The following is a 144,179-nucleotide window of genomic DNA, read 5'->3' on the forward strand; positions in this document are numbered from 1 at the left end:
AATTCCGCGACCCCGCGGTTTTGGATCAAATCGCGAGAATATAAAATCCCGATGACGGAATTTCTATCCTTATTTCTTATAGTTTTTAACTTTTAGAAAATAATTGTAAGGATGTAAAATTCCGCAAAGGGTGTCTTTTGCGATTTTACGCGGATATTAATTCCTCGATGTTAATTAGGAATATACAGTATTTGAGGTGCTTGATGTGTATTTTAGGTGTGTACTTATTTTGTTCAGTGAAACTAAGGAAAACAATCTACAAAAAAATCACTTTTGTCGGACATGAGACTGATATTAAAAATAATTAAAAGTATGAATTTTTGCATTTGGTATTGATTTTTTGTGCTTGACTTAAGTTTTAAAAAAAAGTACGTTTTAAATAAAAACGAAATCTGTGAACAAAACGCCCGAAAACGGACACTTTTTGTTTACTTTTATAACAGAACTCTTTTTCCTACGACAAAATAATTAATTTGATCCTATACATTTCCGTATATCTCTAGAAATAAATTTTCCAAGCATAAAATTATGAAAAATCCTCGTGCTCCGACGAACATGCATTTTTTTTATAAGAAAAAAAAATATTCATTTTTTTAATGTAATTAAATGTTTATATCATCGAAAATGGAAGCATTAGTCCGGAACATTGTCGGGCATAATTTTACTGTAAAGTACTTGGCTTCGTGTCTTTGAAGTCCTACAGTGTATTATTACAGTACTGATGCAACATGCATGCTGCAACTAGCTGCAATAATGTAGCCCTCTCCCGATTTTTATTTTGGGGGGAGAAGGCTAAAAAACCATAGGATCTACGTAATGGTGCAATTGCGGGAGTGATTCACTCCCGCAACGATTTCGTCTCAAATCGTATATTAATGACAATAACCTGTGCATTTCTTACCTGAACTCAAACGTTGTAGATGTCTATGGCATAAATTAATCCAAAAATGTCAAGTATAGTCCATATATCGGTTATTTTTCTTGTATCTCAACAACGCAAGTTGAATTTGTCCGCCATGTTTAATGGCCTTGACCGGTTTTATTTTGGGACAGCCAATGAGAATTCAGGAGCGGATCTTGAACTGAATATAGAATTTCCCCTATTTTAAACACAATTAACGCGATAAATATGGATTTTCCTTCATATACCATTTCCTTGGATGATGTTTACTAATAGAACGAGGTAAGACCATGTGAATGTAAACGTCAACTTAAAACATTGATGCGCTCATAAAATGATGCGTGGCCTAAAATCTATAAGAATTTGATGTACACACCAAACCCCTAAAAACTAATCCATTCAATACCTATATTACATCGAAAGGAAGTAAAAAATAAAGTTTAAATCAAGTAACCTCAATGTTTGAACGAAACCATAGGACAATAATATGTAGAATATATCTTTTATTTCATTCATTTGCAAGAAGGAGGGGGGGGGGTGGTGATTGTTGACGTTTAGAGGATTAATTTCTTACCCTCGCTCCGAAAGAGAAGGGGGTATACTGTTTTATCCCTGTGTGCCATCTGTCTGATTGTCCGTAACAAAACTTTCTGTCGCATTTTTTTCATCAGCTATTTATTGCAAATACTTGACATTTTAACACACTGTTTGTTTAGGCATGCCATATTGTGGAATATATGTTTGTACCAATCGGACGTCAACTTCCTGTTAAATGTTTTGCATATTCACATCAGAGCAAGGGGTGATACTAGTGAAAATTGGCTCAAAGATATGTTGTTAATGTATTTCTCAAACCTTGTAAGCTTATTTATTTAGTTTCTTGCCATGAAATAATCCTTTTACAGTTTCCTTTCCCCCATTATCACTAAGCCGTGTTAAGTAAGAATTGCAGTTGTCATGTATATCACAAACTTATACTATTCTATCGAACACCTAGTCTTTCCTTCACTATTCATAGTATCTTTGTTAATCTTGTCAGGTATCTTTCAAGTATTTTTACAAGTAAATACACCTATAAAATTAATATGTAATGTAAACGGCTAAGTTTGTGGAGACATATAAATAAATCCAACATGTGTCAATGATTTTAGCGTATGCGCATTAACACTTGAGTTCTTTTTTAAATGCATTGATCTTTATATTGAAATTTCGCACCACTGATCGAACACTTCTATTACATGTATCATTTTTTCTCAATGCTTTATTTACATTTGTTGCCTTAATTAATGAAGCATGACCTGTACAGGTATGAAATTGTCAGATATCTGTGCAGGATCGGCATTTCTATAGTCTAAAAATTTTTTACAAGAGGAAACCTAGCTGTTTTTTAAACTGTAAGTAGCATGAATTGAATATGTACATGTTTATTTGAGTTAAAACCCAAACTTTTGTATTGAACTCATACATAGATGTATTTTCACAATGAAGATTTAACTTAAAACAAATGAACAATAAAACGCTCAATATAAATTCTAACAGGTTAATACATAAAGTAAAGTCGAATTTATCTTAAACGAACTGTAATTAATAGGTCAAGCACAGTCATCAATTTGTAAAACGGTTTACAGTAAGATATATTTTGATAGTTAAAACGTTCAACACCATTCAAAATTTAATGCTGCTCCTATTGCCATCATAAAAAAGGAAAGATAGGAAAATTATGCTTAAAAGCTTAAAACTTAACACAAATTGGACTTTGATCAATATACATATATATGATTTGTGTATCACAGGCGGTGTGAACATGAACCCCATTCTTTTATGATGATCTTAATTATTATTTGATTAGATCGTTACTAGAGTCTTTGAAAGGATTAATTTCCTTTCCATTTTTGTACGGTAACTTTGTTTAGCCAATGTAATTAAAAATAGACGTTCTGAATCCGCTACCGCTTCTCAAACGTTTGAGAAGCGGTAGCGGATTCAGAACGTCTAATTTTAATTAGATTGTTTAACGAGCGTTCAGTGTGCGTTCAGCGTTTGCTTACCTATCTTTAATCGTTCACAGTTTTGCACTCTTAGTTCACCTACCGTTACCTCTCACAGATTAAAAATCGTTCAATATTCGTTCATCGTTCCCCTAATTTTGTCATTTGAAATTCAGATGCTGAAATATAATCTTAAAAAGCTTAAAAATAGAATCGACGAGAGGTTTATTTTAAATAGCAGGATGTCTTTTTGTATGACAAAGCGTTTGGAGTTCCGGCAGTAAGACTTGTAATTACAATTATGATAACTAGTAATACACACAGGGAATATCGAAAAATCGCGTATCAGTGTACAGTACTGATCAGACCCAGCCTTTTTCCAAAGTAGACCACAACTAAACCCAGGGATTACTTTTGGGGTTTTCTGTGGGTTTACTCTGGGTTTGCCTTATGAAAATTTTGGCCCATTCATGGTTTACTTTGGATTTACTCAGGGTTTAACTTGGGTTTATTTGGGAATTGCTTCTGAGGTCAACTGTACGCATTGAAAGTGTGAAACAGACCCGTCTTTTATCTTACCATCCTACTGCCTGTAATTCCTTCCCCTTGTTTATTCCGAATACACACTTAGCATCTGCTTTCAAGGGTATACTTCTGACCGGGTTTACTCTCTGTGTCCACTCTGGGTTTACTTTGGGTTTACTCTTGGTTTATTCTGGGTCCACTCTAGTAAACCTGGAGTAAACCCAGGGTTTAGTTGGAGTTTTCTTTCTGTTAGGTTGGGTCTGATCGGTACTGTACACTACATGTAAGTCATAAATTAGATTGAATTAGATAGAACAAAGAGACATGTCTTACATCTAGAACTTTAAAGGTATTTAAAATAAAATGTTATACGTTTATGATAAACAAAATTGTTATTGCTTGTTAAGTTATATTCATTTTTGATTTTGGTTCAATGAAGTTTGTTTGATAACAATGTGATGTCATACTTTTTAGTAAAACTTTCAGTTCTTTAAAATTCGTGCAAGACAGGTTTATTTATTTTATGTGAATATAATCACATAGATGTAATCAAAAAAATATTTGTTTAGTTCAAGATATTTTCGCAGCTTAATTTTATCCTAAATTTCTTATTCTTTATACATTTTATCGATGCTAAGGAGAAATAACTCTTTCTGACTTTTCTTTCAGTTGTATGTCTAAATGCCATAGTTTTTTGTAATCCCAACCATTAAAGGGGCATGGTCATGATTTCGGTCAAATTTTATTTTTCTGTTCTTATTATTTACAGTGGCTTATGAATGCATTTCTAGTGATCAAATGAAATTTAGGTCCCAGTCGTTGAGTTTTAGGCAAGATACAGGGCTCAAAATTCTTCGTCATGTAAACAAGGCTCGTGCCCTGTTTTTGTTTACATAGGTTCAATATACCAGTAAAAATCTTTTTTTAAAACTGATTTGTCTATCCTCTTATTCGTTTTAAGCATGAATTAACAGTCCCTAACGATTAACACATTCATTTTGTGTTTAAAACTAGGTATTTTTTCAACATTCAAAATATGAACAAAAGCTTTGTTTACATAGCGAAGAATTGTAAGCTCTGTAACTCGCTTATAACTCAACAAATGACACTCAAATTTTGGCTGCCTTTTTAAAATGCCTCACTGAAGCATTGTAAACACTGTATTCGAAAAAAAATAATTTTTTACCAAAATTGTGACCATGTCCCTTTGATTTTATAATATTTTTGTAGTTTTAGTAATCCGATAATGTTGACATTAAAATTAAACAAGATAAAAAAAATTTTGACTGCAAAAATTTTACTTTTAACCAAAAAATACAGTTTTATGATGCTAAAACATGCTTTAGTTTATGTTTATCTGGCATCTCAAAAAGTGTGATGACATGTATATTTTTTCTAACAATTGATGAAATTCAAGTCTATTAAGTTGAAATCAGTTTGGTTTTTCAACTTTCGTCAGAGAATTTTACGAGTATGGAGTTACCTTAAGAAATGTTTCATTAAGAACATTTTAAGTTGTTTTTTTTAAAACTCATTGAATCAATATAAGCCCTTCGGACTTCACAGGATTAATAAAAAGATGCTGTTTATAAATAACACATTGGAAACTTGTAAAAAAAAATGTGTTCATAATGACACATTTGAATCTGAAATCGATGTATCTTAATATATGTTTTACATGAATTACAACCATGAGTGTCTGATTTGTTATTCTCTGAGAATAACGACTCGGGCACTTTGCTAGCGAAGATGGTATTACAATGTAATATATGCAAAAAGTCGAACTAAGCATATGTTGATCTGTTCAACCTAAATACATTTGTAGCTTGTTTATTCAGTTTTTTGTCATAATAAATTCATTCAATACATTCCCCATATTTGAACCATTACTTTTATAGGTACAGCTAATCATTAAGAGAAAATTGTCATGTATTTGACAAAAACACACTTTCTTTCATTTACCTTGTCTTTCCTTCACTATGCATCGTGTATATGATCATTTTGTTATGACTTAAACAATAAAGCCTTTCCTACAAGTGAAAATAGACATTCAAAAACATGTGTATGGTAGACCATGCTTTTTGGGAGTTGATTTAAATCAACTCTCCTATGCAGTTACTCTGGCAAACCAAAAGCGAAACAGTGTTTGGACCTATGCACAAATCATTACCGCTGACAAGACTTAGTTCTCGAAAATAATCGATACATTCGCTGTAATAAATTCTGAAACACTGTTTTTCAAGTAAACTTATTTATAAAAACGCTGAAAAAAGTCAGATTTAAAATGGTAGGAACAATTTAGATATATTTTGTAGTGGTATTTATTCCTACGCAAGCAATTACTTTAGTCTCGTTCAACCAGACGATCGGTAACTTGATGGAATTAAAAGTATCTTTAAATATTACACGGCATGATTCATATGGGTTTTATCGAAATTCATCGGAAAAGTCCGAGCATTCATATTATAAAAAATGTGCGTAATTCAAATACATGTATAAGAAACCACTTGCCATGCAAAATTACTTATCGTTGATTCTAAAATAAATAATAATCGATAAAATCAACTTCCGTCAGTACTTCAGTACTTTGATTAACACAGACCTTATCCTTCTACTTTGCATAAAATATTCGTTAAGTTGATGATTCACCGCAGAGAGTTTGTGGAGACAGTTAATTTAATCAATTTAATTAATAACTGCATCGTACATGTCCTGATACTTGATATTTGTTTTTGAAAAATGCTGATAACCTTTATTGATATGTCTTTTAACCACAGAACATGTGTTGCCACTGATCAATTCTTTCGTGATCACGATTCCTTATACATAAAATCTTTCAATGGATTCCTTTTGCCTGACAATTAGGTTGTAAGGCACATATTTAAATCTTTTCACCTGCCACAATATTTTTTATGTAGACAATTTGCTATTCATGCTTTTGCATGAATATTATCAAGAGGATTTATTGCAGTTTGTTTGTGGAGAAAAAAAGATATTCCAACAGGTGTCAACGATTACATTGTATGAAACGGATATCTGTATTTGACTTTTAAACAATGTATTTGTAGTGTACTCATTAATAGATTTTATCTTTGTATTTATAAAAAATATATATGTCCACTTGCAAAAAAAAATAATGAAATAAATGAAATAATAACAAACCCTTCTAACGAAAACAAACTTTTTTATTGTTAAAACACAGTGAGTGTCATTTCAAGGAAACAATTCGTATCAAAGTTGTCTAAGTAAAACAAATCAAGTTGCAAACTATCCTTGCATGAACTGAACAAAATGTTTTTATTGTGATATTGGTGAAATAGATGTCCGTTTAGAAAACAAAAAAAACAAAACAACAACAACAGAAAAAAACCCAAAAAGGCGGGTCAGTCACGTTAAAGAACTAACCAGAAAATAGTATTTAGTCAATGGGATTTTGATGAGAATAATTAGAAATTTCGTTACTTATTACACGAGAACATTGTTTATTTACAAAACTTGTTATATCATTTTACCAAACAACAAGGGCACTGCTATGCTGAGTATCTCCTCGCGACATAAGTTATTGTGTGGGGATGCAATATTTAGTAATATATAGTTATGTAAATGAGAAGACCACATTCTACTAACCCTCAATTACTACAAAAACTGCTTCTTTTTTTTTTTTTTACATGTAATAGATCTAACTCCAAAAAATATCAAGTTGTTGATTTGAACTGCTTACTTCCACTTTGGTTTCATAGAAGTGAAGCGGAAGTAGTTATTGTCAAGTCGTACATATAATTTCTGTTTAAAATTGTGTTATTTAAATAATATATTAAAAAGTACTCATCTAATGGACTTGAAATTTACCAGGCTTTGTCCTTTTACCATGCCAAATAAGTGTACGAAATTTGATAAATATCCGTGCAAGGTTTTTTTTAAACTTGCTTCCAAGCTGAAAACACACACATACACACACACAGCAGCTATGCTATATCCCCCTCGCAACAAGTTGCGCGAGGGGATAAAAATGATGCTGTATATCAAAACCAAATTGGAAAGGACTACATGTGCGGTTTTATGGATTTTTTGCCCCCAAAATCAAAGTTTTAGAAAGAGCTTTAAAAATAAGGTGAAAGATAGTTAAAATCATATTGGAAATAAAGGTGTAAAAGGTTATCACCACAGTGACGTCATAATGTAGAAATGACGTCATGAAGATTGCATAATTTTGATAAATGATGTTTTGTAGCAAAATATGGGTGTTTTCCGATGGTTTTTCGACTGGGAAACACCGAGCGCAGGCTTGCTCAAGTACCATTTTTTAGTATAATGTGAATAACTATCTGAAGAAAAAAATATGTTAAAATCGCACTTGAGCAGACCTGCGCTCTATACTTCCGAATGCAAAATATAGACAAAAAATGAGAATATTTTCATTTGTTTGCAAATTTGCGGGAAATAGGTCATTTTGGTGACGTCATAGATAAATAGTGAATGAGCAATGGTGACTAAAATCAAGATTAAAGTTATAGGCATCCTCTATACAATGATTTGTGAAGATTTTATTTTTATACGATACTATTTAAAAATTGGTTGAAATCGGGGGCAGATATTTGACCATACTGCACATAGTCCTTTGTTTAAAATTATAAAATTGTCTATACCAAAGCAGACTGAAACCTCAAATACGATTATTCATGTTGACATTCTTATGTTTCCATATTCTTTCCATGATGATATATCTTGTATTTGTTTATCTTGTGATATAATATTCAAGTATTTCTACACGTGAACATATAAAAATATGTAGTGTATACCGATTTTTTCAACTGATCAAATACTTTTAAAGAATTTATTCACCAGCCAGTTGATAACATTTGTTTACGTCTAGGAGATTTAAAATTGATGTTACTGCATTAAACACATTAGTTAAGCTTGATGATTCGTTGCAGTTTCTCTGTGGAGACATTTAACACGTGTCTCAATAATTGTGGCAATAATTATGTCAATTAATACAGGCTAAGATCTGTTTATTTTAAATACCATTGATCTTGATTAACAGTTTTCATCATTGAACACTTGTTGTTTAGGATTTTTGTTTGTTTGTTGTTGTTATTTTTTTTTTTTTACATCTGTTGCCTTAAAAAAGGAAACACCTCACTGTTCATGTACATATATAAACCTGCAGGATATATGTGCGGGTACGGCATTTATATGTTTAGCTTAGTAATCCATATCCAGTGGTTAAGTGGACAGCTGTATATGTATCTTTGAGTTAAAACAAAGGCTTTAGTGTACTCATATTAAGATATATCTTTACGAATAAGATATGTTTGATTGAAACAAACAGATATCAAACGCTCATTATCAATTAAATTCTTGATGCCAACGTAAAATTGAAGTCGTTAACTCTATGTTGAGCTGAGAAAATCAGGGCGGTTTGTCTAAAAATCTTTTCTTGATGTTTTGTTTGTTTCATAATCTAACAAAACAATCGGTTTTATCTTAAATTAATTCGGTTATGCCAAATTTAAACATGTTAATGTAAACATTAAAATTAACCGGGGGTTGAGAGCAACATATCTTTTGTTAGTCTCACGGGGAACGAAATGATGTCCAACGATTAAAGGTGTGGTTTTATAGCTTATGTAAGGCTACGGCAGATTTGAATTTTTATAATTCGTGCATTCTATTTGAACGCAATTCTTTATTTTAGGAATGGCAGTTTTCAACCGGTTACTCGATCGGAACGATGGTACATGTAACCGGTTAAAAAATCAGTAATCGGTTAGTCGTATAAAATATATAAGTTGTATATTTTTACGCATTTTCATTACTAATACACCATTGCTTTTTTTATTCAGTTTTTTTTTTTAAATTATAAATGAATAATATTTAAAATTTTTATGGGTACTGTTACACTCATTATCTTTATCCTTTCAATGTGTTTATTTCCCTTTTGTTTTCTTTATAATTGACAACATTTTATTGCGTAGCAAATTGTTTTGTCTATAATAGATGCAAATATGTATAAGTAGCTAAGATCATAAGGGGTGTTTATTTCAAACGGTATATCTACAACTTTTTGAAAACTTTATTCGACCTTTGCTGATCCCCTTTTACTTGACAAATAGAACTGATTACCAAATTGAGGGCAGTGAAATTATTTTACGACTGTTTGCTCGTCGTTTTGAACTTTTTTCTGAAAATAAAAAATAATAATAACTAACTTAATAAATAAACAATTTTCATATAATATTTTAACTTAATTATATACAGAAGATCCCTATCATTCTTTTTGTAGCATTAAAGACGGTTGCAGTAAATTTAGCAAACAGAATAATATCATAACGGAAATTCTATAGAATTGGTTAAAGTGCATGTGTTATTTAGATAGCGTATGTTTATTTATGTTCATGGAGAAATGTGTTATTAAGTCCAGTCGACGCCGGGTCAGAAATCTAAATAAATTGCTACTACTGACCGCGGTGCGTCAGATCATTAGTATGCACTTGATCACATTTACTTATTAGGAGGAGAATGCTGTAGCGCAGTGTCCGTGCGTATAAAATGGGGGTGCGGAAAACACAGCTCTCCAGTAGTCCTCTGGAAACTGTCTTTCTGCCTCCTCTTTTATAGAGGTAAGATAATTATAACGCCTGCGCGCATTCTCAAACGTAAAATTAACTGATTCAGAGGGTTCAACATATATTTTATTTTCAGAGATTTTTGTAATGAATATTAATGTTGATAAATTTCATTGTAATTAATATTGATATTTATTGTTAAAATGTCATAATAAATTAATAAATGAGTAGTCATCTGGAAGTTGTCTTTCTGCCTCCTCTTTTACACAGACTGGGACACGGGCTACTCCCCGTATAGAGGAGGAGACATTCCGGAAACACCTCAACTAGGGCACCTGCCAGGTGTGGCCATGTTTGAACAAAGATCTCGAGGATCTAATTAAATTAAATATCATAATTTAACACTCCATATCACCCCTAGTGGACTTTTATAAAATTGTACTGGAGGCGTTATAATAATAATATGCACATGCATTCTGATTTAAAAATTGGTAAACTCGTCAAAACGAAATGCGATTAACCAAGTAGCAATTTTGAAATCGATTGCCTTGCAGAGTTTATGTACCCCGGTTGCCCTGGTTCAGGAAACACGTCACTGCCAATGTTCATGTATAAAACTGCGAAGTTTATGTGCAGGTGCGATTTATGAAATGAATATTAAGTTCTAACGCCCAGTTACATTTATACTTTGACTCATTAGTAAACCGTAACGACTATTGAATCTTTTCGAAAGGCAAGAAGGTGGATGTCATTACAATATTATAATTTTTCTACTCCAAAATGAATCCCGATTAGTGCATATATGAGACTCCTTGACAGATCTGTGTATAGGCCATGTTACTTAGGTGACCGTAAAGGCCTCTTGTTTCAATTAATTAAAGTTCAAGTAATATGTTTTACGGTGTGACCGTTGGGGCGAGCGCAGAAGGAACCAAACATCTCTCAACATTGTTAAATGCAACATTACTTTAACCTGTTGATTTGCCCCAACCTAAAAACTTTGGCTTTGTCTCGAAAACGTTTATCACCGCAAAGAACCCGAAGTTATCAAACATTTATTCCAATTGTCCATTTTAGGCTAATACACTTAAACAAACTACCACTGAACATAAATTAAATGTAAAACAGACTTATTAAAATATGTTGAATCAAAGCCGTTTGATATTTTTTTTTATTAAAAGACAATCATGTTTTATCATTCCTTTACTTTTTAATATTGATATTTAAAATCAGTAAACAATGAATTGCTTGTCTGAGTGTGTAATTTCCCATTTTGTTCCTTGTTATTTTCCTCTGTATCATCAATTCGTTTAAAATTTTGTTAATTTTTGAATGCTATATATATATGCGTTGAAGACATTTTTGAAAAAAAAAATTTTCACCTACCTCACACATGCATATTACAATTGAATCAATATGACAGTCAGTTAAGTATGGAACTTGCATGTGCATTTACGAAGCAAAAAATATATAGTCAAAACAAAACTTATCAGCCGAAGAGTCACCATTAACACTGATACTAAGTACTTTCTACACGTTACACCCAGTACATGTGCTTCATCCACCTCTAAATTTGAATTGCGCGAAGTCACAGTGACGTCATACTTAACTTTCTTTTGCGCTCGACAGTTCTCGTAAATTGTCGCAAAAATTCGGGAAAGGAAATGACGTCATATGTCAACAAAAGTTCAGATAGGTACAGTTTTTTTACGTAAGAATATGTGATGTTTACTTTAGTGTTTTAAAGGATTTTTGTTGTTATAAATGAAATAGATGTATACGATTAAGAGGTAAAAATTTTCCTCAGAAACGCTTCCTGTTCCACCATGTTGATTTGCACCGCAATGGATTATTGGGATATATAGAACCTTTTCACGTGGCCTCATAAAAATTTCTTTGAACAATGTGCAGATTTTAACTCGAATTTCCTCCGTTCGTAAGCGTTGTCTATGGAGCTCGCTACGCGAGCGGCGCTTCGCGCCGCCTCGCTGCGTTCGCTATTAATTTAACACATTAATTTAGATTGTTGATTCGTCGCCGTTTGTTGGTGGAGACATTTTAATGAATCCAACATGTTTCAATAGTAACAGCGTAAACGCATCAATACCTGAGATCTGTTTTAGAAAAAAAATATTGATGCATATTGTCTTTTTGCATCAGTAAACACCTTCCAAAAACAGTCTTTTCGTAAACACAATGCTTTATTTACACGTCACTGTACATGTATAAACCTGCAAGCTTTATATGTGGGTACGGCACATTTTGTTATTCAGTTATTTATTTTCAGTGGTAAAGTGGACAGCTGTATTTTTGGAACTGTAAGTAGCATGAATTGAATAATTATGTATCTTTGATTAAATATCATAGCCTTTGACCATTGTATAAAGTTGTATTTTTATCAAATAAAATCAGATTTATTTAAAACAAATGAATATTGAAAACCTAAATAAAGATTTTCAACGGTTCATTAATAGATGTAAAGTAATATCGATTTTTATAAGAAAACAGTTTGAACCAGTAGATTATGCACAGTCATCGATTTATAGTTGATAAGACTGATAAATAAAAACGTTGAATTTCATTTAAAATTTGATTGCTGCTCCCATTTCCATAGCAAGATTGTGTTAAGGTTGGAAAATGACACTTTAAAGCTTTTTTCATGGTTTATTATTAGTAATGAAAACGATTTTAACTAGAACTGTCCTAATGGGACTAATACCCCTGCAAGGCTAATTTCAAATGGGACAAAAATAAAGGTTTGGAACACATACAAAAAAAAATTCTAGAATTGTAAAAAAAAAATTAGTTAACAAAGAAAAATTAAAATCAGAATTGTCAGAATTTCACTGTAAATACATATCTATAACAGTAATACATTTACAAATGTATGTATCTGATGATATATTTTTTTTTTAAATTTAATTGATTTAAAGAATCAAAGGCCGGAACGGCCTCAAAGGCGTCGAACTGACTTTTTCTTTTATATGGAATGATATCAATAATTTGAATTTCTGTTAATTTAATAGTTGTATATCAAATAATTTTAGACATAGAATAGAGAAGTATATGAATTATGTTTTGTGCTGCTTTAAAAACAAAAATGAGTTTATTTTCTTATAAAATAGGTATTGGTGCTTTTACAATTCAATAACTCATTATGGTTACAAAATTTGAAGAAATGTCAAAGTTTAAAAATAAATTATTTTCTTTAAACAATTTTCACAGGTTCGTGATTTGAATACATTAACAGTATGTCCCTAATTATAATAATAAAACATACTTTTATTAATTTCAATTCCCTTTTGAAACAAGATTCCCTATGGTACTGTTGTTTACAAACAAATCCACAACACGTGCTATCTAAAATGCTCGACCAGATCAACTGCATTATCGTGTTTATTTTTAGCAACAAAATCACTAGATACGTTTATCGCTTACATTTATTTTGGAGACCGTGCCCGATAACAAATAAATTTACATCGCAAATTTTATTTCTTTCGGGCACGCTCTCCAGTTAAAATGTAAGCGATAAACTAAAATAATACTTAGTAAATGTTTACACCTGATTGTATTCATCCGCCATTTCTTGATTAAGCAAATTTATACTTATGCAATGAGTTGTCAATAACCAGGTAGGCAAAGTTTGGTTTTTTTGTACACAAATTAGTTAAATAAATGGAATAAAAATCTTGTAATACGTTTAATACTTTAAGAAACTTATTTCTTATGCGCATTTAAAAAGCGGTGCAGTGCATGAATTTGGACGATTGCCAATCCAGACGATCGATAGAAGGCTGTCGAGCATTAGCTCGACGCCTTAAAAACCAACAAAATGACAATTACCCCTCCCTTTGCAGTAAATGAAAATACCGGTAGCCAAGCAATGCTCATCTGTTGATAAAACTTTCAATATCTTTCTAATAAGAGTCTTGACACATGCAATTAGTTGTTTCAAATTTTCCCCACTTTCTCCTATGGCACAATGGAACTCCATATCAGAAAATTGATCCCATAGGACTATGATTTTCTTTGATGAGCTTGTTAAATTTAATAAACTCCCAAAACATTACCATAATTACCATACTATGTAAAAATATGTAAAAAAGAAAATTTAAATATTACAAACAATTTTAAAATTACCAAAACACTACAATCATATCAGTAATTTTGAATTTCATTTAAATTAATGCCCAATAGGGTCACTTCATCAACTTACTTGACAAATAAATTTAAACAACCTCTAAAAATAGTTTAACTTCTTTATTAAAAATGATATAATTATTTATTTCCTTATAATGATAGAACTTTTTGTTTACATGAAACAGTTTTAAAATAGCCCCAAAACCATCACCCATTTTACAGATTATCAATTTCCCCTAAACACATGCTCCATCTGAACCATGGCTCAGATAATGGCTCCCTTGGGACAAATGAATTCAGCCACACTTGTCTTTGATGTTCTTATTAGCTCCTAAGAATTTATCACTGACAAACAACAACTTTGCATTGTCAGTTGATAGAATACTTATAAAAAAATATTTTTTTTTATCAATTAAGACATAAAGACAAAAAATCTCCATCTGGATGTATTTATATAAATATATTTTAGAGTGTTTTCTATTAATTAATTAATAAAATCTGTAAGGATTACCTCCCTTACTTTTCAACATTAGTGTACAATATATAGAATAAGGAAAATGAAAACTGTCATAAAATCATTAAATCGTGTCTGATCTAAAAAAAAATTGCAGGTGCACATCTTCAGATAGTGTTCAACATATGTAAAAATTTTCAAACTGTTCCATGCAGTAATAAAAAATTCTATACGGGGGACAAAGTTGCGTCTACAGACAGACAGACGGACAGACGGACAGACGGACAGACAGACGGACAGACGGACAGACGGACAGACAGACAGACGGACAGGGTGAAACCAATATACCCCCCTACACTTCGTTTGCGGGGGTATAAAAATATTACCACGGTAACCAAACGGAAAGTTAAGAAATGATTTCTTCACTTGATTAAAAATTGAAATATTTATCATTCAATCTGTTTTACTCGTTAATTTAGCTTTGCAGTAACGAATGTATCTTATTCAAATAAAAAATTTAAAAAAGTATGTTCATAGCTAAAAAAAAAAATACCTAAAACTGATTTTTGTGTTATGGTATATTCATAAGTAAGAACTTTTGCGTTATTTCTATACTAAAAAGAATGCAGTTGCAAGAACATCTTTATTTTGTATACGTGAGACATTGCATGCATTGGTCGTACGTCATTAGTAAACATATGCCTAGTTAAAGTATTCTGTCCGAAGCTACCATGCATTATTCGTACTTTTATTTGGTGTGTACAATCTTAAAATGAACACACATTGTGAAATATATCACTATATCACCAAGTGATATAAACAGTAATAAATATGATTAAAATAGTATACAGCTCATTCCAAAGAAATCTAAATATAAAATATAAGTAAATTCATTTGGTTTATTGTACGTATTTTTAATATACAAAAAACTAAACAATCAGGAAATGCTTTTAGTAAGAGAATTTAGAAGTTGTGTTACTTATAAGAAGAATGAACTGTGTAAACTCATTGAATCATTTTTTTAAAATGCTGTTTTTCGTAATGAAAAACATTTGCTTTACAAACTTTAGTCCTATACCCATTAAAAATACAAATGCATGCAGTTTTTACATTGTAAGTATTTACATGTTATGCTCTACCTAAAGGGTTAAGTCAAGAACCCTTTAATACATAGTGATTGGTAGTAGTAGGAATTAAAATATATCCCATCTAATTGACTTTATGTAGTGAACAATAACCATGCTAAATTATTATCAAATCAGTATGACCTGGTAAATAAAAGGAATCCACACATTTCCAATCTTCCTGTAGACACACAGTCAGTGGTCCTCTGGAAAAATACATATGTTCCTGAATTACATAAATTTCACATCCAAGTTTGCAATCATTGACGTTAGTTTATTATTTCGTTATTTCAGAATAATATTGGAATAGGCATTTACAAATTACTATAGAACACACAAATTCTATCGACCAAACAGTCTAATTTTGTTGTCACTCATACCAACATCAGCACAGTGAGAAGCCATTCCTATTCTAAAATAATGACTTGTATTTCTACTGATATTATTTTTTTTTCAACTGGTAACACAAGATTACACGATATGCAGTTACATTATATTTTTTCTCCAAACTTTCTGGATTAAAAATAAACATCTCAAAAACCAAAGTGGTTTGGATAGGCTCAAGAAAGTTCTGGATAGGCTCAAGAAAGTTCTCAGACCAGGTCTTTCACCATATTCGATGGAAACTCACATAAAGTAGTACAACATTTAATCTGTAGGGAATAAAATTCTGTGTAGAATTAGATCAAATTACCGATTAAATTACAACATACAACTACCAAAAATTCTTTCACTGTTTCAAGAATGGAATTTGTGCTGGTAGAGTAACCGTGGCCAAGACTTTAATTTTGCCGAAATTGAATCATCTATTTATTTTACCTCCCACACCCAAAAAGCATTTTTATTCTCATTGAATGCAGCAATATTTAATTTTATATGGAAATCTAAAGGTGATAAAGTAAAAAAAAAAAAGGCATATAGTTACTCAAGGTTATTAAAAAGGTGGTTTAAAAATGCTGATGTATGTAACTTTGTTTTTCTCTCAAATGTTCATGGATTGAAAGGTTAACGCTCAAACACAAACTATGGATGGATATTTTTAGGGGGGGGGGGGGGGGGGCAGTCAACGGCAAAGAAGTTGCTATGAAAATTTTAGAGTTTGGGGATAATTTTATGAAAAAGACGAATAGACAAAATAATGCTTTTGGCAGGATGTTTTTCAATCATGGCTCCAGTTAGTGAACGTGTTCAAAAAACAGCCTGGCTATGTTGAAAAAATATATTATCAATGTTCCAATGTTGCAAAACTACTGTATTACAGTTGCTAATAAATCTTTCTTTAATTAGTGTATTGTCCCAACGTGGTCTAAAATGAGTTGGATACTTTTTATCAGCAAATGGAGATTTGGTTGACATGCGTTATATATATATATATTTTTTACATACGTTTAATTTGCCTGATGTATATGTCATGCAATACAACAGTAGTATTAGTGTTATTACAAAGTTTTTAAAATCAGTTTATGTTGAAAAAGAAAATGATAATAATTGTACTCATTTTTGACCAATGTATTTTGAAGTAATTTTACTGAATGAAAATTATAAAACTTTGAACTACACTAGTGGTCACAACTGCAATATGATGATGGAATAATGTACTACCACATGGACAAAAGCTGTGCATATAAGGTTGTTTCAAAATATGTTTTATGATGACTAATGATACATCTGGTTAATGGCTACAGTACAGCGTTTTACACAGAATTCTTCATGTGAACTATTATTTGAAAAAAAAAATTGACATCATCGCAAATGATTGCTGCATTTTGGTTAAAAAGAAATAGAAACAATACAACATGGTTTTTTTTGGTGTACTAATGTTTTACCCTTGTGGAACATTATTAGTATGTCTATATATATAGAAAAACCAAAAAAGGTTAATTTCAATGTCATCAATATACTATTTGGGGAAATTCTCTAAATGTAGACTATAGACCTGTGAACCTCATAATTTTCTATACAAAACCATTCATATTTATATATCTCAACCAGAATAAGATTCCAAACTATGTTGATTTATTACATCATTTGAGTTTTAGATAAAATATAGAGATATATGCATCGGTTGAAAAATTTCAACATAGGAAATTTGAAAAATGTTGGTCACAGTAGGATATTTTTTTAACTGTATAACTAAATTATACAGAAGTGAAATTTGTTATGAATATTATTATTGCATAATTTTTATTTCTATCCATTTCAATATACAAACTCAGGTCCATTTACTTTTGGTTTTTGAATGAGCGCATGAACAAAAGTGATACGGAAAGAGAGTGATCTATATCACCAAGTGACATAAACAGTAATAAACATGATTAAAATGGCGCACAGCTCATTCCAAAGAAATTCGGATTCGTTTGTTAGCCAAACACAAAGTTTAAAACTGGAAATGGTTAACTATCGAAAGGTCCTTGAACTCTTCCAGCCAAAATTTGTTTTTGTATTTTTTAATCAGTAATTTCTGAACTTCTATTTGCTGATTTCAAGTTCTTAGATTCAATGCCGTGTAATTCCCCAACAAAGCCTAAATAAAAACTATTTTTATAACACTGAATTAAATAATTAGTTTCAGATTCATCATACCCAGATAACCTATGAAGATTTTTTTTTATCTTCATTGGTGTTGGACCCTTGCTTGCTTGGTTGTATCATTAAATTGTCTCCATTAGTTTGCTTGGCTGGCTTGTACATGTTACAGTGATGGATGGTTATTTTTTTATATCATCCTCTTTCATTCTTAAATTGCAAAGATAACTTCAACTTTTTTGTTTTCTTTTTGCCAAGAGACTCCTAAACTCTATAATTTGATTTGACGATATTTTTGATTTAATTTGGTCTGAGAATCATCGACTCTGCGGACAAACTGGTTGAACACTTACGACACTAGTTTCCACAGACTGCTGTATTACTTGTTTTTGAGCAAGAGCCTCAACGTGGGGCTGTGATGTACCTAAATTACTTGAACATGTACTTATCTGGTTTTTGAAAGCGCTGTTGTTGATGAACGCCTTCAATTCCTCTTTAATTAAGGCTGTCACTCTCTGTGTGACCTGTTTCTATATCGGGAGATTTAACTGCAACCGACTCTGAACTCGCAGTCACTACTCTTTTTTCTTCTTAGACTGAACAGAAGGAACAACTCGAGATTCGCTCTTCCAGACTTTGGCATACTTGCAGTTGTTTAAAGTGGAAAATAAAATTATATGAATGAACTGTCTTTGGCTAGTAGAAATAGAACAGTCTGTCAATATCCGGTCAACTTAAAAAGAAAATAAACCCAAACACAGTCCAGGATTGAATTCCCGGAATAAAATGATACAATTATAATATTTTTATCTGACAAACTTCCAAAAAAGAAGAGAACTCTCAGGGAAACAAAAAAAAAATATAAAGATTCCAATGCAATGAAAAAACCCCTCAGGGAGGCAAATGAAATATGAAAAATCTCAGGAAAACACAAGTAAAATATGTAGATTCTAATTGCAATGGACAAGCCACAGGAAAGCACAAAAATATGAAAACAAATAAATAAATAAAAATCTCAGGATAACACAAGTAAATAATGTAGATTGCAAGTGCAATAACAGAAGCCTCAGTGAGACAAAGAGATATGAAAAATATGAGGAAAACAAGTAAATTGTGTAGATTCCCAGTGCAATAAATAAGCTTTGGGGAGGCACAAAAAGCTGAATGAAAATAAAAAACAAAATAAAATTGTGTAGATTCTCAGTGCATTGAGATAAGCCTCAGGGAGGCAAAAGAAATATGAACATTCTCAGGAAAAAACCCATCTTAGTAGCCGAAGTGACTTCTAAGTAAAATTTCTACGCATGTTATGAACTTTTGATTAAAATTCTTGTGCCTGTACCGAAAGACTTGATTTGAATCATTTAATAGAAATGTTTAAATTCGAAAGGAAATGCATTAGAAATTGGAGATAAACATGAGGCTGTCACCTTACCGTGAATACTAGAGTAGAGCTTAGTGAAATGTCCGCGCTCATAATAAAATTTACCGGATACCTAATATAATCAAAGTACCGAAAGCCGGGCTCTTTTCGTGTGTTTTTATGTCTTTATGCATATTGTGTAGTAAAGACTGAACTCTCTCTCTCTCTCTCTCTCTCTCTCTCTCTCTCTCTCTCTCTCTCTCTCTCTCTCTCTCTCTCTCTCTTGCTTTTAATGTCGGCAAAGCGTTAGAGAGCGACTAAAGATTGTAAGCGGCCATAAACAAAAATGTATGTCTAGTAGAAAAAAAAGTCAACGGTTTCTGTCTTGAATTTTGCAACAAACGTTATATATTAAACCCCCTTATTTCAACGCGCAGCAAAGTAGTTCATGGAAATTCATGCGCATTGTATGTGTCAAAAATGCACAGTCTTGTTTTTAAAACACGTTATTAATAAGAAAACTAAAAGATTGGCAATTTCCCTGCTTACATCCAGGGACTATGCTTTCAGTAGAGTCCGGCTAAAAACAACATTCATCGACCAAAGCCAATCACAAGAATAAAGTTTAATGATTCACCGCGAGACTCATAAAGAACTTTGACAGGCGAAAACAACTGGTGAAAATCCTAATCATAAGTTATCTACATGTACAATCAAAATAATGACATTATTTCATACATTTTCATAATGACACATGTTAAAATTTATCATATCAGAGCTGTGTTGTCAGATTCACTGTACCTTCTACTATGAACTTTAGACAGTGTTCTTGAAATAACTGTACATGTATTCCACTTCTTCTTTCTTATTATTATTCCTTAATAGTCCCCGACTATATCTTTCCTCTGCGTCCGTCAGTCCGTCCGTCTGTCTGTCTGTCTGTCCGTCCGTCTGTCTGTCCCATTTCAGTATTCCACACTTTTGTTCTTTATGCGTTTAAGGAATAATGTGAAATTTCCTGAACAGCTTCAAAATGTTTTGTAGCGTCTGGTTGACATATTGTCGAGAAAATTAATTTTTTATATTCCAATTTTTAAATGTTCGGGTGGTATTATATCGGGCTCGGTGTGTAATAAATAAACGAGGCAAGTGTTGTCAGTAATAATATCTTGCATTTCTTGGACCATTTCTTTTATTGTTTCTAACAAACAAATAAGTTTTGTAAAATAGTGTCAAGCATTGTGTTGTAAATTCAATCAAGAGGGTTTTATGTATTATTACAATCGGGTTCTTTGGTATGTTGAGACGGTAAAAAATGATATTCTGCATAACAGTGCATTGTTTAACTTTCACAAATTACTACAAACCGGTAGGGGACGTGTATTGCTTATGCTTGTTAATTTTTTTTTAAATGTAGATATATTTTAAATGTAAGGAATTTGCAGTCTTTATCACAAAAGAACTCTAATCAGTAAATTATGCTGACTTAATGCATATAGTACTTGGGCTCAATCATATTTCTTCTTTGGCTTTCACTTCAAGATATTACATCCATAACTGTCATATTTAACATCAAATATTGTTAGTTTGAACACTAAAATCTGAGTATGATTTAGGGTTTATTCACCTTTGAAATAGAACAAAAATCAAATAGTGACAAATCTATCACATCTTGAAGTTAACATTGAAGTTTATGGGGAAAGGTATAATTTTTAAGTCCTTTGAATATAATATATTTTCAGTACACTGTTGGTACAGTAAGAAGTTGCTTAAGCTTTTCCCATCTTTAAAAAAATGCAAAAACCGTGACTCCAAAGTACACATTTTGATTTTTTTTAATTAGATGGGTATTATTTCAGTTGTTGATGGACTACTTTAAAAAAAAGAACATACAACAAACCTCGTTTTGGGGCAAAAGTTGGTTCAGCATTGTTCAGGTTCTGTGACTTGACAACCGACATCATATAATCTTGAAATACGATTTTTACTTTCAACTTCGATCATGTGTTGATCCATCATTTTTCGTTTTTAATTTTTTTACTTTGATAGTGGCGTAGAATCTCATTTTCTTTGTATTAAAGGGCGAAGCTCTTTCACGGGCCCGAACGGCCTGTGAGAGTGAAGCTCTTCCTATGGACAACACGTGTATACATATATGTCTAAAAATAGAATTTACACTCTATACCTATGAAGGCGAAAAACTTTTCCAAGATGGAGGAAAAAAGAATAACTTCACGCGCAGTTACATCACCAGCATCCATGTTGAATTTGAATCTCGTACTAACTTCACGTTTGGTGATAATTTATCAAGTTTGTTTAATGAGTGATAAATACATTCAAACTTACCTAGTGTGTTCTTGAAAAAATAATTCCTAAATAAGAAAACAAATTTTCTTTTCCTACAACTTTCAACAGTTGCATTAGATCCGATCAAATGAATTTCAGTACATTTGATTGGACAAAAAAAGTGTTTCAACAGTGAAGCAGTTTTATTTCATAACATTATGAATTTAAATTGAATTAGCTTTCTGATTACTTTCTGAAAACACGTAACACATTGAAAATATTTCCCCATTCTAATTCTCTCCCCGACCCTACCCTCCCCCATCCCCCCCCCCCCCAAAAAAAAACATAAAATGTGTAAACCATTCGTATATGCTTAAAAAAAATTCAATACATTTTCAAATTCCACCAAATTTACCATGAAAATAAAAGCGAATAGGGAGATTATTTGGAGCAATTTGTATTATATTGGCATGTATTATTTAAGGAATGAATTCAATATTTATTTGTTTTATAAATGGTTTGGGGAGTTTACGCTTTATAAACTGCGAAGCGGTTCTTTTATATCGTTTAAAACTAATAAATATTGAATTAATTGCTTATAATTTAATTTTTTTTTACTCTTCATTGTAGATAAAAACGGTCATTTGACCTTTAAAATGACGTAAATTTGTACAAAATTCAAACCTAACGTCAGGCGTATTGATACGTTTTTGACGTCAGTCCTACTATTTAGCCAATCAGAAAGCGCGTTACAACCAGAATTAAATTATGAAAAATTATGCATAATAGGAAGTACTGATTTGCATTCACAATCATAAATTTGCACTGCACTCTTAATGTAAAACATGTGTCGGACAAATTTTTCAAATATCTACGCAGAAGTAAGCTTTATTTACTAGCAGATACAATTATAAGACATTTCATTAAAACGGAATATTTAAGGTCATCCGTTTTCAACAGCAGACCTTCTTGTTATTGCTTTGTTTCTTTCCCTTTATTATTAAGGCCTTCTTTAGTCCTTATTGTTATTTTATTGCTGTATTTCTTTTTCCCAATTATTATTTATTTTAGTAACGTTTTCTAAAAAAACGCTGTAGCCTATCTTAATGAAACGTTTATATCTTACACTTCACAAATATATATTTTTAAAATATTGACCAATTGTTGATTGTCACTCTCGGTCCCGAGATATTAAAGATTTAATCTTTTTGCTTGTTCACGTTTTTTCTCAAAATGTATTTAAAGATAGAACCTTCAAATTTTCAGCAAATATAGAAAATCTATATGCTCTTTCCATGTCCGACTGCACGCCGTCATTTGCGGTCGTCACCGGCTGGAAACAAAAACCCTGATTTTTAAAAAGCTTTTTTGTTTTCCAATATTGGGGTTTTTTTTTTCTTCCAAGGTTGATAAAGACGCTTCAGTAAATGAAGAATATGCATTTTGTTTTAAAATCGATCAACGCTTTCTGGAATATTTGAGCTTTAAAGATTGGAATCGAGAGTTTGCTTAGCTTATTCCTTATAGTAGTCACATTTGCACAGGCGACCTGGGTTCAATTCCCGAATGCCGAATATTTGTTCTTCCTTAATTATATTTCAATTTTTGATTCTGTCTTTGAAATGAACAATTTTACTAATTTTTAATCTAATAAAAAAAAAATCACAACAATAGCGCTTTTTCAGTATTTTTTTTTTTGTCTGGTGAAATCCTTTTAGAGTGTCGAATGGAATTTGACAAAGTATGAATAAACGATAGAAAAAAACAACTATCCCAATAACCCTTTTTGTGGTGCATTTAAACGGAAGACCTCTCGTTGCTTGCATCGATACCGTTTCTAGTCATTATATATTATTACGAGTTATCTATTGAGAGTAAATTCGAATAATTTATTTTTTTATTTGTATGCCATCTGTCTAAAGATTTGTCACATTTTTCGTTTACCTTTGAACTTTTAAAAATATCATTTTCAAACAATTATTAGTGTTAGTTTTAAAACATTATTTGCAAAAATGCAACCCTTCAAAGAATTATGTACATCTGATTTAATAATTTAAGACCTGGTCATTTTTTTTTGAAACCACAATGTTAAAAAACTGCTATCTTTTTTTCTCTTCTAAATATAAAACAAATCGAGTAAATGTCAATCATCCCACCCTTTGTACAAGCGCTGTATGTTTAATTATAGGAGAAAAAAGGACAAAAAAATGGACAAAGACAAACGCAAAAAAGAAGAAGAAAGCAAGGTAATCCAATCAATGACAAGTTGAAACATTCGTGTGCACGGTATTAACTCTATCAAATCAAATTGCAATTATTTTGACACTAAGCAGTGTTGTTTCCCTTTACGAATATGTATGAGCCTTTTTACACTGGTTAGTTTTCTCTAGATACAATTACATGATTTTTTTTAGGTTCATATGAGCTACAAAAACAAAGGAGCTTCTCTGATAAAAATGTTTCTCCGGCGTCCGTCTCTTTTCTGTGTGTCGATTCCGCTTTCTATAAAAATTAGGGGTCGAATATTAGAAAAAAAAATAAAAATCATCATCTTAAAAACTATTTAACGAGATATAACAAAAATATTTAGTAGCACATGTGCGCAATGGGACCCATGTATCTCTTATTCGAATTGAATATAGACAGATAGCATTTTATGAAATCTTTAAAAGAAATCATTTGGTTTAATAACTGATGTTAGTTTTGTTTTGTAATAATGATTGAAAACAATTATTTGGTAGATCGTTAAAAAGAAAGTGAAATATAAGAAAGTGAAAATGTTAGTTTTTTCCATTTGAATTATTTTTATACACTTCGATTTTGATTGATCAATTTATTGTATCTCTTGGATATAAATTGTGTTGGGTTTGGCGTTACAAATACTATTTTTAATTACTATTTCAAAGCAACTACTTTTGTTTTAAGACAGTAACTTAAAATTCTCTAACTTTTCAATGTGTAAATATTTTAATGACTTTAAGTTTTACAAAATTTATGTTTGCAAGACGGAAACCCTTGTATTGATAATAAATTTAATAATGTTATAAAAAACATCGAAATTAGTTCCATAACGCTATGCTGCATGTACTCTGTACTTGGTAAGATAGATTTTCAAGAGAAGCGGATATTCCATTAATTAAATCAGTAATTTTCTTTGCATAAAATAGTCGTCAAAAGCAAAATATCTATTGAATACTAAGTACTTAAGAACTGCATATAAAATTCACGAATATTAGTACACAATTGGCTTTGCGACACTATTTATAAAATATAAGAATATTGTCTAACTGCTCCATCTATATTTCGTATATGTTTAATGGTTTTGTCCCATTCCTAAAGTACGAACATCTCAGAATCACTATGATAACTGCTTTGTTTTTTACAGAAATAAGGCGTCATTCTACATTACAGGTGCAACTTTTAAAAACAAATCATTTTCAGTTTACCAAAATGAAATGTTGGAATACTATTCGATCTTTTGAACGCCATTGAACAAAAGCGCCTTTTTCAAATGTTATAATGTATAGTTCAGTGAAATTCAGATTATGTAGAACAATGATCTAATAAATGTTGTTATTTCATTTGCTTTTGGGCAAATCTATAAAGATAAATACTTGTTAAGAAAGAAGAGGCGAAAGCAAAACCTACCAAAATAAAAGTAACTAACTCATATTTATTTAGTCATCTTGACACATTCTAATTCTGAATATTCGATTTGTAGTAAATTTAGATGGGTTGAGTGTTCGCTTATTTAAATTTAATATGCAATGAATTTTAAATCTTAATTAAAAAAAATAGGAAAAGACAATAACTGCAAATTTTTAAACAATTTTTAAAAACTCACGCAATTATAAGTCTTAATTTTACCGAATTTATGTTTACAGAACTACAACCCTTGGACGATAAACCTGTGTTTTAACAATAGTTGTAATTTATTTAATACAAACATAGTCGGTCTTTTTTTTTAAACACAGCGTAAAATAATACAATGTTTTCTTTTCTTTTTCTAATCAAATATGAAATAAATGGAGCAAATGTCAATCATCCTTTATCTTGTACAAGCGCTGTTTGTTTTATTACAGAAGAAAAAAACCACCCCTAAAGTTGCCTTGAAAAAAGAGAAAAGCAAAAAGGAAGAAAGCAAGGTAACCAAATTAACAACATGTTACATGTACATCCAAGTACTATTATGTTAGATATAATAATAATGTGTTACAGTAGGTACAGCTTTAAATGTACAATAGAGGTACAAACTCAAAACAAAAGCAGTTTACGCTAACCCTGACACATATTTTCACATACTTTACACACCAGATAATTTGTGCGTAAGCTCACCTGCGCTGTAAAATATTGACGTATAATTTTGATGATGTTTGAAATTTTTCAGCAAATATCTTTCTAACATCTAAATAAATGCAAAAAAAAAAAATTAAATAACAAAAATAAAAAAAGTAAAAGATTAGAATAGGAATAGATTATGAATTCAGTAGTTTCCAGATTAGGTGAAAAATAAATTTTACTATTTTATATAAGTAAAGTAAGGAGTCAGAATTAAGAGACACAATTATGGTTTTTTTTTTTCATTACCAATATTAATGTGAGAACTTTACATACCTGTACATTATTGATTCAATCCAAATTGTCCTTTTAGGACTTCCTATTTCTTTTACCAACCTCTTAGCCACCTTTACGCAGCATTGAAACTAAAAGATAGCTTAAATTATTCTATCGTAATGATATTAAACGCTTACTTACAATTTTGTAAAGCCAGCATAAATACATGTTATCCTATTTAACTATTTATTTCATTGAATTATAATCTTGATTTTACAAAAAGTTCCACTGCAAGATTGTAAAGCTTGGAACAATAATAAATTTTTATTAAATGAATATTTCAATTTTGTTCTTAAACTCAAATTCGATTGTTTAAAAAAATCTAAAACAATCTATATCAACGATGTACGTTTTAAAATAGAAGAAAGCGGAGAAAGAAATTGACACTGACTCGGATGAAGAAGAGCAAATGATTCAGGTACGAAAACCAAACGATAGTACATCTAATTGTATTGTTATGTATATCGATAACAACAACATTTAAACAAAAAATTCTGGCTGAAATTTATATTTTTTCTTTTCTTTTGTTTCTTTAGAGTTCGTTTGCTTAGGCCAGCGATTGCTTATATTATTATATTATATAATAATGCTTATATTATTATACTTGTTTCAGAGAAAGAAAAGCCCGAAATCAAAAGGGGCTGCTAAAATAATTGGTCAAGACAAACAAAAAGGTATGGAGGCTAACGACAGGAACAAATTCTAATGGCCCTAATTTTATTTAACTGAACGTGGGCAAATAAGTATTGATAAAAAAAATTTGAAACAGCATATACAATTTAATAAGGTCAAATTGGGAATAATTATAAAGATTGCAAAATTTTATACAAGATTAAAACAAGGTTTTGTTATAGTTAGGTGTAGATTTTCACTATATAACTCTCGGAGTTTAAAAAAGGAAATAGTTATATTTCCCAGAAGGGTGAGTTTTCTTTTTCGGATATTGTATTTCCTGGGAATTATTGGGAAGTTAAGGTCAACAACTACATACTTTATACCTATAATCATATCTGTTAGTATGCAGACTGTTTTGCATCTTGTAAGCTATGTCATTAAATCACTGTCTTTGATTTTTAGAAGTTTTGGATTATTCAAGATTAATCAAAACAAAGTTCATGCAAACAGCAGTGTTAAATATTTGTTTTCAGACTTGACCTATGTATATTTGCATTCTATACAGTTATCATTAACATAAATACAACAATTCCAGTTTCCTATTTTGGTTTGTTTGATAAATGAGAAAATGGGCCAAAAACTGAAAATAAAGTGCGACTGTGTTACTTACTAAGTATGCAACACGCCTAGAAAGAGGTCAATTACCCGCATCCTAGTAAATATCTCCCTTAAGCAGAAACTAAGGAATGTCGGAAGTCAATTTATTAAAACTACATGTGTCATTGTTGCTTGTATTACATAAGGTAACTATTACGGGATTAAAGTTAATGTGGTGCTTTGACTGATTATAAATTTGTAAAACACAAAACTTAGATGGAGAAATTGGACTGAAACTTGTATTCTGCTATATAATGACAAATATGTTATAGGCCATAGATAATTTGGTGAAATCTGTTTTTATAAATTTTACAGTGAAACATAAGCTAAACATACTGAATTGCGTTTGTATGCTTACTTTCAATATTATAATTCCTTAACACATTTAATATGTTTTACGGTGTGTTTGGACGAGCGCAGCCTATGATTAAATATGTATATACTTTATACGTATCATTATAATAAAATTAAAAAATAGTATCGTGCTACAAATATAACTTCCTTTCATTAAGGTCTTCCGTTTCCAACGGAAGACCTTGTACTGATTCTGTTGGAAATTCTTCATTATTATTTTTCTTCTTCTTTTTCTTCTAGACGTTTCTTTAAACTGTAATATCTCGCTTGTTTGTCATTAGATTTTATTCAAATTTTCAGGGTTTATTGTAAATGACAATAGCTTACTATAGCAAAAAATATGGTGAAATCGCTACTTCCGGTTTTGAGTTATTCCCCTTTGAATATTTTTTTAGTGGGTCTCGTGTACCTGCAAAGGCTCCGAGTAGATCCGTAGCAAGTAGTTTTAATTTACAAATCTTTAATGTAGACATCTTGAACGTTGTCCTCCTAGTTTTACATGTTTGATTAACACACGTATACTGCTTAAAAAATTACATCGAAATTTATGTTTCAAAAAATGTTAAATTTTGCTTATATCTTTGCTCATTAACTTTTTAGTTGTAAATTATTTCTAGACACATATAGAATAAAAGTTGTGCAGAATATCAAGAGCTTTCATTTGATACCATAACAAAGGGGCTAGTTCCTAAAATGAGGGGTCTAGATCCCTTAAAAGTCTTTGCTTCATAACTCTAAAACGGGAAATTTTTCGATATGGGCGTCGCTGCAAGAAATGTTGTTTGTGACTTTATTGATCTCATAAAACTGTTTTTGTGTTCGGGTAGTGCATAATATTCGGGTAAAAAGTAATACGTGTTGACCAGTACTCGCGGCATTTGGCCAAGTAAACGAAACTCTCCCTCGCCCGCGGCCGAGAAAATCGGTCATCATGGTCGCGGCTGGGTTACCTAGCGGTCAGCGGTTATCTAATACACGAGAGTTGCGTCTCTCACAAATGAGTTTATTTAGTCGCGAACTCAAAAATTGTTGTAGTTTTGATTACACATAAAAGTTTATGGACTAAACGATTGGGTGTCAATGAAGAAATCGTTCAGTTAATTAATAAAAGCAATGTCATTCTCAATCTAAAGCAATATCAGACAAAGATCAATTGTGGGTTTTAAGTTTAAAATAAAGAACGTCTATTTGATAGAACATGGTCGTTATACGGCAAACTTTTCAAATCTTCCTGGGTTCTGAGATGTGCGTGTCTGTGCGTTGTACCTTTACGTAATCTATCCTTCGTCCACGGCCGATCAGCCACGGCTGCACTACTAGCGGTAAGCGGTTATCTAATACACAGGATTCACACACCGCGACGCACACTTAGATGAAGATAAACGTGTTTGAGTTTATATAGCCGTAAATACAAGAACTGTTTTAATTTTAGATTATAAAAGTTTGTCTATCTTGTATTTATTAAATTAAACATTTGAGTGTAACTGAATATTAATGAAAGATATTACTCCAAATCGGAAACATAGTCAGACATAAATTAATGGTTGGTTTGTATATCTAAAAAAATTTAACCCCCCCCCCCCAAAAAAAAAAATTAAATGATGATTATCCCTCGCACATGGCCGAGGAGATCCAGCGCGAGTGGACAAGTGATCTGCGGTCGGCTCGTGTTCTTCTATATGTACCTTATCACGCGTTCATGTTTCATATTTTGCACGGACAGAAGTATATTTTATTATGTTTTCAACTATTATATAGATTTAAGACGAAAATAAATAAATTTATTTTACTTGTACAGTTGATTAAGCATTGATTTAATTATACGATAGCGTACAAGGTAGTTTAAAAATCAAATCAAATTATAATCAAAGTTCCATGTTACATGTACATGTTTGCGGTAGGTGCTAGCACGATAAAAGAATGTCCTGAATTGTCCTGAATTGAGGCATTTGATGATTATTTGAAAGAATATTCACATGAGTTTTAAACAACTTAAGATTAATAGATTATATCAGTCACATATTAATCACTCTGTACTTTTTCTACATGGTTGTTCGTTTCAGTGTGGAAGCGAACTCAGTGCTGTGTCCCCCCTCCTCCCGCCCCTCTGACAAGTGCTCGCGCTGGATTTTTTTAAATTGGCGAAAAGATATCCAGATCTGTCGAAAATCATTTTTGGTGACTTCTTCTCATGTGTAACATTTTCTCCTCAACGTGTTTAATTTTCCCATACGTGTGTTTATTCGGTCAGTCTGTGTTAATTCAATCGCCACGCGCGACCGAAGATCTTGTGTCGCTTCAGCGCACACAACTCAGAACATATGTAATTGAGTAACAACTGGAAGGGTGCTTTTATAAACAATAAGACTATTATTCTAAGTCAATCATCTTCACATTAAAGATGTGAAATCGTAACCTAAGAATGTGGCTAATAAATTAACCTGTTGATCACGCTAAACTTTTATAGTTATGAACATAATAATTCATGATATATTATAATTAAAAGTTTGAAGACAAAGACAATTTTTTTCTTGGGAAATACGACTACATTATGCAATGCAGTCGTTCGCCATAGAAATCATCAAAGTACTACAACTGTCGACGGATTTCTTATTTCTTTGAAAGACCATGATAATTCACTTGACTTGCAGGCTATAATATAGCGATATATCTGCCTCCCAAAAATATATGCGCTTCTCAAAGTTACACTTAAGTGAGATAGATGTGCGTTATTGGGAATTTTATTTATTGCTAATTGTATGGAAATTGATTAAAAAAAAACAACTTTTAATTGAAGTTGTGTATTATGAGGTTGTAATGCAACTTAATTTACTTACAAGGTTAGCTACAGCCAGTGGAATATAGGTGGCTTTTATGTGAACAATGAATACCCAATACCCAATATATTAAATACAAGATAAATAGTTTCCAGAATTATAATACTAATATGCTTGTGTATATGAAGGTTGCACCCTCATTTGTATGGCTGTAGGTGAGGAGGTATAGGTGTATCGATGTACATACAATGTATGACTGCACATACGGATTCCGGACCATGGCTACAGACGATACCAATGATAGTCTTTTAATACATCAATGCACAGTTTGATCTAGAAACTGACCAGTTTCATAACTTCTTCGAATTTCTCTAACACGGACTGTCTAATTCCTTCCCAGAATTCCAATTTACGCAAGCGCAATTGAAGTTGTTTTTTTTAATTTAATTAGTCAACCCACTGACATAAAAATAAGGATTTTGCATATTATTACATCGTCGAGAGAAGTAAAATTCATTTCTGTATATAAGGTTATTAAATTCACATTACATAGCGGTGTCTCTATGAAACAGCACCATCTGGTGTAAAAGTAAGATGCTTGCCTTTGCATAAATTCTCCCGCTCATCTTTTTTATTAGCTGATTATATATTATTTTGAATGTCCAAATCTACTCGTATCATTAAATAATATCAGACGACACACATTTCCCTGAAGAAAATCTCAAAGATGCCATCAATTTTGACTAATTACTAAATTTTGTCAGCACGTAAAAATTTTAAACTTGCAAATAGTCTTCAAAAATTTAGAAAGATTTAAATAAACAAGTTATCTTAGAGAAAAGGTTACGTGTTTTGTAGGCGGGTTTGGTTTTTAAAAAAAACTGCAATTCCTGACATGAATCATGAGTACATACTGTTTATAACAATGCTTGCTACCCTTTTAAAATTTAACTCGCCATTAAACATCTCACATTTTATAGAATTTTTGAAATGATTACACAGACTGTGTTCGACAAATAGTTTTCCTAAAACATTTTCTTCCTGTCTTGTTCAAAACACATTTTATATACAGGCTCTCAATCACAACACGTTTTTATAGCAAAAGCAGAACTGAAAGTTTAGTCATTATAATCGTTTGACACCATATTACATATATTTTTAACCCGCAGCAACAACGGAAGACCTACTCGTGGCTTTGCCACGAGCTTTGCTCTAGTTATTTATACTTTTACGCTACAGCATATATAAGCATACTTCGAGTTTTTATTGATTTATGATTGTATGAGTACTGTAGAAGTAGTTTAATCTAGGATACAATGTCGTTGAATAATAAGATTTAAACATAAAGTTCAATTCAGAGTTTTCCCTTTTAGAAGTAATTGTAACGTTAGTTCACCTTGGCATATTAGGATCATTTATTTATAGCGTTGTCTGGTAGGCTTCATTTGTAAAAACTCCCCCCGCAAATATAGGGTCAGGAATACCCGAAATTTGCGGAAATCCCCGGAATCCTATCAAAATCTTTTTAATATGAGCATTCAAATGAGTGCAAGTTCGATTGTTTCATATCTCTCAAGAAATGTTCTAATTCGTAAGCTTTTGCAAGATTTTGAGAGGATTTTAGATTTTTGTTATTCAATTTACAGTTATTACAGTTACCTAAAAAGCATGACGTACGGCTGGTCCGATAAAAACAGGGCATTACTGGTCCAAGTAACTGACGCCAAAAAAATCCGTTGAATGAATTTGCAACTGGTCCGGATTTTCTATTCACTCACGTCTTGCCACTACAGCTAGCTTCGCTCGCCGGTGCTGCCAATTATCAAACGAAAGAAATAAAAAGGAAGATTAGAAAAGAATTATTCTGCACACTCCTAAAAAAACCAAAATAAAAGAAACCCAAAATAAAAAAAAAACTAAGAAAAAACTAAGCAAACAAATAAAAAACAAAACAGAACGCTAAAAAAACAAATGAAGAAAAAAAAGATATTTCTATTTATACACAATTCACGGATTGACAACAAGCTAGCAAGACTGATAGATGTGCATAGTGCATATGTTTTACCGCGCAATAGTTGAAGTGAGCACAGCAGGAACTACTAAGACTTGCTCCACCCTAAACAGTTATACTTGGAGAGAATATGATCACTGAAATCTGAAAAATTTCCTCTTGTCAAGTTTTAATGGAAAAACGTTCTCTAAGCATCCTATTGGCTCTTTTTGGCATAACTGGTTAAACATTGCGTATGCCGCCACTGTTATTAAGCGTTAATGAAGCCCTATTGGCTTCATTAAATGTAAATCAACTTGAAAGATTCGATCCATTTATTAAACACTGGAAAATATTTAGACAAAGCTTTAATAAATTTATAAACATTGATACATGTACAACAGGATCCTTAAAGAAAATGAATAATTGACATATCTAAACTACACAAATTTTAAAAAAAAAGGTTTTTTTATTGGTTTTAATAGTTGTTTATAAGTTACTGATTTGTGAGGGTATTTTCGAGCGTGATTAGGCTTTAGTGTTCGGGTGTAAGCGGTATATTTTGTTATTTTTTCTTTTCTGTCGAACAACTGCACGTTTTCTTTTTAAATATTTTAATTTAAAATAGTTAAAAGGTCAACTTGGGTTAACAATATGGTATACAGTTATTATATTATTTTTAAATTTTGACACAGAACTATCAATGTAAAATAAAAGGGAAACATGGAAATAATGCAATACCATGAAAAAATGGATTACTAGTATACAGATCTTTTAAAGATCAGAAAGAAAAAGTAATATTGTATATTGTATTTATTACAGATAGAAGTGAGCACAGGATGAATGACCATCTTTAAGTCCTCCTTAAAGATAGCTTAAAGGTGTTTAAAGGTAGCTTAAAGACGATCTTTAAGCCACCTTTAAGCTACCTTTAAGCTATAAGTATTGCTTAAAGGTGGCTTAAAGAAAGCGTAAAGATGGCTTAAAGGCAGCTTAAAGACTATCTTTAAGCCACCTTTAAGCCACCTTTAAGGACAACTTATAGGTCCTTAATGTCCAAACTTCTTTAAGCCACCTTTAAGCCACCTTTAAGCTACCTTTAAGCCACCTTTAAGCCATTAAAAAAAAATTATTTCAATATTGTGCTTAATTTCCAACAAAATGTATTAACTTTATGAAAGAAAAGGTATTAAAACGGTTTTTGTTCTAGAAAAAAAAATGAAAAAAAAAACCACCAAAAAAAAAACCGGCCACGGCGAGAATTGAACCCGGGACCCTTAGTTTCCTATCATCACCACACATCCTCTGCGCCACGGCAACTTACATATATAAGAGCGTTTTTATATCCTATATACCAGTAGATATTGATTCACTGTATTCAATGTGTTTACTTGAAAAGATTTTGACAAACCATTCAGTTTGTAACAATCAATTATATCTAATTTATAAATTACATGCATGCATGTATTTAGAATGAAATACGGAACTTGGTCTTCAGTGAACAAAAATATATTATACCTAAATGGAAACCGTTAGGTTCACTATAATAGGCTTTCTTAGTTAATAAATTTAAACCGAGTAGATATACGTTCATCTAATTTATAGCTATAAAAATGTAAGAAAGAAAATGAATTCATTTCTTTTATTAAATGCATTGAAACTATTAGGGTATTTGTTCAATTTCCCGCAATTTCCCGGTTTTCATGATCGCGGCGCCGTTCCAATATGTTTAAATATTTACATGTAATTGTATGTACATGTACATGATTTTTAAACTATCAATTCTATAACAAACAAAATTACCAATTACCGGTGATGTATTTACTGCATGTGGCAATTGCAAATGACTTGTACATACAATTGTATGATGTGCCAGGCCGGGCCGGGTATATTTGACATATTTACCCTTATACATATATTTAAATAATCAACCCCTATTTATGATCACCGGTACATTAATTAATTAGCCTCAAGATTTTACTCTTACATACATGTATCGTTAATTTGTAGACGTAACATCTTTGAAACCCAGAGCTAGGAAATAATACTTTGAAAATGAATTACAAATGTCAATTAACTTTTATTCACTAGACTTATCGTATACTCGTACATACTAAGATTCAACGCCTTTAGAAACCCTGACGTGCACCTGGGCACACGACACACCTGTTGTGTATATCTTGTATATTCTGTGTTAGTTCCAGGGGTTTTCTTAAGTTGGACAAACAATAGACTTTAATTAGATATACACAAACATGCACCTGGGCACACGACACAACTGCTGTGTATATCTTGTATATTCTGTGTTAGTTCCAGGGGTTTTCTTAAGTTGGACAAACAATAGACTCTAATTAGATATACACAAACGAACAAAACTATGTCTAGACAAACAAAGCAGTAATATCCTGCCCGATATAACAAAGGCAGTTGAGAGTCTTTTCATCTTTAACATGTATCTAGCAGATCTAGAGTTAGAAATAATGAAAATTGAAAAAAAAAAATACAAACCTTAAACCGATTAACAAATTAAATCATGCATTTTTGGTTCATTATCTTTATTTTGTTTAATAACCGGATGAACTGAGAGAGAGAGAGAGAGAGAGAGAGAGAGAGAGAGAGAGAGAGAGAGAGAGAGAGAGAGAGAGAGAGAGAGAGAGATTTTTCACCGATTAATTTATAATAGGAAACAAACATACTTTAATTAGTTTTATGCACATATTAAGATACAGAGACTGCGCTCATACCTACAATAAATTTGAAACCCCCAAAAAATTATAAAGAATTTTATAACGGCAATCTGTGTCCATCAGAGCGGTGCTGATGATAGCGATCTGTGTTTAATGGAGCGACGATTAAAACCGCCTGGAACACCCCCCCCCCTTCCTTGGAAATTATATTATCACTCGGATGACCCCCTCCCATCTCTATAAAAGAGCTTTTGCATTTAATATATGTTTTTATTGTTCAGCTTGATCAATATTGACTTAAAGGCCACTTAAAGACAGTGTAAAGGCAGTGTAAAGAGAGCGTAAATGCCACTTAAAGATGCTTAAAGGTGGCTTAAAGGTGGCTTAAAGGTAGCTTAAAGAAGTTTGGACATTAAGGACCTATAAGCACTTGCTTAGAGGTGACTTAAAGGCGGCTTAAAGGTTGTATAGCCTTTAAGCTCCTTTAAGTCACCTTTAAGCCACCTTTAAGGACTTGCTTAAAGATGGTTTTTCGCCCTGTGGAGGATCCCGCAAAAGGAGTTGAGAAACTGTCTATCAAAGGTATTTTTGTTAAGAAATTATTATCCTCAAATTAAAACCGAATCATTTTCTCGCATCATCTGATTGTTAATTGTAAAACACCAGTGTGTGAGTGTTCTGTTGTACAGTTTATATCACAACGCCGCTATGAAATGAAAACAAACATCACTTGATGTAAGGAGATAGTAAATGATCGATTTTGTTAATCCGTTAGGTAGCAGATTATAATTTGTCTTTACTGCATTGAAAATAATGTCGCATTCCGAAAGGTCACAACAGAAAGTTGTCAGACATCGGTTTTAACTCACCTAAGCTGAAAGCTCAAGTGAACTTTTTTGATCACATTATGTCTGTCGTCCGCCCGTCTGACTTACAGGCCGTCTGTCCATTTCACACTTCAACATCTTCTTCAGAACCACTGGGCCAATTTCAACCAGACTTAACACAAAGCACCCTTTGGTGCGGGAAATGATTAGAAATGATTGAAAATTTTTCAAAATTTTTCAAAACTCTTCTCAGGAATCATTTTGCCAGGAAAGCTGAAATTTATGTGGAAGCATTCTCAGATAGCGTAGATTCAAAGTTTTGAAAATCATGACTCTGTGGGTAGGGTTGGGCCACAATGAGTGGTCCAAGTTTTACATAGGAATGTATAGAGAATGTAGAGAGAAAATCTTAATTTTTTTTTCTCAGAAACCAATCAATCAGGATGGCTGAAACGTTTGTGGGAGCATCATCGGTAAGAGTAGATTCGAGTTTTTTTCAAACCATGACTCCCGGGGTTAGGGTAGGGCCACAATAGGTGGTCGAATTTTTGCATAGGGTATATAGAGAAAAGCTTAAAAAATCTTCTTCACAGGAACTAATCAGCCATGAAAACTGTAAATTTGTTGTATTTTTCAAAAATCTTCTCAAAAACTATTTGGTCAGAAAAGCTTAAACTTGTGTGGCATCCTCAGGTAGGGTAGATTTAAGTTTGTTTAAATCATAATCCCCGGGGGTATGGTATGGCCACAATTTGGGCGGGGTTGAATTTTGGCATAGGAATATATAGAGAAAATTCTTCATAAATCATCTTCATAAAACTCAATGGCCAGAAAAACTGAACCTAGTGTTAAAGCATCCTCGGGTAAGGTAAATTTCAGTTTGTTCAAATTATGATCCCCAGGGGTAGGTTTTACATGGAACATTTAACAGTAAAATCTTTAAAAATCTTCTTCTTAGAAGAAAACAATTGCCAAGATTCAAGTTTGTTCAAAATCTGTACAAATTTTCTTATTAAAAACAGGTTTTAGATATCAATTGATATAGTAATTTATAGATGAAGTCGGTCGTCGATGTGCAAAAAATATACAAACACGCATACGAACACTCCAAAAACAAATGCTACAGCGCAAATACATATTTAATAATAAAACCCTCGTTACATATATACTTCTATCAAGTCAAGGGCTGAAGGGCTACAATCAAATAATGTCTTAGAATTTCTTTTGTATCCACGAAGAAGTTTCTCTCTACATTTTCAACCTGAAACAAAAGAGATATGAAAAATTAAAAAATACAGACTTTTCAGGCTTTTATCTCTCATGGTATCAGAGGAGTAGCATAAACAAGCTTTTCAATCACAGATATTAAAAACTTTGAAGGTTCTATGAGTTATCAGGCAAAGGGTTATATTTAGTGAACAATTACAATTGTTTCAATTTATCAAAAAAATAAAAAAGCTGTCTTGAGATAAAACAGAAAAGAAGAAAAAATAAGAACTAGACTCGATCCCGTTGAGAGCAACAAAAATTTTCGAGAAAAGAGATAAACAAAGAAAACAATGAAAAACCACGACGCTTTTTTAACCTTAGTTTTCGAATTCAGTCAAGCTTCCACGACTTTTGAGCCAGACAAATATATATGCCTGATGATACATCTACAATCTTTAATCTACCTTTTTCTCAAAATTGGATCTGAATAATTTTGATCGTGTAAGAGCATATACCAAGACAAGTCGAACATCTGAGAATTAATAAAACGTCAAAAACGAAAAAAGGAAATGACGTCATAAAAAAAGTATTTCAAGTTCTGATCAATATTTATTTGTTCAAGTTTTGAAAAATAATTTTATGCCTTCAAAGATAATGATTAAAGTTCACATCACACATTTTTAAAATCAAACTCTTCCTTTTTGGAGGTAGAAAAACATGTAAACATGACTATTATCCTGAAGCTTCCTTAATTTTGATACAAAACTATGTACTTCATTCCACATTGCAGGTAGATGACTCTGGTGACTAGTTACAGAGAAACACGGTATTGCATCAATTCAAATCCAACCTGACAAAATCATTATCAAAATAGGAATACAAATTATCTTTGTTAAAAGTAATGGTAGAGATAAAGGAAGAATATATGAAATATATTGTTATACTGCAGGTTCTGCGTGTTTACAAAGACAGTGTTTTGAAAATATACATTTCATTTACACAACATTGTATGGATTTAAACATGTTAAAAAAAATTGAGGATTATTTGTTCTTAAATTATCCAGGCATATGCATGTTCGAAACTTTCAAGCCACAATAACATTAATCAAATAAATTTTATTCTTTTAATAAAATTAAGACATAAGACATAAAAAAAGGAAATTGCTCAAAATGATCATGATGAAATATTAAATCTTATTTTTAAAAAATCAACAATTTTGTCAAGCTTTTTGACACGCACAAGACCTCTATTTTGTTCTTTACACAATTTGGCTATCCCTTGGGTTTATTTTGAAACCCAGATGAGGATGGTCTTAATTTTTTCTACTTCCTGCTATGTTTCTTCTTATCCCGACACTGATAACTTTCTTGTCAATCAAGGGTTGGAGCAAATTGATTCCTTTTATTTTGAAATGATCATAAGAAGTTTTTTTTTTTTTGGGGGGGGGGGGTTAAATAAGGGAGATGAGGCTTTCAAAACTGATTTTCAAGGAACCAATCAAGGGCTTTGACATTATACCTTGCATCACGTGCATCATATTCGGTGTTCTCTTGGGTTTTGCACGGAAACTCTTGTCAATATGATAAAACGAGAGATTTCGTAAGCTTCAAAATGTCAAGAAATCAAACACCTACTTTCGAAAAATCGTCCACTTTGCCTTATGAGTTTAAAGGGACATGGTCACAATTTTGGTCAAATCATATTTTTCTATTTAGATTTTATACAATGCTTTAAAAATATATTTCTAATGATCAAATGAAATTTTAGAGTCATTCGTGGAGTTAAAAGCAAGATACATGCCTGACAATTCTTTGTCATGTAAATAAGGCTCGTGTCCTTTTTTGTTTACATAGGTTCAATATGCCAGTAGAAATTTTTTTTAACCTGATTTGTCTATTTTTTTTTATTTATTTTAAGCATAAGTAAACAGTTCCTAACGTTTAACACATTCATTTTAGGTCTAAAACTGCAATTTTTATTTTGACATTCAAAATGTAAACAAACGCTTTGTTTACATAGCAAAAAGTTTCAAGCTCTGTAACTCACTTATAATTTAACAAATTACACTCAAAGTTCTGTTACCTATTAAGAATGCTTTACTAAAGCATTGTAAATATTAAAATCGGAAAAATAATTTTTGACCAAAATCGTGACCATGCCCTTTAAAGCATTGAATAAAACTTGACACTGGATGAACTCGATACTGTGTCCTACAAGCAATACTTTCCTCTGACATTTACAAATAAACATGAGGCCAAAGGGTCACATCGCTCACCTGAGCAACAATAGCCATAACTCTGATTAAATGAGCATAATAGTATCAACTTCAAAATATCTTGACAATTAAAGAAAAATCATCTATTGTATGTTAGAGACCTCTGATTGTACTGTAATTTTTTTTACTTTCGATAAAGCAGGTCAATGACCTACGTTTTGAGTTAATGGCCATTAAATATTTTGTGAAAACTAAAGACAATTCCCTAAACAATATTACACCATGATTAAGATTTTTTAATTGTGAAAATACTACAAATAATAAAACCCTTCATGAAATGAACCTCACTTTATGAAAATAAAGGCACTAAATAGACCTTTTAAAAAACATTAAATTTTTAGTAACAAACTTCATAAATATTCCAGTCCGATTTCTTTTATCAGTTTTCAAACCACTAGCCAGTTTTGATTCAATTTAACACAAAATTGAATAATAAACTACACCATTTATATAATTGAAAGACGTAATCTGCTGGCATATAATTTATATGACGTCAATGATAAAATTTTGATATATGGCGTCTTTTATCGTTTTTAAACATTTTTCAAGATCTTTGAATTGTGTGCCATACGAATTTCTTAATCAATAATTGAGAATAAACCAACAAAAAAAAATGCAAAATGTAAACACTAACAAATCAAATCTAAGATTTTTCTCTATATCTTCCCATGTAAATATATAACACCCCCCTCGGCCCCATCATACCACGGGGACCATGATTAAACAAACTTGAATTTACACTACCTAAGGATGCTTCCACACAAATTTGAGATTTTCTGGACAAATTGATTTTGAGAAGACTTTTCAAGATTTTCTTTATATATTCCTATGTAAAACTTGGCCCCCCCATCGTGAACTAACTTGAATTTACACTTTCAGTAAAAAGAGTATAACATATTTGAACATTTTAAATTTTTGCTAATTAATTTCAAAAAAAAATTCATTAGACGCAGAAATGCAAGTATTACTTAGTTATTATGTTTTAAAATCGTTCTGAGGTCATTTAAGTTTGAAATTATTGAGAAATTTATCTAATTAATTAAAAAAAAAGACGTCATCAAACGCAAAATCGCAAGAGCTACGTAGTCACGATATTTCAAAATCGGTAAGATGTCATTTGGACACATTTCGAATTTTAAGACAAAAAATTGAATTATTCCAATCAATTCAAAAAGACGTCATCAGACGCCAAATTCCAATAACAACATATATTATCATTATTTAACATCTGTCTTTATTTGATTTAAATTGCATTAAATTTTTTATATAAAAACATAAATTTTACCAAAAATAAATATAAAGTTAAAATAAATTCAAAACTAAATCAAAAATTACAACAATTAATCATTTCAAACATAAATTTTTAATTCCAAGCTCAAAACAGGAAGACAAACGTTTGGCACTCGGTGATTGAACCATGGTCGCTTGTGCACAAATCCACGACTCTGAGCTACGCAGACTCTTTTCAGCACTTTGTTGCCCAAATTTTCGAGAATGAGTGAATCGAATTTAAAATTTCAAATTCTGCACCAATAAAAGTGTCACTATCAACCCTAGAAGTATAACAACAAATATTTTTTTTTTTAAATTGTAAAATTCATATTTTTGAACTTCCGTCCAGTGACAACTAGAAGTGACGCGGACATTCCCTTGACCGATATGCACCAGAAAAAAAGCAATGTCTATCCTTGCTGAAAAGTTCAGCCCTTTATCTTTACTCGTTTTTGAGATTAGTTTAACACAAAATTGATTTTTAAAAACCGTTTAACGACGATTAATTCAGAACGGAAGTAAAGGTAAAAAAAAACTGAAGCGGCGGTGTAAACTCCAGATTACAACACATCATTGATCAACCTAGAAAATTTGAAGAAAATCGATCGAGCCATCTTATACAAATCTTATTTTGTAAAAAAAAAAACAAAAACAAAAACAACAAAAAAAACACAGAAAAAACCCCAGAGTAATACGAAATTAAAAAATAAACAATAAAATAATAGTAGGGTCTTCCGCTTCTGCTTACCCTAAAACAGGAAAAAAGCGTCAAAGTAAAAACATCCTCTTTACCAAATAATCAAAGAACTATCCAACTTTTGTCAAATCTTATGAGAGAGAGAGAGAGTGAAAGAGAGAGAATTCGCTAGTCATAATCCTAAAAAGTAGGCATAACTCCACATCAAAAGAGACCCAGCTTCCAGTGCATTATAACGTTGATTTTATGTTTTAAGTTTAAACATCTTATGCCAGAAAATAATATTTAAAATTTAAAGAGACATGTTTACATGTACATTATATTTGTACATTAATGTAAAGGCATCAAATACAATGTTTAAAAGCAAGAAAATATTGACAACTTAAAAATAAGCTGATAATTTTTAGCTTTCTGATTGGCTGATATCAAACAATCTAGAAAAAATAAAACGTTTTATTACATACTGAGTGATAAATACAGGGATTTTGTATATGCGATACAACATTATAATACCTGTATCAGATTCGTGGGCTGATACGGATTCTGCAGGGCTGATATTGATCTGCAATGCTGATACGGATCCGTTGTGCACCTCTCTTTGTACTCCTCTGATTTTTTTTTTCACTTTTAGGTAGATATTGAAGGCAATGATCCATACGTTGCAATACAAAGTCTAACGTTATCCATGCGTTACTGCATCTTGATTGAATTAGGACGTAAAACATATCTTCGATTTGTTATTACTTAATAAGTGATAAATATGATAATACATACCGTTTTCCAAATTATACCCTGTATCAGCCCTCGACCAATATCAGCCCTTGGGCCTTTTGCCCTCTGGCAGATATTTGTGTCTTGGGCTGATACAGAGTGTAATACAGGTATGTACATATGTATTATTTTCTATGTATTCACCTACACGTGACGTAGGAAGTCAATAAAACATTTGATATTCTCTACATTGGACAAAAAAAGATTGTCTGATAAAATATCGCGTTTCTCATTTTGTTCGGCTCCAGCTTCAAAGTAAAATCTTTGCCTGATAGTATTCAGTTTGATATATCTTTTCTCTATTAGTTGAATCAAATAAAACAAATATTGCTGTTTCTTCGATTAATACGATGATTTAGCTACCTTAAATCCTTCGGCTCGGTGAATATAGTATTTCTCGGGTAGCTAAATCATCGTATTGACCTAAAAAATATAATTGTACTTTGTACAGGATAGACGCGACAAATATGTGAATTATAAATCCCCAACATTAATCAATATCAAAGTAATGAAATATTTTAAACAAGATTAAATAAACAAGTATATAATGTCATTTGAGTGTAAATATATTTCAGTATTTATACTTTGACAGAACAGCCAAATATAAAACGTTACTCTTCAACTTCACTGTCCTTATTGGTATTGTCTGACGCGTCAATGACCTCGGATAGATCTGTGGCATCGTCAATAGATTTGCACTAGTTCCTTACGCCTTTAGCTGTTTTTATGTTGTGTGTGGTATAAGACATGAACCAAATCACAATAGCATTACGGCTACACATCCCCACCACCCTAATATCTGCTTAACATATACAATACCAGGCTCTTATGACACCTTTATCATAACTAACCTAGCACTAATACTGTTTTGCCGAAACATGTTTGCTATGTATTTTGATCGAAATAATACCTAGGGTGTCATCACTCACAGATATCACAAATTTGCAATCAGCAGCGATGTGTTCCTGGGTTTATGATCCTTTCATTCGTAGCTGATAGACCCCTAAAGTGAGTTCTGCTGGCTCAGTATTGTCATATCGAGAGAAAACTCTGGCGCCACGTCATCTGCGTCAATCTTCGCCCAATGCACCGATTTTGCATCCATATGTTACATTAAACGTTTAAAATCGAAGATTTCTAAACTTATCTATAACAATCTAGATTATTATAAATAAGTTTAAAAATCTTAGGTTTTAAACTTTAAATGTAACACATATCTTCCTCCTCCAAGCGTGTCGTTAACGAGTTGGCGTTTCGAGAGAGGTTGAGTATATTAGCAGCTATTGCCTTGTCATTTGCAGATCCTTTGCACATATGTGGTCTGTACTTTTGTTACAAAGGACATCTTTTATTCTAACATAATCTTTAATAAAACGGCATTTGTCAATTAGTTAAGTTCTTCTCTAGATACCTTGTTAGTCCGCCGCGGCCGTTTGCAGCTTAGATAATCCATCTAATTGGAAAATAAAGAGGAAAACTCAGCTTATGGTCAACACTTTTTTAATCAAACAGCTATTACCCCAAATTCTCAACATGTATCTTAGATTTGATTGTCATCGACTTATTTAAATCAAATTTTTAAAGTGCAACATATATATGGACACTATTTTTTCTTTTTCACAGAATTACCATGAACACTTTCCCATCAAAGTTACAACGAATATTCCACTTTTAATTTGGAACTTTTACACTTCAATTTAAACAGACAATCACTGTCTTGGACAGGAACCGTTTAAGTCTCACACTTATCACACACTTCGTCAATCACTTATCCAAATAATAATCCATCTGATCTAAAGAATTAAAATGTTTTAGTCACCATTATATAGTCATTAGATACGGAATCTTTAAAACTATGATTTTTTTATTCAATCACAAATTTAAATCCATGCAACCCTGAAGATGTTTTTTACTTAACTGATAAGAAAACAACATATGCAGTGTTTTTTTTAAAAAAGAAATACCTTTGTTCCTATTTTAGAAATGTCGAAATCGTGTGTTATCAGTTGCTTTGCCCCTCTTTGCATTATTTGTGGGATCTCTGCATGTTTGCATTAGATTTTTTTTACTTAACTGATAAGAAAACAACATTAGGACATATAAAAGCGCAATCTATAAAAACTGCATATTTTGAAAGATTAGCGAATTGCATTTTATATTTTTAATATTTCAGATGACAGCAACGGTTGCTCAGAGGAATTGCCAGAAGCGTCTCCATCAGGTATGATTATCAAAGAAATGGTTTCAAAATATTTTCATAACATACACAAGAAAAAAATAATCCATAGATTTTTTATGATTTAAAGATATCTTTTTTTTGTGTGTAGGCAAACTGATAAGAGTTTTTCCTAAAATATGGGTTTTTAAAAATAATTTTATCTCAATATTTATATAGTGACTGACAATACTAAAGTTTTCAATAAATTTTAGTAAACTTTTGAACAATAAAGCTTTAAAAAAAATAAAGTACTTCCTTGATTAAGAAAAAAGAATATTTGTTCCTGTAAATAAAATATCTATCAAGTCTAGTTTTTGTACAGTTTCGACAAAGCAAATTGCATTTTAAAATTAAAGTTTAAAAGCAAGAAAATATTGACAACTTGAAAATAAGCTGTTAATTTTTAGCTTTCTGATTGGCTGATATCAAACAATCTAGAAAAAATAAAACGTTTTATTACATACTAAGTGATAAATACAGGGATTTTGCATATGCAATACAACATTATAATACCTGTATCAGATTCGTGGGCTGATACGGATTCTGCAGGGCTGATATTGATCTGCAATGCTGATACGGATCCGTTGTGCACCTCTCTTTGTACTCCACTGATTTTTTACTGATCCATACGTTGCAATACAAAGTCTAACGTAATCCACGCGTTACTGCATCTTGCAATTGATTGAATTAAGACATAAAACATATCTTCGATATGTTATTACTTAATATGTGATAAATATAATAATACATACCGTTTTCCAAATAATACCCTGTATCAGCCCTCGACCAATATCAGCCCTTGGGCCTTTTGCCCTCTGGCAGATATTTGTGTCTTGGGCTGATACAGAGTGTAATACAGGTATTACATATGTATTATTTTCTATGTATTCACCTACACGTGACGTAGGAAGTCAATAAAACATTTGATACTCTCTACATTGGACAAAAAAAGATTGTCTGATAAAATATCGCGTTTCTCATTTTGTTCGGCTCTAGCTTCAAAGTAAAATCTTTGCTTGATAGTATTCAGTTTGATATATCTTTTCTCTATTAGTTGAATCAAATAAAACAAATATTGATGTGTCTTCGATTAATACGATGATTTAGCTACCTTAAATCCTTCGGCTCGGTGAATATAGTATTTCTCGGGTAGCTAAATCATCGTATTGACCTAAAAAATATAATTGTACTTTGTACAGGATAGACGCGACAAATATGTGAATTATAAATCCCCAACATTAATCAATATCAAAGTAATGAAATATTTTAAACTAGATTAGATAAACAAGTATATAATGTCATTTGAGTGTAAATATATTTCAGTATTTTATACTTTGACGGAACAGCCAAATATAAAACGTTACTCTTCAACTTCACTGTCCTTATTGGTATGGTCTGACGCGTCAATGACCTCGGATAGATCTGTGGCATCGTCAATAGATTTGCACTAGTTCCTTACGCCTTTAGCTGTTTTTATGTTGTGTGTGGTATAAGACATGAACCAAATCACAATAGCATTACGGCTACACATCCCCACCACCCTAATATCTGCTTAACATATACAATACCAGGCTCTTATGACACCTTTATCATAACTAACCTAGCACTAATACTGTTTTGCCGAAACATGTTTGCTATGTATTTTGATCGAAATAATACCTAGGATATCATCACTCACTGATATCACAAATTTGCAATCAGCAGCGATGTGTTCCTGGGTTTATGATCCTGTCATTCGTAGCTGATAGACCCCTAAAGTGAGTTCCGCCGGCTCAGTATTGTCATATCGAGAAAACTCTGGCGCCACGTCATCTGCGTCAATCTTCGCCCAATGCACCGATTTTGCATCCATATGTTACATTAAACGTTTAAAATCGAAGATTTCTAAACTTATCTATAACAATCTAGATTATTATAAATAAGTTTAAAAATCTTAGGTTTTAAACTTTAAATGTAACACATATCTTCCTCCTCCAAGCGTGTCGTTAACGAGTTGGCGTTTCGAGAGAGGTTGAGTATATTAGCAGCTATTGCCTTGTCATTTGCAGATCCTTTGCACATATGTGGTCTGTACTTTTGTTACAAAGGACATCTTTTATTCTAACATAATCTTTAATAAAACGGCATTTGTCAATTAGTTAAGTTCTTCTCTAGATACCTTGTTAGTCCGCCGCGGCCGTTTGCAGCTTAGATAATCCATCTAATTGGAAAATAAAGAGGAAAACTCAGCTTATGGTCAACACTTTTTTAATCAAACAGCTATTACCCCAAATTCTCAACATGTATCTTAGATTTGATTGTCATCGACTTATTTAAATCAAATTTTTAAAGTGCAACATATATATGGACACTATTTTTTCTTTTTCACAGAATTACCATGAACACTTTCCCATCAAAGTTACAACGAATATTCCACTTTTAATTTGGAACTTTTACACTTCAATTTAAACAGACAATCACTGTCTTGGACAGGAACCGTTTAAGTCTCACACTTATCACACACTTCGTCAATCACTTATCCAAATAATAATCCATCTGATCTAAAGAATTAAAATGTTTTAGTCACCATTATATAGTCATTAGATACGGAATCTTTAAAACTATGATTTTTTTATTCAATCACAAATTTAAATCCATGCAACCCTGAAGATGTTTTTTACTTAACTGATAAGAAAACAACATATGCAGTGTTTTTTTTTTTTTTAAAATACCTTTGTTCCTATTTTAGAAATGTCGAAATCGTGTGTTATCAGTTGCTTTGCCCTTCTTTGCATTAATTGTGGGATCTCTGCATGTTTGCATGAGATTTTTTTTACTTAACTGATAAGAAAACAACATTAGGACATATAAAAGCGCAATCTATAAAATCTGCATATTTTGAAAGATTAGCGAATTGCATTTTATATTTTTAATATTTCAGATGACAGCAACGGTTGCTCAGAGGAATTGCCAGAAGCGTCTCCATCAGGTATGATTATCAAAGAAATGGTTTCAAAATATTTTCATAACATACACAAGAAAAAAATAATCCATAAATTTTTTATGATTTAAAGATATCCTTTTTTTTGTGTAGACAAACTGATAAGAGTTTTTCCTAAAATATGGGTTTTTAAAAATAATTTTATCTCAATATTTATATAATGACTGACAATACTAAAGTTTTCAATAAATTTTAGTAAACTTTTGAACAATAAAGCTTTAAAAAAAAATAAAGTACTTCCTTGATTAAGAAAAAAGAATATTTGTTCCTGTAAATAAAATATCTATCAAGTCTAGTTTTTCTACAGTTTCGACAAAGCAAATTGCATTTTAAAATTAAAGCAAAATTTGCAAAAATCTCAAATGTCAGAGAAATACATTTTGTTTAAACTTTTTTTCTTCTTACAACTGCGAAATTTATAGAGATGATCGTCAGCAGCGATTCAATTAGATATTCTCATCAGGTATTTTTTTTACATGCTATTCCCAGGGAAAAGCATCTACTTCAAAATGAATTTGATTTACATAAGAACGATGAACCTAATTTGCTTTTCGCATACATATTGCCCACATCAACAGAGTGATTATTATGAACATTAAATGAACAATATTATTCACAACCACTGAAAATTAAAAAAAATAATAATCGCATGTAGTGGCTGACCTTGTTATAATTCAGTATGCTAATATACGCTTCAACTGTATGTTACATGCACATTCTTAAACATTTCTGTTGTGAGTTTTATTTAAGCTCGTGTTTAAACAACCTACATAGATAAATAACATAAATTATTTAACAGATTTTTCCCAGAAAAAAATCATTTAAATTCCGTATTCTGATTGGTCAAACATTTCCTTTGATACCTGCATCAAAGACTTTTTTCCCTGAACTACTTTTCTCTACTGCTTTGATTCAAGTACTATTTATTAAAATCGAAATTTCCAAAATAGGCACTGTCATCAAAATGTTAATTTATGACATTTTTTTTTATTGTAAACGAACTTTATATATAATAGATAAAGAGAATAAAAGTCCTTTAAAAATAACATTACACATTAATTGTTTCAAGAAAAAGGATATATATAATCGTTTTCTTACGGGTTTGTCTGTTCAAGGCTAGGGTCAACATTTTGGCGCGGCTGACTGTTCCATGAAATATAATACATATGTGTACATGTAAACTGTCATGGTAACACTATTTAGATAATCATTTCATTAGTGGTTGGGATGAAATTAATTATAAGAATCACTTTGCGACCACTTTTGAAATACAACTACTATTGTAATTATTATATCAGTAGTAGTTCGAAATGAATGTCATATAGTTATTACTTTGAAATCTCTATTGAGTATTTTGGGTTTATGTTTGTTTTTTGGATTTTTTTTTGTAAACGATTTTCGAATGCAAGAAATACTGTATTTAACAAACTATTCCAAACACACGATTTAGGCATTTTAGACTCGCATATTTTACTATAGGGTAAAACATAATATTATGAATTCAAAGTTATGCTAGAATTTTCACCGCTGTGCACAAATATAAAACCAATTCTCATGGATATATATATATATATATATATATATATATATATATATATATATATATATATATATATATATATATATGTGTGTGTGTGTGTGTGTGTGTGTGTGTGTGTGTGTGTGTGTGGTTTATAACAATTATGAATTATTTGTATTAGGATGAGAACATAGCAAGTTGCAAAATTTTGTATTTAACCTGTAAATTAAATATACATTAAAATATGTTCAAACCATATTAACCAAACAACTACTACTATTTAAAAAAACCTTTTGCTATCACTCAAAGAAGAGGGCAGTGAATAGGGTCTGTTCGTCCGTCTGGCAGTATGCCCGTCAATTAATGTGCCTGTGTGTAACACCGTTGCTAACCACCATTGATATAATTATTATAATAGTGATCGGAATGTATATTATTTTAAGGATAACTTTGCAACCACTTATAAAATACACCCACGATTGAAATAAATAATTTCAATTTAAGATAGAAATTTCCTTTATGACAACCACTACTGAACCAAATCTTTCAATAGTAGTTGCAAACGAATTGAATTATACATTCATGTATAACTTTGTAACTACTTTAAAAAAAAAAACCCATTATTAAAGCCCCTCAATGTGTGGGATAATGATTTGTGTCTGTCCGTCTGTCTGTCATCTATCATTTAGTTTGATTTGTATTAGATGACGTAATCTTTGACTTTTTGATATGACCTTGAAAATGAATAGGCATAAAGTCTAAAAACTAGGAATGGTTGTGACCAAATTTCAGGTCTTTACTATAAAAGAAACACGTTGCACAATTTTTAAAGATAAAAAGTAGGTTTCAAAATTATTAAAATATGTTATACCTGAATTTTTTCCGCCCTTAGTGATTTTAATTCAAACAATATTTTTTTATGCATCACTTAAACGGATGGAATAACAGGCATTGCCTATATAAATACACTTCGCCTTTAGTGATTGTTTGGTATGATTCATATTATTTTCTTTAGATAATGGACTGATAATTGGTTTGTGATTTTGCGGAAAATCAAAGGCAAAAGCTCAAGCCGATATTGTTCCATATTTTCCACAATTTGTTAGTTTAGAGCGAATATCACAATTAGATAATGCTGATGCTTTGTTCATAAAACAAACATTAGCAATTTATATTTCTTAACTTTGTCATTATTCCGAGGGTTTATTCAGAATGAATATGGTTTACAATCACAGTGGATGTTATTTTTTAATTAATTGATTTATTATGTTACATATTTATAGTTTCTATCCTATTGATTATTTGATACTCAATAGTGATATTACTAAATTTAGTATCACTAGTAAAATGCTTTCGCTGTGATTAATCAGAAACGTGCGCATTTGATCCGCTATCTATTCATTCATTATGCTAAAGGTCGCGTGCTTAGTCTAGACATTGTGACCTCATGTTAGTAGAACAAACATTGTCAAAATAACAATGCTCCAAAATTAAAACAATTGCAAATACAATTCTGAATTACGCGCCCTTGATTAGGTGGTGCAAGGCCCGTTGACGTTCAACATCTTTCGTTTCTCCGATTGTAAAGAAAGTTCTTGCATATATCGAGGAGTTTTGTTACAGTTGAAATTCGCGTTACCGATGGCGGACTATTTGTCGTGGGATTTAAAGGCATTGACGGATAAAATCAGGAACCGAAATGTACGAGTATCTGGGTGGAAAAGAGAACTTGTTGAGAGGTCCGATTGCTTTTACTTTATGACTCGAATTTTCTCTGCTAAATTTCAATATCGCTATTTTTTTATTTAATAAAGACTGCAACGTCATAAAACTCTAAGTAATTTCAGTGAAAGTTCTTTATTATAATTATTCTTCGTAAAGTGGCGTTCAATAGGAAGACAGTTCTTTAAATAAAGTTTTAACCCAAAAATCAGTGAAATTATTTCTAAGACTTGTTAAACTGGAAGTGTTCATATATGGACGGTTTAATCAAGAATTTTCGATATTTACGAAACGTCTGATTCCAAGTTAATCGGTTTTACTAACTGATTAATTAAGCAAGTTTTGAAAGTATGTAAGATTTGCATGTGCTGATGGAATGTTTTTGTGAAAGCAGAATGCAAGGCACAGACAAAGAAAGCTATCTCTTACACTATTGATGCACGTATAGATGTTGATGGATGTTTTGTTGAATGTCAGTGTGAGTGTGCTGTAGGTATGTGTCCTTCAGCCGCATGTAAACGTGTGTGTTGTATTGCTTGCTTCCCAAAGGTTTTTTTGAGAGTGGTGATTTAAATACAGAGGAAACGTGCACGCAAAATTTGCAAAAATCCCACCATGTTTGACCCCATAAGGGAAGTCCTATCAAAGCTAAAGATCTGCCTTGAGCAAATTAAAAAATTGATGTTTTTTTTTTACCCTCGACCAAGCGAGTATGAGAACATCCCTGGTTATCAGGACACGTTTATGAACATTTTGTCAAACAACCCATCTGTTAACAGGTTGCCTTTTTCTCAATTGTACTTAATTGCATACACTGTTCGTATTGATTCTGATCATGATTATTTTCAAGAAAAACAAGAAATATGGCTGAAAAATGTCAATATATCAGAAATTAGTAACGCAGAAATTACAAAATTTGAAAAAAAGAAACTTGTGGGCCAAAGCAATATTCCTTTATGGCAGTCTGAGAGATTCAAGATAATTCACTCCTCAAATTTTGGCAGAATCTGCAAATGTACAGAAAGAACAGATAAGGATAATCTTGCTTGTTTTTTGACTAAATATGTCCCCCAAAATCAATGTCCCATCCATACGTCATGGCAAATGCCATCAGTCCGTAGCCAAAAAATGTTTTTTTAAAGAAAAATGTGGCATAAAGACCCGAAAATGTTGCACATTTGTGTCAATATCTCATCCATTTCTTGCTGCCTCACCAGATGCTATAATTGATGATAATTGAATTGCAGAAGTAAAATGTTCTTATACTTCTAAACATGAGAATACTACTGAAGAAGGTGTTTCATTTTTGAAAATTGTAAATGATTCCCTAGAACTCGACAAGTTGCTACTATTGTCAAATTCAGAGACAGCTTTTGTACACGGAGAGAACTACGGAAGCGTATTAGGGTCACAGCAGTATTTTTTATTAATTTGTTATAACAGATTAGTAATTTGTTATAACAAATTATTAATTTGTTATAACAGATTATCAATTTGTTATAACAAATTATTAATTTGTTATAACAGATTAGTAATTTGTTATAACAGATTAATAAGGACTAAGTGCGGTTTTATGCAATTTTTGCCCCCCAAAATCAAAGTTTTAGAAAGAGCTTTAAAAAAAGGTGAAAGATAGTTAAAATCATATTGGAAATAAAGGTGTAAAAGGTTATCACCATAGTGACGTCATAATGTAGAAATGACGTCATGAATATTGCATTATTTTGATAAATTGATGTTTTGTAGCAAAATATGGGTATTTTCCGATGGTTTTTCGACTGGGAAACATCGAGCGCAGGCTTGCTCAAGTACAGTCAGTTCAAGCATATCTTTTACAACATACACCATAGCATAGCATAGCATTGGAATCTCATAGCATAACATTGGAATCTCATGCCATAGCATTGGAATCTCATACCATAGCATACAATCTCATAGAATCGCATTCGTCATATCATACCATAGCATAGCATACAACATTATTTTAACTCGGTTTTAAATTTTTTTATTTGCAAAAAATAAATGTTTACATGATAGATTTGTGGTAAACTTTGGCTTCTTATTATTTCACTTCGAAATGTGTGGTACTCTTCTGTGGATGGATGCGTTTTTGTTCAAATCTCATTGCATACCATAGCATAGCATAGCATTCCATATCATTAAGCACTTCATTTCAATTTCTCATAGCATAGGATACAAATCTCATAGCATATCATACAAATCTCATAGCATATCATTTAAATCGCATACCATAGCATAGCATTCAATTGTAAAAGATATGCATGAAATGACTGTACCATATTTTAGTATAATGTGTATAACTATCTGAAGAAAAGTATATATTAAAATCGCACTTGAGCAGACCTGCGCTCTATACTTCCGAATGCAAAATATATAGCAAAAATGAGAATATTTTCATTTGTTTGCAACTTTGCGGGAATTGGGCCATTTAGGTGACGTCATAGATACACAGCGAATGAGCAATGATGACTAAAATCAGTATTAAAGTTATAGGCATCCTCTATACAATGATTTGTGAAGATTTTATTTTTATACGATACTATTTAAAAATTGGTTGAAATTGGGGGCAGATATTTGACCATACCGCACATAGTCCTTTGTTATAACAGATTATCAATTTGTTATAACAAATTAATAATTTGTTATAACAGATTAGTGATTTGTTATAACAGATCAATAATTTGTTATAACAGATTATCAATTTGTTTAAACAAATTATCAATTTGATATAACAGATCAATAATTTGTTATAACAGATTAGTAATTTGTTATAACATATTAATAATTTGTTATAACAGATTATCAATTTGTTATAACAGATTAATAATTTGTTATAACAGATTATCAATTTGTTTTAACAAATTATCAAATTGTTATAACAGATTAGTAATTTGTTATAACAGATTAATAATTTGTTATAACAGATTATCAATTTGTTATAACAAATTAGTAATTTGATATAACAAATTAGTAATTTGTTGTAACAAGTTATCAATCTGTTATAACAAATTAATAATTTGTTTTAAACAGATTAATAATAGCATACAGATATCATAGCATTGCATAGAAATCTAATAGCATTACACTTTTTTGCTATTTTTTGGTAAATTAAAATGCTGTCTGACGATATATGATATTACATGATATGGTATGCAGTGCTAAGTTTTGTTATGCTATGATGAATGAGAATCAAATGATATGCTATAAGATCCAATCCTATGCAATTTTATTCCAATGATATGTTTACAGTTATCTAATTACATAGCATAGCATTGGAATTACATTATATACCATTGAAATCTTATAGCATATAATTTGATTTTCATTCATCAAAGCATAGCATCATTTAGCCTTTTATATCCATAACATTGAATAGTATCGCAATATCATAGCATATCATTATATGCTTTTGTTTTAGTAAATTTAAATAAAATGCTTTATGAAGATATATGATATTACATGATATGGTATGCTGTGCTAGGTTTTGTTATGCTATGATGAATGAGAATCAAGTGATATGCTATAAGATTCCAATGTTATGTCATACGATTTTAATGCTATGTTATTTAAATTTCATAGCATAACATCGATATACATTACAAAGCATTTGAATCCTATAGCATTTCATATGATTCTCACTGATCATAGCGTTGCTTACCATATCATTAAGCATTTCATTTCAATTTAATATAGCATAGCATAGAAATCTTACAGAATTCCATAGGAATCTCATATCATTGCTTATGAATCTCGAAACATTACTCTAATCTCATAGCACAGCATAGCATGAGATTGTAATAGATATGCATAAAATGACGGTCAAATATCATATAGCATAGCAATGGAATCTCATTACAAAACATTGAAAATATCATAGCATAACAAAAAATAGTATAAAATGCAATGCTATGAGATTTCTATGCAATGCTATGATATCTCTCTGCTATAATTAAATTGTTAAAACAAAGTGTTATATCAAATAACTAATTTGTTATAGGCCTAACAAAATACTAATTTGTTATAACAAATTAATAATTTGTTATAACAAATTAATAATCTGTTATAACAAATTGATTATCTGTTATAACAAATTGATAATCTGTTGTAACAAATTGATAATTTGTTATAACAAATTGATAATCTGTTATAACAAATAAATAATTTGTTATAACAAATTACTAATCTGTTATAACAAATTGATAATCTGTTATAACAAACTATTAATTTGTTATAACAAATTGATAATCTGCTATAACAAATTAATAATCTGTTATAACAAATTAATAATTTGTTATTTCAAATTACTAATTTGTTATAACAAATTGATAATCTGTTATAACAAATTACTAATTTGTTATAACAAATTACTAATCTGTTATAACAAATTAATAATTTGATATAACAAATTGATAATCTGTTATAACAAATTAATAATTTGTAATAACAAATTAATAATCTGTTGTAACAAATTACTAATTTGTTATAACAAATTGCTAATCTGTTATAACAAATTAATAAAAAATACTGCTGCGGCCCTAATACGCTTCCGTAGAGAACCAATTGTTTTTTATTTTGTACACATTTAAATATCTTAAAATTATTGATGTTCCAAGAGACCAAGAATTCATTTGTACCATGCTTGAGAAATTGGAGTCATTCTTGTATCAGCATTTTAAGAAAGCAGTGTTGAACTCTTATTACAGTCATTTCATGCATATCTTTTACAATTTAATGCTATGCTATGGTATGCGATTTTAATGATATGCTATGAGATTTTAAATCAATGCTGTGAGATTTATATGCTATGCTATGAGAAATTGAAATAAAGAGCTTAATGCTTTGGTATGCTATGCTATGGTATGCTATGGGATTTAAACAAAAACATCTCCATACACAGAAGAGTTCCACACATATGGAAGTAAAATGATAAAAAGCGAAAGTTAATCATTTATCCGCAATATGAGCATTTATTCCCCCAAATAAAAACATTTAAAACCGAGTTAAAATAATGTTGTATGCTATGCTATGCCATGCTATGGTATGCTATGACGAATGAGATTATATGATATTATATGTGCTATGGTATGAGATTCCAGTGCTATGCTATGAGATTTCAATTCTATGCTATGAGATATCAATGCTATGCTATGCTATGGTGTATGTTGTAAAAGATATGCTTGAACTGACTATCACTTTTGAATTCTTTGGTTTCGTAACTGCGATATCGGTTCCATCAATGAGGATACTTCGAATAGAAATATCTAGCTAGGTTCCAAAAAATTGACCAAGACTCTGTCAAGCCAAAAGTTCACTACTCGCCGTTGTCTGGACATAAAGTACCTCCATGTAGCAAAATACTTCAACTGTCGTTGTAAAATCCGAAAATAGCTTACTTCTATATTTTCTTAATTCAATAAGAGTCAGGAAAAGTTGATTTTCAATTGTCAAATTCTGCACCTGATTGTAAATGTAATTGAGATGAAATGCAGCCTCACCTACACTGTACAGAACCTGTTAAAATTCAGTGTATGGTGCTACCCCAGTATAAAACATATATTCATTATCAATAATGAATTTCAATTGACAAAATTGGCATTGACATAGATTGACAGGAAGATTCTGTATATACTGCAGAAGGGGATTCACTATCAAAGCTCTTTACACTTGGCCCACCTGATTCACAGGTGCTTGTTTCCACAAAATTACCAACATATGAAATAATCGTAATGGGGCTTGCTGAGCTCCCTATTAACAATAGCGTCTATGTAAAAGAAAGAAATGCTATTTTAAAAAAGTTCTAACCGGAAGTGTTCGATAAAGTTTGACTTTTTGATAAAGCAAAGATTTATTACTTGGGTAGTATATACACCACAACAGTCGGTTGTATCAAACATAAGAACCCCAAATAAAATATCTATCATAGATGTTCATAATTGTTAAGTACTCTTAAATATAAAAAAATATATGATTTTTGTGTAAATTGAAATTACTTCTAGAAGTGTCATCCTGTATAAAATTTTAGCCTTTTTCAAACAGCATTAATATATTCAGTGATATCTTTTTTAATTGCAGTTTATTTTTTAAATTACACTAGTTATACATTCACATATTCACACACAATAAGTTGTTACTGAGAAACAAGAAAACAAGAATTGATAGAGACTTTAATAGAAAAAAATTAGAGGAAAATAAAAATAATGAGGTGATTAATTAGATATTTTAATTTTAAACAGCGCAGATAGTTGTTGCCATTTTTAAAAAGGAAACCCATTTTTACAATATCATGTGTTAACTTAATGTAATGTGTAGCTGCTAAAGATGGTGATCTGGTTGATTGCCTCAGGAGTAGTGGACATTCACTAAAAATAATAATACAAGTAAATATATAACAACCAATTGTATAACAAAAACTGGTTCTAAATATACATGCTTAATTAGTTCCACAGTAGTAGAACAAATTCACTAATTGCAATGGTATCGAGACATTAACCACAAAAGAACAGAGATTATTATCAAAAATTTAAAACCCTTTATAGGAGTTATTCTGTGAAAACTGTATATTGAAACTATTGTGCTGCATAATCAGTGGTAAGATAAACAAGTTTTAAATATTGGTACTGATGTCTGACAAATAAACAAAAACTCCATTTAAGAATATGAATTGGAGTATTAATGATACATTAAAACACTTTATACATTTTTTTGTAGGAAGAAAACATCTTCATTTTAAAAAGGTACAAGAGGGCCATAAATATTTTTATTAAGCACTTAAATCACTGTTGAAATACAAATAACATACATATTCAAAAAAAAATTTCTTTTGATAAAAAGAGGCACTATAATCTAAAAATATGATGACTGAAACCATTTCCGTACCTTTTATTTACAAACATTTTTACCGTATTGGAACAATTCACTGATAAATGTGACCTCACTACTTGTAACCATGACTTTAAAATATCAGTCCAAAATAAGTTTATGGTATTATTTTTCAGTAGATATTGTCCACCTCACTACTTGTAACCATGACTTTAAAATATCAGTCCAAAATAAGTTAATGGTATTTTTTTCAGAAGATATTGTCCATATTCAATTTTAGGTCAACTGAGTAAACTCAAGTGACCTATTGATATCCGTTTTCGTCCGTCGTCGTGCTTCGTCCGTTAACAATTTTACATTTTTAACTTCTTCTTAAACACTACAAGTCCAAATATTTACATTCCACATATATTTTGCTTGTAAACTGTGTTGAAAGCTACGGCAGTTATTACACTGTAATTCACATAGGGTACTCAAAGGTTAAAATGACGAGTTTTATTATGACGTCACAAACGTTAAACGCTGTTCACTGCGACGTCACAAGCGAAAATCAAAGTTCACGCTTGCGGCTGTAATGTGGCTCTTCCATTAATATGAACTTACCTTTAGGATAAGATAGGAATTTTAAGGTATAAATCACATTTTCAGACAAGGCATGAAGTTAAAATAATGTAAATATAAGAAATTAATCATGATTTTTTGAAGTATAAAGTCTCATAACTGAAGCGATGCTTGCATACAAATTTTCATAACACGCTAACGCGCGATACTCAATTTGTATGCACACACCGCTGCAGTTATGAGACTGTATACTTAAAAAAACCATGATTCAATGCTATATTGTTACCAATTTTGATGCGAGACATCTTTATGGTAAGAGGAATCTAAATTGTGAAATTGATGGCTCTACCAACCCTGAGGCACCACTGGGCCAAATATGCAAAAAAAAAAGCCAAATTTTCAAAAAAAATCTTCTCTACTCCCATACAAGTAAGGAAAAACCTTGTTGCATTGTTATGATGTCCATGAAGCCCTCTACCAAATTTGTGAAATTCATGACCCCAGTCGGGGCCAATATATCCATATTGTGAAAATGTATTTAATCTTTAAAATCTTCTTCTTTAATCCCACACTTGAAGGAAAAAAAACCCAGAATGCATGGGTATGATGTCAACGAACTCCTCGGCCTAAATTGTAAAATTCATGGCCCTTGGGTCAGGGGTTCAGGCCGTAGGGGGGGGAGGCAATATTTTTTTTTGTTTTATTGTAAACAAAGGTTGAATATATAAATCATTTTATGAATTATTCGCTATCTCACTACTATATTGTAATATAAAAAAAGAGTAGGGTAGTTGCTTGTGATAGTTATAAAACAAAATGCCTAAGCAGTAAAACTATAATCCATGGAGAAAAAAAAACAGCAACAAAAACCACAAACAAACAAACCAGAGAAAAAAACATAAGAAATATTAAATTGATGTATTATTGTAAATATGTTAGTTCTAAACTGCCGGACGATAAATAAAATCATTCCATGGAGACCATGCTTTTTTAAATTCATCAATTTCTAAATTCTGAATATACATGTAAATATACTTTTCAGTCTTGTATCTTTGATTTAAATAGTGTAAAAGCCCTATACTATTTGGCGTCTTATTTTGTTTTAAACATAAAAATATATTTTGCTTTGTATATAGGATTACAAAGTTTAGATTTCTGTTCTCCCATTCAAGGGGATAAACACCAAATAGTACATCACAGACATCAAAACTAAATTTTTTGTTGCATTTCTTATATATAAGTATACTAAGTACATTCCATAGAGGTTTGGTTTTCTTGCAAATTGCAAAAACATGTTTTATTGTTTCAGGCATATCATTACAAAACGTACAGCAGTCAGAGATATTAATTCTGATTTTCTTAAGATAATATTTAACTGGAAGAATTCTATAGATTATTCTATATTGTAACCAATAAATAGTTGAATCGTTGGTAGTTCTAAAACATATTTTAAAAACGATCCTGTACACAGAGACCATTTGGCAAAATATCACATTGCCCAGCATTCCATTTGTTGATAGCTGTAGGTGCACAATCATTTGAGGTTAAACATTATTACTATTAGGTTTATAACTGACTGTTTACAGAAATTTGTGGGGTCGGTAAAGTCCATAGAAGGCTCGGCTCCTATGGACTTTACCGACCCCACAAATTTCTGTAAACAGTCAGTTACAAACCTAATAAGTGTTTTGTTTTATCGAGGACTTACAGTTTGATATGTAAACAAACAAAAGATAATATATAACAATTAAATTCATAGCTTAATTCTATAATTATTTACCTTCCTCGTCAGTCGTTTGTGCAAACATGGTTGCAATTGTAGGACCATAATATTACGTCACGGGCAAAGGGGGTCACTCTTAATATTTTGGAGCTTAAAAATGAAAGATATGGTTTAACGTTTGTGTAAACAATCAGCTCAAATAACGTTACGTTCGCCATGTTGCCGTATATATTTTGACGCTTGCCGTGTAAAGAAATTTATAAGGCAACCACGTGACACGATTCATCCAATGACGTCGAGACATTCTAGTCCGAGGCAAAACCAATGTATATATGCTTACTTTTTTAAAAATAGACTCAAAATAAAATGACATAAATGTAATGCATACTCTCTTCAGAGTAGACTTATCAATAGACAAGTATTTGCACATATAAAACTATTACATAACATTGGAGGTATATATGAAAAATGGAATCTTTCCGTGAAATCCATTCTTGCTAATATGTTTCCATTTTCATTCAAAAAAATCTCAAAAGATTTTAACCACTTTCATATACCAATCTTTGATAAATACATATTCACATGCAATTTTTATATTAAAGTTGTACCACTTTTCTTAATCCATGAACATATAAGAGATGCCATTCTTTAACCATCTTTTAGGTAATCAAGAGTAACAATTTCTCTCTTAACTTTATCACATTTTGATTTCAAAATAAATTCGAGCACGCTCTTACTAAGAGATAAAATGACAATGATCCAAAATCTTGTTTTGGATTTGGTAGTGAAAACAACAAGTGATTAAGTTTTGGAATAATCAAACTTTATAAAAATGTGATGCGACCACTTGTAGTTAAAATTCTCCCCCTCCATGTTTGAGTTAGAGAAAAAAACTTTTGGCAATCGTTTGTTGTAATTTATTGATGTCATTTTATCTAAATCAACAGAAATTCTATTCCATATAAAGTAAAAAATAAGTAGAGCCCCAAGCAAGTTTCCAAACTGAATGGTGAAAAACTTAGTTAGAATTTTTTTAGAACATATCCATACAATTTTTGTTTTAGAGCTGTTTATCTTCAAACCTGAAATGTGTGAAAAAAGTCTAAAGTAACAAGAGCTGCGAAAAGTGACATTGGTGAACCATCTTAGATGAGTGAAATATCATCTGCATACTGTGAAATCTTATGTTCATTGCCATTGACAATTTTACCTATAATATCAAAGTTCTGTTTTATGAAAATAGCTTAAATTTCTGCACATATCAAGAATAAGTAAGGAGCTACTACGTCCCCCTGTCTACATCCTCTTTGGATTTTGAACTGTTCTGACATGAAGCCACATTGTAAAACAGAAGCCTTTAAAATCTTTGTTGGGAATTTTTATCCAATTTATAATATTATTTCCAAATCCAAAGTATTCTAGAGCTTTGTATATAAAGAACCATGAAACAGAATCGAAGGCTTTTTCAAAGTCAATAAGAACTAAAAGACCTGGTATGTTTTCATTTTCAGTGAACGACATTAAATCATAAATAATTCTAGTATTTTCTCCAATATATCTTCCTTTAAGAAAGCCTGTTTGTGTATCAGATATAATATAATCTAGTGTTGACTTAGTTCGATAACTAATACATTCTGATATAAGCTTATAAAGAACATTAAAAAGAGTAACGGGTCTCCAGTTTTTCAAATATTGTCCTGATTTATCACCTTTTGGTAAACATGATATAATTTCCAATCTCTAGGAAATTAGAGGCTCCTTTTTCAAAAAAAAAAGTTGATTGCATTTAAGATGAAAAGTTTTAGTTCCTTCCAAAAGAATTTAAAGAATTCGACCGTAAAACCATTACTACCTTGTGATTTGTTATTTTTCATAATTTTTAGAACCTCAAGAACTTCTTTTTCTGAGATTTCAGCTTCTAACAACCTAGGTTTATCTGGTTCTAACTTAGGAATTTCTACTTTAATAATAATCAAGGTTAATATTTATTAAATCTGTATCAGCACATCAGTATATAGTTTTTCATAGAATTCTTTGACATGATTCAATATGTTCGATTGCTTATGTATAATTTACCCTTCTTCAACTTCTACTTTTTTGATAGATTTGTTCAGAAAATTCCGATACTTTAAATTTAGAAAATATTTCTCCCTGTTTTATCCATCTTGCTCGAGATCTTATGAAATGACCTTGAAGTTTATGTTTTCTTAAATTTTCAAGATTTGATTTCTTTGTTCTGTTCAAAATGCATGTGTTCTTCAGATTCTAAGGATGGTTCTTCCCTAACTAGGAAGATTTCAATCTTCTCTCTTCCTCTTCCCTTTTTCTTATGAAATAAATATGAAATAGAAAGACCCCTTCATTCCATAAGAAACACCTCTAGGAATATACTGTAATCTATACCTTACTGAAACATGTATGAATATTAGCATTGTATGCATAATGACTCTTTACTCTGTCTATAGTTTCCTTCACCTTAACAAAGAAAACCTTGTCAGTCAGTAAACGATTATTAAATTTCCAAAGCCCCCTACCTCTTTCAAAAGGGTTAAACTTTTGTGCTAAAATAACAATAGAATGGTCAGATCTGTAGCCTGATTTAATGTTTTATACTATATTAGACAGATTATTTAAAATCAAAATATTATCAAGGCCACTTTGCTTTAAATACTTTTTTTCTCCATGTAAATATTTTTTTCCCTGGGTTTAAGACCCTGTAATGTTCAACTAACTCCAAATCATCCATAATTTCTAGTTTTTATCTAGCCTTTGGATTGTTTATATACTTACAGTTGTAGGTATCTATATCTGGATTGAGAACAAGATTGAAATCTCCACATAAAATGAAATAATCATTATCAATTTTAAAAACATATTTCTAATATTTTCATAAAAACCTGGCTGGTCAGAGTTTGGACCCCGGTTTCTTCTATAGTAAGATCAACAGCAAGAGATTGCCTTCCTGTGAAACTCAAAATTATTATTGAACATTATCCATACCCCACGAGCATTAGATTGATAAGAGTTAAAAATACACTGATATCCCGGGAGGGGGGGGGGCAATACGGCAATATAGTGTTAATGCATATAATAATAAAAAATCCTCTTCTCTTCTCTCACTCATCTGTAAGAAAAACTGACTCCGTAATTATGTTAACCCGAAAGTCCTCTACTAAAATTGGTAATAATATGTCCCCTAGAGTATGGGTTTTGACTCTACGGAGGGGCTAAAATGAATATATGGTGTTTATGCAAATAATGTTGAAAAATTATCTTCTCTGCCCCAACACATCTGTAAGGAAAACTGAATTCATTATTTTGTATAACAGGAAGCCGTCTACCCGAGGTAGGGGCTCTGACCCTAGAGCGGGGCCAAAATAGTCATATAGTGTTTATGCATTTAATGTTTAAAAAATACTTCTGCTGATACTGAATAAAAACTTACTGCATATGAAGAAAGACAATATCAAAATTTTAGATTTCATTTCTCCCAGTGTAGGGATTTGAATCTCGGGCGGGACCACAACACACATATAGTGTATAGGGTAGGGGCTGTTAATGCAGGATGTGGCTAAATGGTCATTTAGTGGTAATGTGTATAAAATGTTTAAAAAACGTCTACTGACACAGAATAAAAAACTGACTGCATATTTAGAAAGAAAACAAGCTGTCATCTTTAATATTATTTCATGTCACCTACATGCAAGGCAAGGGTTATGGCTTGGAAAAAAGGGCGGGGGTCATATTTGTCTTATTTGTTTATTCAGTCCAGGAATTTCAATGAAAGAAATGAGTTAATTCACATATGAAGCTGTTTATCAAAGTTCAGATATTATGAAAGCATTTGGAAGGCATTCGGAGGTAGGGTTGTAACAGTTAATAAAGTTATCTTCCTTAGCTTCATCATAAAGGAGTTATCTTCCCTTGCTTCTTCATAATGGAGTTATCTTACTTTTCTTTTTCATATTTAATTATTTATCATTGAATATAATGTAATTAAGAAGTTGAATGATCAAAAGATTAATGCAAGTATTTTTAACCTATGAAACAAATACAGTTTTTGAACTTTTTAAATAAACAAATAGACTTGTTAATAGTAAAGTAATAATTTACTAACCAAAATCACTGATAAGCGTTACATGTAAAATGATTTTGATATAAATACCAAATGGTGACTAAATTTCATTGAAGGTTGAATATTCAAAAGCAGGAAATGAAGAGACTAGCACGTTATAGCTTATAAAGCTGTTTTTGTTTTGCTCAAATGCCAACAGGCAGAGTTTCCGTCTGCCCCTGGGGATGGGTGATACGAGTTTGATTTAAATAAAACATATAGGCACCTTGTTTTAGTTTATCTATGAAAACATATACACATAAAACCTATCTTGAAAGTTGAAAATCTGGAAAAAGTATTTTCTATCAGAGTCTTGCACCTTTTCAATATCAGGTCACGCACTCTATTATGATCTTCATAAGTTTTTCGCTAAACCTATAGGTTTCATAGTCCTTCTTGAAATATTTCAGACAGGGAGGTGGTCATCATAACAAAAGCTTGATAATAAAATTCAAATCGAATGAAATACGTAGAACAGCAATAATTGAGTGATTTTATATTTGCTTTATCGTTGAAATGGTTATACATGTAATTGCTCGACAAGCCTCCTGAATATATACATCAACTCAACTCGTTTGATAAAGCATATATAAAGCCACACAATATAGTTACCATATATCTATCTTTATTTTGTTTAATTAAAATAGCAAGAATTCAGCATCAGAGATAGATAAGATAGACAAGGGTGCAATAGGGTCGCCTTGTCAGCATCCTCTCTGAGTATTGAATTGCCCAAACAATTTGCCACATTGGAAAACAGAAACCTTTTTATAACCATTTAATGTTACTTATCACATGTGTAGCACTGGATGAAATATCTGGTTTCAGCGCTGCGGAAACCCTTTGGAAACTCTGCGGAAACTTAAGGTTACTTAAAGTTTCCGACAGGTTTCAGCACGGAAACTTCAAGTTTCATTAAGTTTCCGCAGTGCTGAAACTTAGGCTGTCCATGAATCCAAATGGTTTCCGCAGCGGAAACTTACTGAAACTTGAAGTTTCTGCATAGTTTCAATCTCCATATACGTTTGGAATACATATTGTTTACAAATGGTTTCCGCGACGGAAACTTACTGAAACTTGAAGTTTCTGCATAGTTTCAACCTCCATATACAATTGGGAAACATATTGTTTACAAAGGGTTTCCGCAACTGAAACTTACTGAAACTTTTTATTTATTTGCTTTCACAAAAGCTGAGCAAGGTTTCTACTTTATGTAAAAACAAAACAATTTCAAACAGTTCCAAATTTATTTTGTTCAAAAATCTGAAAATGTTTCCAATAATAAATAAAATACAGCCAATATACAATAATGGAAAAACATCCATATGGCAATTCCCTTATTAGGGACTTTTATTTAAAAAGTGATAAAATTGCACAAGAAAAAAAACTCCCATAGAAATCTTTACATTTGTATTTTTTTTTCATCTCGATTAAATGCCTATCAAATCTCCCTTTAAAAATGCAACAAAGATCTTACTTTTTTAAAAATATGAATGCAATTTACAAAATAACTGCACGTAGATGAATAAACAAAGAAAACTTCACTGTTACATGAACATGATACACTTGTCTCAATTTGTTTTGAACTACAATAAATATGTACACCATAAAATATTTTTGAAAAGTCTAAAGTATCCATCTTAAAAAAAAAAAAAATACACTACAAGATAGTAGTTGACTTTAGAGGTATGACCCAGATTTGATTTGAATATGTCAATAAATTCCAAAATGAGGTCAAAGTGACCCACTTTCAAGTTGGGATAAACCTTTTCTTTGTTAGTAATATAATCGACTAATGTTTTACAATAGAACAGGATTTGATATCATTTTTTTGATAATCCATTAAGTCCAAAGTGAACTTTTCATTTCCACCCATGATGTACCAACTCATCAGATTTTAATATCATAAGCCTGTCAGTATTTAATAGATGACCCAGAGGGAGATATGAAGGCTTGTTGGCCAATAAAAAGCTAACAATGGAGCAGTCTGTCAAATCATGTGCAAAAATATGATGTACACATTTAATTAATTATGCTGATTGCAACACACTTCATTCCTGATGAATATTCTTCTTTACACACGGTTTACCTTCCTACATTTCACTACTTTATCTACATTAATATTTTTGCTAATGAACTGATGTCTGATCTTGTTTAATGCATATTATGAAATCATTAATCTTAGGTACTCGGGCACGTGTATACATGTGTATACATTCTTTGTCCAGGTGACCTCCTCTGTGATTTTCCTGTATATTATGTGTGGATTGCAAGGTTTTTTCTGTCAGGAGTGAACAAAAGACTGTTACATAACATATACACAGTACGAAGCGTGAGTTTATAACTGGAGCCCGGCGGGAATTTTTATTCAATTTGTGTGTACCTGAGTTAGTAAAACTGATAAGTGAATTATAATTATTTAGTAAAAATAATCTAGCTAGTTGTATATCGCAAACAGTGTATGAAGAAGTATTTTACTTAATACACTCAATAAATTAATATACCTATTTTGTAAGACTCCTTCTTAAATCATTTAGTTATCATTTGAATGAACCTTGAGGTACAGTAACTAATTAAGCAAACAAATTAAGGTAAAGTCGTTGTAAATTTTTACAAATCGTACCAAATATTCGTACAACCTGAAGTTTAGAGCTAATTCATTTCTTTTTTAATACCACGCCAACAGATGTACACAGGATTTTTTTTTTTACAAATTCTACAGTTCATAATAACAAGTAAAACCCACTTGGAGGTTGAGTCTAATATAATAATTGTTTAATTATTTACATGCATTTCAGACTTAACTACATGTATGACTGTATCATGATTCATGATTCACTGGCGTCGGAAGCAAATTGAAAGTGGAGGGGGGGGGGGGGGGCTAGACTAATCCTCAGAATTATTGAGGAAAATTTTTTTTCCCCAAAATCATGAAATTCCTAATCCGTGTCGGGGGGGGGGGGGGGGGGGGGGGGGGGGGCTAGTATGCCTATTACTCCAACTTCTCAATCTTTCAAGGTAAATTTAGGAACAATTACATTTCCGGCGAGAAAAAGTGTGGGGGGGGGGGGGGGGCTATGTGCCTATTTGTTAAGTCTAACTTTGCACTAAGCCCCCCCCCCCCCCCCCCCCCCCCCCGGTTCGACGCCTATGTGATTCGTGCATTTCTATACTTTGTATTTACTTTCTGTACTGTAAACACAGATATTGATACATGTTTATGAAACATGCACATGTTTCTGTTATAAGATATAATATAAGATATAAAATTATAAATAATGGTTATTAAGCATTATTCATAACTTTACTGAAGTTATACGTTATATTACAAAATCAGTTTAAAATCCAGCACTAGCCATGTGGTGCACGTGATTTTAATCCCATTTTTAAAATTTGATTATACATTCGTATACATTTGATGTAGAAAGTATACGAAATAATTAAAATTATATTTTGTTTATATATCAGCCCGACGTGTACGTCTTACTTCCCGGCTTGTTTAACGCGTTTGTATTTTAATTTCATAAGTATTCTTAACGTACTGTTCATCGTATGACCAATCAGTGCAAATGTGTAACTGTTAAATAATTGCCATCAATTCATCGTAGTTGTAAATTCACCGTACGGGTGAACGCTGTTAACCGGACCCCGTTAATTGATCGGCATCTAATTATATTTGTGATTTCTGTGTGTTCATGCAGAACCTGCTCTGTAATGAACATAATATTTTCACACATCTATATTTTGAATAAGAATATGACCGTGCTTAGAATCGCGGTGAAAATTGGAGAAGTCAAGACTAACTTGTCAGTAAACTATATATGGCTCTATCATATTTAGTTTGGCAAAATCATCAGTACATGTAAATAAAATATAGTTAAAGACAAAATCTGATACATATGTCTCATTAAAACTTGTTTAATTTCATTAGACATTTGTAAACAAACGGTCGGCCATTTTTTTTGGTTAATCACGTGTTACAAATACAATTGTAACAACACACACGCCAATACTTTGTTGTGTTTAACCAGGAAATACTGACTCCGACAGTTCTTATTTAAAATAAATATACATGTAAAAAGTATACTATTCGGTAAAAAATGATAATTTTGATTAAACATTATTTATTTTAAACTATCCCAAGATGCACTTTTCCAAGATTTAGGGGGTTCTGATTGGTCAGTATTGGCGCACTTTATGATTCCGAGCGAAGGTTAAAATGGACAAGAAGGTCCTGTTGTAAAATGGAGAATTGAGAAGCATTAATAGTCTCTACAACAAGGAGATAATGCAGGAAGGAAGAACTCATGTCAAGGTAACTTAATTCACAATATAGATACTCCCAATAACATTTTCAAGGCCCTAATTTATCTCTCATTTGTAAACGAGATCTCGCGCCATCAAATCAAGATGGCGTCATTTTTTCAAACTTGGTTCGGCGTTTTAAATTTTATTACCGTATCTCTTTTAAATATACGTTTTGACCAAGTTAGCCATTAACCAACTTTATATGCATGATAATCAAGATTATCCAGGGTATACACATATATAATTATATAAACGTCCCTAATATATATGAATGCTTGGTTGGTAAACAAGACGAACAAAGAATCTTTCGCACACTATACAATTTACAAACTCTAAATGTAACGAAAAAAATTTATTAATTAAATCCGGAAAATGAAATCTTTCACGTTTTTCTTTTTCAGCATTAACAGCATACAAAGGCAATGTTTCCGGTGATTAGTTGCTCCTCTGTTCGGTGATTCGGGTGAAATTTGGACCAGCTGGACGATGTGAACGCAAGGTATTGCTTTGAAATTGATTATTTTCACCATTAACTTATACATGTGTTGGATTTTTATAATTTACTGTAGTAAGTTTTAGGAAATCCAGGTCTAAGTTCTTGAAAAGGAGGTTAATGGGGGGGGGGGGGCGAAACACACTTATTGTTGATAAGTTTTTCCATTGTTCAACAAACAATAATTGAATCAAAATGAAAATAACATAGCTTCAAACATAAAATGAAACATTTAAGACCAGATACTACTGTAGCCATTATATGACATAGTTTAAACAGCAACTGGCAACTGCATAGTAGCTTCTGTATTCAGAATTTTATTCAGAATGCTTTTATTACATGTTAGGTTGAATGTTTATTGTTTAAAAATCTAAATGAAACTTTATTATTCTTGTTTAAGATAAATAGAACAGACATAAAGTACAGCCCAGTGAAAGGAACAAGTTCATCGCAAGAAGAAGAATTTTAATGCTACCACTGTCCAGAACTACTAAGTCTGCTGTAACCATGATGTGATCATATGAGTGCTTCACCAGTCTGGACAATGCTCGACATTCCCCCAAAAAGGCTTATTTCCATAAACCACGACTCGGGTTACATCAACAACAGCCAAGGACACTCCTTATTGATTCGAATGGACACATCTCTACGACCCGACTAAACCTCTGCAGAACAAGACTTTTTAACTGTAAAGTATTCTCATTTAAAAAAAACCTATAAACTATAAAAGTACTTTTTTATATGATCAAATACCAGTATATTACAATGTCTGTCTTTAAGCTAGAATCTTAGAAAATCACATGGTTTTGACTTATTAAATGATTGATTAGATATTAACTTTCATTTTCTTAAATAATTTGTAATATTTGCAAATATTGCATAAAATATTAGACTCCATGTAACATATACTCACACCTCCAAGTTGATAAGTGATAACTACTTTTTTTCCATTTTCTTTGTTTAAACATTTATTGAACTTAGTTTTTATTTGAAGCAATATATGAAAAATTAAGAAACCAATCTTAAATGTAAAAACACTGCATTAGGAGATGAATGCATGGGTCATAGAAATGATAAAATACACCAAACAATATTCAATTATGTCGCATATGAAAATATATAAAGTCAACAAATACCCCATGTATTACAATTTTTATACAGGTAACTCTCGATAGCTCGAAGTCCATGGGACCGAGGAAAAACTTCGAGGTTTCAAGAGTTCGAGTTTTCAAGAGTTCGGAATTTTCCAGGTTGACCGACGGGTTTTAAAATTAGTCTTACCGGATGTTATGATTCAGCCATTTATTTATTGCTAACCTTACGCACGTGCTTAAACAACGTTTTCTTTTCAGTAAAATATACAGAAATAGATGTTTTTCTTTAAAACTGAATAAAACAACTATTAAATAAATTCATAATAATTATTTATTTTATGCATCATTTTAAGACCCGATTGCTCAGTACTACTGTACTGCAAGACGATCAACATGTCATAAATGTGATAACTGAGTACCACCCATTGTTCCCACTGTACGGGTCCTTCACCAGCTGTAAGAACTTGTTCAGCAATAATCATTATAATGACAATGATGCTGCTAAACATAATTTTTACAGTTTTATAATTTTAATATTTGATCATGGCTCAATATCATCGTTTCGTCTCAATTAATTTCTCATTTTCATTGCGTCTCCAAATTATCGTAAAACGGTTGGTGTTGATTATAGATTAGGTATCGGTATGGGCAATCATCAAACAATTCTCACCTTGCAGGACAAGTGTCGCCTAAATAAACAACCCGTGACACGTACGGGTCCCGCGTCTAACGCCTGGAGCAATTTAAATGACCAAGTAGGTGTTAATTAGGTATAGCGCTTGGAGATACAGGGCGACTTCGAGGTATCGAGAGTAAAAAACTATAGATTATGAATAACGGGACTTCAGTTTGACTTCGAGGGATCAAGGGTTTCGAGAGATCAAGAGTTCGAGAAATCAAGAGTAAATTTGCTTAGTTATATAGGGAAAAAAATCGGGACCCTAGACTCACTTCGAGCGATCAAGAACTTCGAGGGATCAAAGTTCGAGCCATCGAGAGTTACCTGTATAACAAAATTACTTGGATGGAAAGTTGTTTCCATGTGGGTTTTATTTTAATCTGTGTTATGTAACTAATATTGGAATTAGCTTTTATATCATAAGTAAAATGCTGGTATTGATGAGAATTGTAAGGTGAATGATCTGTGTGATACTTTGTATTTTATACATTCATGCTACAAAAAGCAAGTACATGTACATGTAGTAATACTTGTCATATATAAACAATGTATATTTTACTTCATGTCTTGGATTTAAAAATAATAATGTAGGTAAAGTAGTGAAATGTAGGAAGGTAAACCGTGTGTAAAGAAGAATATTCATCAGGAATGAAGTGTGTTGCAATCAGCATAATTAATGAAATGTGTACATCATATTTTTGCACATGATTTGACAGACTGCTCCATTGTTAGCTTTTTATTGGCCAACAAGCTTTTCATATCTCCCTCTGGGTCATCTATTAAATACTGACAGGCTTATGATATTAAAATCTGATGAGTTGGTACATCATGGGTGGAAATGAAAAGTTCACTTTGGACTTAATGGATTATCAAAAAAATGATATCAAATCCTGTTCTTTTGTAAAACATAAGATTATATTACCAACAAAGAAAAGGTTTATCCCAACTTGTAAGTTGGTCACTTTGACCTCATTTTGGAATTTATTGACATATTCAAATCAAATCTGGGTCATACCTCTATAGTCAACTACTATCTTGTAGTGCATTTTTTTGTTTTTTTTTTAAAAGATGGATACTTTAGACTTTTCAAAAATATTTTATGGTGTACATATTCATTGTAGTTCAAAACAAATTGAGACAAGTGTATCATGTTCATGTAACAGTGAAGTTTTCTTTGTTTATTCATGTACGTGCAGTTATTTTGTAAATTGCATTCATATTTTTAAAAAAGTAAGATCTTTGTTGCATTTTTAAAGGGAGATTTGATATGCATTTAATCGAGATGAAAAAAAAATACAAATGTAAAGATTTCTATGGGAGCTTTTTTTCTTGTGCAATTTTATAATTTTTAGATAAACGTCCCTAATAAGGGAATTGCCATATGGATGTTTCTCTATTATTGTATCTTGGCTGTATTTTATTTATTATTGGAAACAATTTTAGATTTTTGAACAAAATAAATTTGGAACTGTTTGAAATTGTTTTGTTTTTACATAAAGTAGAAACCTTGCTTAGCTTTTGTGAAAGCAAAAATATAAAAAGTTTCAGTAAGTTTCAGTTGCGGAAACCCTTAGTAAACAACATGTATCCCAATTGTATATGGAGGTTGAAACTATGCAGAAACTTCAAGTTTCAGTAAGTTTCCGTCGCGGAAACCATTTGTAAACAATATGTATCCCAAACGTATATGGAGATTGAAACTATGCAGAAACGTCAAGTTTCTGTAAGTTTCCGTTGCGGAAACCATTTGGATTCATGGACAGCCTAAGTTTCCGCACTGCGGAAACTTAATGAAACTTGAAGTTTCCGTGCTGAAACCTATCGGAAACTTAGAGTAACCTTAAGTTTCCGCAGAGTTTCCAAAGGGTTTCCGCAGCGCTGAAACCAGATATTTCATCCAGTGTTACACAAAACTTACGTTCTAAAATGTTGCAGTAATTGTATGCTTATAATCATATTCTCAATCGTTTTGCTTTTAATTCTTGTGCTAAATTAATAAAAGAAAACCAAACCATTTTCTTTTTTTTATTTCACACATTCTGCAAACATAAAATGTATGATTATGATGCTTTAAATATGATAATTCAGAAGCGCAAAATATTATTTGAGAGAGAGAGAGAAAGAAAGAGAGAGAAAGAGAGAGAGAGAGAGAGAGAGAAGGAAAATTCAAGTAAAAATTGGATTCAAGATGTTCCAATTTAATGAGTATCAAAAATATTTTTTTCACCATTTTTGTAAGAAAACCAAACGAATTTTAACTTTATTTAACTAACCGCTCCATATTTAAGGTCTTCCGTTTTCAACGGAAGACCTTATAGTGATTGTAATGTTTTTTCTTTCCTTTTCTTTTTTTTCCCCCCTTTTTTGTCGGCAGAATTTCTCAGAGATGGCTTGATAGATTTTCCTGAAATTTTCAGGGATGATAGAGAATGATAATATCTCGAGGCGTTTTTTTTCCATTTTTTCAAAAATCATTTCCGGTCGTCCGTTTCCTGTCCCGCGGCAAAAAACCTTGTTCCCTGGAGATCTCAGAATTTGCAAGCACTTGGACATCCAAACTTTGTGGGATGATAGACCTATATCTGTTATTTTGTTTTGTTAGGCGTAACTTCCGGTTGTCATCGGAAGCACTTCAAAAAATTATTATTTTTACGCATTAAATTCGTTTTACATATAATAAATTTATATGTATGAATCTATACATAGCTTATCTATGCGATGTTATATCAACAAAAAAATTCTACTTCTGGTGAGATATCTCAATTATCTCAGGTAGCTTTTTAAAAACACATTTTGTACCCACGAGATCTCAGAAACTAAAAGTGATCAAAGCACAAAACTTTCACGGATGATAGACATTTGATTGAAGATGTGTTTAACCAGTTTTATTTTGTCGACCGTCACTTCCGGTCCACACCGAAAGAGTTCAAACAAATCAAGCTGTTTATCCGTTTAAGTGTTTTCATTCGATAGTTTTAGTTACTTTGATAAATACTAATGTGAGATAGGCAAGTAAACAAGAAATAATAAATTGAATTTTCACTGATCACTTCCGTTTGTCCGTTTCCTGTCCCGAGACTAAAAACCTTATTTCGACGAGATCTCTAAAACGGTGACGACTTGAATAACCAAACTTTGTGGGATGATAGACTTATGCTTGTACATGTGTTAACGCTATTTTTTTTATCCGGCGTAACTTTCCGGTCGACACAGAAAGTAAACCCAATTTTGATTTTTTTTAAAATATGTTAGTTATTTAGCATGGGATAACATTTCAGGTATAAAAATACAACAGCATCTACAGATGGCAAAAAAAAAACCCATAAAAAGTTCTTCTTCCGGTGAGACATCTCAAATATCTCAGGTAGCCTTCTTTTTTAAAAACAACGTTCAAGCAACAGAATTTTTTTATTTTTAAATTTAGATTTTTTTAAACATTATACGCAATGTGATGAACAGTAACGTATCGTAGGCAAATGTACTAAAATTTGTACTTTCAACTTCTTTAATCACTGCCATTTGTTGGTTTCCGGTCCCGAGACAAAAACCATTTATCAACATGATATTAACAACAAATTAACAAAAATTTTAAGCAAAGACAAAACAATGTATGAAGATATGTTTACTATGTTCTGTATGATCCGGCATAACTTCCGGTCGTCACAAAAGTACTCAAAAATTGACATTTTGTCTTTTTGTTTTGTTTATTTTTTCCTGTACAGTCTATATTATATACATTTTCTGTTTACAAGATAAATGGATGTTTGAACAGATTAATACATGATTAACGGAAGACCTTTTTGTTGCTATAGCAACAAGAGTCTAGTTTGTTTTTATTTTTATAAGAAAATGACATATCCCAAAACGAGTTATGATAAAAGCACAGGGCACTAAAAACGTATTTTGGTAAATTTGAGGATTCCACTGTAAACAAGAAAAGGATTGATTGCGACTTTAAAACGCTCTTATGCACAGAGAGTTATCGTCTATTTGCAAGATGAAAGTGCAACATGTATACATGTATACATGTTTTCATGTGAAGCTTTTAACTCTCACATTATGCAATATCAAAACAAAATTATAATTCTAAATTACAATTGTATTGATATGATGATTAAGAATAGCTTTTCCAGCGAAAGCATTATCGAAATATATACTGTTTTTTTTGTTATAAAGAAAAGACTTTTTGGTTGCTTAGATCCCTTTTTGAAAGGGCTAGCCCCTTTTGGTCTCAAATAAAAACCCTTAAAATTATGCATAACATTTGTTCTATACGTATGAAGATAAAATTTCAAACTATAACGTTACGAAGCTAAATTATGAGAAAAATTTATCTATTTTTAAAACATAGATTTCGATGTAACAATTAGGGTGGTATAAATGGAAAAAAACTAAACTACAAAAATCAGAGTACAATACTCAAAGAGTCTATAATAAAGATTTTTAACTTTAGATTATTTGCCACAGACCCTTTCGGAACCTTTGGGAAAAAAAACGAATGTCCCTCAAATTTTAGAAAAAGGGGAATAACTCAAAATCGGAAGCTGCAATTTCAAATTTTTTTGGTGCTCTAGAAACTTAATTTATTTAACAATATACCATGAAAATTTAAATGAAATAGAATGACAAACAAATAAGTTATTGAGGTTGTGAAAAGTCTAGAAGAAAGATAACAAAAATGAAGAATCACCATCAGAAGCAGTAAAAGGTCTTCCGTTGGAAACAGACATTATCCTTAAATATCAAACATCATACACACCAATGTTTGTTAGATTTATTTATTCCCAATAGTGCACACCGACTGAGTTCAGGGTTAACTCAGGGTTCGACGGTTGGAACACCTACTCTCTCTGTCAAACGTCATTATCGATCCCCCTGATTCGGGGATATCGTAATTAGGAGTACATATCCACTGTTCACTTTTTTCTAAATAAAATAATGTTCTTTGTCTTTTAAGTTATGTTTTTACATTTTCAACTTGTCTATGATACCATTACGAATCAATTTTGAACCCTAAACCCAATAACTTCATAAAACGTGAGTAACACAAAATGGGCGTGTCTTACTACTGCGCCGCGTAGTAATACGGAGCATGTGCTACATAAAAAAAAGTGATTTTAAAATAATGTTGTTTTCAAATGTACAAATTAAAAATTAACTAAATATAAGTACAATTAGGAATTATTCTCTAAATATTATGAGGTAATAATTTCAGTCGGATCGAGGTCAAATAATCATAAAGCCCTTCGAGCTTTATTGGATTTCACCATGCCACGACCGAAATCATCGCCTTATAATACTCAAAGAATGATTCCGTATTCCTTAAACAAACTTCAAGATAATTTCTTTCGATGTCTATGAAATATTTGTTTTATATTTGCATGGTTTTTTCGATCGTAGACTTAAAACAGCACGATAACAATGTCTATAATAAGTAATTTAAGAAAAAAGTACGATTGTCACATTTATTTTCTATTTAGCTGAAGCAGATCCCCATGAATTAAAAATAAGGAAAATGTATGACACTGTTCTGGATCACAATCACGGATGGAGCAAAGCCACGACAACATATTTAATTTGCAGGATTAATTCTGAGGCTGACCCTATAATACTGAAAAATGGGATAAAACATGCAGAGGAATTATTGATAAATGAACTGAATGGCAAGAACACATCATTATTGACAACTATAACCCTATACTTAAGCAATTCTCCTTGCTCAAGTAAGGAACACGGCTGCTCCGGCGAGTTAGTCAAGTTTCTAAATGAACACACACAGGTTATTTTGATACTATATGTCGCAAATTTGTACAACATACGGCGGGTGTCTTGCAAAGGCGAAAGGCATTATACTTGGGTTACTCCAGATGTCCATAAAGCTAACTTTACTGGGTTAAAGGACCTGATGGAGCACAACCGCTGCGTGGTGAGTGCATTTAGTTTCGCTGCCTGGTCAGAGTTGTTAAGCATTGTGCCTGTCTCGGATTCATTTAGGTCTCAACTTCTAGATGAATACAAACGTATAGTACCCAGGAATGACAGAAGTAGAGAAACCGAGGATTGTCGGATTAGATCAGATTTAATGTGTATCAGATACATACCATTTGTAATTCAATAGCAGTTTTAATATATATAAGTATTGCTATTCTTTATATGCATGAAATCTGTCACATTTCAGATTCCAGAAATATAACTCTTACAAATTGTTAAGATACTGAATAGAGTTGTCTTTTTTGTCATAATGATGCTGTACGTGTTCCTGAATAAACTAGTTCTTATCACCATCTCTATTGCCATTGTGCTACAAATACTACTTTATGTTTTCTCTAACAAAGATTGCTTAAGACCTGAGGAAGTATCATGAATTTGACCCAAGCCCCCGCAAATAAAGTTTAGGGATTGTCCGTTTGTCCGTCTGTTTGTGCAATCGTGCAGTTTGGTCCATATCCTTATGGACGAACATTCGAAGTTCTTACTTCACACAAATATTGCTTGTAACCAAAGGGTGGGTCATCATTTTGTTCAAAGGTCATTTGCGCAAATTCAATAAACTGAGGGGGTGTCATGATTTTGATGCAAACCCCAACAAACACAGTTTGGAATATATAGGAATAATCGTGTCTGTTTTTCCGACGGTCCGCCAGTCCGTCTGTCTGTACAATGTGGCAACGCACTTTGAATTTTTGATAATGAGGGTGTGGGTTTGGGTCAATTTCCAGTATATCATTTAATTGATCTTCATCTTTCCTATCAACGCATGATGTTCAGCAATTTAACTTGGAGTAAACCTATAAGAACGGGGAACAATACCTTTTCTTGTAAATTAATTACAGTGATATTGATAAAAAAACGAGCTGCCCAAACAATAATTTCTCCAACGGTATGTTGAAAAATCTGTAAATGTTTCAACAAGAACTTTCTAATTAATTCTAATTAAATAACTTATTGCATTATTGAAATGAAGTAACATAAAACCATTAAACTTAAAAATAAGCATTAGGGTATGGGTTTTTCTCGCATTGATGTTATAAAAGATCATATTGTTTTTAATAAACATAACTAATGTATTTTTTCACACCATGTTTGTTTATAAGCACGTGCAATTGAGGCCATTTGAAATATGTTATGCATTGATCTCAGAAATAAATATATATCAATCGTTTTCAGTTCTGTGTTTTCCCAATGTACAAGATAAGAAGAAACTTTGATGCAAACACAAAAAGGACAAGGCAATTTTTAAGCAATACAGTTTATGTCATACTTGGATAATTCAAATCTCCCGAGTTGTTTTTGTGATTAAATTGTCAAACTACTTAAGCATACGGGAAAACAAAAAACATGTAATCGAGGAAATATCAAGTTAGCTGAGAATGCCTTGGGTTCTTTTTAAAATATATCCCATTGAGTTAACATGATTGAAACAATCATTTTTGTACCTAAAAGTATCCGTTATTTCGATCAAACCCTGAACCCTAGCCAATGGTTTCCGATACACTACGCTTCTCATAATATAAACCATTGGCCGATTTGCATTGCAAATTGCCGGTCACAGGAGGCGCCGTCTGAACTTTGCATGAAAAGAACGATAATTCTGTTCGCAGAGATTAGCCAATAGAAAAATAGCTTTTATATCCGTTTCGGTAGCAAAAGATAAACAATGGCCACCTCCGCCGAGATTTTTCGGACCAAACTTGGAATCGAAAAATTAACCGATTTCCAACAACAAGCTGTAAATGCTTTGTCAAAAAAAACGTGATGTGTTTGTGGGGACTTAAACTGGAAGTGGCAAAACAGTACTATATGAAGGCATCGCATATTAAACGAAAGTGTGACAATAGTGTTAGCACCACTCCAAAGCATAATGGAGGAGCAGGTTGAAAGATTGAACAAGCTAAATATTTCTGCTATATACATAAAAAGTACCCAAATGCATGTAAACGATGTCATTGCTGGGAAATACACGTTTTTATATGGGAGTCCGGAAATTCGTATTGACACTACAAAGTGGAGAAAGATGTTTCGGCACCCTTTATTCGCCAGAAAACTGGGCTTAATTGTCGTCGACGAAGTTCACACCATTTTGCAGTGGTAAGAAATTTTATTTTAAAAAACTTATATACAGTTTCTTTCATACCATCTGAATTTTCTAAAGATAGCTATCTGATTCAAATAATTATATGTGCAGGTACACAAGTACAGATTGTTTTATGATCTTGTGATTAAAAGTTGTGTATTCTATATAGGTTTATACATGTAGATGTAAATAAATTTTATTATAAATTTTATTTGATTTTGCATTCTAAGTAATCATTTCTGATTTTGTTTACCAAGGGGAGAGATCCATAATGAAGAGGAGCCTTTTAGGGAGTGCTTTTCTAGAGTAGGAGAACTACGCTCTTTGTGCCCAGCAACTCCAGTTCTTGCATTAACCGCAACAGCAAGTCCCACTAACCGACGCAAAATTATGAAAAGTCTCTGTTTTAAAATGAATCCTTGTGTGATTGTGGACAGTCCAGACAGAAATAACATTAAAATTTCTGTAAAAAAGTAAAAAACAATTCTGCAGTGGAGGACAGTTTAGACTTTATATTTAGTGGTCTGAAAAATAAAGGTAAAGACTTCCCAAAGCATCTAATTTTTTTGCAACACAATTAAAGAATGTTCCATTGTTTACTGTGCCCTGGTTCAAGAATTTGGATCGACAACTATATTAGTTAATATGTATCACAGTAAAACTCCTGACGATGTGAAGAAATTCATCCGAAAAGACACGGAAGCAGAAAATGGAAGCATTCGCGTCTTAGTAAGCACAAGTTATGCAAGAATGGGTGTAAATATTAAAGATTCACAGAACATTGTACATTTTAGCCCTCCGCGGGACATGGACATATTTATTAAACAAATGGGACGGGCTGGAAGAGACGAGAAGTTTTTCCAAGAACTTATCTTATATAAAAGTCATAAAAATCAAATGAAAACCTTGATCATGAAATGATGAAGCTTATTACCACCAAATCAGATTGTCGAAGAGAAATAATTGCAGAATGTTATTTGACAAAAAAAACCTAGAAACTGTAACTGATCATAATTGCTGTGATATTTGTGAAACCAAATGCAAATGCAATGATATTGAATGTCCTTGCATACATCCAGCATTTTCCACTATGGATGTTTCAGTGACTCAGGAGCAAATAAGGACCAGAAATGTTTCTGTTGAGGACGAAGAACTGTTAAAACATAAGCTAAAATTACTTAAGGAATCACAAGACCAAAATTCGACATCTTTCATAACAGACTTTGAGAGAATTTCTTTATCAGCTATAGAAAACATCATCAATAATGCAAGATGTTTTTGATGACATGATTATGATAGAAGACTCGAGCTCAGATTCAGATTAAATTTGTTTAATAAACGATTTTTTATTGTTTATTTTACTCATAAATGAAATAAAATTGGTAAGGCCACCTTAAAAAATACTGATATTTTGTTCTCCCAATACATTGTCCAAAGTTTAAGTCTGTGGGTAAAGCATATGGAACGTTATAAGTTCTTCTAAAATATTACCTTCATTTTAGCTGCCAAGATTTGGTCACTCTCTGGAATTTCTGTATTCAATGGATCTCTGTATTTGTTGCACAGTGCAGCTATCAAACACACATACTCCCGAATGTATGGTATCTGAGTATTGGGAACCACATTCTGCAGATATTTCCACTGTTTCAGACGCCCATTAACAGGATTTTGGTAACAAGTCTAGCAGAGTTTGCTTGATAAAATAATATAACGGATATATACATTAAAATGCATTATGTATTTACAGTAGACAAGCAATCTATTAACTATTGTTTTCCCTTGGACTGAAATGTCACATTTTCATTTTCATAGCACGTGATTGCCTCATATATCTCTATATTTGTTCTGTGAGAATTAATATTAGGCAACATGGCCGTCATTTGTCAACGCTTCGCTTATTCATTTCGACATTTCATAGTATTTAATACATGAGATCTATGAGATTGATCAACCCAATATATTTCCGTAGTGAGTCACCGAGCCGTCTATGAGATTGATCAACCCAATATATTTCCGTAGTGAGTCAGTAACTAACCTAATAAGTTATAGTATAGGTAACTTGAGCAAATTATATTAGGCATATAAACAACTTCTAATTAAAATTTTATTCCAATTCAAGTGTCTGTCAGTGATCATTTCTATCTTAAGAAAAGCACAAAACTTAGGTACATGTATTTGTATCTGTTAAATACCTCATCAGCTGTGTGTTGTTTTTGTCCTTTTGGAAGAAATGCCGGTATCTGAGCCTGAATGCCCAAACTCTCCAAGAAACTAATCGAGTCCCTAGACCCACGATCCACAATAAGAACATCATCCTGCTGTAGCCAGTCTTTTATATTCTCCATGTTAATCTGGAAGTTATGTTTCAGGATGCTAGCATCATTTTTCTTGTGGTCAGCAAAATAAGGTCCAAGGACTGAACCAATGTAGCCTGTTGTTGACACTATGACCATTGGTTTGACTAGGGGTCTGTTTTTTGTGTTGGCTGTAGGATCTATGTTGGAACTTGAAGTTATTGCTCTTTTAGATGAAAATATAAATTCCGTCTACCACTAATATAGCTGGATTGTGCATTCCATTACCAAATAATTCCTGGGCAAGAGGTCTGGTATGGTCCTGGATAAGCTGTTTTCTTGAAATATGGCCAAACCCCACATACTTTGGTGTAAATGTCTCTGTCAGTTCTCTCCTGGCTGATGTTATTGCCCTTCTGACACCACACTTTTCAATGTTGAATAGTGTTGATAGCATTCTATTGGAAAGGCCGGTTCTCAACTTTACCAATAGAAGGGCAATGCAGGTCCTTATGCTCGATTCTTGGTAGCTCTTATTGACTGCATATGCGAGACCACAGCATCAAAATCTGCCCTTGAAATTCCAGTGAAATTCATATAATCTGTGTCTGAAAGTCCACAACTGGTGTCAAAGTTTAACCTGTTTTTCTGATTTCTGATTGCAGCTGCTCTTATAGTTGATATTAATGAAAAAATATCAGTTTTGTTGAAATAGGTAGTGGTACATGTATATACTGACCTAGAGCTCAGGGACATTCTCTCAAGACATTTGATGGCATCATCTTTGAGAGAACAATCTGGCATCAAATGAGAGTTGCAGCAGCTTGCACCAGACAATAACAGGTGCCCTGTTAATACAAAAATGTGGTGTCTTCTCTCTGCGGTCAATGTAAGCAATCTTGAATTTCTATTCTTGCAGATCACACAAGCCGAGTGACTCTTTCCAGAAGATAGTATTAGTAAAGGTATTACATTAGGACTTTTGACTGATTTAGAATCTGATTTAGAGGATTTTGCTGGTGGTTCATATCTGTGCAAACTTTATTTGCGATCCAAACCCCCGGAGAGGGTACAAAACTGTAACAAGTACAATTAAACAATATTTAGATACATATTACAGATTCAAACTTATTAAAATAACATGTAATGTCAAAGTACAACTAATATTTCAATATAATATATGAGCTTATTACAATACACAAGACCAAATAAATTGTTAAAGCCCCTGTGTTTGTTTACATTTGCTTGTTGTCGATAAAATTTACATGAAAATTACTACGTTTTTTAACCAATAAAACATGATATATATGAACTAGTGTGAAAAGATATACATAAAACTTACTCCGTGCATTGCCTAACACCCGAGTTTAGTAAGTAAAAATGAGTTCTGGGGACAGCAGCATGTTTTGAACTACGTTCCAAGAACGTTCTAACAACTTCCGGTTTGTTACTAAATAAGGAGCCAACAAAAACAAAACATAAAATTCCGGATTGTGTACCACCACACACCCCTCCTAGTGAGTTCTACTTGAAATCACTACACTTAACATGCATAATGTTGATTCTAGCATAATAATTCTTTCAATGCAAATTACACAACTCTTAAAACCTATTGTCAATCATACAAAAAATCACATGTCAAATAGATTACTCATTCTCGCATCAGTGGAATAAGTTCACAGATTGGGCGGATAAAACTCTTCCTGTCTTTTGCAACGCGAATCTGTACTGTGCGCACACGATTATCAGCACTAAGAAATACTCTCTCGACAACAGCTATGGGCCACTGGTCTCGGGTTTCTTCACTGTTTTTTAACAACACAATATCCCCTTCTGTAAGGTTTACTTCCGTTTTTGTCCACTTGCGTTTATTTTGTAAATTTGAAAGGTATTGCATCCGCCATTTCTTCCAAAATTCTTGGGATAGGACAACAACATGTTTCCACTGAGATCGGTAAGCTTCTTTGAGATCCATATCTGGTAAGGCCTTTGGCAACATACTACTGTCCATTTTCTGAGTAAGTAAGATGTTAGGGGTCAAAACAGACGGGTCATCGGGATCTGTTGAAACAGCAACTAAAGGTCTTGAATTTACAATTGAGGATACTTCAGCCATAAATGTGACAAGAACTTCATTGGTGATTCCCTTCGAGTCAGTGCGTGACAACATACCGTCAAGAATTCTTCTTGTAACTCCAATCATCCTCTCCCATACCCCACCGAAGTGGGAAGCATGAGGAGGGTTGAAAATCCATATCGCTTGGTTCTTGGTCAGAAAGTTCTTGACAGGCAGATCTTCAACTGATATTGAACCAATATTCAATTCGTTAACCGCTCCAACGAAGTTTGTCCCACGATCTGACCTGAATTGTCGTACTGGGCCTCGAATTGACATACAGTACCAGCAACGTTTTTTTTTACAATCCTGTCCCATCGTATCGTGTATCAATCCTGTGTATCAATCCTGTTCTATCGTGCGTTAATTCTATCCTATCGTGCGTGTATACTGTTCTATCGTGCGTTAATCCTATCCTATCGTACGTTAATCCTATCAGGTTTATCGTTTAATTTCAACAATTCTTCCGTTTATCCTATCGTGGTCATCGTTTCGTGCCTTTTCATAAGCATGAAAATTTATTACTTAGTTGCAACTCGTTCGGTGCGCCGTATACGAATATTTGTCGAACAAGAATTGTAAAATCCTATCCAACATTCCGTCAGGATACTAATTTTTTTAATTTCTTAGATCAAAATTAACCAATATTATATGTAAATCATATCTATTAACATTGAAAATGAAAAACGAAGTTCTTAGGAACAAGGTAACATATTTACCTGTATATCGAATATATTAAATCGTACGCAGAGTGTATATGTAAATGTTGCTATTTCTTCAAAACTTCAAATGTTTAAATAACCTTTATTTACAATTTGTTTATTGCATGTGTGTATGATTTTATGTAATTAGTTCCGGATGGGCAATTTTTCTATTTTGAGTCCGGTAAAACTTAGTGTATTATGTAACTTCCGCCCAGCATCTCTGTGCACATAGTTTTTGACGAGAACGATGAACGATTTGTAACGTTTAGTGACTTGGTCAGGAGAACAAGGTATTTTACAATTATATGCATATGTACTAATGCCTACTTTAACGTTAACGTCCTTGATCTTGTTTATATACATATATTTAATGTAGACATAACGATTACTCTGAATTTAGAGCATTTACGTACAAGTATTGCTAGGGTGGATTTATACATGGCGTCATTTTTGACCCGTGCGTAGTAAAACGTTACTTTTATAATAATTGGCCCTTTAGTATTTTGTATCAATATTTCAATACTGAATTTTGATCAAATAGTTTTCATTTTCTTCTTAAATTGCTACTGGTGGAATTATTTGTTGTACCCTTAGAATTTTGTGTCATTAGTAACTAAGAGTTATTCCCCTTTGTACAGTAAAGTAAGGTAAAGCGCCAGGTTTGTTTCGGTTTGTTTACATGTTTTGGTGAAATATCTACATAATATTTTCCTTGCTACCAGAAATGATTTTGATTATTTACTTACATTAATTAGTGAATGAAATTAATGTCTGGTTGTTATGTAATTACTAATAAATGTTGTATTGTTTACAGTTCTTACGTTGAAGAACCAACGGTATATAAAAACTCTTCACCAGTATCAAAGACTTGAATCATTTAAATGGCCAAGCCAGCTACAGTAAGAACTTGACTTCACCTCAAGATGTCAAACACGAATAGTGAAATTCTGGTTGGTACAACGCCCGATATTGAGGAAGCAGCCAATGGCACAACGTCGGATGAAGAACCGAATGCTGACTCTGATCAACCAGTAAATACGGATGATGTCAAAGTTAAACAGAGAAGTTCAAGTCGTGAACGTAAGCCTACTGACAGAATGAAAGAATATATGGAGCAAGAAGCTGCCAAACGTGAGAAGAGGTGTTTGTTGTGTTTTGACCGATGGAAGCTAATGGTCAAGGAATACCGGCGAACAACTAAGACAGAGTCGAACGAAGAAGTGCTTGGTGACATGATTGACAATATAACCAAATTAGAACGAGATGTCTTACAAGCCTTTGAACATTTCCGTAGCGCTTCTGGCGCTCCTCCTCAAGGCATTGTTCGCAAGGTTGATGCCTGTGTCGCTATTTCTAAAGACTTGATCAGTGCAATAAACGAGAAGATTTCTGGGTTTGAAGACAGTGCATTCAATCTAAGAAACAACAAATATGCAAGATCCATATTTAGTGACTTAACCTTATCTGGTGTCTCAGAGAGCAATTCTGCGAGGTCCCAACTGTCCGCAAAATTCATTGACGCTGTTGCAGATCTAGCATCTAAGAAGGTAGAGCTTGAGTCCATAAAGAGAGAAGACGAGAACCAAATGAAGTTTCAGGCACTGCAAGAGCAGCAACGACAACTACTGGAATCCCAACAACGTGAAGTTAGAAAACTACAAGTGGAGAAGTCAGTAGCGATTGCGGAAGCAAAACTTCAAGCCTACTCCGATCTGCTGCAAGGAGAAGAAAACTTCGCTGGAGCCACTAGTAATCATACAACCATTTTACCTGTTGTGACGCCTTTGAGCCAACCTACCGTTGCGCCTGTCATCACGCCTTCGAGCCAACCTACAGTTGCGCCTGTCATCACGCCTATTAGCCAACCTTACGTTGCGCCTGTCATCACGCCTTCGAGCCAACCTACAGTTGCGCCTGTCATCACGCCTATTAGCCAACCTTACGTTGCACCTGTCGTCACGCCTTCGAGCCAACCTACAGTTGTGCCTGTCGTCACACCCATGAGCCAACCTTACGTTGCACCTGTTGGCACGCCTGTGAGCCAACCTTACGTTGCGCCTGTTGTTACGTCTGTGAGCCAATTTACAGTTCTGTCGCCTACAAGCCAATCTTACGCTGAGCCTGTCGTCATGCCTGGAATCCAATCTACCGTGACGCACACTGAGGGATTACCTTATACGCCGTTGACCCCACACGTAAACCATGCTGCAATCAACTCACACAGCGCTGCAAATCATGACTCTGCAACAAGTAGCTTAGCAAGAGTGTTTGCGGACTCAGTGAATCTTAATAGACTCCCCATACCCGAGCCGTCTGTGTTTACAGGAGATCCACTAAGATTCGTAGAATGGAAGACAGCCTTTCATGCATTGATAGAACGTAAGGGCATTCCAGAGCAAGAAAGACTTTTCTATCTGAAAAAGATACGTTGCCGGTGAAGCATTGCAGGCCATTGATTGATTCTTCTACAGTGGAAGTGGCTCTGCATATGAAAACGCCAGAAAAGTCCTCCAAGACCGGTATAGTCACCCATTTGTTATACAGAAAGCATTTCGTAAGAGACTAGAAAACTGGCCCAAAATCTCAGAAGGGCAATCGAAGGCTCTCAGAGATTTTGGCGACTTTCTACAAGCTTGTCGAGATGCTACGCCTCAGGTTCCAAGCCTCAAGATCCTGGATGACTGTTCTGAAAATCAAAAACTGCTGAGCAAACTTCCAAACTGGGCAGCACTGCGTTGGAATCGGCAAGTGCAAGAAACAATTGATTCCACTGGTGATTATCCGTCATTCTCCAAGTTTGTTGACTTTGTTGTAAAGGAAGCTCGTATCGCTTGTAATCCAGTCTCATCATTATATGCACTCAAGGACACCGACACTAAACCTCCAATAGAGCACAAGAACTCTAACCGTAAAGTGAATGTCCTCGCAACAACTTCAACCCATCAGCACAATATGACAAGAACTGACACAAGGTTTACCCCGTGTGATTGTTGTGAGATAGAAGGTCACTCTTTGTTCAGGTGTTACAAATTTGCTGCCTTATCAATTGATGATAAACGAGCTGTGGTACGCAAGAAAAATCTTTGTTTTGGATGTCTACGCAAGGGCCACAGAAACGGAGACTGCAGAAGAAAGCATACATGTGGTATCTGCAAGGGAAAACACCCGACCTGTCTGCATGAAGATGTGTCACCCGCAAGAAGACAAGAAACAAAAATCAAGGAAGCTAGTTCCTTTCGTGTGAGCAGAGGATATGGTCACAGCACTTTCATGATTGTTCCAGTGTGGCTTTCTACTTTGGAAAATCCTTCACATGAAATATTGACGTATGCACTCCTAGACACACAAAGTGACACCACCTTCGTGCTGGATGAAACGGCTGCTGCTCTAAACGTGAATAGACAACCAACACACCTCAGTCTGTCTACCATGACCTCACAGCACACTATCATTAACAGCTCAAGGATTCAGAACCTTAGAGTGAGAGGATTCAAATCCACAGAATGTTTAGTTATAGACTGTGCCTATACAAGAGACTTTATTCCTGCGGATCGCTCACACATACCAGAAAGAAAGACAGTAACATGCTGGTCACACTTAAAGGAGCTGATCAATGAGCTGCCACCTCTTCAGTCATGTGAAGTTGGACTCTTGATCAGATACAATTGTCCTAAAGCTCTTGCTCCAATAAGGACTCTAATGGGAAGGAACAACCAGCCATATGGCATCCAGACACTTTTGGGTTGGAGCGTGGTTGGATATACAGACCACTCGGACTCTGATGTCACTGTTATAAGTCATCGAACATCGGTGAAGGAGCTGCACAGCTGTACACCAAGAGATGTTATAAAGGTTCTTGAGAAGGATTTTGCACATGACAAGAACGAAGACGTGAAGATATCTCAGGAGGATATCGCTTTCCTGAACTGTATGGAGCAAAATATACACTGGAAGGAAGATAAGCACTTAGAGATGCCTCTCCCTTTCAAGGCAAGGCCTATTCTTCCTAACAACAAGGCACTTGCATTGATTCGCATAGATCACCTTAAACGCAAACTTAGACAAGACCAGAGATATCTTGAACATTATAGGACATTCATGACAGAAATACTGGAGAGAGGGGATGCCGAACAAGTGACGACGAAAGGTGCTAGTGGAAACACATGGTATATCCCTCATCATGGTGTTTATCACCCTAGAAAGCCTGGGAAGCTGCGAGTAGTGTTTGATTGTTCTGCCAGGTATAAAAACACTTCTTTGAACGAGCACCTGCTGACGGGTCCAGATCTCACAAACGCTTTGACTGGAGTTCTATGTAGATTTAGACAACACCCTGTGGCTATCATGTGTGATGTGGAAAAGATGTTCCACCAGTTTGTTGTACATGAAGCAGACCGAGATTTCTTACGATTCCTATGGTGGGAGGATGGAAACTTAGATGCAGAACCCAAGGAGTATCGAATGAAAGTGCATCTGTTTGGTGCAGCTTCCTTCCCGGGATGTGCCAACTACGGACTAAAGTATTTGGCTAAAAGCCAAGAAGAGCTTCAGCCAGCTGCATCATTTTTTGTGCAGAACGATTTTTACGTTGATGATGGACTCACAAGCGTCGAGACGGAAGAAGAAGCTATACAGCTGATACATGTTGCTCAGTCTATGTGTGCCAGTGGTGGACTGCGTCTACATAAATTTGTTTCCAACAACAAGAACGTGATAAATTATGTTGCTGAATCAGAGAGGGCCGGTGATGTCAAGGACCTTGACCTTTCAAACGAACGATTACCAATTGAGCAAGCACTTGGGATCAAGTGGAACGTTGAAGATGATGTATTTTGCTTCAAGGTTGTTGGCCAGAGTACATCTCCTACACGGCGTAGTATGCTTTCCATCGTGGCATCAATATTTGATCCGTTAGGATTTCTCTCCCCTTTCACCTTAACTGGGAAAAGAATACTACAGACTATGTGCCAAGGGAACATCGGATGGAATGACCCCCTGCCAGCAGAAAGATTGCTTGAATGGGAAACGTGGATAAAGGATCTACAGAACCTTGATCTTATTGAGGTTCCCAGATGCATTATACCAAGTAACAGCTACAAGTTTTGAACTGCATCATTTCTCAGATGCAAGTACAAACGGATATGGGCAGTGTAGCTACCTTAGGGCTGTAATCGGAATGAAAGTACACTGTGCCTTAGTAATTGCAAAGGCAAGAGTAGCGCCTCTAAAGGTTGTAACAATACCTCGTTTGGAATTAACAGCTGCCGTATTGTCAGTGAAGGTCAGCCTATTTCTGAAGAGGGAGCTGAACCTACCAATCGACAGAGATTACTTCTGGACAGATTCCAAAGTTGTACTTGGATACATCAACAATGAGGCTCGCAGATTCCATGTATATGTTGCAAATCGCGTTCAGATAATTAGAGATGCAACAGAACCTCATCAGTGGCATTACATAGAGTCTGCTAGCAACCCAGCTGATCAAGCCTCTCGCGGGCTTCGTGCATCTGAGATTAACAACTCTGCATGGCTGATTGGTCCTCCCCTGCTATGGCAACCGAATATTGAAACTCAAAGTGTTGAAGCAGAATTGCATCTTGGAGACCCTGAAGTGAAATCTGTGAGGACACTGTGTACCAAAACCGAAATTCATAGGAGTGTTCTTGACATTCTATCCAAATTCTCATCCTGGACAAAGCTGATATCGTTTGTTGCCAGAATGCAGAGACTCTCTAATGGTATCAAGGGAACTCATCCAACAAACCCGAATGAAAGACTCAAGGCAGAACTGACCATCGTGAAGTTTGTTCAACATGAAACTTTTCCAGACGCTATCAGCACCCTCCGTAAATCTGAAAACCTACCAAGAACAAACTCCTTGAAACCTCTAGAGGCAGTTCTACAGGATGGGATTCTTCGAGTTGGAGGTAGACTTAGTAGGGCAGCCTTGCCATCACTCTACAAACACCCGATAATCTTACCCAAGGATAGTCACATTACACTCTTGATTCTATCTCATGCTCACATGGAAACCTTTCATCAAGGAAGAGGTTTTACCCTTAACAAACTCCGGTCTCTGGGATATTGGATCGTAGGAGGTAGTAAGACGATAGCCAACTACATACGTCACTGCGTGATATGCAGGAAGTTGATAAGACCGACAGAGACGCAGAGAATGGCGGACTTGCCCAAGGAGCGTATTGAGCCATCTCCACCATTCACATATTGTGGTATGGACTGTTTTGGTCCATTCATTGTGAAACAGGGTCGAAAGGAAATAAAACGCTATGGTTTACTTTTTACCTGCATGTGCTCTCGGGCTATTCACATTGAGATGTTGGATGACATGTCTACGGACGCTTTCATCAATGGTCTTCGCTGTTTTATCGCCATTAGAGGAGCTGTTCGACAACTGCGCTCAGACCAAGGAACTAACTTCATTGGTGCAAAGAATGAGTTTCAGAAAGCTGTGGACAAAGAAAGAATATGTTCATTCTTGACAGAGAAACAGTGTGAATTTGTGTTTAACGCGCCGAGTGCTAGCCATACCGGAGGAGTGTGGGAACGTCAAATAAGAACTGTTCGTAACATTCTCAACGCCATACTATTACTTTGTCCTGGAAGACTGGATGACTCTTCACTGAGAACCGTATTCTACGAGGCAATGTCTATTGTAAACTGTCGCCCACTTACAGTTAGCGAGATAGACAACCCAGATTCGCTAGAGCCACTTACTCCGAACCACATTTTAACTGGAAAGACTTCATCTCCTCTTCCCCCTCCAGGAGAGTTCCGGAAGGAAGATATGTATATCCGCAAACGTTGGAGACGCGTTCAGTTTCTTATGGAACAGTTTTGGTCGCGATGGAGACGAGAATACTTGGCCAAGATTACCTTGCGACAGAAGTGGCACGGAGTACGTCGGAACATCAAGGAAGGAGACATTGTTCTGGTGAAGGACTTCGCTTTGCCGCGCAACCAATGGCCTCTTGGTAGAGTCATCGAAAGCAACCCAGATGAAGATGGCCTAGTGCGGAGAGTCAAGGTGAAATTGCAGTCTGGCATACTCGAGAGAACAGTTCATAAGCTTGTGTTACTTATTTAGAACTAATCTAACAACTACTGTCTGTGTTATAGTTGTATTTATAGTTTATATGAATACTAAAACAAGAGGCCCATGGGCCACATCGCTCACCTGAGGAACAATAGGTATGATAAAGTCAGCTTAATGGAGTCTTAATACAAACAATCTGGACAATGTACAATAATACATGTAGATCATGTATAAATAAAATCCATTTTTCCCCCTTGGAACTCGGATAGCCCTGATTGCTGCCAATATTTACAAGAGCAGACTTTAATCACCGCTCCTGCACATATAAAGGGACTCAAAGTTACGCAGGCAGGGATGACCGCACACCTACGCAACTCACAGGTACCAACGTTAACGCAAGCAGATATAACGCAAGCAGGGATGACCGCTAGAAAGGCCAGAACACCAGAAGGGATGACCATACACTAGTGCTCCGCCGCAACCACCACCAAGACAAGCAGGTATGACCGCACACTTGTATTAATGCGATACAGGGCAGGAAGGACCGCACACTCTGTATCGTAGGTTAGAAAAACACGAAGATTAGATAGAGCAGGGATGTCCACACCCTCAATCTCTCCGTACCTGTTCAAGTGTAACCCCAAACAGTCGCTCGTCTCAATGCAATATACACTGTCCCTATATATGTGCCGGCCTAAAATAATTCATAGTATCTAAAAATTGGAAATCAAAAATAAACAAACTAATCCGGCCTAACCCAAAACTACTTATGCAGAACAACTTATATATATTGAATATTTATTATTGTATAAAAATAATCATCACAATAATTGGTTAACAGTGGATGCATTAATTAAAATAATCAAGAATCAATAAATCAAGGGCAATTACTCAAAACAGTAATACAAAAAGATTCTAATGAAAAAATAGCTGCCTGCTTCAATTTTATAGTCATATCACATGTTGAGTATTGCAGTTCTCAAAAAGATCCTTTACAATTGTTTATATATGGGATATTTAGCTACATCAAACTCTGAACCTTTTTTTGAGGCCGAAGAATTGTCCTGGAGCCAAAGTCTTAACAATTATAAAGAATCATCTTGCTGATTAGTTTCCGAGAAGAAGATTTTTAAAGATTTACTCTATATATATTCCTATGTAAAACTTTAACACCCCCCCCCCCCTATGTGGCCTCACCCTACCCCCATAGGTCATGATTTTCACAACTCTGAATCTACACTACCTGAGGATACTTCCCACAAGTTTCAGCTTTCCTGGCTGATTAGTTTCTGAGAAGAAGATTTTTAAATATTTACTCTATATATTCCTATGTAAAACTTCGAACCCCCACCCCCCATTGTGCCCCACCCTACCCCCAGGGATCATGATTTTCACAACTTTGAATCTACACTACCTGAGGATGCTTCCACACAAGTTTCAGCTTTCCTGGCTGATTAATTTCTGAGAAGAAGATTTTTAAAGATTTACTCTATATATTCCTATGTAAAATTTTAACACCCCCCCCCCAATGTGGCCTCACCTTACCCCCAGGGATCATGGTTTTCACAACTATGAATCTACACTACCTGAGGATGCTTCCACACAAGTTTCAGCTTTCCTGGCTGATTAGTTTCTGAGAAGAAGATTTTTAAAGATTTACTCTATATATTCCTATGGTAAACTTCGACCCCCCATCGTGGCCCCACCCTACTCCCGGGGGTCATGATTTTCACAACTTTGAATTTACACTACCTGAGGATGCTTCCACACAAATTTCAGCTTTTCTGGCTGATTAGTTTCTGAGAAGAAGATTTTTAAAGATTTACTCTATATATTCCTATGGTAAACTTCGACCCCCCATTGTAGCCCCACCCTACCCCCGGGGGTCATGATTTTCACAACTATGAATCTACACTACCTGAGAATGCTTCCACACAAGTTTCAGCTTTCCTGGCTGTTTAGTTTCTGAGAAGAAGATTTTAAAGATTTACTCTATATATTCCTATGTAAAACTTCGACCCCCCATTGTGGCCCAACCCTACCCCCGGGGGTCATGAATTTCACAACTTTGAATCTACACTACCTGAGGATGCTTCTACACAAGTTTCAGCTTTCCTGGCTGATTAGTTTCTGAGAAGAAGATTTTTAAAGATTTACTCTATATATTCCTATGGTAAACGTCGACCCCCCAATGTGGCCCCACCCTACCCTCGGGGGTCATGATTTTCACAACTTTGAATCTACACTACCCGAGGATGCTTCCACACAAATTTCAGCTTTCCTGGCTGATTAGTTTCTGAGAAGAAGATTTTTAAAGATTTACTCTATATATTCCTATGGTAAACTTTGACCCCTCATTGTGGCCCCACCCTACTCCCGGGAGTCATGATTTTCACAACTATGAATCTACACTACCTGAGGATGCTTCCACACAAGTTTCAGCTTTTCTGGCTGATTAGTTTCTGAGAAGAAGATTTTTAAAGATTTACTCTATATATTCCTATGGTAAACTTCGACCCCCCATTGTAGCCCCACCCTACCCCCGGGGGTCATGATTTTCACAACTATGAATCTACACTACCTGAGAATGCTTCCACACAAGTTTCAGCTTTCCTGGCTGTTTAGTTTCTGAGAAGAAGATTTTAAAGATTTACTCTATATATTCCTATGTAAAACTTCGACCCCCCATTGTGGCCCAACCCTACCCCCGGGGGTCATGAATTTCACAACTTTGAATCTACACTACCTGAGGATGCTTCTACACAAGTTTCAGCTTTCCTGGCTGATTAGTTTCTGAGAAGAAGATTTTTAAAGATTTACTCTATATATTCCTATGGTAAACGTCGACCCCCCAATGTGGCCCCACCCTACCCTCGGGGGTCATGATTTTCACAACTTTGAATCTACACTACCCGAGGATGCTTCCACACAAATTTCAGCTTTCCTGGCTGATTAGTTTCTGAGAAGAAGATTTTTAAAGATTTACTCTATATATTCCTATGGTAAACTTTGACCCCTCATTGTGGCCCCACCCTACTCCCGGGAGTCATGATTTTCACAACTATGAATCTACACTACCTGAGGATGCTTCCACACAAGTTTCAGCTTTCCTGGCTGTTTAGTTTCTGAGAAGAAGATTTTTAAAGATTTACTCTATATATTCCTATGTAAAACTTCGACCCCCCAGTGTGGCCCTACCCTACCCCCGGGGGTCATGAATTTCACAACTTTGAATCTACACTACCTGAGGATGCTTCCACACAAGTTTCAGCTTTCCTGGCTTTCTGGTTCTTGAGAAGAAGATTTTTGAAAATTTCTCGAAATTTTTCATTAATTTCTAATTATCTCCCCTTAAAAACGGGTGTGACCCTTAATTTTCACAACTTTGAACCCCCTTTGCCTAAGGACGATTTGTGCCAAGTTTGGTTGAAATTGGCCTAGTAGTTCTTGAGAAGATGTTGAAAATGTAAAAAGTTTACGGACAGACGGACGGACAGACGGACGACAGACAAAATGTGATCAGAATAGCTCACTTGAGCTTTCAGCTCAGGTGAGCTAAAAACGATGTAAGTTGAACACCCTTTTTAATGGTGTTATGTCTGAAAATCATGCTGATTTTGGTGGGAGTGTAAATGTTGCTATTTCTTCAAAACTTCAAATGTTTAAATAACCTTTATTTACAATTTGTTTATTGCATGTGTGTATGATTTTATGTAATTAGTTCCGGATGGGCAATTTTTCTTTTTTGAGTCCGGTAAAACTTAGTGTATTACGTAACTTCCGCCCAGCATCTCTGTGCACATAGTTTTTGACGAGAACGATGAACGATTTGTAACGTTTAGTGACTTGGTCAGGAGAACAAGGTATTTTACAATTATATGCATATGTACTAATGCCTACTTTAACGTTAACGTCCTTGATCTTGTTTATATACATATATTTAATGTAGACATAACGATTACTCTGTATTTAGAGCATTTACGTACAAGTATTGCTAGGGTGGATTTATACATGGCGCCATTTTTGACCCGTGCGTAGTAAAACGTTACTTTGATAATAATTGGCCCTTTAGTATTTCATATATGGCAAGAATACAGTACAGTTTCCCAGTGCAGCAATTCTTTAACCCAGTTACAAACGAAACCAAACCAATATGATATTTACCCTTCCTAATTTTAACTTCAACCATGCTTGAAATTCTGTATATACTAACTAACCCATGTCTCTATACTAATCTCTGGTCTGAAACAGGGTTACAAGGGTTACGAGGGTTACAGACCCTTGTTTATATACTAAGCTCTGTTCTGAAACAGGGTTACAAGGGTTACGAGGGTTACAGACCCTTGTTTCTATATAAATCTGTTCTGAAACAGGGTTACAAGGGTTACGAGGGTTACAGACCCTTGTTTCTATATAAATCTCTGTTCTGAAACAGGGTAAACAGAGGTATCGAACACAAGATAACAGACTTTAAATTAGGCTATCATTTATAATTTGTGCAATTAAAATTAAAAAATTAATATAACTGTTCATAATAATAATTGTTAAATAAATCATGTTCAATCAAAACTCAATAAAATATTTAATGCACTTTCTCAATTCTTTTAAAAATGAAAATACAGGTGTTGTGTATACATGTATTTGTTGCGAGTTGCATGGTCAGCAGAACAAAAGCGGGTATTCTCTTAAGGTGTGAAATTGGTTGACCCTCAGAAGCATTACCTGAATTTACCTGTGAAGGAGATGTACACATAATAGCTTTTAACTTGCTAAATGAAAGAATGCTAATCCATTTTATATGAACTAACACGGGTTTGTATATTACGGATTCGTTGAGCAGAACAAAGCAGAGATGAAGAAGACAATGTAAAGGTGTGAAAATGATTTTTATCAAAAGCATTACGTGAATTATCTTGTGATGGAGATGTACACATCAATGGCTTTCAACTTGCAAGATGAAAGATATTCAGAGAACTTCATAGACTACTTCAGAAGCTAATATATCCTCTGTACAATTTGCATATATCATCATTGTCACCAGTCTGTGAGATAGGTCACAACAAACCTGGAGCCATTCATGCAATATATCTTAAGGTAAGGAAAATTAGATTTTTTTTTAATCACATATTATAAAACTAATTTTTATCCAACGATTAAAAATATTTATAATGCCCTGCTGTTTTCAGTAAAGGGTTCTGGCCGGTTGCATTGACATGCAATTATTAGCTTCAATTTTTTTTTAAATATGATAAATACAAATACAAATATTTTATTGGCACAAACTCAATTACAATAATTGGCAATTAAGGCCCAATGGATATATAGGAACATCATTGTATGTTTACAATAACTACATGCATGTACAGTATATATATTTTTACTGATCTATATAGATCAGTTTAACATTTCCTTAGACTAATTGATATCTGTGTTCAAAAGTTAATGAATTTATTAATAACAGTAACTTTTAGAATAGTATGTATTTCACTATTTAAACATACATGTAAATGTATCTTTCTTTGTCCAAGTTATTGGCAATATTTATTTTAATTATCTTTTAAAAATTACTAAAATAGCTGTTCCTTAGATGAGAATAGGCTTTACATTGAAAAAGAAAATGAGTTTCATCTTCAATTGCACCAGGCCGGTTGCATTGACATGCAATTATTAGCTTCAATTTTTTTTTAAATATGATAAATACAAATACAAATATTTTATTGGCACAAACTCAATTACAATAATTGGCAATTAAGGCCCAATGGATATATAGGAACATCATTGTATGTTTACAATAACTACATGCATGTACAGTATATATATTTTTACTGATCTATATAGATCAGTTTAACATTTCCTTAGACTAATTGATATCTGTGTTCAAAAGTTAATGAATTTATTAATAACAGTAACTTTTAGAATAGTATGTATTTCACTATTTAAACATACATGTAAATGTATCTTTCTTTGTCCAAGTTATTGGCAATATTTATTTTAATTATCTTTTAAAAATTACTAAAATAGCTGTTCCTTAGATGAGAATAGGCTTTACATTGAAAAAGAAAATGAGTTTCATCTTCAATTGCACCAGTTTTACAAGCATTACAATATCTTTTATTCCTAAATGTGGCATTAAATCTACCACTTTCTATTGCAAGTTTATGTGCACTTAATCTTACTCTACTAATAGAGGATCTCTATAATGTATATCAACATAAGGACTTCTTTTTCTCATATATAATTTTTGAAAAAATGAAAGTTTTTCTGAACTAAAAATTTTTGATGATTGCTCATATATCTACTTGGATACAGTTGGTCAATTGCAATGATCATCTTTGCTTTATGTTTGGTAAAAAGTGTTGAATTGTGCTTTTATAATTACTAATGTTTGAGAATCCCCAATTATCTAGGATGCCATAAATTTTCTTAGTCCAGGAATTGGAATTGATCATTCCCTGATATAATTTAAATGCCAAAGAATAAGACGTTATCAAGTGATTTCAATATTTAATGCTTGAGAATGAGATTTTAGACCAAAGTGGTAACCTGTTTAATTCTGCCAAACAACCAGCATTAGATGCTTTGCAATGTAATCCAAGAAATTTTACATGAAATTTTTCGATAAGTGAAATATCTTTCAATGAGAGATCCACTCCCCATATTTCACAACAGTAAAGAAGTACAGGAAGTACAATAGAATCAAAAAGTTTTTCTAAGAGCTTACATGGATTATCAATACCAATTAAAAAAATTATATTTATCATTCCTTTAACTATTAAGTCACCAGATCTAAATATTACATTGGTCCCAATCTTCATAAGATAATATTGCACAGTGAAAACTTTAAAAATGCTAATTTAACACTGTATAATGTCCAGATAAATTACACAGCCTCCATTAAAAAAAATAATGCTGCATATATAAAAGTTGCTGATTGGCTTGATCAATCCATTCAAGAGACAAATTAAATATTTCTTACAGACAATTTGATTACCGATAACTACCCTAGCTAGTAACATGGCATAAACTTAAGGTTTTTTTTTTTTTTTTTTTAATTTTTATATTTTTTGCTTTTGAATAATTCTTTTCATGCATATATCTTATAAACAAGAATGCTGATCAGGAATATAAATGGATTTAGGTAAGCTTAGATTAAGAGGAATAATTGAAATCAATTTAGTACTGGGTAATTTCAAAGTAACCAGTAACACAGAAAGAGCAAAGGATACTAATTTAATGAAATTATTTCTTCTTTCAGTGAGATTAAATGTAAATATTTAATGTATCTGGAAATAATTAATTCATTATATATATATAAGCATCTTTTACAAAGACTGCATGAATATAAGTACCGGTAATGTTCAAATTTTACAAAATTTTATGTGCACTTGTATTTACTTAGTACAAACAAATGATTCTAACAAAGTCAAAAAATGTAATTGTAGATGAACCTAATTATGTAATACTCGCTTGTTACTAATTATAGATATTTTTTTTAAAAAATAAACATAATATATAAACAACTAGCATTTCATCGAAGAAACAACAATATGGCATATATTATCAAGGTCCAAATGCCAAATTATGATGACCTACTGAATATAAACTGGTATGAATCAGTGTTTAACTATTGTAATAACATCAATGATGTAAATCAAAATTTTATATCTTATATATATTGTATTACGTCATTTGTTATAAACAAATACCAAACAAACTACAATACGCAGTCGGCCTCATTAAAAGCTGAACATGAGAAAATATATACCAGTACTAGTAATAGACAGAAAATTAATGCATTAATTTTTTTATTTAGATGCTGGAGGTTACAGAGAAAGGGCATTTGTGGCAGCAAGTCAGGGCATATGTGAAGGATGTGTTGCTGCCCTACCACGAATATACAACTTTGAACCACCAACCATCCAAAGCAGCAAATCGAATGTTGAAAGAACTTGGAGGGTTGTGCCAACATGTGAGTTCATGTCTTTATTAATAAATATTAAAAGGTCATATAACTAGAAATATAAAATACACTTTAAAAGTAATGATTATATCTGCCATATTTATCCAAACATATCCACCTTCTCTTACATTATATTTCAATTTTCTAGGAGAAAAAAGACATCCTCAGATGTTTGGAGGACTCCGTCCTGCTGGACAAGGCCAGAGCAGCAGCAGCTTTGAACATTGCAGTTTCTGAAGTGGTTGCTGTCCTAAAAAACACGCCTGGGGCAGAGATCAACAAATCAGGGAGGATTATGGGGAAAGTGAGGAAAGTCGCGAAAATCCCCATGAGTGTTTTATCTGAAGACACCATTCGATGCCATACCTCAGGTAATTCCTAACAGAGATTCATTGTTTGCTTTATAGTGTGATATATTACATCAAGGTCAGCTTGTAATTTAAAAGAGATACACAAACCATATTTTAGAGCAGTCTCAATTTTCCTTATGATGATCTTATAAGAAGTAGTGTACACTTAAGTTTCATGCATTTGTTCTTATGATGAGCTCCTTCAGAGGAATTATATTTTATTGAATAGAAAATAATTTTGAGATTTTTCATACAACTCCTCGATATTGCACATTTTTTTTACTAAAAGCAAAGCATGTACAAGTCATTGATATCCATTTTTTTTGTTTTTGTAGAATCTGACGATGAAGTGGAAGAAACCAGAGTTAACAACCTTCCCAGAGATCCAGGACAATGGTAACATGATTTGAAATTATAATCATTTGTCTCAATCAAGTTTTTTTGCAATTGATTCATGACTTAAAAAAGAAACCTAATTGTTCAGTTATGTAGTGTGGTACTCTGTTCAGAATAGAATTTACTCTGAGTTCAGAGGGCTGGAGAATAGTGTCCGTTTTTAGGTTATATTTACCTTCTCTCAGTATGATATATGGCATTATGCTCAAATTTGAAAGCATAAATATTCGACTTTTTCACTTTTCTCAATATTAGTTTATGGTCATATTTTCAGATGTGAAAGTTTAAGGTAGATCTGATGGTTAATTTGTTGACCATCAATCCTCCTTAATGTGCTGCTCTTTTTTTGACTAAAAACAGAGTGTACAGATCATTGATATCCATTTTTTTGTTATATTGTAGAATCTGACGTTGAAGTTGAAGAAACCTGCAGAGTGAAGGAAACAACCTTCCCAGAGATCGAGGACAATGGTAACATGATTTGAAATTATAATTATATACAGTTGGGCTCAAAATTAAATCATCAAGACAATTCTTTTAAATCGAATGATAACAATGCAAATTGATTAGAGACACCAAATCTAGTAGTGACACTTTAATATTGAAGTAACATGAGCTATTGATCTTCATAATAGTTAAACTCTGAAGAAAATTTAACGAATATAATAATTCTCTGTAGTAGATACCCCGGACACGGAACAGGATTCCTTTGACATGGGTGACCTTCCTCCACCACCACCACCTCTACCATCACTAAATGGGTCAATCTCCAATGACTTTCCACCCCCACCATTCATTGACATGATGGAGAATATGTCAATGGACATGGGCACCCCAATAGAAGAAGGACCTCAAGCAGATGAGCCCCTCCCCTCCCCACCCAGACTGCCTCTGGAGTCTGTTCAGAGGGTACCGATGAGTGTAAGTATGCTAATGCTTCCACTAACATAATGAATGTTTAGATCAATTTGATGTGAGAGATCACTATTTAATGAAAACACATTCTAAAAGCTTAATTATACAATATTTCCATTTTCAACTGTCTTTGTTAGTGATAACATTACAAATCAATTTTGAAGCCTATAGCCCAATAATTTTATAAAAGATGAGCAACACAAAATGGGCATGTCCTATAATATAAGCAAGAATTTGTATTGGCTGCGCCGCATAGTAATACTTTGCATGTGCTACATAAAATCATAGTGCTTTTGAAATGTTGTTTTAAAGTGAAGAACTTGGAAATATAACCAAGTAATGAGGTGTCATTATTATGAGGTGATAGTTTTGGTTAAAGCATGGTCGAATCTAGCATAAAGTACTTCAGGCTTAATTTATTGGATTTGACCACACTCTGGACTTAACTTATCACCTCAAAGAATGATTTCTTATTCCATACATAAGTATATAATAAAACAGATCGAGTTTAATTGGCATATCAGAAAATGTTGTTATCCATTTTATTCATTTTAGTCTTGTACTCAGTATAGTTATAAAAATATAGGAATGTGTGTATATGGCGAATTCACTACGTGAAAAACGTAGGATTTGATTTAAATGCTGATTTAGATGAGAGTGTGCCAAATTAGTAAAGTATGGTTTCTTTTTTTAAGGACCTTTGTGCCACTTGTGGAAAGAAAGGGAGAAGAGGCCTCCTTTGGCTTTGCTGTGATGCATGCCAGCAGTGGTACCATCGGAGTTGTGCAGGGATCTCCGTACAGGCATACAAGAACATCGGAGGAAATCCCTGGAACAGCAGACATTGCCACTGAGTGTTGCCCCTTATTCTGGAATTATGACCTTTTGTGAAAAATTCTGTTTGTAACCATCAAAAAAGTTATGATTTTTTTTAGATTTACTAAATGAATTAACATGAACAGATCATTATCAGAATACATATCATATTAACCGCTTATGATTCTGTTCATGTTGATTGGATTTAATATTGTTGATGTTCATTTTTTATTTACAGTTCACTATGTACGAGTTATTGTTACTCGTAATGTTAACATGTGTATGTCAACAATCATTTATCTATATTTCAGTTATTGTTGATTGGAAGAGCATTTATTATATTTAAAATGTATTTTAAACAATTCTATTTATTCAACAATTTTAATTTAACTGATTCTGTTGTGTTTGTATGTTATGTGGCATGCCGAGCAATTTTGAATAATAAAATATACAGCACATGTTTCTTCTTTGATACAATTATTTCTATTGTATTTTGTCACATGAAGGGTGCAATGATAGTTAATGGATAAAAGATATCAACAAAAAGCTGACTGCAAAACACTTTGACATATCAATCTTTAAAAGTGGGTAAAAGGAGACTCAAAGTGGTTGTATCAAAGAATTCTGATGAAAAAAGATATCAATTATAGACACTTTTGATTAACCATCTATACACAGTATACTTAATACTGAAGAAACATAAAAACAATGGAGAAAGGTCACAGCAGAACAAGGACCCATTGAATTTAACCATTTAGCAATTATTTATATATAAATGCAATGAAAAGTAATGAAATTTTAAGCAGGTATTTTTTTTTTAATATTGGAATCTAAAATATTGAAGAGATAAAGTAGAGACACTAATTAAAATTCATGTTGGATTCTTTTTTATAACAGTGAATTTTACTTCATGAAAAAGAAAATTTAGAAGAGTCAAAGAATATTTATAGAGATTAATCAATGAAAGTGATATGAACTCAGATGATGATATAATTATGAAATGTTATCTTTGTTGAAAATTAAATATTTTCAAGTTTATGGAAATTTTCGCTACCACATATTTGTTTGAAATTCAAATCATACAAATCGGATGCTACACATAGACTTTACTGTAAAATGCTAAGTGAAATGAAATGAAATGGACAGTATGAATCAAAAGTTAGTAACTCTTTCAATGGTTCAGATAGATACAATTAAATAAGATACCATGGTCTGCTATAATCCCTGTAACCCTGTCTTAGAGCATAGATATGTATAGAAAAAAAGGTCTGTTACCCTCATACATGTAACCCTTGTAATCCTGTCTAATAGCATAGCTTAGTATATAAACAAGGGTCTGTAACCCTTGTAACCCTTGTAACCCTGTTTCAGAACAGAGATTTATATAGAAATAAGGGTCTGTAACCCTCGTAACCCTTGTAACCCGGTTTCAGAACAGAGCTTAGTATATAAATAAGGGTCTGTAACCCTCGTAACCCTTGTAACCCTGTTTCAGAACAGAGATTTATATAGACACAAGGGTCTGTAACCCTTGTAACCCTGTCTCAGAACAGAGATTTATATTGAAACAAGGGTCTGTAACCCTCGTAACCCTTGTAACCCTGTTTCAGAACATATATTTATATAGAAACAAGGGTCTGTTACCCTCGTAACCCTTGTAACCCTGTTTCGGAGATTTTTTCTAAAACAATGGTCTTCCCTCTCATACAAATTTGTATAAGTTTTTTTTAAACGATTTACTTTATCTAAGATATACCTGATTCTTTTTTGACTCTACATAAGGATCATCATTTCTCATCCTTGTGTAACCGGGTTACAAAATTGCCGCACTGGGAAACTGTACTGGATTTGAGACATATCTATAGTATTTGGTATCAATATTTCAATACTGTATTTTGATCAAATAGTTTTCATTTTCTTCTTAAATTGCTACCGGTGGAATTATTTTTTGTACCCATAGAATTTTGTGTCATTAGTAACTAAGAGTTATTCCCCTTTGTACGGTAAAGTAAGGTAAAGCGCCAGGTTTGTTTACATATTTCGGTTTGTTTTCATGTTTCGGTGAAATATCTACATAATATTTCCTTGCTACCAGAAATGATTTTGATTATTTACTTACATTAATTAGTGAATGAAATTAATGTCTGGTTGTTATGTAATTACTAATAAATGTTGTATTGTTTACAGTTCTTACGTTGAAGAACCAACGGTAAATAAAAACTCTTCACCAGTATCAAAGACTTGAATCATTTGAATGGCCAAGCCAGCTACAGTATACCTGCGTATACATTAACTTTTATGCAATATAATATTCAACAGAAAGAAAACTATTTATGATATAATTTATATTTGATTATAACCCGAGTTGTATTTTGAACCTGTTATTTTCCGTGTGATATTTTATTTCAGGCTGAAATGTTCTCGGCAATCAGCTAGGGTGAGTGGTAATGAAAACAATGTTAACAATTCGTACGCGGAATGTGTATCTGTGTAAATATTTATTTAATTTGTCTGTAATAATTCGTTTGTAATGCATCATTTTCTTATACAGAAAGAAATGTACTTATGATAGATTTTATATTTACTTTATACAAGATTTGGATTTATATAATTAAACCCGCTATTTTCCGAGTGACTTAATCTCGGGCTGAAATATTCGCGGCGATCGGCTAGGGTGTTCGGTAATGAAAACAATTTTAACATTACAGAAAATTTAATGATCATTAAAGCTCATAATTTTAGTTGGAAAAAAAATTAACTGGTCATTTTTATACATTCTATAAATGATGCAGCGATGATTAACAACTCGGCAATTGTTACTAAAAAGAAATTCCACGTAAATCACATTCTGCCATTATCAGTTTGTTCGTAAATATCGTTTAAAGCGATCATACGTTTATCATGAACATCGTTTATCCTTTCCTATCGTGTATCCTATCATATCGTGCGTGTATACTGTACTATCGTGCGTTAATCCTATCCTTTCGTGTGTGTATACTGTTCTATCGTGTGTTAATGCTATCCTATCGTGCGTGAATCCTATCCTATCGTTTATCTTGTAAAAAATAATGTTGCGGGTACTGTAAAGCGTTTGAGCACATTAATGAAGGAACTACTGCTCAGTTCTTCTATCACTTCTAAGTGGATGGCGCGACACACGAGGCATGTGAATATCACTGCCCATCTTTTCTGGTTTGCCTGCCCCCCTCTGGTCCGTCTCGCTACAACATTCCAGGGACCGAATGTGTCCACTCCAACAAATGTAAAAGGTGAAGAGGGAGTAAGTCTGTCTTCGAGTAGATCGGCCATAACTTGCGTTCCGAATCTTCCTCTTAGCTTTCTACAGGTAACGCATGAATGAATGAAAGATGTCACCTTTCTCTTACAACCAACGACCCAGTAACCGGCCATTCGAATCTTTCCTTCCGTGATGTGGCGTCCCTGATGATGGACACTAGCGTGATAATGACGAATAAGCAGATCAGCAATATGGCTGCCTTTTGGTATAATTACTGGATGAACTTCTAAATATTCGGCTCCTTTGCTATGTCTTAATCTACCGCAAACTCGCATGATTCCACTTGAATCGAGTATTGAGAGATAATAGAACTTGTTCGGTGTAATTCTCTCCCCTCCATAAGAGCACTTACTTCCTTAGGAAAGCATTCACGTTGAACTTGCTTTACAATAAACAGTTCACTTTGAGAGAGTTCATCTGGTGTGACAGGAGACACAAATGTTTCTGAAGTTTTCTGAAATTTCTAGAAAGACATGGCCAAACGTTTAATCCTAGCTATGGCTCGAAGAAGGCTCCACCAAGTAGAAAATCTTTCAAATCGATGAACACCAAATGATGTATGTTCTTCAGCGGAAGTTTTTTCCGAAGATATAACCAGAGGTCTCACTTCCCTATCTTCATCTGGGTCTACTAGTTCATACGGAGCTTCTCTAAGTTCCTCTGAACGTCCTTTTTTTCAAAATTGACGGTCCTTGTAACCAAGCACTGTGTCCTACTTCGCCTGCAGGAATAGATCTGGTACCTATATCAGCTGGATTGTCCTCAGATGATACAAAGTTCCATTGGTCTGCTGTTGTTGAATGACGAATTATGTCTACTCGGTTTCCAACATATACATAAAAACGTCTGTGCTCATTGTATATATATCCGAGCACGACACGGCTATCTGTGTACATAGCGATAGAGTCAATAGGTATAGACAAATGCTGCATAATGGTGTCTTTGAGTTTAGTGGCAAGCACGGCTGCACATAATTCCAGTCTTGGAATGGTATGGCCTTGAGAAGGGGCAACCTTTGCTTTTCCATGAATGAAACTGACATGATCTCCATTGCTCCTGTACATCTTCAGATATGCGACTGCACTAATAGCTCTCTATGCGAAGCATCAGAAAAGATGTGGAGTTCTCTACGTTTCACATCTGATGAAGGTAAGTTGATGTAACATCTGGGTATAAGAATAGATTGTAATTCAGGAAGGGATTCCACCCAGTTGCTCCAGTAGGACTTCAATGTTTGTGGAAGCGGTTCATCCCAGTCAGTTGAGGATGACATCAGATCCTGTAAGATAAACTTGCCTTGAATTGTGACTGGAGCCACAAATCCAATCGGGTCATATAGTCCATTGATTGTTGCGAGGACACCCCTTTTTGTAAATGACCTCTTGGTACTAGAGAATTGAAATGTAAACGAGTCTTTGGAGATGTCCCAACTGACTCCTAAGCTTTGAAGTGGTGCTTCAATTAGATCAAGTTTGATGCCCGTCACCTCTTTGGCTAGATCTTCTACTGGGAAAGATTTAATCACATCCAGACAATTTGATGAAATCTTGTGGAGACGAATATTTCCCTCTTTCTTGAGAGTTTTCTGTGTGCAACACAATAGGTCTACAGCTTCTTCACTGCCGTCATATGACATTAAGCCATCATCCACATAACAATTTCTTTCAACAAAGTTCTTCACATCATCATCTGTCTCATTGACACATTTCCGAAGTCCAAATGTAGCAACAGCGGGCGATGGGCTGTTACCAAACACGTGTCTAGTCATTCTATATTCAATCAGGTCTTGACTTGGGTCATTGTCTTTATACCACATAAATCTTAAGAAGTCTCTATGTTTCTCTGGAACTGAAAAACGATAGAACATTTGTTCTATGTCAGCAGTAACAGCAACAGGATGTTGCCGGAATCTCAAGAGTATTCCTAACAGAGAGTTAACAAGATCTGCTCTTGTTAATAATACATCATTGAGGCTAATCCCTTCATATTTAGCTGAAGAGTCAAAAACACATCTAACGCTTCCTGGTTTCTTCGGAAGATACACTGCAAAAAGTGGTAAATACCAGCATTCTGCATGAGAGTCTAAGTGTTGTGCTGGTTCAGCATGTCCGTTTTCAAGTATTTTCCTCATGAATGCGATAACATGTTCCATCTTTTCAGGGTTCTTCCTTAAGCTGACATCCAGGGAATGGGCTCTTCTTAGGGTCTGGGACTTGTTATTAGGTAAATGTTTACGATTTCTTCTAAAGGGTAGAGGAGCTGTCCAGGATCCATCAGGAGCCTTATACATTTCTGTCTCCATGAGATGTAAGAAATCTTTGTCGTTTATAGAAAGTCCAAGTAAATTGTCCTCACTTGTTCTTGAGAAAACACAATTTTCTTCAACATGAATGCTATTGTGACATGGCTCAAGTAGAATAGTCCTTCCATCCTTCAGTGTAGAGGTCTTCATTACTGAGATAGTGTTTTGCTGATGAGCTGTACCAAGACAGATGTTGCCGATAATCACCCAGCCCAGCCGCAACCTTTGTACAAACGGCGCATGCATAGGTCCAATGCGTTGTTCTAAGACATGATGGGCGGGCAGCAGGTCTCTTCCAATGAGCAGCAATATCTCTGCACTTTCCTGAACAGGGGGAATGAACTCGGCAATGTCTTTTAAATGACTGTAAGCTTCAGCTACTTTTGGAGATGGTATTTCATCCCTTATGTTTGGTATATGGTCACACTCTATGAGCGTAGGTAGATCAATCGTATAGCTTGAGTCAAAGGATTCTATAGTTAAGTTCGAACATCTTCTGCCATACTCTGTTGTATTTCCTGAGCACGATGATAAAGTGTAAGGCGTTTCAGGTCCAGGGATACCAAAAGAGTTCAAGAATGCTGACCTTGCTAGTGAGCGATTACTCTGCTCATCTATAATAGCGTACACAGAAATGGCCTTCTCTGGATTTCCCCTGGGGTAGACTTTTACTAATACTGTTTTTGCACATGATTTGCTTGCACCAGCCCGTCCACATAACAAAGTACATGCTGATGTTACTTCTTCAGTCTTCATCCGCGCAGGATTGTTTTTGTCAAAATCTTGATCACTGGTGGCAAGTTTGTTTTCATGCAACGCTGCTGGGTGGTTGGTTCCCTTACATACACTACACACTACAGTTGAGCGACAGTCTTTAGCAAGGTGACCCTTTTGACCACAACACTTAAAACAAAGTCCTTTACTTCTTAGGAACTGTAATCGTTCCTGTAGTGGTTCTCACGAAACTGATGGCACTTATTCAAGGTATGGTTTGTGTTGTGTAAAGGACATAGCACAAGTGAAGAAGTCTTTGATTTTGTCGAAGAGTTCATGACTGGCACATCCACTTTTTTCACAAAAACAGAGTGAGATGTTGTTTGAGATCTTGGCTTATACGGTTTAAAATTTGTATCTTCGTAAACGAAAGATGGATCATTCTTCACTCTTGCCATTCTCTCCAAGAAGCTTGCAAAGAAATGGAATGGTGGAAAAGCCAGGTTGTGTTGCTCTTTGTATCTGCTCGCGTCATTGGTCCACTTTTCTTGTAACTGATACGGAAGCTTATTCACAATTAAATTCACTCCAGCTGAAGAGTCATAGGAAGCAAAAAGACTAGAGTACTGTTTATCATTCTTCAAAGAATCAATTTCTACAACAATGTCTACAAGGTCATGTAACTTCTTCACTTCCTTAACTGTGATTTTGGGAAAGCACATTAGCTTCTGTTTGATAGAAGATTCCACCAATTCCGGTCTAGCATATCGTTCATTCAATCTGCGCCAGATCCTTTCTTTTGCTCGGCGTGCGTCGCTGTAGTTTGCGGACTGAATACTTATAGCTGCTTTCTTCGACTCTGGTCCTAAATACTGCACAAGTAGATCAACTTCTTCTGCTGGACTTAGATCAAGTTCATGAACAATGTTCAAAAACGTGTTTTTCCAAGAACCGAAAAACTCTGGTCTGTCATCAAACTCATGAATTCTTTTCAGGAGCATGCCCTTCTTCACCATAAACTTGAGAATTCTTCACATATTTCCTTGATCTGTAGTGGTTTGCACAGTTTCTGTATGTGAGGGTACTGCATGGTTTGAATGAGTACTGTTGGCTCTTTCATACGAAACAGGTTCCTACTGATTAGGTTGGGAACTATATGCACCTGCAATACGATTTTGTTCTTCAAAATATTGCTTAACACGAGTCTCACGATTGTCGGTAGTATCACTGTCATTAGATTCCTCCTCTTCGTCTTCTTCATCGCTCGGCTCTAAGTCAAAACACTCATTTAAGGCATTTAATCCTTGATTGCACTCCTCAAATTGCCTTTCTTTATCTAGAATGTTCATCTTCGCTTCCAGCGCAGCCCTCTCCTTTAACAATTCTGCTTCTTGTTTGGCGTACTTCAGTCTAACACGGGCTTCTTCTACTTTAGTTTTCTGCTTCAGATATAGAGTACTAACACTGGAGAGATTAGAAAGTCCTGATTTTCTGGATCCCACTGATTTAGCTTTCTTCACTGATGTCTTGGGGTCCCTTTGGTTTGGGGTTTTTATCTGTGGCTGGATTTTCCAGTTTCGGTTCCACTTTTCCTGAAGGGGTTCTAACATTCTCCTGAACTTGTTCTGTGTGGGTCCGAATTTTCTCTTCTTCTTCCGGTTCTTTCTTGATTCTAAGGCCTGTAATCGTAGCATGCCCTCCCGCAGCCATTCCGTAGTTCTAAAAGTCTGGCCTGGATTTTGTACTGTGCAAACTTTATTTGCGATCCAAACCCCCGGAGAGGGTACAAAACTGTAACAAGTACAATTAAACAATATTTAGATACATATTACAGAATCAAACCCATTTAATTTACATGTAATGTCAAAGTACACCTAATATTTCAATATAAAATATGAGATTACAATACACAAGACCAAATACATTGTTGAAGCCCCTATGTTTATTTACATTTGCTTGTTGTCGATAAAATTTACATGAAAATTAATTTTAAGTTTTTTAACCTATAAAACATGATATATATGCACTAGTGTGAAAAGATATACATAAAACTTACTCCGTGCATGGCCTAACACCCGAGTTTAGTAAGTAAAAATGAGTCCTGGGGGCAGCAGCATGTTTTGAATTACGTTCCAAGTACGTTCTAACAACTTCCGGTTTGTTACTAAATAAGAAGCCAACAAAAACAAAACATAAAATTCCGGATTGTGTACCACCACAATAACCTTGATCTTTGATAGTGTCATCATCTGTTTCAATAGATTTCTCAGAATGGTACTTATGTATTGAATTTTAAATAACAGTTTGTACATGTAACATCATTGTCATCACAGATTGCTAGTCCGAAATGCTAGAGTTGGTATGATGGTCCTTTTATAAAGCGTCGTTGGTTGGCTTTAGGTCGCGTTCCTCAAGAAAGACAGGGATACTGTTTAGGACCGTTGCCAGGCATCCTATAAAATTAGAAGGACCACATATTTATGTAAAAAGATGGTATATGTACTTATGAATGACCTGTATAATTTTTAGTAACGAGTGAGAGAGAGAGAGAGAAAGAGAGGGAGGGACAGAGAGAGAGAGAGTGATCATGGAGAGAGAGACAGAGAAATAGAGGGAGAGACAGACAGGCATGCATGCAAACAGAACAGAAAGAGAGACAGACAGAGGAGAGAGTAATTAAAAATATTTTGAGAGTAAATGTGTTAAAATTGTATTCCAATAAAATGATCATGTCCCTATAATGTTGTCATTTCTCATAATTTAATTGACAATGTGATCCATATATAATTGCAAATATTGTAAGAGCACCATAGCTTAAATTCAATATGCCCTCATCTCTGCATTTGTTTGATTATGAATGATTATATAAACAGCAAGGAACAGTTGATTAATTAAGATATTTTACATATATACAATTGTATTGCACAACTATGATTTTATTGTAGTGCAATCAATTAATCTCAAGAAATAAAGTGCAGTTTATCTGCCTAGCTAGACTCCATCATACAAGACACAAATATTAATATTTGATATATATATATATATATATATATATATATATATATATATATATATATATATATATATATATATATATATAAATATGATTATATAATATTATTAAAACTTAAGTAATTGCTGGTATATATAATTACTTTTTAAAAAATTATTGTGTATACATAATATGATATATCTATGTTTTTTAACATTTGTCTTTGATAATGCAGCATATTGCATGGAATTTGATTACAGCAACGTTATCAGAATAACTTTTATTCCCTTTTGTATAAATCACATATATACATATATGTATGTAATATAAGCTATATAATAGCTGTGCATGTGTGTGTGTGTGGTTGAGATTACAAAACTGGGGGTTGGGGAAACCAATGTGATATTTATTGTACATTTGCATACTACTATGAATTAATATTGTTTCATTTTAACATAATAACACAATATAGAAAAAGAAAAAAACGCTCATAAATTCATTTTAACCAGGAAAGAAAGAACTTCAATATAAAAGGATACTTAAAAAAGAACCAACAGTTTTCTATGAAATTAAAAAAAAAACCAAGAAAAAACAGTGTGTGATTTCAGGTATACGTGGTATTATTTACTGAAGGCACGGAATAACATAACACCGGAATCAAAGGGCAAGGTCATTCGCGAATTATTTTTATCGCCCTCTGATTGATGGTAAATAGAATGGCAGCATAAATCTTTATGGAATTCAATATTAAATATTTAATGTCATTGTGTAATGTAGAGTGTATAACTTATCTTAGAGGTTAGATGTACGTAATACCACGCAAAATTATCAATGATGTTAGATAATGTACAGTTCTGATTCACAGCTGATCGACAAAAATATTTGATGGCCGTGTTCTTAAGTCTTTTTTTTTGTAAAACGAAAGAGATTTAAAACAATGTATTTCAAAGTCTACTTTGTTATCAGAGTTAAGATACGACCACAATTTTGTCTATTGCGATCACACTCAATCGTGTCTGTAAGTTGTCGATCGCGATCAGCTGTCATTAGCTCTCATGTGGTTCTGTAGCTAAAGTAAGCAGATAATTGGCAATGTCGCATTACAATCATGGTGCATTGTTGTGTATCTAAGTGTTATTGTAAGGCTTTAATAAGCTTGTACAATGACCCGTCTTTCCACTGTCAGTTGATCTAATTTGTGGTGTAGATCGAAGTCGATTTTCGCCAGCTTGTTCAGTCGATTAAAACACTTCATGCATACATAATGGGAGCTATCTTTCGGCGGCTCATATCCGAGGACTTCTTCTAGTTGTGTCTGAGGGTGAAATGTTTCCGCGCGAATTGGTCTCCTTTGCCTTTTGGCAAAAGTGAGGAACATATCTCACATGTGGCTTCGGAGGCTGCCATTCATTTACGATACGAATTTTCTTTGGTATTTTGACCATTTTAAAAGTTCAAGGTCGTTAACTGTAAACAGCTTTTTCATTGGTTCCACGACCGACTGCAACTCTCCAATGAAAATTGACCGGCAATTTACAATGCATATCGGCCAATGGTTAATGAGAAGCGTAGTGTATCGGAAACCTTTGGCTAGCGAAGATGAAACTTTTGATAAAAAGAGACATGCAGGCCTTAAAAGGTCAATCTTTAATATTTAGTTTCATTCATAATGCATGCAGCTTATTTCCTTCAATAATACAATGCATGTGATATTAATATTTCCCGAGCATAGAACACATATCTAATTCAATATTGCCAAGCTATACTATTATTTTCAAAATGAAGTTAAAATCGTTAATGGATGACAAACAGCAATTGCTTTAAGAAAAAAATATCACCCCCTCCCCACTTTTTTTTCGTTATAAAACCTTAACTTTTGCTCCATGACCTAAGGATCACTAAGTTCACAATGTAATATCAGGATATATAATAATTAAACATCAAAATAATGCACGACATTATCCCTCACCATTGTGATACACAATTGAATAAATTTCCACTATCTGGCCATATCCGCCATAGTGCCAGAACTCTTAATCAGGGGACCATGAATTTCACAATTAAGGTAAAGGACTTCATGGAAATACTACTTATTTAGTTTTCCTCAAATATATGTAAATAGAGAAGGAAATATTTAAAGATTTGAAATACATTTTCACTATATTCCATATTAAAATAAGCACCTCTCTAACTTGAACCCCTGACTTAAGGGCCATGAATTTCACAATTTAGGAAGGGAACTTCGTGGAAATCAGAACCATGCATTTGTTTTTCGAAAACAGATATGGGAGGAGAGCAGATTTTTTTAAAAGAATTAAAGGCCGAACATTTTACAAACGCCCCCTTTTTTTACCTGTACAAACTTCAAAATGATGCCGCTTGTCAATCAAGTTTGAAACAATAGCACTCGGTTGATTGACGTGATCATCCGAGCGTGATCCTGCCAGGTCCGCGGATTTCTGTTTACTAGCAATTAACAAGTTATCTTTGATATCTTCCGTCATGTATTAAAGGGGGGGGGGAGGTTGAAAATTGCTTTTAAACATTACCAGTATTAAGATTGATTATGAAAAATAATTATCCAGTGATTGAAAATACGCACAATTTATATTTGAATGATGTTGAATGTGTGTGACCTAATTAATTCCACAAAAATGCATGGACAGCTCCAAAACACAAAAAAATCTTTTTACAACAAACGTACAATATGCTACTAAAGCTCTATTTACTGGTAAGAAGTTTGTGCATGTAAACGTCACTCCATGGAAAACGAACTCCATTAATTGTCGAAGTATAATGGCTGTCTTTACATTCCACATTTTTACTGATCGTATGGTTTCTTATACTATTATAATTGTTAAAATTAACTTTTTAAACAATGTCAAGTGCTAAACACAGTGTACTGAGTTATACTTTTATAGCAGAATTAATTTACTGCATTTTTTCAATTGTGCTTTACATACGTGCTTAGAGAAAATTCGGACGACACATACCATTTCCGTATAAAATCGCTTCATATAGTCATTAGAACAATAAGATATTTAAACTAAGACCAATTCTGACTAATTCTTTATTTCCTGTGTATTAATTTGCTTCCTGTGTATAGCGATTAGCAGCGTTCACGACCACAGGTAGACTGCAAGCCCTGGAGGATTTCACACCTCTTATAAGTAAGCCCCGCCATCACCTGAGATTTACCACCCGGTAAAAATGTTCGGCCTTTAAATACATTTTTACAAGTTGGCTATACTAAATCCGCCCTACAGTCTAAAACTTTCAACTAAGGACCATGCATTTCACTATTAAGATAGAGAACTTAATGAACATCAAAACCATGCATTTAGTTTTTCTCAAATATATCTTGGAGAAATGTATGTTAATATATTGGCCTCTCCCTAGGACATGAATCATTTGTACGAGACAGTTCTGGATCACCGACACGGATGGAACAAGGCCATGACAACAAATCTAATCTGCAGGATCAATTCTGAAGACACCCCTTTGATAATACAAAACACACATGGCAACAAACATGCAGAGGAACTATTGCTAAATGAACTGAATCAAAGGGATAAATCGTTATTGACAACAATAACCATATATACAAATAATTCTTCTTGCTCAAACAAGGGTCACGACTGCGCCAGACAGTTGATCAAGTTTCTCAATGAAAACACTCACGTTATTATGCTATTTTAAATCACAAATTTGTACAAGATACGAAGGATGTCTTGCAAAAGTGAAGAGCATTATTCACTTGTTTCCCAAGCCGACTTTAAGGCTAACTTTACTGGGTTAAAAGACATTATGACGCACGGCCACTGCGTGATCTGTGCATTCAGTTACGCTGTTTGGTTTGAGTTGTTAAACAGTGCGCCTGTTTCAGAGGTATTCAAGTCGCAACTTCTAGCAAGATACAGAACTAAATTGGACACGAATGACAGAAGTCGAGAAGAAGAGGATAATCGCATTAGATCAGATTTGGCGTATATTAGATAACTATCATTTGTCTTGCAACAGATTAATCTTTATGTTATACTTTATATGCATAATATATACTTTATATCATCCTTTGATTTCTTTGCGAGAGAACTTATTTTGAAATGTGGAGGACACAAGACTATTTTTATTCAGGATTATCTTCATTGTTAAGGCCTATATCTGATAAATGAAAGGAGTCTAAAGATTTCTGAAATTTTAATTGCAACAGCTTGGATATATATTAGGTGAATTTGATTAAAAAAAATAACATAGTTAAAACATGTAGTAATAGTCGTGCATATCTGTATATTTTTGTACAATCTGATTAAAATCAGATCCTCGATGCTCCCGTTTAATGATTTGTCGCTACGACAAATCAATAAAACGGGAGCATCGAGGACCTGATTTTAATCAGATTGTATTTTTTACAACGTAATGGTAATTAAAACAAGTAAAAAAAAACATATATGTACAAAGTAAAGTAGCTAGAAATAAAAAGTGGTGATGATAAATAGTGTTACAAAATCAAAAGTCCAAAGGAAAAACGCAAACAGAAGCAGAACAAACATGGACCTCTACAAAAATTAAGGTTGAATCAGGTGCCATGGAGGAATGAGCTTCCTCTGCTGACTGGTCACACCTGCCGTAACAAGAGGCGGTGCTAAAAGACAATAATTGGTCTACCTACATGTAACTTAGAGCAACATTTCAATTATAGATGTATGAGTATAAAAATTGTTTATTTGAATAAATTAAGTTATTGTTATAAGATACATCTAACAATATACAATTACAAGGCTAGATCCACCCCTTTTTTTTTACCCCTGTACATGTATCCTAAGGGCATTGGTTGATCATGAGTTGGTCAGTTGATATTTGTGATCTTGGTTTTTACTAGTTGTTTGTGTCAGGTTGAATTTGGTTGGTATATATATTTTGCTTTATGTGTTTTACCACTAAGTTTGACAAACTTTGTCTGGACATTGACCAGAGCAGACATTATATATTTATATTTACTCAAAATTGAATTCAGGACCAGAACTTGCTATTTTCTGGTAATTTAACTCAAATGTGCAATGGAATAGCGTTTTATGTTTTTTAATGCAATTGTAAAAGAAGCCATGGGGATAATCAACCTTTATATTTTTCTATAATCTTTCTAAAGTATAATCTCGTAGATTAGTTTTTATTCGGAATTGTCGCAGACGTCTTGAACTATTGTGTTTTTTTAATTTATTTAAAATCCACGATTTTGGTAATGGAACTTTGTGCTTCATATCCTACATATGCTTTTTATAGGATACATACATTTCCTACGCGATACAACAATGTTTACCCTATGATCATTCACAAAAAGGAACTGCACAATATGTGAATTAGATGAAAATCACATCTGTGATAATATGCATCACTTAGTTCAAGAACTTAAAATTGTCATAAATTGTTTCTGAGTTGACACAATGACAGATGACATTATGGAAGCGTCATTGCATGTTTGCAGATTAAATAAGAAAAGTGTTGTGAGTATCCTTTTGCCACGAGTCGCACCATAACTCAGATCCATGAAGGACGGAGAGGAGGAGAACTTTTTGTAGAGTTAAGAAATATTTCTTGGATTTAGATGATTTTCAGTGCAAAATAAGCTCCTCTTCCTTTTTTACATGCGTTTGGTCTTCGTTCACAAGGGTATAGGATTTAGTGTAATAAAATTCCTAGGTGGTTTTACGATGTTGCAGGGTGAAGAGGATGAGCAACAAGTTGCCATAAAAAGGAATAGTCAATAGGGGTCTCTGATGGGCGAAATCTGAGAATACTGGATTAGTTTGCGTTGAAATTGAATCTCCATCGTTTGGAGTAGTCGTAAGCTATATCTAGCGTTCTTTGAAGACCGCTGGGCGAAAGTGCTATTAGAGAAATGTCATCAGCCAATGTTGGACTTGAGCTAGTTATGTCATTTTTGTCAACTCTTCACTCTGAATGTTTCTGCTTTGTTTGATTTTTTAAAATGATTGACTGAAACACGTAGCTAAATCGAAATTGGTAATTTAATAACAAAATGACGATAAACTTTATCATATAAACAAGTTTTAGACGTGTTAAATATAAAAAACAATGCTTAATACTTGAACATAGTTCAAATGTTTTCCTTTAAAATCTGTAATTATATACCAATGTTAATGGACTGATCTTCAAGTTCTTGTAGCAGATCGTTGATAAACACAAGGTATAAGAATGTAGAAAGAACTCCACCTCGCCCGACTCCTTGAGCTACAGGGAACCAGTCAGAGTACGACTGATTAGACACAACTGAACAGGATGTATTTACGTGGCAGCCGTCTATTAGGGTCCACAGACGTCCCTTCAAGTCCAGTGTATGCAGTTTGTACGTGAGGCCGTGCCCCCAGACTGTATCGAGCGCTTTTTTGGGTGTCCAGGGAGGCGACGTAGGCAGGACTTCTATGTTCAATACAATGGTAAAGAGTCTGTTGTAGATTAAAGAAGGCAGCTATACACCTAAGTCTCTGCTGAAAACCTTGTTGTTGAAGATTAGGAAAGGTAGCAGATTTACTTCTGTTAAGCAGGAATTTTTCCAAGATTTTAAGGAAACACGGATGTAAGGCAATAGGTCTGTAGCTGTCCGGTGACTGAAATGAAAAGTGGTCAAGTGTCGTTAATTCGATTTTATTTTCATTCATAGGAATATTAATCCACTCCGACCACTGTTCTTTGCATATTGCAAGTTTAAGCCAGTGTATTCGCCATTACGTAACCAGCCACCTGTTGACTTGCCAATGTCTGTTTAACAATTTTCGGTGTCAAAAGCATGCACTTTCTTGTCGGACTTTACAGTTAATTTGTGTATAGAAAGATAAGCAATAATAATGATTTGATTAAAAACATTACTTATCTACTTTAGGCCCCGTTCCGCGGTAATCGGTTTGTATACTGATGGACAGTTAAAAATAGACCGATCAGTTAAACGACTTGAAAAGGACGATATACGACAAACAGCCGTTTCTTCACAATTTTTATGTTACAGTAATCAAATAGTTGGATCATTTATCAATTAAATATTTAACTCTGTTTGCTGTTTTAGTTTAAATCCACAAATATACGTTAATACTTTTAAACGCTTTGAATACATTATCAACGCATGCATATCGATGACTTTAAAATATCTTAATATAAAATCCCTTCTTTTAGAGGATGCGTATAATGCACAGGAACACTGGCTTACACTCAACCTTTTGAATACATAAAGTACACAGGTGTGTGCTGCACATAAGATCTCAATAATTCTAAAATCTTTCCAAAATGACATTGTTAACTCATGACTGGCTTATTTTCAAAACAGGCTTATTTTTAAGTAATTTTCAGTGCAAAAAATAGGTGGCGTATTTTCAAAACCGGCTCATTATTAGATCCGTTAAATTTTTAGGGTAACTTAGACGTAGGTTTTTAAGATATGTTAAACCTTAAAAATAATATTTCATTCATTGTACATGTATTTTTATCTTGAATCAGCTGCTTAGCTTTCACATCTTAATTGTAGATATGTTTTATAATCATGTTTTAAAGCTTTATAGACAAAGACTGACTTTCATCTAACTTATAAATATATCAACTTTATCATGAAACATTCTTACACAAGTTTCAGTCAAAATTTAAATTTGAAGGTGTTGATATTCAAATTTAAATTGTTAATTTGCTAATTTATTAAATCCCGAGGTTTTATGGGATATAATTAGACTTTATTCTTGGACTTTTTTCTTATTCTTAATAATCTTACTTAACTAAGAAATATTTGATTCAGCTCATGCGTGGATCAAGAGGGCGGGGGGGGGGGGGGGTCCCAGAACCCACTGGAAATTTCTAATTTATAATTTACATTGTAAATTATCAACTATGGACCTTGGACCTTTCTGGCAAACATAAACCTTTATAACCCCTAAAAGTATGCACATGCAACGCCAAAACAAGTTTAATGTAAAAAAAAAAACAACTAAAAATAGTTGTGCCTTTGAGTCGTAGTAAATTTTAACTACAGCACTCTGTAATTGACTTTTTTGTACGTCGACATATGGTTATAAGTACCCATGTCAAGTGATGTTAACCGAAGCGATCGATATGAACTGGGCTTGCGAGGTCGAATTCACTTTTCCGTGTCTTCGGTCGATTTCACTTGACATGGGTCCTAATAGTGACATAAATTTATGGTACAAAGATGTCCATAATAGTTAAATTATATAATCATCCGATTTGACAGTCATATTCTTGAAATAACTAGCAAATATAGAACATTAGCTAAACTCAGACAACCAGATTTGCTAAATTATTTGTGTTATCATCCAAAACAGAAGATCCAGGTCAGTTGACGGTAAAGACTCATTGTCCTGGAATATAATATGTCACGTGATTTTCTTACAACCAATGAAAATAACTAAATTAATAATTCTATATAAGTTAATTATGCACTGATACTTCTCAATAATATGTAAAGTACAGGTGCCCTAGTAACTTGATCAATGCTAAAACAATAGCTCTCTCATACGGTACCGTATAGAATACGTTTATTCGTTGTAATCACAGCATATTTTGGCAGGTTTTGAGTGATCACAAGTAAACATTACATTATGTGTTATACTATTTTCGTTGAGAACAACGCAAAATTTAATATTGCAAAATATTTTATGAAATAAACAGCAATTTAAAACGTTTACTGAGATATGAACTTGGTTGGTCACTTGATCAAATCCTGTAAAGCCCGAAGGACTTTTCAAAATATTTGATCACTTATTTAACGTTGCTGTTATTACCTATATTTACGTTTGAAAAAAGCATATTGTTCAGAATTACAATAAATCACAATAATTCAAAAAAATGTTGTAAGATCTATGATTGTCGTATCTCCGGTTTGTCTTGGTTGATGTAATTATGTTACACTATTAAAATTCAAGTCATGATGACAGGATGAGTCTGTGTTACACGTCCAACTGAATGATAGCTGAAATGCCGAACAATGTTAGGGATCATTTCATAATAATTTAATTCTGGTTGTAACGCGGCATTTGATTGGATAGAAAAATTTAGTTAAATATGTATAACCTGGTTTGCACGTCACAAGACACGTCACAATGCACCAACGTACTAATTCACTTGACGTTACGTTTGAATTTTGAACAGATTTATATCATTTTTAAAAGTAAAACGGACTCAATTTGTACAGCAAATTCCAGAAAATTAAATTATAAGGAATGAACTCAATGTCTACCCAAGTTATACTCGTATAACCTGGGTTGGAGCAATTTACGCTTTTTTATAATCCGCTTCGCGGATTATAAAGCGTAAATTGCCCCAACCCAGGTTATACGAGTATAACTTGGGTAGACATTGAGTTCATTTCTTAAATGTACCATTCCGTGTTCACCAATTACAAATTATTTTTTCTTTATAAAATAATAGATTCATAATGCACCGGCAAACCATTCCATGTTAATAAAACAGGTGCAGAGAATTTCAATGTATTTTTTCCTGATTTTTTACCTGTCCATGAAAATCATCAAGATGGGTCAGGAGGTTGCAACAACATATCTTTTTTAAGAAGAACACAATATATTCTGTATAAAATATTTAATAATGTACTATCTGTGAAATTCAATCCAAATTGGTGCAGGAAATTGCAATAAAAGAATTCTGATTGAACTTTAAATAAAACACGAGGTTTTTCTGTATAAAATATTCATTTCATAGTGTACCATTACTTGTAACTCAATCGTAATTGGTGCAGGATTGCAAAAAATGGGTTCTCAGAATTTTAAGTGTACCACTACATGGTTTTCTGTGTAAAATATTCATGCATAATGCACAATCTATGTTAATCAAAATTGATGCAAAAATTGCATGATTGCAACGATATAACGATATAATTTTCCTAACATAAAGTAAAACAACAATGTGTTTTCGTTATGAAATATTTATTTTAAATTTGCCAGTCTGTGCAGATCAATCAAATAAATCCCAAATGATGCATATGGCTGTAATGAAAAAATTCGCGGAATTGTAAACAAAAAGCAATTTCTCTGTGTATTTGAAAACAGCATGCGATTATGATTTAAAAGGTCTCCAAAAGTTAACGTGTCTTCTTTAGATTTTACGATTCCTTGCAATAATGAAAGCTTAACATGGATGCAATTTAAAAGCAATGTTGACTGTTGCATTTTAATACAGCATTGACTTTACAGTTTGAAAAAAGTTAAATTCAATAAATCAAGTTCGTACGTGCATGTACGGGATACCAATGGCAACTAATGAATACGTATTTGTTAAGGAGAGTAAATCCATGTTTTAATTTAGTCTTGGAATTGTACCAATAATGTTACATTTTTATATCATTGAAATATTTCAATTACATATAGTTTGATATCTAAGAATTCTAATACTTCTTCCCTTTTTTAAAAATGAATTTGTACATGACATAATGAAACATAACATAAACAAATAAGATCTTTCAACTCCGAGCTCAATGCTAGTCCTAGAAGTTAATATGTTCGCTCTAAATATGGGCAAAATGATCAGTGTTTCCACAGCAGGGGGATACATGTACTGAGCTAAAAAAAATAGCAATCCATAAAATTTGCCAACATCTAAATAACTAAATATAAAACACTCTGTACTTACGTAGTAGGATACTTTCTGGTCAGTATATTTTAGTGTGGTTTAAAACTTCAGGAATGTACACCATTTGGATTTTTCACATCAGATATAGATAGACAGACAAAACAAATCAGATGCATGTATTATACAGGTAGGTAATTTTATTTCATTCGGTGTTACTTACCACCTAGTGTATATAAATTTATATTTAAATTCATCGCCAATCAATTTTATAAACCTAATGATGCATCAGTTAACCCATGTGTGGACTGGCGGGCTTTTGCAATATCAATCGAATCAACTTAAAAACTCTAGATTTTAGTATGTCAAAGAGTCACAAATTGTCTACCGATTGCTTTTGTGACAGTTTATGTTTTGGGAGAGGAGATTGCTGTCCTGACAAATATTTTGGTATCAGTGGCTTGTCCTGTCAGAATGTGACCTTTGTTAATGCCACGCGAGATGAAAGTCGAGATCAGAGATCATCCTTTCTCATGATTAAAGAATGCCCTCAGGAAACTGAACGAGTAATAGCACAAGAATGTGAAAAGAAATATGACAGTCTTAAAAAACTAAAGTATCCACCAGTGACAAGCAGTATAACTAATTTAACATACGCTAATAGATTTTGTGCACAGTGCAATAATGAAACATCCTATCAGTACTGGAGTTTCGATATTCATTGTCAAGAATTTCTATATATTAACTTTTTGTCGTCATTCAAAGAAATTGTTGACAATGGAATCAAAAATAGATGTGTCATGCAGTCTGCACCACTTGAAAATAAAAACTGCATTCAAGTGCTACCACCTGCAAGGACATCATTTTGATTTGTGTAACAAGACCGGATTCTGGAAAACAATGGATGCTGGTGTTTTACATGCATGTGAATCACTTTACCTTAATAATGATACCTTATTCATAAACTCATGTGCAATCCAACTTTCTACAAAGGAAACGTAATATCACAATTTGTTTTCCCTTGGACTGAAATGTCACACTTTCATTGGTTTAAACATAGCACGTGATTGCCTCATATATCTCTATATTTGTTCGGTGAGAAATAATATTAGGCAATATGGCCGTCATCGGCCGACGCTTCGCTTACTCATTTCGACATTTCATAATATTTTATACATAAACCGCATGCCGTAAGTTCTTAAAGTATTTGAAGTAGTTGCCCTTTGAAATTCTTTAAATTTAGAGTAGTTGCCCTTAGAATATTGACGTCACATTGTTTTGTCTGGAGCAGAACAAAATGGCAGCGTCGAAATTTGCTCAAATCTCTGCCGAGGAAAGGGAGAAAACATTTAAAATTGAATAGCCACAAAACATTGTAAGTAAACATGGGTGAAGCAAATATTTTTAAAGAGTATTTGAAAGGTGAAATTGAAAATTTTAAAGAGTTTAAATAAGTTAAATTGGACGAGATGTTAGGCATCTTGTACATGGCTTTGCGTAGATCATCGCTATTTGTGAATAAATATGTCGCTTGATAGTCCTCGGGAAAACAAAACACTTATTAGGTTAGTTACTGACTCAATACGGAAATATATTGGGTTGATCAAGTCTTTTCCTCCCCTGTTTCTGTGAACCTTCGTGTTTTCAGCATGGAGATTGTTGTGAAGATTTTGCATTAAAATACCCAAAGGAATGCATACATTCGAAACAACTGGCGGGCGATAAATTTAAGAATACTATTCCTGATGTAGAATACCTTGTAACTAATGGATGTTAAATGCAATTCCAATACCCAATGTATATGGAGAAATTTTGTCAACAGGGAGGAAATAACATACTTTCTTCTCATCCCGTATATTATGTCAATACAGGTATATCGTACCTCAACATGTTTTGCTATCTGTGTAATATATCGCCGGAACGACGAAGCTTTGAATCAGGCAAACCATGGGACATTGAAGTATATTGTAAAAAATTCATTGACTATAGAAACTTTTTAACGGTAAAGCAGCTACTTAAAACGATCAGTGAAACCCACTGCAATGTGACATATTTACCAAATTCATTTAAGGCTGACACTAATAAGCATCGTGCTGCCTTGTGTAATACAAGAAAAGCTTTATACACGAAAACATGTAATTCTACTAGGGAATGGCTTGTGAAAGATCCTGGAGTTCAATATGCTTGTGAAAACGTTTCGGCAGGGGTATCAATGGGATTCTATCCATATTCTGATAAGTCCAGTTGTAATAAAAATTATTTTTGTGCATTATGCAATCCAGGAATTACTAATGAAAGTGTCACTATTTCTACGTGTATGGTCGCTGGAAATTTGTCTTTGCTAGAAAGACGTGACGTGAGTGGTTGTCACTTTTTCCCTCAAATCAACATTTATTCGCCATACAAAAATTTATTTTGTAAACATTGCAATCATCAATTTGACCAGCAACGACGAAGTCCAACTTGTCACTTAATCACCTTAAAATTCCCGAAAAAGTTTTTTTCAAAGAGTCGGGAATGTATCCGACCTACAGAAATTAATTTACGTATCCTGAATATGATGATAAATTACCCCAAAACGAATCACCAGACTGTAAATCAACACAAGCATACATCTCAGAAGTGGTAAGTTTTATATCATTTATTTGTTCAGCATTAATTTAATTCTACTGAATATGCACGCATAAAGTTTTTCTTGTTCTCATTTAGAATCAGTGCAGACATTTGACCAGTTATCCGGGAAAAAATCTCCGTAATGGAACATGTCAAGCACTCCTCACAGTAACAAACAATAGGCCCATGGGCCACATCGCTCACCTGAGGAACAATAGGTATGATAAAATCAGCTTAATGGAACAATAGGTATGATAAAATCAGCTTAATGGAGTCATATACAAACTATCTGGACAATATACAATAATACATGTTGATCCTGTATAAATAAAATCCATTTTTCCCCTGGATATTCTTCTGTTTATAATCATTAGTCCCTTCTCTAACAGGATGATTTTATAGTCATATCATATGTTGAGTATTGCAGTTCTCAAAAATATCCTTAACAATTGTTTATATATGGGATATAAACGTACATAAACTCTGAACCTTCTTGTGAGGCCTAAGAATTGTCCTGGGGCCAAAGTCTTAACAATTATAAAGAATCATCTGGCTGATTAGTTTCTGAGAAGAAGATTTTTAAAGACCTTACCCCTGGGGATCATGATTTTCACAACTTTGAATCTACACTATCTGAGGATGCTTCCACACAAGTTTCAGCTTTACTGGCTGATTAGTTTCTGAGAAGAAGATTTTTAAAGATTTACTCTATATATTCCTATGTAAAACTTCGATCCCCCATTGTGGCCCCATCCTACCCCCGGGGATCATGATTTTCACAACTATGAATTTACACTAACTGAGAATGCTTCCACACAAGTTTCAGCTTTACTGGCTGATTAGTTTCTGAGAAGAAGATTTTTAAAGATTTACTTTATATATTCCTATGTTAAACTTCGACATCCCATTGTGGCCCCACCCTACCCCCTGGGGTCATGATTTTCACAACTTTGAATCTACACTACCTGAGGATGCTACCACACAAGTTTCAGCTTTACTGGCTGATTAGTTTCTGAGAATAAGATTTTTAAAGATTTACTCTATATATTCCTATGTAAAACTTCGACCCCCCATTGTGGCCCCATCCTACCCCCGGGGGTCAAAATTTTCACAATTTAGAATCTACACTACCTGAGGATGTTCCACACAAGTTTCAGCTTTCCTGGTCTTATGGTTCATGAGAAGAAGATTTTCAAAGATTTACTCTGTATATTCCTATGTAAAACTTCGACCCCCCATTGTGGCCCCACCCTACCCCCGGGGGTCATGATTTTCACAATTTAGAATCTACACTACCTGAGGATGCTTCCACACAAGTTTCAGCTTTCCTAGTCTTATGGTTAATGAGAAGAAGATTTTCAAAGATTTACTCTGTATATTTCTATGTAAAACTTCGACCCCCCATTGTGGCCCCACCCTACCCCCGGGGGTCATGATTTTCACAAATTAGAATCTACATTACCTTATGATGCTTCTACACAAGTTTCAGCTTTCCTGGTCTTATGGTTCATGAGAAGAAGATTTTTGAAAATTTCTCGAAAATTTTCATAAATTCCTAATTATCTCCCTTTGCAAAAGGGCGTGATCCTTAATTTTCACAAATTTTAATCCCCTTAGGCTAAGGATGCTTTGTGCCAATTTTGGTTGAAATTGGCCCAGTGGTTCTTGAGAAGATGTTGAAAAGTTTACAGACAGACGGACGGACACACGGACAGACAGACGGACGACAGACAAAATGTGATCAGAATAGCTCACTTGAGCTTTCAGCTTGGGATATTTTCTGACAACAGACTTCCAAGGAAATGTTTCTTATCTGTTACCTGTACATGATCTGTTAGTCATTATATCAGAGGAAATCAAACAAGCACTACTGTCCAAGCTTCAGATAGATTCAGATTCGATAGAATATTTGTTTGTTCAAATAGACCAGCCTTGCTTTAAGAGGAATCAAATCTTTTTTCCCCCAGTTTTCAGGGAGCGTTTCAGTAGGTATTTTTATCAAACACGCTGTAAAGAGAGTTGATATTGAAATGTTATTAATCGCTATTAAAAAAAAGATGGCGATTTCGAGAAATGAAACTTTTAATCTTCACTTTTCGTTCAATATGCAGATTACCTTATAACCCATTTAAGATGTATCTCACTTAATATTTTTCTCGATGTACTTTACCAGAATTTGTGAAATATCAGCTAGTACAAAAAAGGCAGACATATAAAACTGTTCGAATATCCAAACTGTTACCTTGCGTTCAAGTTGCACTTGAATTTGGCGAATATCGTGTTGATAAACAATCGAGAACATTATTGGTAATTGGGGAAAATAAACTCTACAATCATGAGTTGTTTGAAATTTTACCCGATGGATCAGCAAGGATTTGCACTGAAGACTACAATGTTGGATCTTACATAGGCGCATTTTCCTCAGATGAACAAAACCAAAATGCCCTTCTTTCAAAAATTACGCTTATCTTAAACGTTACTTCCATTCTGTGTTTATAAATTTCATTTCTGATTTATGTTTTTAAAAAAGATTTGAGAACAATACCCGGAAAAATAAACATGATACTGATTCTAACTCTGATAATTTTTCAGTTAAGTAAATTTGGTTCATCATATAATGTGGTATGTGTTGGAATTGGTATGGCTCTACATTATTTTTGGTTAGTGTCGTTTTTAACCATGACGGTGAGTTCGTTTCATAGGTACAGAGTTTTTAAATTTTCAAACATAAATACAAGCGTTGGTTTTAATGATATTCTTAGAGTATATATAGCTTTTATCACTTGCTATCCATGCGTGGTAGTAGTTTTAAGCATTATTCTATTGTGACAGGTTTCTGGCAATGGTATTATTGGGTATGGAAATAGGACGTGCTTTATCGACAATCCTTATTCACGATTAGCCTCATTCATTATACCTGTTGGTATTATGTGCCTATCTAGTCTATTCTTCTTTGTTAGAACCATTATTTCCATAAAACGTGTCCCCAAAGTTCCAGAATACCAATCTGTTAGGAATGAATTCGGAATATTTTGTCGTTTATTCACAATAACCGGGATAACCTGGTCTCTTCAGATTATAGACGGTTTCCTCCCTTTTACAACGTTCTCCAATATCTCATCATTAATCAACAGTTTGCAAGGAACAACGATATTTATAGCGTTTTTCTTAAACAAACGAATCATGAATTGTAAATGTGCAGTCCAAAAAGATTCGTACAACACTAAAGAAGCTAAAAGAGAGTCAACAGAGGAATCTAATACAATTGATACAAAATTATGATATATTAAATTTTTTTTCTTTCTTTGTGTAAGCTTATAAATTTTCGATATGATTTTTTGGTAAAAGCTAGCAATCAATAAACACGTAAAATGCTAATCGCTTGCGACATATTATTCTCGCCTTTTAATTATGCCTTCCTTTGCAGAAGGGAGGGTATACTGCTTTGCTGCTGTCCGTCCGTCTGTTACTAAGTTTCTGTTCATTTTCCTCACAGAAGTTGCACAAATTGAAATGAAATTTTTGTATACAGATTTATCATAACAATATCTAAATTAAGAGCCATTTTCGACAGAGTTATGCCCCTTAGACTTAGAAAAATTCCATTTATTTGCAGTTTTCGTTCATTTTCTTTGCAGAGTTTGCACTTACTCAAATGAAATTTAGTATACAGATATATGTATATCATGATAATGTCTTGGTCAAATTCGATTTTGGATACGATCGAGAAATTTTTGAGTTATGCCCCTTAAGCATGGACGTAGAAACATTCTTTTTATTTACACTTTCAATATATTTTCTTCGCAGAGTTGTCAAATGGACGGGGGCATAAGTATTTTACAAACATCCGTTTGTTTGTTTGTTGGTTTTGTTTTTGTTTTTGTTTTGCTTTAATTGCTTCAAATAGCATAGAACTAAAATTAGCTGTATGCTACAAAGAAAAATGTAATGTAGTTTTATTATTGATTGATATGCATAGTACTAAAACATCTGATACTCACGAGTGTATTGTAAAACAGTTATCCACCGATAGTTAATATATATATATATATATATATATATATATATATATATATATATATATATATATATATATATATATATGCATAATAAAAGAATGTAAAAAAAATATATTTTAATGTAAATATTGACATACATTAAGTTTTTCTCCTGTATTACTTAAGAAACTCTATTGTAATTCATACATTTATTACCAGATAGAAATCTACGTGATCTAGTGACCTCTCTGTGGCGTAAGAAAATGCACATTCTAAACTGCTATTAGATTCATTGTTCTTAAGAAAAATTGATTGTATTTCAAACATGAATGACAGGACAGAAATCTACATGACCTAGTGACCTAGCTATGGTGTAAGAATACAGGCACGTAGCATCAAGCCCCCCCACTCTTTTACGCAGCAAAGATTTTTATTAAATTTACATACAAAAAATTGAAATAACATGAAGTTGCCCCCCCCCCCCCCGCCCCCACTTCCACTTTTATGGGACCTGTAAAAAAAAATTTACGAGGAAAAATTTACAAAAAAATATTTCCATATAAACCATTCTAATGAACATCGCAAAATCTTTGTTTTCAAATTCTATGATCGAGATTCTAAATTCTGGTGCAAAACTATGGTAAAAGATAATTTCGAAAATTAATATTGTTTTAGCAAGGATTAAGGTTTTTTAAAAACTTGATTTAGGCTTGATAAAAATTAATGTATTTTTCATATTTTGTACACTATTTTCAACTATCATGTCTGTAACTCTGTCTGTGTAGACTCTGTATCTGTGATTAAATAAAATCAAAGGCTGATTATTTTATCGTTGGTACTTATTTGTATAGTTCACCCTTAATTTATATCATTAAAAAATAATAATTTTAATGCTTATATGTGTAGGAAATGAGATTAAATAAAAGAGTTTAATTAATATTTTTTTGAAAGGTAAATATCTCACCTGACAGGTGAAATACAATGATAACAAAGGTGGTTGTAAACTCTTTAAGCAATGATCTATCATATGGCAGATTGAATTTTTTGATATATGCAGCTTAGACGGATGCAAAAATGCCACCTTGGCACTGGCATAATTACTAGTATCCGGAACAGTGTTTTATATTTGGAAACTTTTTGTGGCGAAAAGAACTTAAAACACGAGTAGCAAACATAAAACTTAGTAACGTTCATGAACTCGAACACGCCATTCGGAACAAAATACAAGTATATCCAATTGTTATATCCGGAACTTGTATAAATCCATTCATAGATGATTCTTAAGAGTAACGAGAAACGAAGGAAATATAAAATACAAAATTAAAGGTAAGTTTTTGATTTTTCAAAACATTCTTTATTTCAATTCCAAGTGGAACCTACATTACTAATCTGGCGGCGGCCATTTTGATTTTTTTTTTACAAATACTTCTTGAGGATGACTGTAACTATACTAAGGTGTGATTTTCGTTAGAATCGTAAAAAATCTAGAATGACTTTTATAAAAGATATTCACAACAATTTGTAATCAGGATTGGTAAAACAGAGATCGGACGTACCTGTAAAGAGCATAGTAAACGGGTTTACACGTACTAATCGTGTCGCTATGGCAACTCAGAATTTTATCGCCAAGCTGAAAAATGAACTCGGCATGTTACAGTGTACTTCGACAGGGCTAAGTTAGCCAAAACGAAGATAAGTAACCTCAAAGTTATATTCGATATCATCGGCGATCTTGAAATGAAAACAAAGAACCATATAAAAACAGATTACTGTTGTTGTTTTTTTTCCTTTTAAACTTAAATGCATTTTCAAGAGGAGACTTTGAGTATAAATAATCTGTGTCGGCATATTTGCCCCATTTACACAACTATATTCGATCTACACCATTCATGTAAACAATGAAAAACGCGACGGAGTGGACAAAAAGTTCGATATTCTTCTGCAACGTATGGAACTACAAATACAAATGTAGTTGATTTTATACCCTTCAGAGACAGGAATAAAAAAGTGTGTCACGGTTTTTGTTGATGTAAAAAAAATTCATATATGATTTAATGGCGATAATTAACCTTTAGTTTGTGTTTGTCATTGATCTGAGTCTTTACGCGTCTAGTATACTGGAACGTTAAAAAAATGTCAAACAGATCTTAATATTATCCCAATCAGATGGTTGTAATATGCATAGTTTGAAAATCTTTAAGTCGCAATGAACTCATCATTTTATACCTGTATAGCAAATTTTAAATCAATCGATTTGGAAAAGGGGCCTAGAAAAAAAAAAAGGACATAGTGTTTGACAGACAGACAAAACGCTATGGTCCAAAAGTTTGTTACCGGTAGGAGATATAAACTTAGCAATTTGTTTGATTAGATTTTAGAAATCCTGATAACGACCGTACTAACAGTCAGATATAAACTCGTACATTGCGTGCACCTACATGAACACTGACAAGAACAAAGCTACAGTAAGTGGTTATTTATCTTTGATCAATGTTTGATCTCCACTGAAAAGAATAAGAACATTTGAATTAATTAAACAATTTGTTGAGATCTTAAGAAACTTAAAGAGAACTCTATCTTTTTTTTAAGTCCGTGTTGCTTTGCTTTAAATTCTTATTTTACAAAGGTAAGTTTGAATTTGCGATAAAATGATCGTTGTTTATTATTATCAACTAATATTTTGACTCAAATCACATGTAAATGAGATTGCAATTTTTCTCTTACAAACTTCTAGTGTCTAGATGTTAAGACAATTATTTTTCGAGATTTTCCTCACAAATGCCTACAAAAACTATTAACATTCCTTTGGGCTTAGTCCTTCTCGGATATTCTCATTTTAAAGAATTATCATTTCAATACAAAATCACAATGCCTATGAAGTAATGTTACAAATGGATGGAGTGTGCTTCTCGTGCAAAATAATTGCTTGATGTGTTACTATATTGAAAAACGGGCCGCTATTGGGATCACGCCTTTTTCTCAGTTTCAATGTACAAGTAGCCATTGGGACTGGGAATAGGATATCAAAATAGATTTTAAAAATGTCGAAATATGTTTGAATATTGATAAAACATAGTAAAGAATAAGCAAGCAATGTATTAAGTAACAAAATAACTCTAGCCTTTCAATGATAGTGACTTCATACAGCAGCTTTACGTCGGATTCTGTTACATGTATGTGAAGTTAATCCTTTTCCCCGAAGTGTGCATTGTACTTGTGATAGAGTAGGAAAAAAACGTGGTTTATACTGTTAATTATTCATTTTCTCTGTTCAATATTTTATTCTTCTACTTGCTGATCCCCTAGTGAAATGTATTTCACAATGCACATTGCTGTTTTAAAGAGGTTAGTTGTCTTGCTATAGATGCACGTACAATTTAAGAACACTTAACTATATTTCATCGCTTTATTAAGGTTTTAAAACATTGTAAAATAGGTTCAGCTTTTGAGAACTATAATTAAAGATGGCAATGAACAAACTATCGAATATTATCTTGAATAGATAAAAACTTTTTGATAATCACAAAACCATTTAGTTGAAAACAGGTACGTAAATATCTATCCTGATAAGGACAGCCAACATACCTACCTGGTACATTATATGTACATGACCATACATGTAAAGATGATGGCCAACTTTCATACTGTTATCTATAATAATTTGCATATTGATATTTGTCTAGGGTTCAAACTTTGTACGATTTTGAATTGGAATTATATCAGTGTATACATGATATTACAAGTACATGTAATCAGTTTGCTGCCCGAAAAAGTCACGAAAAAGAAACTCAGAAAAGAAAGTACATTAACGTTTCACTGTATTTGTTTATTTATAGTAAGCGCGGCCCGGTGAGCGAAACGAACTTTATTGATTGGTGCACGTGGGAAAGAACAAGAAAAATAACTCATCCCTTAATATTTATTTCAAATAATCACACGGCTATTTGATCTGCACCGTTTATGTACACAATGAAAAACGCGATGGAGTGGACAAAAAGTTCGATTCTTCTGCAACGTATGGAAGTAGTTGATTTCATACCCTTCAGACACAGGAATAAAAAAGTGTGTTTTTGTTGATATAAAAATAATTCAAATGTGATATAATGGCGTTAAAAACGGCGATAATTAACCTTTAGTTCGTGTTTGTCATTGATCTGAGTCTTTTCGCGTCTAGTGTACTGGAACATTAAAAAAATGTCAAACAGGTTTTAATATGATCCCAATCAAATGGTTGTAATATGAATAGTTTGAAAATCTTTAAGTCACAATGAATTCATCATTTCATACATGTAAAGCAAGTTTTATATCAATCGATTTGGAAAAGGGGCCTAGAAAACGAAGAAAGGACATAGTGTTTGACAGACAGACAAAACGCTATGGTCCAAAAGTTTGTTACCGGTAGGAGATATAAACTTAGCAATTTGTTTGATTAGATTTTAGAAATCCTGATAACGACCGTACTAACAGTCAGATATAAACACGTACATTGCGTGCACCTACATGAAAACTGACAAGAACAAAGCTACAGTAAGTGGTTATTTATCTTTGATCAATGTTTGATCTCCACTGAAAAGAATAAGAACATTTGAATTAATTAAACAATTTGTTGAGATCTTTAGAAACTTAAAGAGAGCTCTATCTTTTTTTAAGTCCGTGTTGCTTTGCTTTAAATTCATATTTTACAAAGGTAAGTTTGAATTTGCGATAAAATGATCGTTGTTTATTATTATCAACTAATATTTTGACTCAAATCACATGTAAATGAGATTGCAATTTTTCTCTTACAAACTTCTAGTGTCTAGATGTAAAGACAATTATTTTTCGAGATTTTCCTCACATATGCCTACAAAAACTATTAACATTCCTTTGGGCTTAGTCCTTCTCGGATATTCTCATTTTAAAGAATTATCATTTCAATACAAAATCACAATGCCTATGAAGTAATGTTTCAAATGGAAGGAGTGTGCTTCTCGAGAAAAATAATTGCTTGATGTGTTACTATATTGAAAAACGGGCCGCTATTGGGATCACGCCTTTTTCTCAGTTTCAATGTACAAGTAGCCATTGGGACTCGGAATAGGATATCAAAATAGATTTTAAAAATGTCGAAATATGTTTGAATATTGATAAAACATAGTAAAGAATAAGCAAGCAATGTATTAAGTAACAAAATAACTCTAGCCTTTCAATGATAGTGACTTCATACAGCAGCTTTACGTCGGATGCTGTTACATGTATGTGAAGTTAATCCTTTTCCCCGAAGTGTGCATTGTACTTGTGATAGAGTAGGAAAAAAACGTGGTTTATACTGTTAATTATTCATTTTCTCTGTTCAATATTTTATTCTTCTACTTGCTGATCCCCTAGTGAAATGTATTTCACAATGCACATTGCTGTTTTAAAGAGGTTAGTTGTCTTGCTATAAATGCACGTACAATTGAACACTTCACTATATTTCATCGCTTTATTAAGGTTTTAAAACATTGTAAAATAGGTTCAGCTTTTGAGAAGTATAATTAAAGATGGCAATAAACAAGCTATCGAATATTATCTTGAATAGATAAAAACTTTTTGATAATCACAAAACCATTTAGTTGAAAACAAGTTCGTAAATATTAATCCTGATAAGAACAGCCAACCTGGTACATTATATGTACATGACCATACATGTAAAGATGATGGCCAACTTTCATACTGTTATCTATAATAATTTGCATATTGATATTTGTCTAGGGTTCAAACGTTGTACGATTTTGAATTGGAATTATATCAATGTGTACGTGATTTTACAAGTACATGTAATTAGAATGCTGTCCGAAAAAGTCACGAAAAGGAAACTCAGAATTGAAAGTACATTAACGTTTCATTGTATTTGTTCATTTATAGTGAGCGCGGCCCGGTGAGCGAAACGAACTTTATTGATTGGTGCACGTGGGAAAGAACAAGAAAAATAACTCATCCCATAATATTTATTTCAAATTGATGCATTTAATAACTTATTCTTTTCAATTTATCCTACAGAATCATAACGGTTACTCAAAATTTTAAAAAAACGTGAATGTTTATATCTAATTTGAGTATTGCACAAGATTTACAAAAAGAGATGTTTTGTATGCTTTCTCTTTTTGAAATTTTTCAAAAACGAAAATAAAGAAAAAACAGTAAACTCGCTAAAGGCATTTTTTTTCTTTAAAATGTACAGGGGGATCAAACGTTTGTTTTTTCTTCGTGATAACCTGATATGAACGTGCATGGACATTTAAGGGTCATTCTCTGTAAGCACCAACATTTGTAGGAAAACAATGGTTATCAATTTTCATAAAACTTTGCAAAAATATAACCTAGTGCTAGCTTAATCTATTGGTGTATGTAAAAATTTAAGGTTTCGGTGTTTTTGTGGAGAGCTGTAAATTTAAGTTGTGTCTATCCGGCCATATTTCCTTTATAACTTGTTTGGATATATATTTTAAACGCAAACTCAAAGTCTGTTTGACTTCCCTAATATGAAGTTCTTCGTATAACCTATATACATTCCCAATATCAAAGTTGTTTTATTTTAATTAATGAAAATATTTGCATGTAAAAATCTCGAATTCCAAGGGGAAACACCTTAATTCCATTAAGAGTTATTGCCCTTGCAGTAACTCTTTTGTATTGAAAAATAGAAAACATCATGTAAACAGCTAGCAGAAGATAACACCAATGATCTGCAGAAGATAACAACAATGATCTGTCATTTTATTTTCCCGGAAAATTCTTTATGTTCTAATGATTTAATTGATTTAAACACGGCTGATATCAACAATAGAAATATTATTCTCACTGAATGTGGTCTATCACTAAAACTTCTTCATTATGTTTAAATTTGTTCAACCCATTTCACTTTCTTGAAATTCTGATGTGCATAGAAGAAACACTTGCCAAGTCCCATTTTTCATAAACTCTCACGAATCGCATCCATCATCATCAATCACCAAAAAGCAAAAGTGTAGCAGGTCACTTACTATCAGTGACATCCTAAAAATACACAGAGGATATGGACCCGTTCTACCAATTTGAACCCGTAAGTATAACCTATATATAATACACAATTGCACAATGATCTATAATGGACACGAATATGCATTTGTACTAACTCTCTTAAATGATATGAGATTGATAATGATTTTAAAGTTATGATGATGACAAAGATCTTTAAATTTTTGATTATTTTTTTTTTTACGAAACATTCAGTCACAGTGTAAAAAAAATATACTCTATAATAAGTAAGATCTATTTAATATGACTAAGCCTATTAGTGGCTATTACCATGGTTAAATTGAGAAATAATTGTTTTAGCTATATGCACCAGCTGCCTAGTAAAGCTAAGTGCCCCAAGTATTGAAGAAGATGAAGATGTGATGACAAGGGATATAACAACCAAGGTTTGATGCTAAGATAATCCCTAGAAGTATTTTATGGGGTTTTTTTTGGATATTATAAAACATTTTAAAAAAGATTACCTTTACCTTGAGATGAGATTTAATGATACATATATTGACGTGTTAATGAAGAAAAATGCCATTTATTTATTAAACTTTTACTATATCATATTCTGTTAGGCATTTGCATGGATTTTTTTGTTAAATGTAGATATTTTAGTCTTCATTAAGCTTAGGGTTTCTTAATTTAAGCATTTGACTTGGTTTGTTGTCTTATTATATTTGTTGCATATAATGACCTCTTTCAGACTCAGAGACAACATGTTATAAATGAAGAGTCACTTCATGATGACTTGTCCTCTGCAACTGCTGAAATGGATGTTATGGTTTCAAATCAGGAGTCAGTTAGGAAGCTTAAGGTGATTTGAATAGTTATTTTGATATGTAACCAAATAGAGATGCAGAACATGGTGTTTACTGATTCATCATTGGCATTTTTTACTTATAAATCTTAAATAAAATGTATAAAATATGAAACTGAATATTGAATATTAAATTAAATTGATATTAAATGCATATTACCAGTAAATATGATACTGAATAAAATGTATAATTGGAAACAGCAAATCAAGATATATTTATAAGCTGAGTATGTAAGTCAGGTGAAGACTTTCTGAAAGGAATAAAAAAGTTTTAGTTGGAGTGAGAGATGTTGAGATGTGAATATTCACTTTAGCGCACTTTTTTCCAGGCAGATCTGAATTCTTTCATTAAAACTGCCCCTGAAGGTCAAAATGAACTTATGCAATTTCAGGTAAGTTTCATACAATTTAAGTACAATTAAATGTTTTATGTTTTTATCATTTTACAGAGAGAGAGAGAGAGAGAGAGAGAGAGAGAGAGAGAGAGAGAGAGAGAAAAGAAGAGAGAAAGATGCATTTGGAATTTGACTCTTTTAAATTTTTTACAGGCAGATAAGAATTGCACTGATAGTGAAAGTGAAATTTTCCAATCTCAAGTAAGTTTTAGATTTTTCATGGCATGGTAGCACATTAAAATATTTATCTTTAGCAGATTATAAGTATCTGCAATGACAGATTTAAGATAACAACTCAGTAAACTTAATAATCAGATCAAGTTATCTTACTTTCAAATCCATGCTATACATATTGGATCTATTTATTTTGAACTAATATTATTATTCTCCATCATAAAGTTGAAGGGTGGGGGTATATTTGGAGTTGTCATCATAATAATTAGAACCAGATCCCTTTTGCTAAATTGTTGTATCTTTTTAGATATGATATAAAGATAAGCACCTAATATCATCACAATGACAAACATTAATCACTTACAAGGTAATTTTCAACTATTCATATGTCATTGAGGGAGTTGAAACTCGGCTAATGCCAGTGGTATGGTTTTGCTAATTTCTTATTCATATTACTTAAATTATCAATTATTTTTAGACCACTTCAACAGAGGAAACAGAAATGAGTTCACAAGGTTTCTTAAAAGTTGATATCTTTGATAGATTGAACACACTTTTAAAGATATTGATTTGGAACCATTCAGTTCACCACTCTGGCAAACCTACACAGCAAAGACAAAACATAAATACTTCAAAGGAATGCAGGTACATTTATATCATTTTGAAACATTGTCATGATTAGTGATACAAATTAACAACTGAATACCTCCAAATATAAAAAGTAAGTGAACAATTATCAAAATGGGTGAAGCATAAATATGATAATTATGCACCAGCCATTCTGGGATTTAGTTATCCAAATATGCATAGCTCAAATCCATTGTATTTTCTATCATACAATTACATTTAGTGCTGTTGACCAGTCTAAATTTTGAACTATAATGGGATAAAATTTGTTTAAATAATAAGCTTGACAGATATACATGTAATAATATTATAAAATAGTAAAGAAGAAATTAAAATTGATTTTTCCCAGAAACTCTGTAATCAAAATTGAAGACTAAAACATATCGAATTCAGCAATGTGTAATGTATCTCTCTAGAACATATTGGCAAGAGTTGCAGAAATTCTGTTTGACAATGAAAAGGAGACAGTGGTGAAGGAATTCTATAGAGAAGTAGGCAATTCAGCTCCACTTGACGTCTCATTAGCTGTGTGTGATGATACTACAGATGCTCTTATTGAGTCCTACAAGAAAGCTGATTCTTGGCAGATAAAGCGACAGATTTTGTCAGTACTCTGTGTGTCCAGAACTTACCAGGAAATGAAGATTTTGCTTCCTGATGTCACCGAGTACATGTATGAATATATAAATATGCATATACAAATTAATGTAACGGTCCATGTATTCTGCACGCTAAATAAACAAGTTTGATTTATGATTTGACTAGTGATAAAATGGTTAGCAGTGACAAATATTCAGGATATTAAGTCTAAATGTAAAATTTCTTTAAAAAAAACCTGTGAGTTTCAAGTGAACTCCTGCACAAATCAAGTTGGTTACTATTATTAATAATATATATTAGATCATCTGCTTTTGGAAATAAGTTAGTATAAAAAACTTTATAAAAGTATTTAATGAAGAACACTTTTAAAATTATCTTTAGATACTTTTTCCTAAAAAATATGCTAACTTTGAGGGGTGCTGCCTACCACCAACAGAAAAGGATGATGTTCGTCAGCGATTGGATCCAGCTAAATTTGATTATTTTCTAAAATTCATTACATCTTGTCACATAGTGAAAGACCTTCCATTTGGGCAGAAGAAAATTCGGACATCAAAGGGAAAGAAAATAGGGACACCAAACATTATCAGGTGCATGGCACCACAAGCAATCATTGATCAATATCAACAATATTGCAGAGAGCAAGAAATAGAACCACTTGGTAAATATACAGTCTCTTGGCAAATATGCTACAGTCCCTGAAACGTTCTACTAGCTTTCCCATTTTTCCGTGCGTTCACCGTGCGTTCACAGTGCATTCACAGTGCGTTCACTTGCGCTCTCTGCTGCGTTCGTGCTCACCGTTCACAAGGTACTCATCGTGTGCTCCCTGTGCGTTCACCTTTCGCTCACCGTTCGTTCAGCGTTCACTTATTGTTGAGTCAGATAATATATTTAGGCTGATAAAAATATATAATTGAAGTTTATTTGTTATTTTTTCCTGATTACCGACGAAACACAATTTAAGATCAACTCCCAAGGCTCTCGGAATAAATCATTCATCTTGCATTCACATAGCGTTCACATATCGTTCACTGTGCGTTCACCGTTCAATTCGCGCTCGTGTTTGAGTTCCGTTTGCGCTCTGCGTTTTCTCACGGTTCACCGTTTATAAGCGCTCACCAAATTTCGTTCAGCGTGCGCTCACCGTTCACTCAAAGGTCAAGTGGGAAAGTATAGCGTTTAAGGGACTGTATATTAGTCAATTAAGATATAGATAAATAAGGTACTACTAAACAGGAAAAAATGTAGCATACCATGATTTAACAACCATTACACAAAAAACAATCGTATGATTGAATCTTTTATGATATTTTAGGGAGGAGTACAATGTTTAGATATCTTCAAAACTGCACCGCAACCATCCGTAAATCTCTTGAAGGCTTGGACTATTATTTAGCAGAAGGCGGGAGAAGTTTTGAAGATCTTATTGACATTGTCCAAAAATTGGAAAATGATGAGGAGCGTGCAAACACTTAGAGGATGTTTTACTTGCTGCCAAAAGATATCTTAAAACTGATTACAAGGTAAATAAAACATCTGATTTCCTATGTCAAACCACCTTTTTTAAAGGTGCTGACAGACTTTAGTTTTCATTGCACATGGTTAAGTGCATTAATTCTGCTAAAATGGAGGGTATTTACACCATTTGATGTTTGTTTTGATACAGCTAGATGAACTGCAATGCTCGCTGCTTTCAAAGCCTGTATGTAACGCAAAAGAATACATTTATATAGTCTATATTAACATCTCTCTCAGAATTTTTTCCCAATTAATTATTTATGTACATGACTGTTTCCATATGTGGATATGTGCACAGATCATGGATCAGGAAGATTTCAGTCTCATCAGTGTCAGTATTAATCGCAAGCAATTTTCTTAAGTAGAGAAAAAATAACTAGTACAATACTTACCAGACCCAACCTAACAGAAAGCAGACCAACCGAACCCCAGATCTGCTTTCTGTGTCTGCTTTGGTTCTGGGTTTTATGGCAGACCTGAATTTCAGAAGCAGACCCTGACCCAGACTACTGAAAAAAACCCAAATGTCTTTACATGTATATTTGGATATATGCAAAGGGTGGGGCTTACATAGGGTAAGAAAAAAGGACCGATCTGCTCACACTTCAGTTCGTAAAGCGGACTCCAAGGATTGACCCACCAGGACCCAGAGCAGTCCCAAATTTTTAAAAACCAGACCAAAAGCAGACACATAGCGAACCAGAAGTCAGCTTTTGGAGTCTGCCTTGGTGTTACATGTACTAGGTTGTGTCTGCTCAGTACTGTATGCATTACCATTTCTGTCAAGAGTGACTTAAAGGGAACAGTGTATCATTTTGTTATATTAATTAAAATATCCCTTTGGTCAATTTGAAGGAATAACTGAGAGATAATGTATAATTACTGACTAATATTGAAATTTGGATTTTTTTTTGTATATCTCAGATTCATGTAACAGAAACATCAGAAGTTGCTGATCATTGTCGAAGTTATGCTCTTAGTGATGACTCCACTCTATTGTCTTTGAAATGCAGTCATAGCCATGATCATTTTTGTGAGTCCTATGAACAAATCAAAGAGGTGGTCAGGGATGTCAAGCAACTGGTCAATCAGTTTGATTTTACAAACAGGGATGACAAAGATGACATCATATTCAGATTGATGCATGCTAAATTGGGCATTTCTAGTTTGAAATCACATCTACTAAGCGCAAAAAATCAGGAAGAGGCAAAACAGGAAGTATTCAAGTCTTTATCAAGTTCAAGTGCTTGCATCGTCTTGGACTGGGCCATGAAATTTCTGACTCGCAAGTATAGAGAGGACAGTCAGGATTGGTTTGGGAAGAGAGGTATATCATGGCATGTAGCAGTCATACTAGATGTGGTAAAGAGTCTTAATCAACAGTACCCAGATATCACCACCATTCATCTTTGGTTAGATAATGCAGGTTGTTACAAAAGTTCTGAAACAATATCAACAATCTACCACCATTGTAAGGCTGTTCATTCCTTTGATTTTTGTAAGGCACATGATGGGAAAGGGGCATGTGACAGGACAGCTGCTGTAATAAAAGCAAACATAAGAAGATTTGTCAATGAAGGACATGATGTCGTTACATCAAGGGATATGAAGCAGGTACTTTATATATAATAGCTATGAAAAAGTTAAAAATATACGACGAAATTCTGTTCAGAATATTTTTGACAATTCATACCTGATTTAATAAGATAATGTCAAACATATTTTGATCTTTTAGGCAATAGAGAAAACCAGTTAGAATGTACAGTTCAGAGTGAAGGTGGTTGGAGTGGAAACCACAGAGCGTCAGAAATTTAAACCAATCCCAAGCATATCAACATTCAACAATTTCAAGTTCCTTTTTGGTAGATTGCAAGTTTGGAGACATTAGGGCATTGGAGTTGGTAAGATTTTTTGAGTCATTTACATGGATAAATATACATGTATGAGCTGCATCATCCCATTACATCTTTATACACCTCATTTAAAGATAAATCATAACAAGAATTTTATTTTATGATATTAAATAGGTAGTACCATTCCTGGAACAAAGTTACAAAACATTATGCCATATTCCTTGAAAATATGGGAGGAAGATAATTCTGATGTCCATTTCCATGCCTTTCTCTGCAAACCTAAAACCAAGCTGGAGGAACAAAACATTTTCACATGTACACATGAAGGCTGTGTGAAAACCTTTTGCAGAGCAGAAGAACTTAATCAATATATGTTAGTTGGAGACTGTCACTTGAAATTGGAAAAAGAAAGAAGCGATGACTTGGTCTAATATGCTAAAATATTACAGGAGGAAAACCAAGAGCATTATACATTGAGCTGTATCAGTAAAGAAAAGACAGGTGACAATATCTTAGAAAAGGGTTGGGGGCTAAAAGAAGGAAGAAAGTGTGCAAGATTTTGTAAAAAGCAGAAATCATATCTTGAAAACAAATTTAACATTGGCTTAAAATCTGGTCGAAAAGAGGATCCTGTGTCAGTTTCTGAGGAAATGATAAGTTTAAATACTGAAGATGGAGAAAGGGTCTTTGCATATGAAGAACTCCTGACAGCACAGCAAATTGCAGGTTTTTTTCGAGAATGTGCAAGAAGTCCCAATCAGAATGTGCAAGAAGTCCCAATCAGCAATCGGCGAGTCTTTATTTGACAGCATTCACAATATGCTTTGAATTTCTGTATTGTCAGGGTATTCTTTGGTGCACTGTCAGGTCATATTATAAGCATTTTGAGTTATACGACTACGTATTTACACTATAATTGTTGCAGACTATGAAATAAGCATTGAATTCTTATTTTGGGATGTCGTCGGTTCTATAACCCATCAGGCCATGCAGAGAAATTGATTACTGCGCGTTAGCGCTGTATGATAATTTATCTGCACGGCTTGGTGTGTCATAGGACCGACAATATACAAAAAGAAACATTCAATGCTTATATTTATATTTTTCTTGACTTTTTTAACTTCTTGACTTGTCTACAAATGTGATTAATACCTTAAATTACTGTATAATGTTAAGGGTAACTTCAAATTAATGGAAGAGCCACTGTAATAACTACAAGGGTTAACTTTGACCTTCGCTTGTTGCATTTTACAGTGTTCCACGTTTGTGACGTCATAAGAAAACTCTTCGTTTAACCTTTCAGTACCCTGTGTGTGTTACAGTGTTATAACTACAGTAGTTTTTCACACATTTTACAAGCAAAAAATATGTGGAATGTAAATATAGAATTATGTTTCTCAATCAAATGTACAAACAGATATACCGGTACCAAACATTTTCAAGATTTTATTGTTAATGTGATGTAATTCATGTACTATTTCTGCATTTATTATAAAGGTCACCATTTGTTACTATAGTAACCAAATGTCAAACTGAAATAAAATACTCAGTTATTTTCAGTACAATACAATCATCAAAATCTGTAAAATATTGTTTCCTGTATTCATTACAGAAGACAATGAATGACTTTGAGGATTGTTTTCACAGTGTTTCTGATTGTTTTTATCATATGAGCATGAACTTTGCTGTCATATTTTTACTATATGGTAGCATATCTGATGAAACATTGAACAGTTGTTATGGCAACTAATTCAAATACTAAATGTAATTGTGAAAAGAGGAAATTTTCTGCTCATTTTGCATGCCATTTTACCATGTCATAAGTTCTGAGAGGAGCCTGTTCTAAGGGGACTGTTACATGTAGCGTCACTATGGAGTTGCTGTGACAATTTGTAGAGTTTCAAAGTAGAGTATTAAATGATATAAGACAAATTATTATGATCTGATGTTGATGTAAAAAAAATTTGAAATGACAAGCTTATGATATGAAATAGTTTTGATTTGGGTTTGTTTTGGTATTGGGTTGTTTTTGTTTTTTTGTTTTAATTTTTTTTTCGGGGGGGGGGGGGGGGGGTAGGGGTAGGAGGGAGGTAGTAAATAAGGATTGTCAGAAATTTCAGATTTACTTAGTGTACCATTGCAGTGTTTTTGTTTCTTTGGTCTTATGTAAAACTTTCACTTTCAATTATATGTTGTAGTAAGTGTTAACATTTCATTGAACATACATGTATTTTAAGGGTTGTTACTATGGCAACTGGGTTTTTTTAACATTGGATGATAAGATTTAAAGGCACAATATAAGATAACTTCAAAAATATGAAAAATTGATAATTTGTTGGTAAAATATCTATAAATTATAATGAACCTACACATATACCACAAATTTGAAGTTTTCAAAAATTTCCATGGCAACCATTTTCTAAAACCATGTAATTTTGTTAAGGAAAAAAACACATCTGCAGGTTTTTTTTATATTTTATACATAAAGCATTAAATAAAAAGAATATTTAAGTTTAATTAATATCTTTTTGAAGCATTTTTTGGTAATTGATGTCATAAAATGGCTCAAAACTGAGTTTTTTCATAAATGTTTAAAACACCCGTATGGAAGTTTTTCAAGAAACAAAATAGTATATAACCTATTCATGGCTTGCCGATATTTTGTTTTATATTTGTTGTACTAAAACTAATCTTTATGTTAGAAGAAAGTGTTTTGTGCAATAAAAATCATGGAATTTGTTTTTTTTAAATCAAAATATGGTAAAATAGTGGTTTTTGGGTAATGGGCGCCATTTTTGGGGGTTTTTCGTTTCCATGGTAACGGTACCTAAAATAAGTAATTAGCAGTCAAATTTGATGAAAGGTTATCAAGTTATCCCTATATGCAAAATTTCATCAAAGTCGGTGTATGTGGGTTTCCATCACTATTTTAAGAATTTTTTATGCCTACAGACAATGACTCTTAAATGTCCACTGCATTCCATCAGTTTACTACGAAAGCCGAGAAGGATAATTCGTTATTCGAGATTCAAAATACGAGATTCGAAATACGAGATTCGAGATTCGAAATTCGAGATTCAATATCTAAATTAACCAATCAA

General features: G+C 33.1%; 4 protein-coding genes, 1 long non-coding RNA gene and 4 pseudogenes across 5 annotated transcripts; 7 read left to right on the plus strand and 2 right to left on the minus strand.

Moving 5' to 3' along the window:
• Window positions 1-24,070: 24,070 nt before the first annotated feature.
• Window positions 24,071-76,991, plus strand: LOC128174473 (uncharacterized). The gene is made up of 7 exons (XM_052840021.1): window positions 24,071-24,122; window positions 25,959-26,021; window positions 26,852-26,908; window positions 27,104-27,164; window positions 44,796-44,843; window positions 47,761-47,808; window positions 76,354-76,991. The coding sequence occupies exons 1-7, from the start codon at window positions 24,084-24,086 to the stop codon at window positions 76,989-76,991; spliced, it is 954 nt and encodes a 317-aa protein (XP_052695981.1). The 5' UTR covers window positions 24,071-24,083.
• On the plus strand, window positions 68,084-70,065 carry LOC128173397 (uncharacterized). Its single transcript, XR_008242498.1, has 3 exons — window positions 68,084-68,614; window positions 69,009-69,106; window positions 69,501-70,065. It is a non-coding gene; the product is annotated as an uncharacterized LOC128173397 (long non-coding RNA).
• A 12,246-nt stretch (window positions 76,992-89,237) lies between the features above and the next one.
• On the plus strand, window positions 89,238-91,166 carry LOC128174474 (uncharacterized). The gene has a single exon (XM_052840022.1). It carries the CDS (start codon window positions 89,238-89,240, stop codon window positions 91,164-91,166), a length of 1,929 nt encoding a protein of 642 aa, XP_052695982.1.
• A 5,614-nt stretch (window positions 91,167-96,780) lies between these two features.
• Window positions 96,781-102,039, plus strand: LOC128172580 (uncharacterized; annotated as a pseudogene).
• Window positions 102,040-105,916: 3,877 nt separating this feature from the next.
• LOC128174475 (uncharacterized) lies at window positions 105,917-108,882 on the minus strand. The gene is made up of 2 exons (XM_052840023.1): window positions 108,322-108,882; window positions 105,917-108,040 (listed from the first exon to the last, which is right to left on the minus strand). The coding sequence occupies exons 1-2, from the start codon at window positions 108,880-108,882 to the stop codon at window positions 105,917-105,919; spliced, it is 2,685 nt and encodes an 894-aa protein (XP_052695983.1).
• Window positions 108,883-108,999: 117 nt separating this feature from the next.
• LOC128174476 (uncharacterized) lies at window positions 109,000-110,008 on the minus strand. Its single transcript, XM_052840025.1, has 2 exons — window positions 109,923-110,008; window positions 109,000-109,657 (listed from the first exon to the last, which is right to left on the minus strand). The coding sequence occupies exon 2, from the start codon at window positions 109,558-109,560 to the stop codon at window positions 109,000-109,002; it is 561 nt and encodes a 186-aa protein (XP_052695985.1). The 5' UTR covers window positions 109,561-109,657; window positions 109,923-110,008.
• Window positions 110,009-114,260: 4,252 nt separating this feature from the next.
• On the plus strand, window positions 114,261-114,857 carry LOC128174477 (uncharacterized; annotated as a pseudogene).
• Window positions 114,858-115,026: 169 nt separating this feature from the next.
• On the plus strand, window positions 115,027-123,814 carry LOC128174478 (uncharacterized; annotated as a pseudogene).
• Window positions 123,815-124,216: 402 nt separating this feature from the next.
• LOC128174479 (G-protein coupled receptor Mth2-like) lies at window positions 124,217-127,349 on the plus strand (annotated as a pseudogene).
• The last annotated feature ends 16,830 nt before the right edge of the window (window positions 127,350-144,179 follow it).

This window comes from Crassostrea angulata, chromosome 2 (genome assembly GCF_025612915.1).
Source record: "Crassostrea angulata isolate pt1a10 chromosome 2, ASM2561291v2, whole genome shotgun sequence".
Classification (NCBI taxonomy): domain Eukaryota; kingdom Metazoa; phylum Mollusca; class Bivalvia; order Ostreida; family Ostreidae; genus Magallana; species Magallana angulata.

Excerpts from the sequence above, each read along its gene's own strand:
- LOC128174473 (XM_052840021.1), top strand. The coding sequence starts at position 24,084 with ATGGACAAAGACAAACGCAAAAAAGAAGAAGAAAGCAAG. Across the intron at positions 24,123-25,958 it reads AAAAAGAAGAAGAAAGCAAG|AAGAAAAAAACCACCCCTAA; the intron begins GTAATCCAATCA and ends GTTTTATTACAG. Across the intron at positions 27,165-44,795 it reads TGGTCAAGACAAACAAAAAG|ATGACAGCAACGGTTGCTCA; the intron begins GTATGGAGGCTA and ends TTAATATTTCAG.
- LOC128174474 (XM_052840022.1), top strand. The coding sequence starts at position 89,238 with ATGAAAGTACACTGTGCCTTAGTAATTGCAAAGGCAAGAGTAGCGCCT.
- LOC128174475 (XM_052840023.1), bottom strand. The coding sequence starts at position 108,882 with ATGGTGAAGAAGGGCATGCTCCTGAAAAGAATTCATGAGTTTGATGAC. Across the intron at positions 108,041-108,321 it reads CAAGCTTCTTGGAGAGAATG|GGTCACCTTGCTAAAGACTG; the intron begins GCAAGAGTGAAG and ends TGTGGTCAAAAG.
- LOC128174476 (XM_052840025.1), bottom strand. The coding sequence starts at position 109,560 with ATGCTACGATTACAGGCCTTAGAATCAAGAAAGAACCGGAAGAAGAAG.